Genomic DNA, 144,179 nt, shown 5'->3' with positions numbered 1-144,179 from the left:
GAATGATGTGTGTTAAGTTTCCTGTAAATCGGTTCAGATTTAGATATAGCTCCCATATATATTTTCGTCCGATTTTAGGTAAATGGTCCACCAAAGTCCCTATATATCTTTCGATTTGCATGAAATTTGGCACAGCGTAATGAATTAGGTCTAGAATGATGTGTGTTAAGTTTCCTGTAAATCGGTTCAGATTTAGATATAGCTCCCATATATATTTTCGTCCGATTTTAGGTAAATGGTCCACCAAAGTCCCTATATATCTTTCGATTTGCATGAAATTTGGCACAGCGTAATGAATTAGGTCTGGAATGGTGTGTGTTAAGTTTCCTGAAAATCGGTCCAGATTTAGATATAGCTCCCATATATAGTATCGTCCGATTTAATGTAAATGGTCCACCAAAGTCCCTATATATCTTTCGCTTTGCATGAAATTTGGCACAGCGTTCTGAATTAAGTCTAGAACGATGTGTGTTTAATTTCGTGTGTTAAGTTTCCTGAAAATCGGTTCAGATTTAGATATAGCTCTCATATATATTTTAGTCCGATATTATGTAAATGGTCCACCAAAGTCCCTATATATCTTTCGATTTGCACGAAATTTGTCACGGCGTAATGAATAAGGCCTAGAATGATGTGCGCTAAGTTTCGTGAAAATCGGTTCAGATTTAGATACAGTTTTCATATATATTTTCGTCCGATTTAATGTAAATGGTCTACGAAAGTCCCTATATATCTTTCGATTTGCACGAAATTTGGCACAGCGTAATGAATTAAGTCTAGAATGATGTGTGTTAAGTTTCCTGTAAATCGGTTCAGATTTAGATATAGCTCCCATATATATTTTCGTCCGATTTTAGGTAAATGGTCCACCAAAGTCCCTATATATCTTTCGATTTGCATGAAATTTGGCACAGCGTAATGAATTAGGTCTGGAATGGTGTGTGTTAAGTTTCCTGTAAATCGGTTCAGATTTAGATATAGCTCCCATATATATTTTCGTCCGATTTTAGGTAAATGGTGCACCGAAGTCCCTATATAACTTTCGATTTGCACGGAATTTAGCATAGCGAACTGAATTGAGTCTGGAATGATGTGTCTTAAGTTTCCTGAAAATCGGTTCAGATTTAGATATAGCTCCCATATATATTTTCTTCCAATTTAATGTAAATGGTGCACCAAAGTCCCTATATATCTTTCGATTTGCACGACATTTGGCACAATGTAATTAATTAGGTACAGCATGATGTGTGTTATGTTCCCTGAAAATCGTTTCAGATTTAGATATAGCTCCCATATATATTTTCGTCCGATTTCAGGTAAATGGTGCACCAAAGTCCCTATATATCTTTCGATTTGCACAAAATTTGGCACAGCATAATGAATTAGGTATAGAATGATGTGTGTTAAGTTTCCTGAAAATCGGTTCAGATTTAGATATAGCTCTCATATATATTTTCGTCCGATTTAATGTAAATGGTGCACTAAAGTCCCTATATATCTTTCGATTTCCACGAAATTTGGCACAGCGTAATGAATTAGGTCTGGAATGATGTCTGTTAAGTTTTCTGAAAATCGGTTCAGATTTAGATGTAGCCTTTAAAAATGTGACGTATGTTAGGATTCATCTGTTGAATATACCAAAAGTGGTGAAGGGTATCATATAGTCGGCCCCGTCCGACTTTAACCCTTTCAGTGTCAAAAAAAATTTTTTTTTTTTTTGTCGGAATAAAAATCTAAAATTTTGTACTTAAAATCGTATGAAGGCACAATGTTTAGAAAAAAAAACATTTCTTATTTTAACCCTCGGACAGTTTTGTCTGTCTTTCAGCAAAAACAAAGACATCAATTGTAACGGTACATAGGATAACCGAAAATTTGCAAAGGAAGAGAATAATTTTAAATGTCGAATATATTCGACAAAAACACTAAAAGGGTTAATACTTTCCTTACTGGTTTAATTTCTATTTTTTTTCCTCTAGAAAACATCGGGTTGTATGACATAAATCCATTTAATGAAGTTGTGGCAACTTTTGACAACCTCGTAACAAATTTTAAGCCTCTTACAAAGATCGATAGCAAACTGCAAGATAACAGTCAAAACATCAAAAAGAAAAAAAACTCCTTCATTTAAATTTTGAATTCCAGCCTTAGAGACAACATTCTGATGTTCGTGTTTTTATTTAGAACCACGTCAGAATTTGTTGTCAATTGGCTCTTTGCAAAAGTTATGATGCCATGTGGCGCATTTTGAATTTGAAAGTTGTGGTCCAAATTTTTTTGCATTTTTTAAAAAAAAAAAATTCGTTGGCAAAAATGCCAATGAAGATGAGGAGGATGGGACCGAAATGAAACATGAGAGTGAATCAAATTTAATGACTGCACGTTTTTGTCAGATGACACACGTCTGCAAGTTGTTTTTTTTTTTGGGAATATATTATGGCTCCAGGATCATTGGTGTCTCTTGTGTGTGACTAGTTTGTTGGTTGTTCTTTTTTTTTTTTTTTTGAAGTTTGACAAAATGATAAATTTAGTTTTGAGTTTTGAGAAATGTTAAATAAGCCTAAGCGGACGTGTTTTGCAGGATTAAATATTTACTTTTTAAATGTGAGGCAATATTTGTACAAACATATATTTCACTTTTTATTATTTGCCTATGAAATCCCCCCTTATATCTGACCTATAACCTTAAAGCTATATATTTGTTCTCCAAATGACATATATAAACGCTTATCGTGTCACCGACAATAACCACAACGAGTTATTTTAATCTTTGCATAAAATTCCTTATTTACACAAACAATAAAAAAAAAATATTATACATATCTAAGATGAGTATTAACCATGGAAAAAAATATTATGACACCCACATAAATACCGATGACAATTGTATCTAAATTTTATGGCAATACAGACAGATATCCCCAAAAACACAATAACGACATAACATTGTCTTGCTGCATTCAATATCCAACAATATTCATACATAAATACTGAAATAATCCCACCAAAAATATCCTTTCAAAAAGGATAATTTTTCCTCATCCGGAATGTCTTTGGGATTCAGTGTTGATGCCTTCTAAGGGGATTTCACTAAATGAAACATTTAACTTTCGTTTAAAGATTAACAAGATGAGATTGTAAATATTTAATATTACCAAAAAAATGCACACACATATATATGACCATAAACTTACATACTCACACACACACACAACACATCACATCCTTTTGGTCCTTAAGTGAAGAAATTGAGAGAGAGAAGGACAAAAACAATAAAGATATTTGTAATGTTTGCACATGAAAAAAAATGTACACAAAAGCATACGACACAACATTTTTATACAAAAGATGTAGCCTATATGGTCATGTACCAATATTCCATATCCCCCTGACTTCTTCCATGTAGCTCATTTCTGACCGAAACCCTAAACAAGTATTCACTTTTGGTCATTTACGAAACATTTGAGGTCCAATGTGAAGAATTTGTCATGTCATGAAATACAAAACAAAACACTTAAAGTGAAAGTAAATAAAAAGCATGCAGATGTTCAACCGTATGTGCGGACATGTGTGTGTGTATAAGGATTTCCACATGGACAGTCTAAGGACATTGAACTAGGATACATAAAAAAACATTTATATTTTTTTCAACAAATATTTTTTTTCAATTTTTTAAAAATATTTCTTTTCAACAAGTCGTGGATTTTTTTAAAAAATAATTTCGACTTTCGATAATGTCGACTTTTTGGAAATCACTTTTAAAGTGAAAACTTGAAAATACTTTTTTTTTTTTTTTTGTAAATCCACCTCTGCATTGGAACTAGAAAAATATTTTAAACAAGTGAGCGGAGCTGTATAGTCGGACGGGGCCGACCATATGATACCCTACACAACATCCACGAAACTCAAATTTTTTTGTGATTCTATATTCTGAGCTTGGGCAATATTTCGCGATATTTGCACACTCTTGACCGATTATAGGTCAACCAATATTACTAATATTCAGTACAACCCTTCTAATTTCTCGGTCATATTCCCTTCACAGTCTCGGTCCAGTTCATCCCAAAGTTATTATCTGATCATCACCGAAAATTAGAGGCGTTGTCCTTGATCATACATACATGGATCCTCATGGATCAAAGCGATCGGAGCTGTATTTGTGTAAATATTTAAGTGTAACTCCCACATCCGCGAACCTACGACAATATAATTGATATCTATTTAAAGGTCAACCACTCCTCTTGGACATACTATGAACTTGTCAGATCTTTGTCCTTCGAGAGTAAATATATACGCCATAGAACAAAAATGTAATTTTTCACACAAAAGTCAGGGTTCATTTGACACGCTAAAAATTGACCGATCTTTATCAAATCAGGCACGCCCATGCTTTGGCCCGATCCCCTACTCCATGTTAAATTTCCACCAAAAAAACCGAAAAAAAATAGTTTTTGGTCCATTTCATCCCCTAAATATTAACCGATCTTTACAAACAATAGGGGCCTTCATTGGCCAGAACCTATCCTACATGCAAAATTTCGTAAAGATTGGTCCATAACGGTGGCCTGTATCGTGTTTACAAATTATAATGGACAGACGGACGGACACACATGTCTAGATCGACACAGCTAATCGAGTTGTGACGATCGGTATATTTGAAGGTGGATCTAAGACCAATATTTCGCGGCGTTACAAACTCTTGGGACTGCACAAAGCTATAATACCCTGACAACATAGTTGTGTAGGGCACGTCTTTCTGTCCCCTACGAAAATATTTTTTAATAAATCCCCACCTCCATGAGATTTTGAAAAAAATACACGCCAGTGTAATAATTTTCAGAAATATTTGTTTTATCCGTTTATTGTTTAGACCTCACGGGGATCTTCTTTTTTTTAAATCCCCGTTCTTGATACCTTCAAAAATATTTCTTTAAAAAACTCTCTTTAACCTTATTTTTTACATTCAAGACGCTATGGAAGTTTGAAAAATATTAAAAAAAAGCCTTTATAGGTTCTTAAAATATTTTATTGTTGCAATTCACCAGCTCAGCTGTTGCTATTCACCAGCTGAGCTGTTGCTATTCACCAGCTGAGCTGTTGCTATTCACCAGCTGAGCTGTTGCTATTCACCAGCTGAGCTGTTGCTATTCACCAGCTGAGCTGTTGCTATTCACCAGCTGAGCTGTTGCTATTCACCAGCTGAGCTGTTGCTATACACCAGCTGAGCTGTTGCTATTCACCAGCTGAGCTGTTGCTATTCACCAGCTGAGCTGTTGCTATTCACCAGCTGAGCTGTTGCTATTCATCAGCTGAGCTGTTGCTATTCACCAGCTGAGCTGTTGCTATTCACCAGCTGAGCTGTTGCTATTCACCAGCTGAGCTGTTGCTATTCACCAGCTGAGCTGTTGCTATTCACCAACTCCATAATCTGGTGATCTGCTGGCATATTTTCAATTTTTATATTTTTTGTATTCATTCACTGACCAAAAATAATTATTTGTAATGTTGTCACCCAACTGACCTCTAAGACGAAAAAAAAACTAACCTAAAACCAAAACATGAACCCCTAACGCATTTTGTAAGGAGTTGTAGGGCCGAAAATGAATTTGGCATTACAACAACAGCATCAAAAATACCAGTGGGCGTTATTTATATGTAGTTAATGGTGAATACACTCAACTATGTGAGTGTATGCGTGTGTTCCTTTATCCCATTGAAAATCCCACAAATTCCCATATTGAGACCTATGGGGAAAGTAAATGGAAATCCCATGTTTGCACTTAATGTCAAGTTGTGACATTAAATACTCTGACTCTACAATCGCGATGTCATCCACTCGAGTGGATGGCAATGTGCGTGGCATACACGAGATGTGACACATCGTAAGAATGAAATAAAATAAATTTCGCTGCTATGTTCTTCTGTGTGTGTGTGTGTGGCATTAACATTAGTGTTGCACGTTCCACAAGATTTCCGTTGCCATTTTCCTAGGCGAATCTGACTCTTGACTATGTCAAGTTTTTTGTTCGCCGTTCCTCTTAAGACATTTTCCCAAATGCTGTTAACTTTAAATGTCTCCACGATTTGTCTATCCGTATGAATTTAAGATGAGCCAGCTACCATATTCCGTAGATGAAGTTCAGAATCTTTAAATAGGAAATTGGAATGGATAGAGCAGAAAGAATTAACTGCGAACATATGTAGCTCGTTATGTCATGGATGGGGGGTGTATATGTGTGTACGTATGTGTGTGGGTTTGAGTGGGTGTATATGCCATTTTCCAGGCCAAAGAGACCACTTAACTTATGGCCATGAAACAAAGACATTCAGCCATTAAATTTGTATGTAATGTGCCATTTTTTATAAATAGTGGGATGTTTCTTTTCGTCTCTTAATGGCCTTCAGAACTCCATTCGGACCAATGTGGTATTGAGGATGTCTTATCTCACTGATAAATTAGTGTCCAAGGAAATTCTCGTATATGCAGGAAACTGAATCCATATTCAAGAACCATTATTTAAACATTTTACATAAAATCCACGTTTTTTTTAAACAATGTAGCAGCTTTAAAAATATTTCTTGTAATATTCACGGCTCTATTGGACAATGGAAAATATTATTTAAGAATTTATGCCTCTATGAGACCTTGAAAAACTATTTTGTAAAAATCATCGACTTCGTCCTTGCAAAAAAATTTTGCAAAAAAAAACACGCCTCTATAGGATAGCGATTTTTTAAATTCACGCCTTTGTAGGACCTGTAAAAAATTTGTATAAAATCTGCGTCTTCATGGGATCTCTACAAAATATTTTTGTTTTATCCACGGACTTAGATTTTTTTAATACCCCGCCTCTCTGGGACCTTTAAAATTTGTTTTTTTTAAGTCCATGCCAATGCGGAACCTTGTCACAATATTTTTCAAAAGTCTACGACCCGTCGACACATTGAAAAGATTTTTTTACAATCAATATATGTTTATTCGGGCCATTGACAGAATATTTTGACACCTTCAAAATTATTTTTTCACAAATCCCCACCCCTGTAGAACCTCTTTGGGCATTGCAAATATTTTTATGAAATATACACCTCTGTGCAACATTGAAAAGTATTTATGCTTCTATGAGACCTTCAAATTAATTTGTTAACCATCCATAATCTATTCACCTATGTCAGCTGTGGCTATCCATAAGCTTTTCTATGGCAATTCACCCAGCTCAGCGGTTGGTATTACATCTCTACCTCTATCACCTCTCAGCATGAATATCCATCAGTTCAGTCCCTTATAATCACCAGCTCAGCTGTTGATATTCACCAGCTCAGCTGTTGATATTCACCAGCTCAGCTGTTGATATTCACCAGCTCAGCTGTTGATATACACCAACTCAGCTGACCTGCTATTGATATTCACCAGCTCTGCTGTTGTTCAGGTTAGCTGTTGCTATTCCCTATCTCAGCTGTTGATGTTGACCAGCTCAGTTGTTGATATACACCTCAGGTGTTGATATTCATCAGCTCCGCTGTTGATGTAGCCCAGCTGTTGATGTTGACCAGGTTAGATGTTACTATTCCCTCAGCTGTTATTATTACTATCTCACATTAGCAGCTATTGATATTCACCAGCTGTCCAGTCCAGCTGTGGATATCCGTATCTAAACTTTTGACAAACATGAGCTCAGATGTCGATATTCACAAGATCAGCTGTTGATATTCTCAAACTCAGCTGACCTGTTGTTGATATTCACCAGCTCAGCTGTTGATATTCACCAGTCCAGCTGTGGGTATCCGTATCTAAGCTTTTGACAAACATAAGCTCCGCTGGTGTTGTAACTATTGAAACCATTTTAGCTGTAGCTATTCAACCGAGCTCAGCTGTGGCTATCCAACCCGGCTCAGCTCTGGTTATTTATCCAGTTCAGCTCTGTTTATTTACCCAATTAATATTTAGCTATTAATACAGCTCTGGTGTGACAATTATTGCAGCTCAGTTAAGGATATTCACTCAAATAAACTGTGAATTTATCACTAGCTCTGCTGAAAAACACATACATACGGGATCGTCTATTGGTTGTGACCATGGCGCAATGAATATGTAGTCCATTTAGATCAGCTGATGTCTTGATTAACTGCCAAAGTGCGTATATTCTACTTGAATTCGATGTGCAATGTTGCCAACCATGTGAAATATTATAAGGAAAAATTTGACAGATGGTCGAGAAAAAACCAAGGGTTTTGTTTTGTCAAATTTGTTCCTCAATCCGCTAGGGATATTTATCTTGATCAACTGTTAATATTCATCATTCATTCGCCTCTCCCCCTTCCCAAAAATAGAAGGCCACACCATCAAAAAAGCAAAATTTTGGCAATGGAGCCATTCAAAAGTGCTAGCGTGTACACCGCTTCAGCTGTTGACACTCACCTCGATCAGCTGATAATATTCATCATGATCAGCTGTTGATATTAATCAGCTGATTTTGATTTGTTTTAATACATCAATCATATCCCAAAACCATATGAACCCAATATATTTGTTCAGATTACCTAAAATATTTGTTAGACACATACAAAGTAAAATATTCGCCTCTCCCCCTTCCGACCTCTTCCATGTACTGCCTGCCATTATTCACATATTGTAAATTATGCTTAATAGGGCTTATCCCCAAATGTGTACAATGTAATTCTCTCTGTCTCTGTGCATAGGCATGCTGACACATTTGCCAATAAAATAAACCGAAAGCTGTTCTAGGAAACACTCCGGAACGACAACAACAACAGAACTCCATATGTTTGCTCGTATGTTTTTATGGTTGGTATGGCTTTGTTCATGTAAAAACATTTTTTGTTTAGATTGCAAACAACAGCAACAACAAAATCTGGTGAACATTATCACAAAGGAAGAAAAATAAAACATTATTTTCGTTTTATTTTCAAGCAATAATAAAAAAAAACAGAAAATTCGAAAATGTCTGAAGTGTTTCTGGCCGGGCTGTTTGTTCCGAATGTTTGCTAAACGTGGGAGACATTATTACTTTGTTGAGGTTTGAAATGTATTTTTCATGAAGTGTCTTTTTAGCACCATATTGAGTCCTTGTATAATTTTTTGTGTGTATGTGGGTGTAAAATAAGTTTTATATAGAGGTTTATGTTTATTTCCATAAGGACACTGGGATATTTGTATTGTTTTGAGATTTGCAATATTTTAATTTTATATAATAACAGCTGATTAAATAAACAGCTGGCATAATGAATATTAAGAGCTGACTTAATAAATATTAACAGCTGAGCTTGGATAATAGTGTCAAATGAGTACAACATTAACATCTGACCTTGGTAAAAGACTGCTGAATTTAAAGGATAGAAATACGAACAGCTGATCTATTGAATATAAACAGCTGAGCTGGTATTTGTCAAATGCATCCCACCATAAATAGGTAATCCATTTAGCGCAGCTGATGACTCGAATAACTGTCAAAGTGTGTAATTACTACTTGAATTCGATGTGCAGTGTTGCCAACCATGTGAAATAATATAAGGAAACATTTGACAGATGGTCGAGACAAAAACAAAGGTTTTTATTTTGATACATCACCTTATTATTGCATCGTGAGTTTCTACTTGAATTCTACGAGCTATGTTGCCAACCATGACAAATCTTACAATTTGACAGATGATCAATTAAAAAACATATGTTTTTGTTTTGAAGACTCAATGCATAGCTAGGTATGTTCACAGCTGATCTGATAAATATCAACAGCTGAGCTGGGGTGAATTGCCAACTGCTGAGATAGTTGTGTAGTCACTTTTAGCAGGGTAAATTCTCACATCTGAGCTGGATATATATAATCGGTTGTATTGATTATTATATAGACGAATAAGGATGAATGAGGATTGCTGTGATGGTTGAATATTCTTCCACATTTGGACCTAGTGAATAGCCACAGAGATCTTGGATTTGTTTTGATTTTCCGCAAACAAATTGTTTAAGGAAATTAAGGTAATTTTTTAAAGTTTAGAGGGAAATAATATGGGTTATAAGAAAAAAAGAATACTATATTCGGGGTAGACATTAAATATCGAAATAAAATTAAAATAGTTTTAATTTTAAAACAGCTTAGCTCTGCCCAATTTCCTAGTTAAAACTAGTCTTTATAGTCTTAGTATTTATAACCCATAGTATTTCCCTCTAAATCTTACCTTAATTTTCTTAAACAATTTGTTTGCGGAAATTCGAAACAAATCCCAGTTTATTCTGTGCCATGTAATTGGCATCTTTATGGGACCATAACGTATTTAAAACCATCTCCCAAAAGACATTTATTTTCCACTTGATTTTCATTGCCTAAATTAGATACGGTTATAAAAAGAAAGAAAGCAAAAAAGAAGGAAGTAAAACCTAATAAAGCCAAGGAGTGGAGCCTACATCTATCTCCGCCATGGAAAAAACAAGAATCAATTCAAGAGTACACCTAACAACAAAGCTACTACCTAACCCACGTTCACAATATCTACCTTTCCCTAAGGGATAAAACAAAATACTTTTTCTCCTTTTGCCCAACTTATCTATGCCCCAGCACCAACTCAAGATGGGGTTGGGTGGCCTTCAAACGTTGTGTTCCTGACAATAAAGTTGATGATGATGACGACTACGACGGTGATACCGATGAAGAGGATGCTGATAAGCTATTATACCCTAAAGTAATTCTAAACATTTCGATTTTGGTTTGTTCTTTTGTGCCTTGGTGCCTGCCACCAGTCAGCCAGCGATTCATTCATGTTATGGAGTGTTTTCGGTTGAAACTTCGTCTGAACATTTTTTTTTTGAAAAGTTAAAACATTTTTACGCTTTAACACTTTCTTCTTCGTCTCTCTCTCGAAAGTCTTAAATAAATTGACTAATTACTCTGGAGGCGAAAACATAGGTATAGGGTGTGAATATACCCCGGCACAAAAAGTTAAATGACAAATGTGGTTGTAAAGATTTAAGGAAAACATTTTGACATGCCACCTCCAGCACACTCCAACTCCTCCTACCTCCAAACAAAATACACATTTGCGAAAGGATATTAACAGTTAAAGGATGCTCTTAGGATAAAGTTGAGACAAATTTAGGTAGGAAATTGTTTGGTAAAGATTAAATCGATTTATTGTCGTATCCACATAGTAATGTGAGTCACATGTGTATAAACATAGATCCGCCAATGAATATGGGGAAACGATTTACTGCAGCCAGGGAAATAACAATAGAGATTTCTTTTTAAATAGGAAGACAATTAAACTTTGTGAGAAACAATGTTGTCGATATTTGCTGGATATAAACTGTGGACTAACAACAAATCGGATGAATACAAATAGATATGATTTGGAATGTAGATAGCTGAGCTGATCAGTTGAACCTTCAAAATGTGAACTTAAAATCCCATCAGCTGATGAATATCAACACTTGATCAAATAAATATAAACAGCTGATAAGTATCACAGACTATAGCCTATCAACGCAGCTTCATAATCGAAATTACTACCATTAGAACTAATAATTGTTAGCTGGTAAATAGCAACTCTTTCTTTTTCATAACCCGGTCCATAGATTCTGCTACTTTAAACTGCAGGATTTCTTCTTTCTGTTTTTCGTAGTCATCTGTTTCTAATTCATGTGTCTTCTTCAGGGGTCTTCCGTTTAAATGCATTTTCCCTCCAAAGTGAGGGCTTCCCGAGGGCACCAACATATCATTGGAGGGTTCCAGCTTATTACACAGATCCTCCTTTACATCAAAGTATATGTCCTCCATACGATTCAATTTGAAGAACATATCTTTAGAAAAGTCCACATTTGAATTTTTGGGAATCAACTTTCTGATTTCCATATAAATTGCCTTGAAATATTCCATTTCGGATAGGACTTTTTCTTTTGACATTTCGGGCAATTCTTTTTTCACGTCGTCGCATCGCTCAATTACGTAGTCGGCTTCATTGTATATTTCCTCCAATGCAAAATCATAAATTTGAATGTTCTTGGCGTAGATCGGACAATAGAACTCCAGATAATCCCGTTTGATACCATTCACTTCCTTTACAATGTTTTCACACATTTGTGTCACCTGCTCCAGTTCTAAATTTAATTTTTCATCCTTAATTTCGAATTCAAGTTGCTTGAGTTCAGCCAACATGTGTTGAATAATATTGACCCATTCCTTCAGTAGACCTTCTGGCCGGAAGGGTATTCTTTCCGTAAAATATGCACACATGGCGTTTAACTCCTGCGCACCTCTATTAAACCGCCTAAACATTCTTGTTCTCTTCTTCTCATCAAGTCTTTTTTCAAAAGACTCTATGGAAAAATCTAACTCGTTCTCCATTTTTTTTAATAAAAAACTCTTCACCTCGTCGAACCGAAAACCTAGCAATTTTTGAGTTCCTCACTAAAAATTGCTGTTGTATTTTTTTATAAGTTTCACTATGTCGTATTTGCAGCCACGACTTTGGTGGTTCAATTGAGTCTCTTACTAAATTTTTACGAAGGACCAACAAATATTCAGACAGCCACAGCTAATCTGTATAATAAATCAAGACACGACACGGCGACCCGACCGTTCTTTTTGAGTGTTTGTAAGGCACTGATTTTATTGTAAAATATTTATTCTTAGGTACTACTTAAACAACTCTTGCTTAGCCTAATCTCAAACGCAAAATACTTATCAATAAACTATTTGTTCTAATAATAGAATTTGATCTGTGGTGAGTTTTGCCCTTGTATGCGTCATAAAATCTCAACACAAGCAACCACAAATCTTCTGCAGCTGCTGTATGTGGGAAATAATAGGCTGACCATAGTGGTTAAACAAAAAAGGTTTGGGTAGCTAAATTCTCTTTACACTTCCATTTAATTTTGTTAATATTATTTTTTTCACTTATTTTGTCTTATTATTTTTTAATTAAGAGCGAATTTCTTACTGTGTATATGTATACGTATAAGTGTTGACAACACGTATACGCACCATATTCATTCACAATGATATTGAATTTTTGATAATTACATTTGCAATAATTTTATTGCCCATGCATATTAAATTACACTTTAAATCAACTTAATTCCCCGAATCAACACCCATTTAGGCAATTAATTTAAATTTAAAAGGAGAAACTGCTCAACAATATTTCTAATTAAATTTTTATTAGGCCTGCTTAATTAGAATTTATTATCATTGTCTGTTTTTTGTTTGGTTCTGGATTTCTACATTACTTTATCTTACACTCCTTATCTATCTCTCTTGCTCTTCCACAGGATGCCGCAATTTGTGTTAAATTTCATTTGGAACGTGAAAAGAATCCGCATAAATTCAACAGCCGCATGAAAAATAAACTCTGGTATTTTGAATACGCAACATCGGAAACGTTTGCCGCATCTTGTAAAAATCTTCATGAGAATATTGAAATATTTGTAAGTACAAGAACGTGCTGTGGCATCTTTTTTGGGGGTGATAAGCAAGACAAGAAATATTCAAGTGAATGGAAACCACAATGAACTTGTTATTTCGCTTACAAATGAGGCTCTTAAGGGTACCGAAAAAAAAATAAAAATATATCCTAAATAAATGACCTCGTTAAGAAATATACATTTTTTGGGAATATAAATTTTGGGTTTTTGTCATGCCTCAGCATAATTAAGTTTAAAATATATACATATAAATAGAATAACGAATTTCTTTTTTGCCCTTTCTCTGCATAGTGTGATGGTGTTTCCTTGGATTTAGCCAATGGACCACATTTACAGGGTATTGCCTTACTTAACATTCCCTATACCCATGGCGGTTCTAACTTATGGGGTGAACATCTATCCCAAAAACGTATACGCAAAAGTACTGGACCTTTTCGAAAGGGCAAGAAACTGAAATCATCGGATAAGGAGCTGTCGACAACTAGCTTTACCTCCGGAGATCTTTCGGTGGCCATACAAGGTGGGTGTGAAATAACAAACAAAAAACCTCTGAAAATAATTATTAATTTGTATACCATTTCATTGTAGATTTTGGCGACCGTTTAATTGAAGTTATTGGCCTTGAAAATTGCCTGCACATGGGCCAGGTCCGTACTGGTCTGCGTGCCTCTGGCCGCCGCCTGGCCCAGTGCAGTGAGGTAATCATAAAGACACGCAAAACATTTCCCATGCAAATTGATGGTGAACCTTGGATGCAACAACCCTGCACGGTAAGTTTGAAGATGTAAATTAAAATTCCTTAGAAAATGAGGGAAATTTTTGGAACTTTCGAACCCCAACAGAACTGTGGATAGTCATCAACTCAGCTGTTCATATGTTGATCTTTATCACATTAGCTGCTAATTTTCAAAATTCCAGCTTTGGATATTCACCAACTCAGCTGTTGATGTTTCCCAACTCAGTTGTTGATGTTCAATAGTTCAGCTGTTGATATCGACCATCTCAGCTGTTGACGTTCACCAGCCCAGCTGTTGCTATTCACCAGCTCAGCTTTTAATATTCACCACCTCAGCTTTTGATATTCACCAGTTCCACTGTATATGTTGACCAGCTCAGCTGTTGATATTCACCAGCCCAGCTGTTGCCATTCACCAGCCCAGCTGTTGCCATTCACCAGCCCAGCTGTTGATATTCACCAGCTAAGCTGTTGATATTCACCAGCTAAGCTGTTGATATTCACCAGCTAAGCTGTTGCTATTCACCAGCTCATCTGTTGATATTCACCAGTTGCTATTCACCAGCTGAGCTGTTGCTATTCACCAGCTGAGCTGTTGCTATTCACCAGCTCAGCTTTTGATATTCACCAGCTCCACTGTATATGTTGACCAGCTCAGCTGTTGATGTTCACCAGGTCAACTTGTGATATTGCCCAGCTCAGCTATTGATAGTCACCAGCTCAGCTGTTGATATTCACCAACTCAGCTGTTGATTTTCACCAGGTCAGATGTTGATCTTCACCAACTCAGCTGTTGATCTTCACCAACTTAGCTGTTAATCTTCACCAACATAGCTGTTGATGGTTACCTGATCAGCTGCTGATAAGATGTTTATCAGCTCAGCTATTTGATAAACACCTAATCAGCTGTTAATAATCACCAACCCATCTGTTCCTATTGTTCCTTATTTTTTTTACAATAATCATTCGTTTGTATATCATTTAAAATCTCATTGCCTTCTCTCTTCTGTTACAGATCAAAGTCACCCATAAAAATCAAGTTCCTATGCTAATGGCACCACGTTCCGAAAAAGGCAAAGGTTTCTTTAATATGCTGTGCAGTTGATTTCGGCGTAGTGCCTCGACCAGTGCCATATTGCGTGAACATTTTACTGCAGCACCAGCAATGCCAGCACCGGCTGCGGTAGCAACGACTGCCACAATGATGATGGCAGGAACATCGACCACAACAACGCCAACACATGTTACAGAAACCACCGTCCAAAGAACACTAGAAAAGCTTTAATTGATCGCAAAAAAAAACCAATGGAAAATTGAAAAAATAGAAGCTATGAGGAGGGAAAAAATTTCAAAAACTAATTCCCCCTCTTTTTGAAATGGGAGAAGTGGCTAGTCGGCAACAACTTGTAGTAGTAGAACAATTTTAGTCAAATATTAGAACAACAAATTTTTAGTAATGAAGAAGTTTTTTTTTTGAAAATTATTAGAAAATTAAGAAATACGCTTAGAGAAATTTTTTGAAATGGTTTTTATATATTAGAAAAAAGAAAAATGTGTAAAATTGTTTGAAATGGCTTTTTCAAAACCAAAAAAAAAAATGTGTAAATTTATTTTATTGTATCTGTGACTTAAGAGAAAAAAATGGAAGCTGTTATTTTCTCTACGGAAAATCGTTGGAGATTTTATTGGGAACCATGGAGTTGAAAATAGAAAATGTGACTTAAAAAAAATAAATAAATAATATTTTACAGTCCAAATTTCTAGCCTGGCACTTTTTGAACCTCCAATATTTGATAATGAATCTCCAAAAATCATTTCAAATTCCGTAGAGAAAACAATAGCACCAAAAAATTAGATGTAAATAAATTGCCTTTTTTCTATTTATAAGTCGTTGATATTAAATAAGTTATTTATTGTTATAAAAAAAATAAAACAAAATATTAAATGTATTTTCTTTCGTTTTTTTACTTTTTTAATTTTTATTATTATTTTTTATAATTTTAATAAATATTTATTATACCTTCAATTTTATCTAGATTTCAGTTAATGTCCGGAATTCGCTTTTAGTTCTAATGGATTCAATCGAACAATTGACATTTCGAATTCTCAATTAATGATGGATTAAATACCTACTTGTCAAAATATTATTTCATAATATGGAATTGAAATAAAGAGTCCAGGGAAAAAATGAAGCAGAGTAATCTGGCAGAATTTTTCAGAGTTTGAAAAATTTACGGTGTATAAAAAGTTTTGGTTTGTATAAAAAGTGTGGTTAATCAACACATTGTTAATTGTTTTATTTTTATTTCAGTTTCTTTTATTTATATAATATTTCCTTTTTTATGTATTTAATTTGTATTCATTGTTTAGTATAACAATCGCAAATAAACAATTAGAAATTAAAGAAATGTTAACTATAGAAAAATCAACACAAAAAATATTTATATATAAAATTTGTACATATATATTTACATATATATATATATATATATATATATATATACTCGATATTTTTTGCTAAACATTTATTGTTGCTTACTGTTGTATATGTATTCAAAAAAATAAAAAATATATAATATATATATATATGTATAAATTATTTAAATAATCTAAAAAAAAATATTAACAAAAACACTAATTAAAATGTAACTGCAAAAAATGAGACCAAATAAATGAAATCTAAATGAAATTTATTTTAAAGATAGGTTATTAAGAACGATATATTAAAAACAAACCCAAGAAGAAAAAAGAAAATTCCAAAAAAAAGATTCACCCTCTAAAAGAAAAAACACAAACACAAAACAAGTTAACATATACAACTAAAATTAAAAATATAACATTTATTTGTATGGGTTATTCCATACAACAACAACAAAAATATTATATTAAAAAAAATAATAATTGTATAAATAACTAGTATGTACGCAAAATAGTCTTCAAATATATTTATAAGAAAACATTATTTATTAAAAATTATGCAAATAATATTAATAGTTATAAAGGTAAAAATCGTAATCAAATTTACATCAATATTATTTGATAACATTTTTTTTTAATTTGAATATTTATTTTCTGTAATGAAAGAGTACATAATGTTATTTACTATTTTATACGGCATTTACATTAGAACTTTTTACCGGGTTAACCTACTTTATGAGGATTAATTTGGCATATATTCAAAGGAATTGACAATTTGAACCCACTGGGTTAACCAAATCCGATACAATGTAAACGTACTTTTAGAATACTTTAATACTACATTTCATATTCAAAAATTCAATAAAAAATTGATTATTGTAATTTTCTCAAGAAAGTATAAATTTTAAAAAATATCTCTTGTAAAACCAAAAACCTCATTTTTTAAAAAAACTTTTCAAATTTCTTATGGAAATTTTGTTCTTGTTGAAAATATTTGAAATACATAAAAAATTAGTGTCGTTTTCTACCTTCAACTTCATGAAAATATCTTTAATAGTTCTAAAGTTATGCCAAAGTGAATATAAATATAATTTTTTAGTAGCAGCGTCAGCGCCATCTATTGATCGGCATCATTCAAATAGGTCAATACAAACATTGAATGTGGTTTTCTTTTTGCCATAATTTTTAAACTATTGAAGATATTTTTATTATATGGGTGTCATATGAAAGGTTAAAAAATATCCTTTCTTAAAATGCAAATTTAAAAAAAATATTTTTTTTAAACCAAAAATTTCATATTTAAATTAAATTTAAAATTTTTCGTGGTAATTTTTTGTTGTTGAAAATATTTAGATTTTTGGTTTAAAAAATATTTTTTAAATTTGCATTGCATTTGCATCCTTTCTTACAATACAAATTTTAAAAAATAATGTTTTTAAACCAAAAATCTCATATTTAAGTGAAATTTCAAATTTCTCATCGCAATTTTTTGTTGTTGAAAATATTTAAATATACAAGTATAGGGTTGTCTTTTTACCTTTCATATGGCACCAACTTCATGAAAATATCTTTATTAGTTCTAAAGTTATGCCAAAGTGAATATAAATATAATTTTTTAGTAGCAGCGTCAGCGCCATCTATTGATCGGCATCATTCAAATAGGTCAATACAAACATTGAATGTTGTTTTCCTTTTTGCCCTAATTTTTAAACCATTGAATATATTTTTATGATATGGGTGTCATATGAAAGGTAAAAAAATATCCTTTCTTACAAATCTTTAAAAATATATTTTTAAGCCAAAAATCTCATTTTTAAATTAAATTTCAAATTTTTCGTGGTAATTTTTTGTTGTTGAAAATATTTAAAATACATAAAAATTAAATGTTGTCTTTATATCTTTCATATGACAGCAACTTCATGAAAATATCTTTAATAGTTCTAAAGTTATGCCAAAGTGAATATAAATATAATTTTTTAGTAGCATGTCAACCCTGGCAATGATTCATCGTCAACGCCATCTATTGATTGGTATGATTCAAACCATTAAATAATGTTTTCTTCTTGCCATAACTTTGGAACTATCAAATACATTTTTATGATTAGGGTATCATATATGGCGCTGGCGATAAACCATTGCCAAGGTTTGCAAAAAATTCCACATATTTTGGATTATTCCTAATCGTGAATTTTTTAAGGATATTCAAGACAAGCATTGGTGAGGATTTTTAAAGAATATTTTTTCAAGACCAACCCCTGTATTCTGCAACTTTTTAACAACATTCGATATTGTCTATTTTACAACAATTTCAAAAGAAAGTTGAGCTATATCGAATGTTGTTAAAAGTTACAGAATAGGCCTACAGGTCGATTCAGTAACTTTTAACGATCCGACAATTTTGTCTACACATAAAATCGTTTGCAGTAACGAAAATGTTATTCTGCAAAAATGTAAACAAATTGTCGATAAACTATCAAAAAGCTTTTAATTTTCAACATTTTGAAAACAAAATACATACAAATTCAGAACAAAACAAGGCATGTTCAATATTGAAAAATATTTGTCGATAAGTTAACTTCGAAAAATTTGGTGTTATAGAAGTAAAATATTTGGTCTGTTTCCGTAGATTCTTGTAGTACGGGAACAGACCAATTGTTTATTTTGTCGTTATAATATTTTATCGATTTGAGAATTGTTTAAATTTGATAGTGAATCAACCCACAGCATTGGTGAGGAAAGAATATTTAAAAGGCACAGCTATAGACGTGGATTTTTACACTTGTATTTTGGAAAATTTTTATCGAAATAGTATGTAACCGATCGATTGGTTATATATTATTTTATCTTTATATAAATTTAATGGAACATAAAATATTATAACATATATTTGTAAAAAAAAATATTTTTTTTCAAAAATCGACAAACTAATAAAATGTAGTTTATTAAAAAAAAAATAAAATATAAACTAAAACACATGATATTTATATCAAAAGACAAAGAAAATGGTGCAGCTTTAAACAAATTATATTATAGACAAATGAAGAATTTTGAAAAAAGAAATAAAATATTCTATTTTTTGTAAATAAATATTTATGTCAAAAAATATATATATAGCAAATAAATATATATATATATATTATATTTAGAAAAAAAAAAAAACTAATAAAAAATATTAAAAATTATTAATAAAAAATATATATTAGACATAAAAATATATATAATAGAATAAAAATAATAAATTATGTTTTTGCAATAAATTATTAGATAAATGTGATTGTTTTTCACAGCTAGAAATATTATTTATTAATATATTTTTATTATATATAAAATAATTGTTTTTACATACTTTTTTTAATAATTATAATTTCGTTTTTTTTTTTTTTTGTGAAAATTAAAGAAACGTAATATATTTTATCAAAACACTGTATAGTTTTCGTGTGTTTTCAGTTAATAAGCTACGTTTCAAAATTTCGTATTAAAAAAATCAATTTTTTTAATAGGGTTTTTCTGTTAAAATTTTTTAAATATAAATATGTTTTTTTAATTTTTATTTTTTTTTAATTTTTAAAAATAAAAAATTCTGTATAATGCATATTTTTATTTTATATTGTATAGCTTTTAAATTACATTTATAAACGATTTCTACAGAATCAGCTTTCTTCTTTTTTTATTCAAAATTTCTTATTAAAAAAGCTATATGATAGTTCCTTCTTGTATGTATTACGTTATTAGAAATTATAATCATATTAGGCTAAATAAAAAAGCAGAAAAAAACAATTAATTTTTTCCTTTATTTATTTCTTAATATATATGTATGTATGTACTTCTTATTAGAGTTATTTAGTTTAAAAAAAAATGGAACAAATTAACTTTTCTTTATTTTTTAATATATATATATTTAAAAAATGTAGTTAATTTCTCATAATAAAAAATCTATTAATTTCATGATTTTTTATATTTAAAAAATTAAACAGATTTTAATTTTAAAAATAATTGTTTTCCTTTGTAGAAAAATAAAAAGCATTTTCTTTTAAAACTAGTTTCCTCTTTTGCTTTACATATTATTCTATATATACAACGCCATTTGCATATATAAAAAAAAACCTAAAACCCAAAATTTGTATAATGCATATTTCATGACTAGTCAATATTCCTAAACCAAATATGTGACAAACAAAAGTCATGGAGTAAACCACAGTAGGAGTTAACACTAATTATAATATTAAACTTGTAAGGCAAAGTCTATTAAAAAATTAAGAAAAACACAAAACTATTGACGAAGAAAACTTGTATATTTGCAGCCGCTTTAGTAAATAAATTAATTATTGATTTAATTATATATAACTTATGTATCTATAGAGCTCTATGTAGTATATAAAAAAAACTAAAAACTAAATGTAGTAATATTTAGTAAAATTTAAAAAAAAAATTATAACCATATCGTAAATAACTTAACAATGCAAAAAACATGAAAATCCATTAAATTATTAATTAATAAATATTTAAATATAGTAATTAAATAAAAAACATTATAGTGAATAAAAATTAAATAAAAAATAACTTCAATAAAACATGTACATACAAGCAAAATAGAAAAAATATTGTTTTATTATTTGGTTATGGGGGTGAATGGTGAGTGCATATGTTTGAAATAAATTACATACATGCATCATCAATCTGTTCATGCATGCATATTTATTTATATGTGTGCGTGTGAGTTTCGAGGAAAAAATACGAAAATTTCAAATTGAAAAGTTTCTTTATGGAAATAATTTTAACAACCAGGCGAACAGAATTGTGTAGCAATTTATTTTCCAAAAAGATTTCTTTTTGACCCTCACTCATTCACACAACTCTCCACTTGATAAAGTAAAGTAAGTAAGAAAAAATCAAAGCATACTTTCAGGCGCCTGTGAAATAAATGCCTTTGAGTTAGGCTTTGTCATTGATGTTGGCGTTGAAAGCAAACCAGAAAACAAGTGAACATGATCCTTACTATAAAATTATGGTCGCCTGGTATGTGATTTTGAAAAACCTATGAAAAATAAGATTTTGAAAAATGGCAAAAATCATCATGTGGGTGGGTGGCGACAGGCAGATTATGCATGTGAAAAAAATACACATACAAAAAATATAATATGATCTGCGTATATCATCATCAAATAAAGTGAACTGATTAATAATAATTAATTTCATTAACATTGAAGTATTCGTCGGGTCCTACTACTACTCTTAGGACGTTTGACTGATATATGGGATATATTGGCCCGCGTTTATTGTGTCCATACTACTACGGTTCCGAACCATATTCGATGAACGTTTTGAGAGTGAGGACCTAGTTAGAGGTTGAAATACATCTTTGCAGATAATTTGGAATATTGCGGTTTTAAAAAAGCTTCTAGGCGCATTTTTCTAAAGATATCGCTGTAATCTGTCCGTGTTGTTAGAGGGTAAAGAAAGAACTACCTTCTTCTTTAAACGTAACATTCCTCATCCTGGTATGTGATTTTGAAAAACCTATGAAAAATAAGATTTTGAAAAATGGCAAAAATCATCATGTGGGTGGGTGGCGACAGGTAGATTATGCATGTAAAAAAAATACACATTCATTATTAGATTTCACAAAATATAATATGATCTGCGTATATCATCATCAAATAAAGTGAACTGATTAATAATAATTAATTTCATTAACATTGAAGTATTCGTCGGGTCCTACTACTACTCTTAGGACGTTTGACTGATATATGGGATATATTGGCCCGCGTTTATTGTGTCCATACTACTACGGTTCCGAACCATATTCGATGAACGTTTTGAGAGTGAGGACCTAGTTAGAGGTTGAAATACATCTTTGCAGATAATTTGGAATATTGCGGTTTTAAAAAAGCTTCTAGGCGCATTTTTCTAAAGATATCGCTGTAATCTGTGCGTGTTGTTGGAGGGTAAAGAAAGAACTTCCTTTTTCTTTAAACGTAACATTCCTCATCCTGGTATGTAAAAAACCTATGAAAAATAAGATTTTGAAAAATGGCAAAAATCATCATGTGGGTGGGTGGCGACAGGTTTTCATATTAGATTTCAAAAAATATAATATGATCTGCGTATATCATCATCAAATAAAGTGAACTGATTAATTTTATTAACTTTGAAGTATTCGTCGGGTCCTACTATATGGGATATGATATATGGAATATATTGGCCCGCGTTTATTGCGTCCATATAACTACGGCTCCGACCCATATTCGATGAACGTTTTGAGAGTGAGGGCCTTGTTAGAGGTTGAAATACATCTTTGCGGATAATTTGGAATATTGCGGTTTTAAAAAGCCGTGTTGTTGGAGGGTAAAGAAAGAACTTCCTTCTTCTTTAAACGTAACATTCCTCATCCATGTAAAGCTACCACGTTTTAGTAATTTTATGGTTCTTCAGCTGATGTGGCTTTAGTAGAAATCTCGGAGTTTCAGAGGATGGTACAAACCTTTTGACAGAAAGTCTTTAATATCGAATTATGTTTTGAAATAGTTCCCGCAACTTTTTTTAATATACTTTTATTTCTAAAACGGCATTACTATAAACATGACATTTATGGATTTGAATAAAACAACATGGCCTCCTGTCAGTATAAAGATGTATATATTGTAATATTTAAATAAATACAAACTTGTCTTCCCATTGCATTATTTGAAACAATTTTTTTAGAGGGATTTCAAATAAACTGAGAAAATACAATCTTGAACACAATATCCAAATAAATGTCTTAGGTTGTGTCTTATACTGGTGATATTATGTATAGATTTCTATGAAGGATATAGACGTCTATGAAGGACGTGTTTCATATCTCTCTGTTCTAACAAGTATATTCCATAACTTGTTTTCCGTATTATTCTCATGATTTTCCTTCTTCGCACATTAAACCATATGTATTATCTAAATCCAGCTTCAAATATGGACCCATTACGCTAATAAATGTTAATATGCGATTTTTACTTGTCGGAGTTTGTTCTAGCACCTCTGCTGTCCGACATGGGTGTAAACACATATATGGTTTAAATAATATCGGATGTTCCATTTGTGTTAAAATGCTTAGCATATCTTCCCGTGAATATTGCGAATCTTTTTGTTGAAATTGAAAAAGTTGCCAAACATTGTCCAAAGTTAACATTTTGCCATCTGGAAGATAAAAAATAACAATTTAAATTAAATCGTTTACTGGAAATAAAGGAATATTTACATACCACTGTAATGGGCTTGGAAATACATTATGGGCACCTGATATGATATTGAATATACTATGTGATATTCGAGTTGTATTAAATCTTGCGACAGGGGATCGGAGATTTTTTGTTTATATTTTAAGTATGACTGACCCTCGTTGGAGTTCTGGAAGAGAAAAGAAAATAACATATACCAATATTCCAATCGGCAAATATTGAAAAATTAGCTCGGGGTAAAGCCATTGAAATTCCAAAAAGAACTTACACCGCAACAGAAAGAAAGTAGACTCAAAAGATCCAAAGAGTTGCTTCGCTTGGCCGAAAGTGGTGAACTGCCGATGGTCGTTTTCCACTAGTACTAATCAACCGTGGCATCAGAATAAATGCCGAACTCGGAAATATTCTGGAGGGTGTATTAAAGTCTTGAACACGCAAACATTTTGGTCGCAGACCTTGGACATTCCAACAGGACTCAGCCCCAAAATGAGGCTTCTCGCTTCATTTCCAGCGCACATAGCCCCCAAAATCTGCGGATACCAATCCGTTGGACTTTTGTGTCTGGAGTTTTTTGGAAAGCAAGGTTGGCACTAAAAAATACCAAAGTTTCGATCACTTTGCAATGGGCCAAATTCCGCAGAGCAACATTTGGGCAGCGTGTGACGGTTCCATTGAAGGCCATAAATCGTGCCAAAGCTGACCAATTCGAACAAATTTAAACTTATTCTAAAATTGTATGCTATTTCCAACATTTTTTGCTTTCATTCAATAAAATTAAAAAATGTAAAAATTATGGCGTTCGACTTTGTGTTTTTTATCTCACCCTGTATACCTCCAGCCTAATGGTTTTATGAAATATTTGACCATCTGTGGAGGTGTTGCTGTTGAGGTAGAAATATTGGTTTAAATGTTATTGAGTGTGTTACCAGAAGGAGTGGATCTATGGGTCCCATGTTCGAACATTATCTAGGTTTAGTAATAGTATTGCGATGTGTGAAGTTTGGGCCGACTCGGACTTTGCATTCGCATGGAAGAAATTCCTACAATTTTGACCAATTGTTGCGGAAGTACAAGACGGGTCCCATCTTCGGACACGATCAAGGATCAAATCGAACGTTCCATTAGTTTCATAATAAATTAACAAATTTTCAAAATATTGACACTTTTAGGGGAGGTACTAGAAGGAGTGGACTGATGAGTCACATCTTCGGACTTGATCAAGAATTGATACAAATATTACGATGTGTAAATTTCGGGTCAAATTGGACATTCCAGTCGCTTAATATTGAATTTATAAAAATGTTCACCCTTTGAATATTAGGTTGTGCCAAGTTTGGTTTATAACGGAATTTTGACAATTTTGTGTGGGAGGTACTAGAAAGAGTGGATTGATATTCTCCATCTTAGAACTTAAACAATATTACGATTTGCAAAGTTTGGATGAAATCGGTTAAACCCTTCGAGCAAATCTGCTCCAAATTGTCTGAAATGGATTTGGACCAAGGAAACATAGGCCGCCATATATTTTAGATAAATTGAAGACCCATGTCGTGGTGAAGCGTATAAAATGATAGGCCCAGCTGATATTAACGACGATTTTGATAGCTCAAACATTTCGGGATTTCACAGAATAATAACCCTTCTACAGATCAATGTAAGACCCAAGTAGTATTCCCTTCCCGTGTAGAGTATTATATTTTCGACCGACCGAACTTAACGACATTTTTACTTGTTCACTTTCCTTCGCTTACCACCATAACTTCCTTTCGGGGTTTCAGAGAATAACCCTTCTGATAGTCAATTTCCAATGTAGATTCATGAATTTGTGTTGACTACCCGGGTAGGGTATCAAATGTTCAGTCCGTCGAACTTAAAAACATTCTTGTTTCTACTTACCTTCTCTTCCCAGCTCCATGTATCATTTAGTTTCTTCGACATTTCCAAAAATTCCTGCGACTCTTTACAAAACTCAGACCAGGTTAGGTACGCCATATCACTGGATTTAATTATTTAATTATTAATCCTCTCTTATCTGTTGAATTTATTTTTATTTTATTTTGGCGTGGCGTGCTTTCGAATGAAAAAAAAGTTAGTTAAAAAGTACAATGCCGTTTCTAAAGTTTTGACGGCGTTGTGGAATTTGTCGAAATTGAGTCAAAACGTAACTGATAAAAGTCAGAATCAAAATAAACACCGATTAGGATTAGTGTCTCTAAGGTCGAAAATCGGGCCGAATAGGGGAATCAAAACAAATCGACCGATTAGGCTTGCTCCGACAACAATATCAGCTGTTCAGGGGATCAAACAGCTGACGGTAACAGCTGATTCAAAGAGCTTGTTTACAACAGCTGTAGCAAATTCAATGTTGCCATATGGGTTGGTTATATTGTCAGTTAAATAATTCATAAACATGTTAAATTTTGAATAAATTTAGTTAAGAATATATTGAAAAGCAACTAAAACTTGGATTGGCCTATTATTGGGGGCATGTATATGTTATCACCATATGTAATTAAAATTGTCCCGCTTTTTTGGGAAAATGTTAAATTGCCGGTAGAAAGCCATCTGTGATGTATGACGCCCTGAGTAGGTGGTGACCTGACCTGCAAACTATCCAAAATAACGTCTTAAGGATTGCAACCACATGTTCAAATGTCGAACGTGAATCATTTTCATGAGGAGACAAGAATGCTGATCCTTTTTTGAAGCAGCTGCATATAACGTTATATGCAGCCGGCATATAACGTGTTTTCATCCCAGGTTAAAAGTACAAACCTGGAGTAATACTGGAGCTTGAATGGAATTAGAATACCATCTTGATAACCTGCAGGAGAAATATTCCACTTTGTATGTATAATATATGTATATGAATAATTTCAACTCATATTTATTTAATGTTTATAGCTTTGCTTTCAGTTTAAACAATTTTTTTCAAATGAGCAGAATATTTATATTGCAAAATAATTGATTAAAATTAAAAATATATAAATAAATATATATGTATTAATACATATAGTCATCATATAACTAATTATATTTGTACGTGGTACATATACATAAATGCATAAATAAATTAATTTAAATTATTATTAGAAAATTATCTCTTATTTAGTTATTCATTCAAAGATAAAAATATTAAGCTGTAAAACTTTTTGTTTTTGTAAATTTTGCAAACAAGAACTGCTGACTTTGTCATTATTTTCCAATAGATTTCAATTTTCTAAAACATTTTATTTTTATATAAACATATTAAAGCATTATATGTTTGCTGGGGGGAGGGGGTTTTCTATTTGTTGTATTTGCCTCAAAAAATTGTTTCACCACCTACTCATTGTTATCATCTCCTCCGCCTCCAACACCATTATAACCATGGCTGGCATGGACATTATTTGTGGTTACATCATTATTAACATCCTGCAAATGTTCCGTGGGTCGTATCTGCAACACTGTGACCGTAGAATTCTTATCATCAAATTTACATGTCACCGTAACTTCACTCAATTGGAATGTAAAAATTTGAGAATTATATTTGGTGCGCAAATATACAGAGCGTGGATCTGCTTCCAAAATATCAATTATACACTGTTTCTGTATACGCAGAGATTGCAATTGGACTTCGGCCCGGTCATTGAAGCTGACATTTAAACGATGTGCAGCTGTCACCCATGAGGGTACTTTAACAGCTTGCGGTGGTGGTGTATAGTGATTGCTAAAATTTACCGGTGTCTGAGCAAGAGATGCAGCACCCATAATTTCCATTTCAGATTCTTCGCCGTCTGGTTCTTGGCGAAAATTATAAAAATCAGATGTTGTAGTTGGTTCACCAGGTCCAGTGGAGAGGCGACCACTCTCAGTAATCGGAGAATCATAAAATGGTATATAGGGTTTGATGTCCAAAACTGGAGTACCATCAACCATATCGGTACCAAAGAAACTTATCGAGGCAGCCTCAACTCTTTCAATCTCCACTAGGGAGAGACCAATGGGACAGGGACGATGTGGGGAACGTGTTGCAAAAACACCAACTCTTTCACCGCCCAAACGTGGCGGAGCAACTTTTGCCTTTGGATGAGAATTATTTTTATGGAAATGATAAATAATCCATAGATGAGAATATTCTTCGAGGCCATCCAATGCGTGTTCGGGATTGGTAAACACGTCGGCATTTAATTCAATTAATCCACGTAAACGGCCGCCAACACTGGATTGTCGTGGTACAGCACGTTTCTCCGGAAAGCAGGTGCGTATCAAACCGATAGGACGAAATGTTTCCTGGGTGAATATAAATAAAAAATTGCGTATTAAGGCAACAAATAGAACGATAAAAAATTACACGATAAGTAAACATTCAGAAGAAATAAAATCGGTCGGAACCTTGTGTGAAAAAGAAATACCAAGTGGCGATAGAAAAATACAATACAGTATTTTTCGGTTAATTGCACATCAAAATTTGCACAAATTTTTGTTCAATTAACCGAGGAACCATTATCCGAACCCGCTTAATTGAATAGTTTGTTCAATTACAGTAATCACGTATAATTGGAACTACTAATGATTTAAAAATTACGCTTTCTCGCAGTTTTTCTTTAGCAATAAACATATGTTTTGAATTAGTAGATATGCCACCTAGTCTTTTTCACAAATTATGTCAAATATGTATGTAAAAAAATTAACCGGTGAAAAGTAAAAGGAAATTTATTTTTGATGACATGAATTTTAAACCAATAAAGCGGGAAAATCATTTAACAGAGTTTAATTATCCGACAAAATTTACATGTATTTTCCTATGACATATTTTTTGCCCCATCATGTGGTTCAATTAAGCGTGGAAACCAATTAACCGTAGGGTCAATTAACCGAAAAATACTGTATAGAAAATTCGGCTAGGAACTTCCAAATACCGAAAATGTGCGGGACCTACATTATAAGAAAAATTCTGTGGAAAAGTCGTTTACCCATCAAAAACAGGGAATGCCCTATTTCAGTTTGGAAAATTCACCTTGAGGATTATCGCTAGACCTAGGTAGATACTCAAAATTGTTTGTAGGCAGATTTGCCATCAGATGAGAAATCAAAGTTACTAAAATATTCAAAATACGTACGTATAAAAGTACGTATCAATATCAAACATCCTAGGAGTAACAGGATTGCCTGTGCAAAATGTAAAAGCTCAATATTAATTGTTGCGATCCCTATGATGACGGACATGGGAAAATCGCCACCAGAATATACTTAATGGGGTCTCTGGGGAATATTTTGAATTATTGCAAAATTAATATACAATCCACCTTATGATGGAGTGTTTAAAAAACAGATTTTATAATGTTGAATATACTTAATGGGGTCTCTGGGAAATATTTTGAATTATTGCAAAATTAATATACAATCCACCTTATGATGGAGAGTTTAAAAAACAGATTTTTATAATGTTGCCGTTGTTGAGTTCTGTCCAAAGGTCACGCTTTAAATTTGCGGCCGAAGCCGGTATCTGTTTATGAATGAAATAATGTAACAGTGGGACCTACTGTAATATAATCATGATCAGAGTTTAATTATGGTTATTAGTTCTTTCTCGCCTTACAAACCAAATACATCCTTCGTTACCCGTAGGTGTTGATGACCAAAATACGTGGGAGTTTACAATAGCCCAAAACAAAAAAGGAGATACTGAATGAATGAGTTCTAAAAATAAATGTGCGCGCATCTGGAAGATGTTGTTTAAATCAACTTTAGCTTTTACACACGAACGTACGTCGTACACCCACTCAAATTCAATTGCAATCCTTCTACCCAAGCCCCCGCCACCACACACGTTTTTGTTCTTACCTTGGTTTGGGGGTACTGTTGTTCAATTTTTGTTGTTGGCGAATTTTGTACATCTGTTGTGATGGTCAAGGTCGTAGACGCATCGTTGTTGGTGCTGGTGGTTGTTGTTGTCGAGATGCACTCATCATTGCTATTATGATTGTTCTCTCGTTGGCGGCATCCTTCACAGCGATAATTCTTTAACAGACGGGCAATATCATCGATGTCCTTCTTTTGTTTATGTTGCAAGTTGCGAACTTGTTGTCTGCGGTTCGGTGAATTTTTTGTGTTGTGCGATTTAATGGCATGCCATTAATTATGAATATGGAATGCGTGGGTTGTTCAGCATCGAAAAGCAGCAGCAGCAGCACCGACCGACCGATTGATAGACAAAGGATATTTTCAATAAAAGGATTTCATGTTTGTTGTTCGTATAACTTACCTTAATTTATTAATTTCATTACGAGCCAATGTCAATTGATTCTTTAGATGTTCCGCATCATCGTCCTGCATGATGTTTTAGTTAATTTTTAACAATTCTTTTACTTTTTTATTTTTTTTTTCAGTTCTTCTAATCCTTATGGTCTGCCTGAATTGACAGTTGACGACTTGGGTATAGGGTTAACTAAGTCGACTTTTGTCTAATCGGCTGTCAGTTGTCAAAATACTGTAAGGTCAATGAAAATTGAGTAACGGATTTTGTTCAGCTCATGTTTGTTTCATTCTAATTTGTATTTGCAGGTTTTAGATTATACCAAAGCCAAATTAAGTCGATTCAGTTCTTTGCGTGGCAACTGACGTATATACTCTGTAAATCTTTAATAGATTTATTGGACATATGTTCTTGACACATATTAGAGTTCCCAAAACTAAATATGTCATATATGCGATTTACAGGTCGAATCAATATCTATTATGCCAAGTTCTGACGGGCATTCGAACAACGTAGTTCGCTCTCAGAATTACGTACATGAATTAACCCGTTCATACAACACTACTAATTCATGTCATCAGAGTTTTTTATTTCAAACTTTTTGTTTCTTGTTTTACACCAAAATTCAACATATTTGCATGAATCACATATGGATTTGAATAGAAAAATTAATTGTCTTTCTCCTGACTATATTAAGAACCCATATCTATTTACTTTTAATTCATGTTTTCCATTTTTTCTGAAAATATTGTTGTTTTCATACATTTTTATATTTTCTAAATTCAAATGTCACATATAAAAGTTTGGAGAATTTTTTGTTTGAGTGTCCCCAAATTTGTTTCTTGTTTTGTACGCTAATTAGAACCATGGGGAAAGAAATTCACATTGCATTATGTAGATAACAAAATTTACATCCTGCTGCATATATAAAAACTAGACAATTTTTTACTTTTCATTCATCATTTTCAATATTACTAAAAAAGGTTGAAAATTTTATAAATATTTTCAAGCTGTCAAAATTAATTTATTTTCGATAAATGCTCTCAGTTTTTAGGGATGGGACAAATTTCTTGGTGATTCAGAGAGTGATTCGAATTGAACAACGTACAAAAGTCGGTGTTCGCTCAGACAATTTTGTATGGGGAACTAAGTAATTACTTCATAATTAAGGGTCGAACAACGAATGAGAGAGCGAACAACGCTCGTCTGTACATGGCATTATTCACCCACGGGCTTAAAAAATAAAATTTTACAAAATTGCGATTCTTTAACTAAAACTCCTTGTACATTAGAACTTTTTACCGGGTTAACCTACTTTTTGAGGATTTATTTGACGTATATGCAAAGGAATTGACAATTGAAACCCACTGGGTTAACGAAATCCGGTTAAATGTAAACGTACTATAAGACGTGTTTATCAAATTAGACGAAATTCTTCGTATACGGATAGCCTATCAATTCACAAAATATAAACTTATGGAAGATGTACTCGTTTTTTTAAGATTTTTAAACTTTGTCTACGCATGATATATGATCCTATACCTTTTGTACTAAATAGGAAGTGGACTAGTTGGAGGAGGAATATAGACGAAAAATGATCTATTAATACGGCCAGCTAGCGAAACTCAGATTCAAGTTCTATTAATAATGTCACCCTGCTGGCAAAAGTCAGCTGTTTTTTTCTCAAGTCTAATGTGCCAAAATGAGGACTTTGTTTACGTTTTCATAATGGAAGTCAATTCACAATAATGCATTTTGACAGGAAACTTGAGAGGTATCGATAATCAGCTGGTCTCCCTTGGTGACCTTATTTATAGGCCATGCTATTAATCTCCAATGGATTAAATGGAACCATATGTTCTTGACACATATTAGAGTTGCCAAATCAAAAGATGTCATATTTGCGGTTTACAGGTGGAATCAAGATCAATTATTCAATTAAAAAGTATAATACGCCCACGGACTGAAAAAATAAAATTTTACAAAATGGCGATTCGTTGAGCCCACGCTTAACTAACACGTATTTATCAAATTAGACGAAATTCTTCGTATACGGATAACCTATCAATTCACAAAATATCAATTCATGGAAGCTGTCTCCTTTTTAAAGATTTTTAGGCTTTGTATACGCATGACATATGGTCCTAGTCCAGGAGGAGGAGTATAGACGAAAAAAGATCTATTAATACGGCCAGCTAGCGAAACTCAGATTCAAGTTCTATAATGTCATCCAGCTAGCAAAAGTCAGCTGTTTTTTCTCAAGTCTAATGTGCCAAAATGAGGACTTTGTTTACGTTTTCATAATGAAATTCAATTCACAATAATGGATTTTGACAGCAAACATAAGAGGTAGCTGATATGCAGCTGGTCTCCCTGCCAGCTTGATTCGATCAGAAATACTCATCGAAATATTTGTACTATCGGTTTTTAGACGATTTGGAGCCAATCGGTGCATGCGATAATGAAGAAGGGAGTCGATTCGATACTTCTAAGCGTGAAGTGCATAGATCTTCTTGTACCAACTTGTTTAAGCTTATTGAAAATCCGATTTGACCCATTTTTTTCAGGTCGCAATATTTGTACTAAAAGTAGATCTAGTAAAAAAATCGATTTAAGTTTTGTTGTAACAACGCCACACATTGCAATTACCTCAAAGTTTTGAAAAATTGAACGAAGATGGGGCCTATCGGTTTACATCTTCTACTTTCTCCCTCACTCAGCGTCACAATTTTGAAATATATATAAGTCTCATATGAGGTTTTTTGAGTATTCGACTTGATTTAAACTTTGTACATCGTAAAATTTTTCCAAACCTAGGAAAGAACATATTTTAAAGTGGATATAACGTTCCATGTTTTTGTATAGGCGTCTTATAGTTGATCCGCCTCATTTTAGGTATTTTTAAGGTGATAAATATCCCTTCAGAATATTGGTCCATATTTAAAAATAGCCTCATATTAACGTCCCACCAATTTTCGAGATTTTGAAGTTTTAAGCCCATTTTCCTACCGAAGTTGATGTAAATAGGCATTTAAGTTTCTTTAAAGATGACATATTTCTATGCAGAATATGATCAATATAGGACCAGGTTTTTTATACAGCTCTCTATCATTTCAATAAATTATACATGTTTTCGAATATAAAAATACAAATATTTATTGCCCCTTAATCCGTGATTTACATTTTCCAACATAAGCTTTTTTTCCTAAACTATGGAAAAACATTTTCACATAACAATACTCCATGTTACATACATTTCTCTTTAACAATTTAAACAATTTACATTTTAGATTTTGGTGCCAGATATTCATCTACATCCTCCAAAAAGAAATCCATGTGTAGCTTATCAGCATTTGCTGGATTAACGGCATACTGTTTTAAATCGGTAACACCAGATTTAAGCAACACCTTTTCATCGATAAAGAACTGGCCGGTGGGGGCCTTGGGTGGTGTTTGCGATAGTATAACATATGCAGCATCAGCCATAATATCAACTTTTCTAGAATATTGAGCAGCCTCGGGTCCATTTAACATATCAATGGCAGCTGTCTGAATTGCCGTTTGTGGCCATAAGGCATTGACGGAGACATTTTGATCTTTGAACTCCTCCGCCATACCCAAAACACACATAGACATGCCATATTTGGCCATAGTATAGGCTACGTGGCTACCAAACCAAATTGGTTTCATGCTTAGGGGTGGGGAAATATTCAAAATGTGGGCATGTTTGCTTTTCAGCAGGTATGGTAGGCATTCCTTGGAACTAAAACATATATAATTAGTTTACAACGAATATATAAAAACTGCCAGTCATGCTTACACCAAAAATGTTCCTCTGGTATTGATATTGTGCATTAAATCATATCGCTTCATTTCGGTATCCAAAGTGCCGGTCAATGAAATGGCACTGGCATTATTTATGACAATATCAATACCACCAAATTTAGCAACAGCAGCTTCAACGGCTGCCCTAACTTGTTTTTCGTCGCGTACATCTACAATGCAGGGCAAGGCCTTTCCACCGGCTTTTTCAACTGGAAAAAATATAAAAAACCTTTAATAATCCAAGTTCCTACCCATTAATTTTTCATGGATACCTACTTTCCTCGGCGGCCGTATAAATGGTACCGGGCAATTTAGGATGTGGATCACTAGTTTTGGCTGCAATAACAATATTGGCTCCATCCTTGGCTGCCTTCAGGGCAATTGCTTTACCAATGCCTCTGGAGGCACCAGTTATAAACAAAGTTTTTCCTTTCAATGCACCGTTATTTTCCATGATTTTTCAACTAGTTTTTCAAAATTAATGGAATGTATTGGAAGTGTGACTGGTTTTGGGAACTGATTATATTCGCTAATTCCCTGAAATGCCTATAAAAACTTTGGAATAATCTCCCTTTTGTTAAATAGTTAGTGTAGTTAGTGTCCAATGTTCAATTGTTGCTTTTTTTGATAAGATTAAAAAATGAGCTACCTATTTGAAATGCGTTCCAATTTTAGGGAAAGCTCTAAAACCGGCTATATACCCCACTGGGAAGGAAAACCCCTAATACACACAACATTTGACCCTGACTCATGATAGAGCCTGGAACATACAGAAAAAGACGCGAGAAAAAGATGTTTTGAATTCTCAAAATACGGAATAGAGATGGGTACTGTTAAATGGGGAACTGGAATCAATATTGAAAATTTTTCGGTAGTGAGATATGACACCTAATAATAATATAAAATACCAAACTAAAGCCAATTTGGTTGCAAACGTGTCCAAAATACAGAATATTGGAAGGTACAGTTATATGGAGGCTACATCGATTTAACATTTGTGACAGCCACATATATTATTTATTTCTTTTTATTTGGCGATACATCATAAAAGTTGGAATGAAGTAGATGTCTGTCGATTAGACAGTGTTGGTTAACAACATTTCAAGCATTGTCATCAAAATGAAAAACGTTCCGAGTTCGTAATATGTCTATTGATCAATATATGAATGTAACCGCACCATTGATCTTAAACTAGTTTTAGAAAAATGTGTCATATAAATTATATTGGATATTCGTCAAATAAATGACATAATTGACTCAACACCGTTAGGATCTAGTTGGCAATTTATAATGCGTTTACGTTGAGATATATTACCTTAAAATCAGTAATATTTTGAATTTTCTTTTAATCGAAATTAATTTTGATTTCAGCGTTTTTAAAATCTTCTACTTTTACTTGTGCATAGGAACAGGCAAACGAATTAAAACATTGAAATTAATAAATAATGAAAAAAAACAAAGAAAATAATATAATTTTAAACTTGATTTCTTCAAAAAACTGATTTTTATGAAGTAGAACTTTAGGTCCCTAATAAAAAATCAGTAGGTTCCACCACAGTTGCAATTGATGTGACAATCATATGTGTATCCTGAGCCTAGAAGGTCACCCTGCACTTGAAACACGTTTTATCGGTCTCTTTTTCCTTCCATCTGTGTAAAGTCAAGACGTATACAGTTGCAGTCATATCCAATAAGAAAGTCAAATTCAGAAGTGATATAATTCATACTTAAACTCCTTGTACATTAGAACTTTTTACCGGGTTAATCTACTTTATGATGATTTATTTGACATATATGCAAAGGAAATGACAATTGAAACCCACTGGGTTAACGAAATCCGGTTAAATGTAAACGTACTGTTAGTGTTGATGAGAAATAGGTTAATACGAAAGTAATAGAAAGAACTTTTATCGGCAAATCTTTGTTATTAATTACCAATTTATCACCTCGGGTAAGCATAGTTGCCATAAAAATCCAATTCAATCTTGTGTATGATAATAAAGTGGAACTTTTATCTTTTTTTTAATTAAGAATATTGTGGTTTCCATCGTTTAAACCATATTTAAAGGTTGACCACAATATTCCATAAGGTGAACACCATTTCATCCTAAAAATTATTGTCTGCTGCCAGACAATAGATGGTGACACCACAGCTTCCTATATGAGCTTTCTGTTAAAACCCCAGTTGACATAAGGAAAAGCTACAAAAATGTTGACTACTGTCCACATGTTACGAATGTAGAGTAAGTACAAAACCAACAGCAATATGACAGTCCTAATTTATAACACTTAAATCGCTCACGCAAAAGTATTAAAAAAGTTAAACATATATTTGCTATATATATATATACATACATAAAAATAGACTTCAAGTCACTCATTGTATTGACAATAATTCAATCAGTACTTTCTATATTTGTTATGCGATTTTCATAAACAACAAAGTAAGAATTATATGGAAATTAATTTTATAATGTCATTATCAAAGCCTATTTTCAGGCATTATTATTTTATTGTAATATATTTACACCCAAAAGCAAATTCCTGTTCATTAGGTATAAAATATAAGAAATTTGTAAATAAATTATTTAACAAAAATATTCATAATGTCATAAATATATATAAACATATAAAAAAAAAAGAAAACTACTAAAATTATTTATAAAAACACAGAAATTGAATTAAAAATGTTGTACCTATAAATCGAAAGATAAAAACTGTATCCTAAAAATATAATAACATAATATTAAACCAATACTATTATACAATGTATATATATATTAATTTAAAATTTGCGCTCGATTATTATAAAAATGTTTAAAAATATAAATATATATAATTCTTGAAAATTTTGTATATTTAATTAAAAAAAATGGATTAAGTGAATAGTAACAATGGGCTGAATAGGCATCATACAGTTGAGTTTGCATCAATGGGGTATTTCTTAATTATAAATTTGGCACTAGAAATACCAAGGATGACTGCAAAGTCATAAGGGGAGGGTAGCCAAATGAGGTAGAAACATCTCAACCTCTAAAGTAGAATGTCTACATGGTATTTGTTGTGAGCTAAATGGCAAGAAGGTATGTTTTTAGATTGCACCGTTTTACTCCTTATTGTTATTCCATTTTTCATATTTCAAATTAGAAAAAAATACGTTACGAAAATCCTTACAGGTACAGAAATTTTATGTATACAGTCGATGCAGAAATTGAACCTACCCATCCGGCGAGCTAAGCCGCAGGCAGACCATCTTGTACCACAGCTGCACGATTGACTGTTACACATTGCTGTTGAAACCTTTAGATCCGAAATATCTTCCATTTTAGTAACCAAGCATTATAGCAATAATAACAACAACAATGAAGGAAAATCCTTGGGGTAGCCTTCGATAACCTCCTTAATTCCTTCTCGCACTCTAACTACACCAACCAGAAGGTGAAATCTAGGAATAAAGTTATGAAAGCTTTGGCTGGCACCTCCTGGGACAAGGATAAAGAAACGTTGGTAACGACATATATGGCCATAGGTCGGCCCATCCTTAATTATGCTGTCCCAGTCTAGGCTGTCTATTTATTTAGCGACAAACAACTGAAAATAATGCACTCCGAGAATTGCAACCGGCTGTGTCCAGGTGACGAACTTCGATCATGCTTTCAGTCAAGCAATATAATGTGTGGTTGACCAGACTGTTCCTGCTGGCATGCTATCTGCCGTGTCATCCCATCACACAATGATGACAGATCCACCTCCGCGACACATCCGTCAGGACTTCAAGCGCTATCATGATGGCATCCAAGATGTCATTCCATCGGACTTCAACAGTTGATAGCGAATGCGATGAAATCCGTGCATCGACGGGCGGTCTCCGAAGCCACAAATGGCTACACATGCAATAAAGTCCTACTCCAACATCATCAGGCATGAGAAGCTTCTTCCTAGGCAACTAAGGTTCGGATACAGAAATGTTCTCAACTCGTATCGAAAACTCTTGACCCCGGAACATTGGTCCTCCTGCCAGCAAAGCCCTTACGACACACACCATCTATTCAATTGTCCGTCCGAGCCTACAAGCCTATTGCCTATAGACTTATGGCTTATGGCATAGTTTCTCTGGCTGTCCTCTTCAAATCCGAATTCTTAATTAACAATTTATATATTTCCTTTTCCTGGTTCCATTTTCTATGAATATTTTCACGAAAGATCTTTCATCAACAGCCAACCTGTTACAACAACAATGAAGAAGCATTTCCACTTGAGTCTATGATCCGAAATGACGCGAGTCTCATTCGGCCAACGTCTGTCACTTTAGACCATTGTGGAAAAAACAGTAGGACTGCTACAACAACAACAATGAATAAGTGTTTCCTCGACAATAGGTCTAGGATCCAATGAAAAAACTGTTATTTAAAAATACTCCAACCTGGCAACACCATGTAACAGACTATACGCCACACGCTTTGTATGTGACCACTAACGCTTTTGATTTAGGTTGCCTTATTTGCGATTCCACTGTCAAAATTTTGACAGCTGCATGACTGGTTGAATTTTGTTGTTTGTAGGGACGGATAGTACGGATAGTTGTTTAGTAGACCGATTTACCGCATTGCAAAAATTCATTTATTTTTGCATTTTCAATAGAATTATTATTTTCGCTACTTGTATTCCCAAAAAATAATAACCTCTCGCCATGTCTCGTGGAAGTTCGGCCGGTTTTGATAGGCATATTACCATTTTCTCGCCCGAAGGAAGACTGTATCAAGTCGGTAAGTTGCAGAAGATGAGGCGGCGGAATGATTTTGCAAAATCATTCATGTATTTGAAAAAAAATATATTCATATTATTATTCTGTTTACAGAATATGCCTTCAAGTCCATCAATCAGGAAGGTATTACCTCGGTGGCCATAAAGGGTGCCGATTGTGCTGTAGTGGCCACACAAAAAAAGGTCACCGAGAAACTGATTGATCCTAATACGGTTACACATTTGTTTAGAATTACCAAAAATATTGGTTGTGTTATGACCGGACGTATTGGTAAATATGAGAATAATATTGAAATAATAATAATGAAAATAAGAGTAGGAATCGGCTAGAGTTATCTGTAGTACAAAATCCATCTCTTATATTCATTTTGTTGCAAATGTTTATTAACAAAATAATTGTGGAACTTGTTTTTAACGAGTATAATTTCTAATTTAGCCGACAGCAGATCCCAGGTACAAAAGGCCCGCTATGAAGCCGCCAATTGGCGTTACAAATTCGGCTATGATATGCCAGTGGATGTATTGTGTCGCCGCATTGCCGATATAAATCAAGTTTATACGCAAAATGCTGAAATGCGTCCCTTGGGTTGTAGTAAGTATATATCCCAAAATATTCCTTTAAGTATCTCTTTAAACCCTCCCTTCTTTCCTTAGGCATGACTCTCATTGCCTACGATGACGAAAAGGGTCCCTGTGTCTATAAAACCGATCCGGCTGGTTATTATTGCGGTTATCGTGCCATTTCGGTGGGTGTGAAACAACTGGAAGCCAATAGCTATTTGGAAAAGAAATACAAACCCAATCTCAATGAAGAGAAAACCATCCAAATGGCCATTACCTGTTTGTCAAATGTTTTGGCTGTCGATTTTAAACCAAATGGTATTGAGATTGGTGTTGTCAGCAAGGAACGTCCAGAATTTACGGTGTTAAGTGAAAAGGAAATTGAAGATCATCTCACAAAGATTGCTGAGAAGGATTAAAAAAATAATGCTAAGGTCGGTCACATTTGAAATGAGACTGTCTCGACAACAACAACAAATTGTCGTCATTTTTAATATGCATAAGTTCTTTTTTTAATTGTAAAACAAAACAAGCAAACAGAAAAATAATATTGTAATGGAATCTGGAGAAGAAACAAGGAAGTTTTTTATTTTTTTATTTTATATCTTTGTGGTTATTAATACCATAAGCCTTAAGGGCAATCAGGGTATACATACTTTGTTCCAGAACCTTCAAGAATGTACAATTTATATTCTACTATACCATTAAGAGTACTGTCGGACCACAAGTTTCTTTGGTTCAACCCATTTTCAGTTAATTTGATTTGAAGTTATAAAATGTTCGGCCCAGCCCAACTTAAGACCCATTTTTTACTTTCTACTTATCAAATGTCAAAGACCGCCAAAAATGACTGGAAATTCCGGTTAATTCAAAATAGCACCTCTTGTTGGAATAGGATTTTTTGTTTCATTTATTATTCAAAAATAATACACAGTATACAAAAATAAGTAACAAATACATATTCGAGTGGTATGTAATTTTGTAAGAAGTTATTCCGCCAAAATCTGATACGCTATAGGAAAAGATTTTCAAATGAAAAATATATAAGCTTTGTGTCCATATAGCGTCTAGTTCCTCTGAGAGTGAATGACAACCCTACTTCGATTCCTTTTTGTGATACGCTTTACCGCCATAACGTACAATAAATGCATTGACATCAAATTTACGCTTACAACCCTGATAGTTCATATAGCGGATTTTTCCAAAGATGGGTCTTTCTGCCCACCCCTGGTCATGGATACCACCAATGGACCACATACAACCTTGAAATTAATTTTATTTAAAAAAAACGCTTCCAATAAACAAATACAAAACTTTTCTACTTACCCACATAGCCGTTTGGATCCCTACCATCCAAACTGTATTTATCATTCAGCAAAATGGCTATCTCCAATGCCTTTTCTGGCGACTCAGACCACTCCAAAATTTTCTTTGCCCAATACATACGCAGAAATCCATGCATTTTACCCTCTTTCACTAACTGCAGCTGAGCACTATTCCACAAATCATCATGGGTATGAGCGGTTTCAAATTCTTCCAGAGAATAGCAGGGCGAACGTTTATCTTTACGATGATCATCAAGGGTCTTAGCTGCCCAGTCATGTAGACCCTTGAGATTATCATAATTTTTATTGTAATAACAAAAATTATCGGCCAACTCACGGCGAACAATTGCCTCTTCACAGAAAGCCTCCACAGATTCTTTGAAGCGATTTTTATGCTGGCGCACGGCAAGTACACAACGTTGGACGGATATCTGGCCAAAATGGAACCATGGCGATAATCCTGATAAGGCATTTATGGTGGGATCATTACGCTTGTCACTGAAAAGTTTAATGCGCTTGGTGCAGAAGTCTTCCAGTTGTTTGCAGGCAGCTTTGTAGCCCGGCTTAACGCCCGGTACTTCATCCACTGACATATCACATTCCAGCGAGTCATAAGCTTTTTTCCAATCAACTTTGGCGAGATTCTCCTTCTTAAGATTATACTTATGTTTCACCAAAGGTGGAAATTCGGTAAGAAATTCAGGTAATTTAGAATTGATTTTATTGCGTATGGTTCGGGCTCCATATTCTTGTTTATCTGAAGCAACCCATACGGGCACAACATTGTGGGCATCAACTTGTATAAGAGGACATTTGCAGGATTTCTCCAAACCTTCCTTTACATCCTCCACCCATTGCATGGGTACCCGCAAAGGAGCAAAATCACAAACCACAGCAGCTCCATCGTGGTCTTTCATAAATGCCAACAGGCGTTCCTTGGCTGGACCCATTAGCAACTGAAACGGTATTTTTAATTCCTCACATTCCTGGGCAACCTCTTCCAAGCCACCCAATAGAAATTTATAATGTCGTATTGTGGCATTTAGAAATTTCGGTACTAAACAAAATACCACCACCAATGGTAGCTCCAATTTCATGGCCAAACGCTGAGCATACAAAAATGCCCAATTATCCTGGACACGCATATCACGTGACATCCAATAAACCACAGGACCCTGACAATCCTCACGAACTTCTTGATCTTTGCTCAGAATTCGTACACGTTTCTTTTTGAAGGAGAACTGAAGAATGTCAGCAGCGCAGTCCAGTCGCTGTTGCTTGAAATTCTCAACGTAATTTGATGAACTCCCTGCCGATGATGGAGGTGATGATGATTCAGAAGTTTTAGCCTCATTTTGTTTAGCTAACTTCTTGGCAGCTGTTGAGCTATCGTTTTTAGATGTTCGTTTCATGGCGGTAAATGACCTTGAACGGTTAGAATGAAATTAGATTGTAATTAATTCTCGATTTTATGGGTAATAAATTTCATGATTTCCATACCTTATTGTTAAATTAAAATTACAATGCCAATTCAAAAGGGGTTTAATACATTTTAGCATTAAATTTAAAGATTTAAATGGGAAATAATCAAAACGACTGAACTATTCAAATCTACACAACAACTTCGACTGTGAAGTTGCTGAAGTCGACGCGACCAAACTTATTTACGTTCCGAATGCTACGAAAAGAGATGGCAAAAAGAATGACCGATGAAGAATAAGCTCGTTTGTTTTTGTTTACGAATTGGGTGTCATGCTCAATGGAGAAAAACATTGGAAATGGGACAATCAGCTGATAACAGGGATATGTAAGCCGTTTTAAGCCGAGGTTGCCTGTCTGTTTCCTTTGGACCAAACTTGGTCAAAAAACAAATTTTCTGAGGGCTATGCCTAATTAATGACCGACATTTGTCAAATTTGGACCCAATATTTTAGTTTGTTTTTTTTTAGTTTTGTATCTCAATTTTTTTTCTTCAGGAGGTATCAATTTATGGAGGAGATGCCTAAATGCCAGCCGATATATTTCATTATCGTCAGGTTCGAGTTTTTTTGACGATATCTTTAGGAGGTGGAATAATTACAACAGATGGCTAAATCGTCTTAGAATTCCACACTTTGTAGGGTGAACACTGACTATTCCGAGCAACGATTATCCTCTACACTATGACAGAATACGCTTATATGGGGACAACCCCAACACACGAAACAAATCAGCTAACTATTTTAATATAAAAAAGTGGGGGTTATATGGGGGTTTTTAGTAGGGAGATTTATTGGCATATACACTACAAAATACCAAATTACAGCGAATTCCCTTGAAAAACGCGCTCAAGAACCTCAAAATACGGAAAATTGGGGTACCGTTATTATGGGGGTATACCCTATGTAAAATTTCAGCACCCTATCTCAATTCCTTCAGAAGATAGCGACGGACAGACAGATATAGGGTAGGAAATGAGTATTTCGACGAGTTACGAACGGAATTGACGTTTATCTGGAAATAAATTGAGAATGTAGATACTATATGGTCTGTGCCATAACATTTTTAATAGTAAAGCTAGTAAAAGGGAAACATTTCAAAATTGCTCTCAGAGTACAAAATAATTTGAAAAGTTCGTGAACGCAAATCTATTAAATATGCCAAAATTAGATGTCAATACTTCAAAATCAACATAACAGCCATGTTTACCATTTTTACTCGGCCAAATTTTTCGAGTAAAAAGTTTACAAAGAGAACGCCATTTTGTTTTGTGCTCTGTTAAATTTGAATCAATGTTTACCAGTTTTGTGGGTTCAGGAACGGGTTTCGAGTAAAAAGTTGCAATACTTGAAAAATGAGTATATTCTTTTAGGTTCTGGAACTGAACTTTTGTTACGGAAATTTGGGGATGTGCAGTCACTAATGTGGCTGCAGCACTCTGAGACCGTCAGGTCCATTGTGATCATCCACGAAAAGGAAAAGATGTGGAGAGATGGGGGAGAAAAGAGACCGAGCCTATTTTTTTTAATTTATACTATAAATAAAACACACTTTGCAAAAAATTATGTTGTCTTTTGTTGTTGTAATATATATGTATATTTCTTTTCAAACCAAATTAGTTGTTGTTGTTTTTTTTAATACACAATTCTAATAATATATGTGTCATTTGTTCTTGTTGTTATAATTCTTGTTAAACTTACATTCGTTTCTTAAATATATAGATTTATACTAGAGTTCCTTTGCATTACTTTTGTTTCCTTTTCTTTTTAATACTTTTTATTAAATTTCTTTAAGTGGTAGACGATGATCATCACCAAAAAAATTAACAAAATTAAAATAAATATATGTGTGATAAATATTTCTTGGATTATAATAGTTTCAAAGTCGATTTATATTTCTTCATCTGGAGTTAGTGTCTCTGTGTTTTTGGATAAATATGAATGTTAAATATTTGAAAATTGTCATTGAATTTGAAAGAGGGGGATATAGGGGGACAGTTTGATATATATGTGTGTGTTTGTGTCATTTAATAAGGTAATAAGGTACCTAATTGTCCATTCTTTTTTTATACTTTATTGCATGGAATACCTACTGAAACAATCACCACTTTTTGTTTTATTATTTTCTTGATTTTTCCTAAATTGCTACATTGTACATGATTTTGTTGTTGTTTCTTGTTGTGTGTGTTTTTTTATTAAGGAAACCAACCAAAAGATGGAATTTGATTTATATTTATTCTTTTGTTTTTAATTATGAATATACTTTCTTTTTCATAGCAAAACAAAACTAACTATAATTTAAATTCATGACTATATATAGTTAAACGCTGCACTTAAATAATAATAATAAACTAATTTAAAAAATATATATATTTACTTTTGTTGCATAGATTTTTTGTTTATTTGGTTTTCGGTTGCCATTTTTTTTATAGAAACTATTGCCGCCACGGTACGGTTTAGATTAATCATTTTAGTTGTTTGAACTAATAAAATATTTTCAAATGATTCTTTGTTTTGTTAAAATAAAATTTACAAAATTAAATATTTAAAACTAATAGCTATTTTTGACTATTTAAAAAAAATAGAATTTCTTTAAAAGAATCATTAAGTTTGGCAAATAAAAAAACTATGTTTGAAAAATAAAAACGTATTTAAATGATTTACAAAATTATAAATAAAATTATCACAATTAATAAAAGCGCTGATAATATTAATATTGCAGCCCATTGACGTTTATCTGGAAATAAATTAACGAAGTAGATAATATAATTAGAAGTCTACAAATTTGATTTTGAATGGAAAAAAATTAATAGGCCTCAAAGTCTATATATGAGTTTTTTTTAAGAAAACATACTTTTTAGCACAGAATTTTATAGATCTAATTTTTTTATGCAAATACCACTTCGAATCCTTGAAGTTTTACACACTTCCTAGATATCATTGGGGATGTTTTGCCATCAAAATACCTATAAAAAGGCTGTATCTTTATATTGTCGGGTAACGGTAGATACCGTCAGTCATATGGGGGCTAAACCTAAATGTGGATCGATTATGATAATTTTTGGTAGTCAGAGCTGTCACTCATTCTGAACATAAAATAAAAAAACGTACCTGTAAACCTCAAAATCGTTAAAAATCTTCGATAAAGGCTCAGCCCGTTGTTAAAGACTCCCTTCAGCTCGTCTATAAAGACTCCATTCAGCTCGTCTATAAAGACTCCCTTCAGCTCGTCTATAAAGACTCCCTTCAGCTCGTCTGTAAAGACTCCCTTCAGCTCGTCTATAAAGACTCCCTTCAGCTCGTAAAGACTCCCTTCAGCTCGTCTATAAAGACTCCCTTCAGCTCGTCTATAAAGACTCCCTTCAGCTCGTCTATAAAGACTCCCTTCAGCTCGTCTATAAAGACTCCCTTCAGCTCGTCTATAAAGACTCCCTTCAGCTCGTCTATAAAGACTCCCTTCAGCTCGTCTATAAAGACTCCCTTCAGCTCGTCTATAAAGACTCCCTTCAGCTCGTCTATAAAGACTCCCTTCAGCTCGTCTATAAAGACTCCCTTCAGCTCGTCTATAAAGACTCCCTTCAGCTCGTCTGTAAAGACTCCCTTCAGCTCGTCTGTAAAGACTCCCTTCAGCTCGTCTGTAAAGACTCCCTTCAGCTCGTCTGTAAAGACTCCCTTCAGCTCGTCTATAAAGACTCCCTTCAGCTCGTCTATAAAGACTCCCTTCAGCTCGTCTATAAAGACTCCCTTCAGCTCGTCTATAAAGACTCCCTTCAGCTCGTCTATAAAGACTCCCTTCAGCTCGTCTATAAAGACTCCCTTCAGCTCGTCTATAAAGTCTCCCTTCAACTCGTCTATAAAGACTCCCTTCAGCTCATCTATAAAGACTCCCTTCATCTCTTCTATGAATACTCCCTTCAGCTCGTCTATAAAGAGTCCCTTCAGCTGGACTATAAACACGTCAACTCGCCTAAACCGACAACCTTCCGATCGCCTACAGAGATCCCTTTAGTACGTCTATAAAGATTTCATTAAGTACGTTTATCAAGTCGCCTTTAAGCTCGTCTAAAAAGAATCCTTCAGCTATAAACACGTCAACTCGTCCATAACGACTTCCCTCCGATGGCCTACAGAGATCCTTTAGTTCGTGTATAAAGACTTTCTTCAGTACGTCTATAAAGACTCCCTTCAGTATGTCTATCAAGGCTTTTTTCAGCTCGCCTGTAAAGGCCCATTCTGTTCGTCTTTATCTCGTTTATAAAGACTCTTTCCTTCAGCTTTTTTTCTAATACAAAATTCAAATAAACTCACCATTATTCATGTGTAAAACTTTAGCCATTTTCTTCATTGTTGAATCCAATTTTGATTCTGTTGTCTCAAATTCATTACCAAAGTCATCCAGCATTCTAAAACAACAATAAAAAATACAAAAATTATTCACACAAAATGCATTCAATTCAAAAATGTCCCAATCGCCAACTTACACTGCCTGCTCATCCAATTCAACGCCAATTTGACGTGATACAGTCTTTAAAGTTCCTATCGAATCACTTATCATATCCAATTGCTCGTCTTGGCCCTGCATCATACGCTGTTGCACCGACACCGTCTCGCCGACAAATCGATGCGATGGACTATCCAATGAATTATAATGACCCGGACTATCTATTGTATTCTCCAATTTGGAGTATTTAGCTCCACTGTGTCGTACCGCTGCCATTGTACCGGCTACTACAGCACCAACCGTACTACTACCACCGTTCAATAGGGAATGTGACGAGGGACAATCGACCAAATGTTGCCGATCACTGTTGCCGTTCGTATTCGACGACTGTTGATGATAGCTGTAATTCGTTGAATTTCGATCGTTTTGCGTGGTTTTATATTTGTCGGGATCGGTATCGGTGTTGAGAGTTTCTCTCTCTCTCAGTGGTAAATTGTGAATTGTGTTGGAAAACATTACCACAGGTAGGAACAAAAAAGTACGAAAAGGTACCTGAAATTCTACTTCAAATGAAAATAAATCATAATTATCGATAAATATTGGCCAATATTTATACCAGTTATTTGCATAAATAATATATGTTATAATTTAAGCGTAAATGTATTCAAGAATAATAAAAAAATCTAATTTTTGTTTTGGTACGTTTATGTCAATTCGTACCTTTTGTGAACAAAAAGTACGCTTGTTACAAAATTAAAAATAGCGCAACTCTAATTACTCTCTCAAGAGAGAGAAACTCTCAACACCGATCCCGATCCCGACAAATATAAAACCACGCTTTCCAAATTGTGTTCGTGCTCTTGTTCGTGCTGTTGTTGTTGTTGTAATAATGGTTGATGTGCCGTTATATCTCTGTCTCGTGAGCGATTAATGCTCATCTTCTCTTTCATCTGTTTGACTTCATCGCGTGTGTTGTCGATAAAGTGCCGGCGACTAGATAGTTCACGATTATCGATGCGAAATTTACTAGGATTCTTTTCGACTATGCGTAAAGGGAGGAAAAATTAGAAATCATCTGGATGCGGTTAAGGTATGAAACCATATACAAAGGATTGGAAATAAATATTTAAGTTGATTTATTGTTTATATAGAGGGCATTGTTATTAGGTGTGGGGTATAAATTCTTTAAATAAAAAATATTTTTAAAAATCTACGCTTAATGCCTTCAAAGTCTTTGTAAAAATAAATTTTAAACATGCAAACTTAATGGTCTTAAAGTCCTTCTACAAATGATTTTTAAAAATTCACGCTTAAGGCTTTGTATGTCCTTTTGAACCAACTTTTTAAAAATCCATGCTTAAGACCTTGTATGATATTTTAAATAATTTTTTTTTTTTAAATCCATGCTTTAGGCCTTGTAAGTTCTTTTGAACAACTTTTTTTAATCCACGATTTTTGCTTTGAAAGTTCTTGTAAAAATAATTTTTAAAATTTCAAGCATGATGATGGGAAACTCTTTGTAAAAATATTTTTTTTAATCCAAGCTTATTGATCGGAAAGTCCTTGTAAGAAGAATTGTTAAAAGTCCACACATATTGGTCGGAATGTCCTTGTAAAAATAATTGCTAAAAATCCATGCCTAGTGGGCGAAAAGTACTTGCAAAAATTATTATTTTTTTAATTTAAAAAATTCAAGCTGCCCTGAATATCCTTGTATTTTTTTAATATACCGAAGTCGGAAAATAATAAAAAATCCCAGCTCGTCTATAAAGAGTCTTTTCAGCTCATCTAGACTCCCTTCAGTTCGTATATAAAGACTCTTATCAGCTTGATACCTATGAAAGAATCGCATCGGCTCGTCAATGAAAGACTCTCTTCAGTTCTTCTATGAAAGACTCTTTTCAGTCCGTCAATAAAGACTCCCTTCTGCTCGACTATGAAAGACTGCCTTCAGATCGTCTATGAAAGACTGCCTACAGATCGTCTATGAAAGAATCCCGGCTTCAGCTCGCCTATGAAAGACTCTCTGTTTCAGCTCGCCTATGAAGGACTCCCTTCAGCCCGTCAATGAAAGACTCCCGGCTTCAGCTCGTCTATGAAAGAATCCCGCCTTAGCTCGTCTATTAAAGACTTCAGCTTGTCTATGAAAGACTTCTGGCTTAAGCTCGTCTATAAAAGAACGAAAGACTCACGGCTTCAGCCCGTCTACGAAAGAATGAAAAAATCCCTGCTTCAGCTCGTATGTGAAAGACTCCCGGCTTCAGCCCGTCTAAGAAAGACTCCCTTCAGTTCGTCTATGAAAGACTCCCTTCAGATAGTCTATGCAAGACCCCCGTCTTCAGATCGTCTATGAAATACTCCCTTCAGCTCGCCTATGAAAGTCTCCCGGCTTCAACTCTTCTATGAAATACTTCCAGATTTTGCTCGCCTATGAAAGATTCCTTTCAGCTCGTCTATGAAAGAGCCCCAGGCTTCAACTCGTCTACGAAAGACTCCCTGCCTCAGCTCGTTTATGAAAGGCTCCCTTTAGCTTTTCTAGGGACCCTGCTTCAGCTCATCTTTGAAAGACTCCTTCCAACTTCTCTATGAAAGTCTCTTCTCTGAAAGACTTCCTTTAGGCCGCCTATGAAAGATACTCAACAGCCGGTCTATATGGAATCTCATTAGCTCGTCTATAAGATTACCTTCATTAGTACAAAAAGACTACGTTCAACTCCTCAATAAAGGTTCCTTAATCTTGTTTAAAAGGACTCAGATCAGCTCGTCAGAAAAGACTTTTTAAGTGGTCGAAAAAGTCCTGGAAAAATAAGTTTTCATGTTGGTCCCTTTTAAACTATATTCTCACGTTCCATAAAAGGTTAAAACTTTTCTCCACTTAACATATTTAATTTAATAACAAATCTGCTAATTAATAATAATAAAAATGCATTTAACCGGGGCGGGAAGAAAAAAAAACTTCTACCCACAATAATGCCGAGAAGCGGTGAGGTCATGTCCCCCTTATGTCGCTCCATGGACACCAAACAACAAAAAAGACCAGACATTTAGAATGTAATTTAAAACCATGTCATAATTTGTTGTTGTTGCTGCTGCTGCTTGTTGTATAGTTTAAAATTAGCACTTGGCGAAACCTGAGATCAAAACAAAGAAAATGAAAAGCGGAAAAACAAGCCTGGCGTTTGGTGTTGTGTCACATCACGTCACATATTTTTTTGTTTTTTTTTGGGGGGTCTAACGTGCATGTTTGTGTTTATCTTTCGGCGAAGAAAAACACAGCGACAACACTTGTCAACATTGATTTTTCACACAATTCTGGTGTTTTGTTTTTGCCAAAAAAATATTTTAATGGCTTTTGAGAGTGCCATCATTTTAACCCCACACACAAAAGTTTCGCCCAAACCCCCTCCAGCCCTACTTATTGCAGGACAATGAATGTGATTTATGGTCATATTGGCTATTGTCTAATTTTATGTTCAGTTTTTTTTTTCTATCTTCTTTGAAAAGGATATTGATTGTATCTTCTAAATCCTCCAAATCCCATTCAATGCTACGCAATGAATTCCTTAGCTCATTTGTGGTCCATTCAGCTTCCGCACTGTTGCAATTTTCACCCAATTCACGCCAACGTAGATAGAGGCCACGGGTTTTATTTAAAGCTTTGAAAACCTCGCTATAATAAATTTTGAAGAAAAGAAACGTGGAAATGGGAAAAATGAGAGAGAACACATTAAAATTTTAAAAGGAAATTCTTTAAAATTCAATATCTTTTTTTGGAAATAATACACACTCTTTAACCACAAAGAAAGGATCCTCCAGCGACATGACCAACTATTTAAATAACGCCGTTTTCGTTTTGAATTCGTTGAATATTGTTTAACGTTTCAATAGTTTTGAAAATTTTGCAAGATTTTCTCTTCCTCATGGATGATTTTTCCTTTTACTGTTATTTTTGTTTTCACTTTTCGGTTGGTGTATGTGTTTGTGTGTGTGGTGTGCGCGGAGTAACGGTTACCAAATGTCAGTTAAAAGATTTTTTTTTTGGTTTAAAAGTGGTTGGTGTTGTTGCAGCTCCAAGACCGAGAGAGAGAAACCGAAGAAACAACCCTCAGTTCGATTTTTGAACTCAATTTGAACTCTCCTTAGTTCTCCACGAAAATAGTAGCATTGTTTTGTGGGGGAATTTTTTACGCCAAAAGGGCAGGGGAGTAGTGTAAATGGATCTCTTTTTCAAGTTTGTCCAAATTATTTTTTCCCCGTAATTGGGGGGTTGCAAAATTTCTTTACTCGGAAAATTCTTTTGTTTTATTTCAAATATGTTTTACATTACAAATATTTAACACTTTATTTCAATATTTTTTATTAACTAAATAATTTATTATTTTTTTAATTAAAAATTAATTTCCTTATGAATCGGTAATAACACTGTTAAATGATTTTCGTCGTTCCATTTATATTTTTTTGTCTTCCGAGAATTTTTCAATTTTTCTTCACATTGTGTGTGTTCACTCTTTCCGTTGTTCTCACAAACTAAAAATATACCGTTGTTGATATATCTTCCTTTCCATGCAGTCTGTCAAAAAATATAAGTTTGTGTGTTTCCTTTTTTTAAAAATAGACTGCCACCAAGGGAGAAATATTAAGGGTATTCCATTCAAAGTAGCCGAATGGTGGAATACTTGTAGTACTAATACAGTGATTTTTATTAGTATGGGTTACTAAAAATCCATATGCTTCTTAGAAAAACGAAACACATGTTTTTATTACTTTTTCTTATATGGATATTTATTGTTTAATAAGTATTTTTTAGGTAGCAAAAGGATGGGGTAGAACGTGTTACAGGTAGTCAACTTAACGAAGGCATATTTTTATTTAAAATTTGACAGACGCGTTAACATGTAACCAGACGAAGGTAGTCTGAAGGAAGTCTCTACATACGAGCCATGTAGAGACTTCTAGGACGCGTCTTTCGTCTTTCATAGACGAGCTGAAAGGAGTCTTAAATAGAAAAGCTGCAGCAGAGAGGGAGATTGTTTTATAGACGATCTGAAACGGAGAGACTTTCATAGACGAGTTGAAGCAGAAAATCTTTCAAAGAAAAACTGAATGGAATCTTTTAACACAAGCGACACGAACGTTTTAGGGTATTTAAACTAGAAGGGTATTTTTTTTAAATTTTCAGATCAACATGCGTAGGTTTTTAAAATTATTTTAGGAAGGACTTTTCGACCTTTAAACGTGGATTTTAAAACTTATTTTTACAAGGACTTTCCGATCAATAAGCGTGGATTTAAAACAATATATATATATATATATATACTCACAAGGGCATTAAGATCGTTAACTGTGAATTTTTATAGAAGGTATTTTTGATCAATGAGGTTGGACTTTTAAAAATGATTTTCACAGGGACTTTCCGATCAATAAGCGTGGCTTCTAAAAACCTAGGATTTTTCAACATATAAAGGTGGATTTTAAAACTAATCTTTACAAGGACATTCCGACCAGTAATCGTAGATTTTTAATATTATTTTAACAATGACTTTCCGACCAATAAGCGCGATTTTTTAAAAATATACCTACAAGGACTTTAAGAACGTTAGGCATGGATTTGGATTTTTAAAATCTTTTTTCAAGGACATTCCGTCCCTTTTCCAAATTTAGTATAAGTTCAAAACTATCTACCTCCATATATGTTTCGTCTTCCTGATTGCGAACTTATATAATGTTTAAAGCAGAAGTCTATACTTCGTGAGATATGGGCATCTAAGGAGCCGAAACTCTACATAGGCGTTGTTTTTGAGCTTAGATTTTGTAAAATATATATTTCAAGGACATACCGACACCTTTTTAAATGTACTAAAAGGTCAAAACTACCTACCTCCATATATGTTTCGTCTCCATGATCACGAACTTATATGATTTTTATAGCAGATGTACATACTTCTTGAGATATAGGAATCTAAGGACCCGAAACTCTACATAGGCGTTGTTTCTGTTGTATTATCTTATGTTCCACTGAAATGTGTCCATAGGGCAAGAGTCTATTTAAGAGTCAGTGTGGAATTTCGAAAGTTCATATTTTTAATTTAATAAAAACGATCCTAATTTTTTTACCCTATTCGAGTACGGATACTCGGTTATACTCGAAATCGATTAATACAAAAAACTGGGCGTTGGACCCAAATTTTGTTATAGTCACTCACCAATCTAAACTTTGAGCTTTCCAAAATGGTGTAATTTGTGGCGGTATCAGTTTTGGGTCAAATAATGTGGACCTCAAAACCCTATAAATACATGGAACACCACCACTCTGGAGAAAAGTATTTTTATAATCTTTAAAATACGACTCCGGGGTGAAATATCCCGATAAGTCCCCTAGGAAAATATATATAATTAGGGTAATACTACCTACACCTCTGGAAAAAAATTTCAACAAAATGTGATAGTTTTTATTAAAATACAGTTGATCCAATTTTTGTAATCCTGACTTAAACCGCTTAAAAGCGATGTCCAAATAGAATTTTAATCATGGAAATTTTCAACTCGAAATTTTTGGAGACTCCTTGAATTACTTATGTTAACTTATTCGTGATTACCCCTAATGAACACAAATACCCCCATTGTCTCCCCAAAATGTTTACAACTCAAAATAGAGAAACCGCAGAACAACAAATCATCCCCAATTTTACACTCACAACAACACTCAATATAAATAATGGAAATTAATAATTTATTATAATTACAAAAATAGAAAAAATAATCTAAAAAATATATAAAAACAACAAAATCACAACACAGAATCGAATGATGACAAAGCTCGTCGCAACCTACCTGCTGTTTTCACTTTCAAACTGAGTTTTCCATCTGATAGATTTCGGAGAATTGATTGACAACTGTTGTATTTTGGGTTGACGATATTATTTTCACTTTCGGAACTGTTTATTTAGTTGATTATTATTTACTCTAGTGGGAGTTTGCGCTTTCAATTTGTTTTCAGATATTTGTGGCCAATTCTGTCTTTTTTCGCCACCAGATTACAAAGTCTCCATTTCGAAATTGACGTCGTTGAAAATGAAGGGATAGGAATAAGAAAGAATAAATGATAAAGTTGAAAATCAAAATAAAAGAAATTTTATTAGGGTTGTGTAGATCGAAAATTATATGGGTGTAGGGTTTTAGTAATAGATTTTTGTTGTGGAAACAGCTGATTGTGGATGTTACGTGAAATATTTTTAAAATTAAAAAATTACGGATATTTTGAAAAATATAAGAAAATTGTATCAATTTGGGTTTTCATAGTTGGTCTGTTCCCGTACTACAAGAATCTACTAGTTTTTACTACGATAACGAATTTTCCTTTACGATATCGAGGAAAAAAATGAGTAAAAAATTACAAAACTTTTCAAATTTATAAACGGCTGAAGCTAGAATCTTGAAATTTTCGGGTGAGGGTTACTCTTGGTTCAAAGACAGATATGGCTGGGTTTTTGGAAATTCGTACTAGAACGTAACGAAAGGTGCTAAATAAAGGTAAATATGGTATCATTTTTATTTGGCGAAGCGGTAGAGCTAGAACTCTTAAATTTTAAATGAAGGTCACTGATGCAATGTAGAATAGATATAGCAAAGGGTCTTTTGGACATTCGAACTATAAATAAGCGAAAAGTACTAAAATGTACTAATTGGAATTTATTGTCATATGATCTAAGAATATTCTCTCATTCTAATAATATGTTTAAAAGAAAACTTCATCTATATTTTGGTTTACAGCAATGATTTGTGGTTTTGAAATTTATTATTCTTCTTTTTAGTACTATATGGTTTACTATATTTGATACAATTTTTAATTGTTTGTATTTTATGGCTGGGGAGATGGAGCCGGAATTAGAATAATTAAACATTTAAATTTTAGTATTTTATAATGAATATTAGTTTTTATAAGCTCGGGTTTGTTTTGGAATATTTGTACTTGTGTGTACGAATAGTTCTAAATCGTTTGGAGTTAGGATCATCGTTGGGGTGTAGGATTATGGTATATAGGGAATTTTGAAAATACGAACTAATGTGTACTATTTTGTACCAATTTTTTTGGGTGAACCGATAGAGCTGGAGTTATGGTCATTGTTGGGGTAGAATTGAACTATTTAGGAAGTTTTGGAAAGTCTTACTAATGTGAAGTAAATTTTGTACAATTTAAATTTTGGATGAACCGATTTATGAAGTTTTGGAAATTTGTAGTAAATGGTACCAAATTTGGGTGAACCGATTGAACTGGAGTTTTGAAATTTGACGTTCGGATCACTATTAGGGTGTAGGATTGGGCTTTGTAGAAAGTTTTGGAAATTTGGAATGGTGCTAAATTTGGATTTGGGTAAACCGATAAAGCTGGAACACTGAAATTTGGATATAAGGTTACAGTTGACGTGTAAGATTGGGGTATGGATGTAGTTTTAGAGATTAATACTTATGAGTACTAAATTGTACTAAATTTGATACAATTTGAATTTTGGATAAACTGATAGAGCTGTGATCCTGAAATTTGGAGTTAGGATCTTTGTTATGATGTAATATTGAGCTACGTAGAAAAATTTGGAAATTCGTACTAATGTGTACTAAATGGTACCAAATTTGGATTTGGGTTAACCGATAGAACTGGCATTTTGACAATTGGATCACCGTTTGGGGTGTAGGATTGGGATATGTAGTAAATTTTAGAAATTTGTACTAATGTGCACTAAATTTGGTACAATTTAAATTTTGAGTGAACTGATAGAGCTAGAGTCCTGAAATTTGGAGTTAGAATCATTATTGGGGTGTAGAATTGGGGTATATAGGAAGTTTTGAAAATTCATACTAATGTATTTTAAATGGTACTAAATTTGGTACAATTTATATGACATTTACATTAGAACTTTTTACCGGATTTATTTGGCATATATTCAAGGGAATTGACATTTTAAACTCATTGGATTAACCAAACGGATTTTTTTCGGTAAAAAATAGGAAACTAATGTTCCCAACAATTGGTCTGTTCCCGTACTGCAAGAATCTACTACTTTTTACTACGATAACGAATTTTCCTTTGTGATATCGAAGAAAATAGTAAAATTGAGTAGATTCTTGCTGTACGGGAACATACCAAATTTGTTTGATCAACGATTTTATTATAAAAAAAAGGCAACTGAGACTCCAAACGATTTTTATAGAACAAAAATTGGAACCTGTTGTTCCCAATTATTTTTTTCCTATAGAAAAAATGGGAACCTTCCGAATGAGTTATTTTCTATAAATAAGGAATATGAGGGGTTCGAACAATTTTTTCATAAAAAAATTAAAAACCTAAGGCGTGGGGTTTTTTAAAAAATATTTTTTCATGGATGCAACCAAAGTGTGAGATTTATAAAAATAAGGGACTAGAATGATCAAACACTACTTCAAAGCTATTAAAAATAAATCAGGTGGATAAAATTTGTTACCAACGAATTTGAGTATTTTGTTATCAACCAAAGTGTTTAAAACTTTACAAGTTCCCTTAGTGAGTGATTCACAATATATTACCTACCCGACATCCAATGACACTATCCGCCGCTATTATAAATGTACAATTTATATATGTAATCAGAAAAACGAGAACCGTTTTATTATAATAATAAAGTTAATGTTTATGCCTATTTTTCCGCAGGAGAAGACCAAAACCCCCTGCTCGCGAGGGGGTGAATATTGAACATATATCACATTTAACCATATATATGTATGTGAACGACATATTGTCTAATCAATAGCTTGCGATACGGCGTTGCACCTTATCAGTATCAAAACAAACAATATATCACATTATGGCCAAAAACGAGGTAATTGGGAGAGAGGGTATTTCGCTCTCCAAACCACTATTATCAATAACGTTAATAAAAAAAAAATGTCAGTTTTATTTTGAAAAGCGTTAAAGAAAGAAGTAGATTTCAATATAGTATAACAAAAAGTGATATAAAATTGGAAAACAATTTAAAAAAATCGAAGAATTATTATATATTTCTTACAATGCTACAAGAGGATGCTGTTCGCAATTTACAATATGATAGTGAAATTCGTGTGGCCCAACTGAATCGTGCCGAGCCAAGAGGTCATTATCGTAGTAAAAGTTTTAATGTTGTGAAATTTCTCACCACCTTTTTTATAGATAATGCTTTGGAAACAAAGGAATTGTATTGAGACCACCATAATGAATGGTGGCCATATCTTATCGTATAGTTTTTTTTATTTATTTATTTGGATTTGTGTTAAAGGAGGAATTAATAAAGAGTATGAGAAATATATAGAAAAATTTATTTAAAAAAAAAAATATTGTTAAAAAAAAAATAAAATCGGTAGCAAAAATTATGCTAATTTCGATCGATCTGAACATTTTACACCCTCCAATATAAGAAAAACTTTTAATTTTTTTTAATTCTGGTCGTCAACACGTCAAGATTGTTTTGTCTTCCTCTTTGTCTTCGGTTAGGGGTCTCTACAAGCAATCAAGTCAAATATCAGTCCATCCAGCCAAGTCAACGTCTATACAGAGTAACTTCTTCAAAGAGGTCATAAGAGGCATGTTGGAAAATGGAAAAGTAATTAAACTAGGTGTATCTTCTTCATTATCTTCACCAGAAGATACCTGTTAACATCGTTGACTATTATTTTATAGGCCATCTTAATGTCTTCGAATATTTAAATACTAGCATATATTCGCTTCTTCGTTAGCCAATGTGGAAACAACTTTCTACATAGCTCAATCTTACATCCAAACAAATATTCTAACTCCAAATTTCAGGATTCTAGCTGTATTGGTTCAACAAAATTTTTATTTGTACCAAATTTAGTACAAATTAGTAAGAATTTCCAAAACTTTCTACAAAGCCCAATCCTACAACCCTACAGTGATTCTAACATCAAATTTCAAGATTCCAGCTCTGTTGTTTCACCCAAATCCGAATTTGTTACCATTTAGTACACATTAATACGAATTTCCAAATTGTTCTACTTAGCTCAATACTACATCCCAACAAAGATCCTAAATCCAAATTACATTGTTCCAGCTCTATCGGTTCGCCCAAATCCATATTGTACCGATTATAGTACTTTTCGTACTATATTTCGTACAAAAACTACGCACATAACCCAATCCTACACTCCGACAGTAATGTTAATTTCAATTTTCAGGATTCCACCTCGATTTGTACCCCCAAACTAAATTTGTACCGAACACAGTACCATATAGTACTTTTCGCGCAAATATGTACAAAGCCAGCTCCTTATATCGACCCTACCTCTCAGCCTTAATTCGCATTCCAAATTTCAAGTTTTTAGCTCAATCCATTCACATGCTACGAAATTGTATCACATTTAGTACTTTACGGGTACTTAAAGTTCGAATGTCCAAAAACCCTTTGCTACATCTATTCTACACTCCATCAGTGACCCTACAGGGTTCTTGTTCTACCTATTCTCAAATACAAATGATTAGTGCGAATTTCCAAGAACCCAGCCCTATCTGACACCTTTGGACCAAGAGTGACCCTCACCTAAAATGTCAAGATTCTAGCTTCAGCCGTTTCGTCTGGGCGTTGATGAATCGTTAAATCAGTCAGTCAATCACTTTACTCTTTTATTAGTATAGATTGTTCACAACTAGTCATGAATCAGCTGATTGTTGAAAATAAGCTGATTTTTTAGATCTTTGTAAACAGCTGATAAATCTACGATTTCAATTCATTTTCAAATCAATTAGAGAACATCTATTTCAAATTTCTATAAATTTTGGAGTAAAAGACAAAACCTTTTATCTGCGATGACCAGTATAATGATTTCTTTATATATTTTCAGTTTTCGATGGTCCTGTGAGTATAACCTCACAACCAAGAGGTAAGTTATTTTCTTTTCAAAACTCCACCACCTCTATTTAAACTTAATTGTTTCATTTTTTTCTTACTAGTTTCTAATCGAATACCACTACCCATATCGACAGTGGAACAAAATGCCAGAGGTGTCCAAAGTACCTATATACCATTGTCGGGTTATGATTTTCTCAAGGATATACCCTCAATATATATTGAACAAACATTTGAATTAAATGAGTGTAAGTTTAAAATCCCAAAAAAATACACTTCCATTATATTCTAACCATATTTCCCTTTTCCTTAATCCTCCCCCAGCTCTCACCGGTGTCTCATCGGAAAATCGTTATGTTGTACGCTCCGTTGTGGGCGAGGCATTATATGCCGCCTCTGAATATTCCACCCAAAGAAATCGTTTAATATTGGGTTCGGCGCGACCCTTTCATATGCACCTAATCGATAAAACCCATCAAGAAGCTCTGCTGTTTCAAAGAAAATTGGCGTTGGGCTTTATGTGTTGTCAACCGAAAAGTTTGGAGGTTTGGATACCACCGGGCAATATACTTGGTCGCATTGTACAATCTCCAACAATATTCGCACCTGAATTCTATATTGAAGATGGGGCGACAGGAAATCCCATCTTTTGTATTGAAGGTCCCAAAAATTCAGGATTTTGTTGTTTTTGTTTACCCAAGGAGACATATTTTAAAGTACATTCGGGTGGGGAGTTGCGTGCCTCCATAGATCGTAAATGGATGAGCGGTAAATCGCAGTATACAACAAATATCTATTTCAGTGATCCGAAATTGTCGGGAAAGGAGCGTGCTTTGATATTGGGTGCAGCATTTTTGTTGGTAAGTTGATGGCGGGAGTAGTGTTTTAATTTTTTTTTTCTAATAAGGATCATAGGGAAAATCATTGAAAGAAAGGCCTGGCTTTCTTTAATATAAAGACCTATTTCTATTTTGTATTTTATTGAATTATTATCATTTATGCTTCTTTAAATATTTAATTGCCATCTCTGTTATTATTTTTTTTCTAGGAATATCTATATTTTCAAACAAGATTTTAAAGGCAACCCCAAGAACTCCACCCTGAATCCAATATGCACCAAACAATCCATGGAAGTATTTAAAAAAAAAAAAAATTAAACACAAAAATATTTTTTTTATTTTTCAAAAAAATGTAATTTTATTTTTTGTTTGTTCATTTCAAACATTTTGTTTCTTTTTTTGTTGTTGTATTTTGTTTAAATATATCCATTCTAATATTTATATATATTAATAATAATTGTTCACAATACACAGACAATTACATATAATGTAATTTTTTTATACAAATGTTATCTATACTTTTTTAAAAATAAGATCTAGTATGTATATATTCTTTTAAAATATATATATATATGTTTAATGATACATTAAGAGATATTTTGTTTTCTTATCGATTAAGTTGTTTTATATACATAAATATAACATATTTGTTTGTTTATCTATAATTATGAAATAATTATTTTTTTTTTTTTGTTTGATAATTCAAATTTGTATATGAAATATTTGGGTGTGTATAATATATAGTATATATAATTTGTTTTTATGTTTTTTTTTCAAGTTTTAAACTTATATAACTATAGTTTCTATAATTTTGTTTCTATATATATATATATTTTATATATTATTTTACTTATAAATAAAATATTTGTTTTTTTACATATACAAAGTTTGTTTTTTCTTTTTAATCATATAATAAAAATTTAAAATGTAAATCTATCGATTATTAAATCTGATTTTTTTTTGTTTATAGGATAATTTAATAATATTTCTTGTTTGTACACAACATTTATAACTAATATTTAAAAAAATAAAACAAATCTACTATACAATTGCAACTAAAAAATTTCTTAATGTAGTATATAAAAAAACAATTGTTTGCAAAACAAATTTAATTAAGAAAAAAATAAAAAATTACACAGTGCTACAAAAAAATATATATATTTACATATATTGAAACAAAATTGCAATATAAAAATGTTTTTTTTTTATTAAAAAAAATATATTTTTTAATTTATTGGTCTGTTCCAGAACCTTCAAGAATGTACAATTTTTTACTACGATAACAATTTTTCTTTTATGATATCAAAGAAAATAAAACAAATTAGTCGACTCTTGCTGGACGGGAAACATACCATATATATTTTTTTAATTTCAAAAAAAAAAAAAAAATTCTATAATTTTTTAATTTTGTTTTTGCAAAATAATGAGGCTAAACCCTCATTTTGTTTTGTAGCCCTGTGTAGTTGTTGTTGTTGTGGATAATCCAAAATAATAATTTGTATTATGAGTCTCGTGGTCTCGTTGCTATTATTGGGTTCAAAAAAGAAATAGTTTTTGTATTTTTGTAAAATTAAAAAAAAAAATTAAAAAAAAACAAAAATTAAATTTTTACAAACAATAAAATAATGAAAAAAAATTTTTATAAAACATAGGAAGAACTTGATATTTTTTTAATCACAAAAAATATTTTTTTAAAAAAATAAAAGAAAATTTGAATTTTAAATTTTTCCTCAAGATTTTTTACATTAAACGAAAAATGTTGTAATAAAAAAATGCCTTATTTTTATTTTCAATTATGACTAAATTTTTTTGCTACAAAAATTAGTACCACAGTTTATTTTTTTTTTAATTTCTTGTTTTTTCTCTTCCTTTTAAAGTACGCTACAGTAAGAATATTGAAATATAATATTTATAGTTTACTTATTTTTTTTTTTTTTTTGCAATAAAAAATGATATAGTTTTTTATTATATTTTATATATTGTAGTTCTTCTGAGAGGAGTGGGGATTTGTAAAAATTGTTTTTTGTAAATGTTTTGATATTTTGTTGCTGTTTAACTTGGGATTTTGTTTTTTCGATAATTTCAAAAAAGTGTTATTTTGAAATAGATTGTGGGTGGGGTCGGGAGATGTATCTATTAACCCATTTCATGCCGTCTAAAACTTGTTAAATTTGGGTTTTGAAAATGGAGGTTGGCTTTAAGCCTTGATTTTAGTTTTAGTTTTTTTTAAGGAAAAATCTTGTTTTTGTTTGTTCCAAAATACGATATGTATGTGTAAGTATATAAGGGGATATGATGAGGGTTGGTAGAATTTGGTTTCGTCGTTTTATTTATATTTTAGGGCTTTTTTGGTCCTGAGTTTGAGTAGGGGATATTTATTGAAAAAATGAAATTAAATTAAAACCGAAAATTACAATATTCAACAAGTTTTAGCGGTTCAGTGTGGCGGATGATGGTGACGGTGGGGCTGGATTTAAATTGAAATGACAATGATGCTGCTTCTGAGTATGCTGATAAGACTGTGGGTGGTAACTGGTATTTGTGGTATACAATAAGGATGATGGTGGCATTAGATTTTTATAACTCCTACTAATATTATGTTGAGGATATTGTAAATTGTTGTAATTCATAATAGTTCTTGTAGGCCTGCTATCGGTATTGGGCCCTGGAAATGTTTTCGCCGTTTGTCATAACGCTGATGACGTGGTGCTTGACTCCATTATTCATCTTTCGGGATAGGCAAAAATATAATGTCAGTTTGCTGCTGGTGGACTTGCGGCCGCCGCCGACTGCATTTGATGATTTCCTACCACCAGTAGATCTGATCTCATACGTTTCTCTTCCTGTATATCCTTATCGCTGTCCTCACCATTACTGCTGCTAAAGGCTCCCGGCAAACGTCGCTTCAAATTGTTATTCAATGCCATGGCAATGGATTCATCTTCAGAGGTGGAATTTGCCCTCCTTGGGGTATTTGCCGCACTATCGTTGTCCAATGAAGCAATGGCCGAGGCTGCAGCACTGGCAGCAGCCTGGAAACCATCTTCCGATGCACTATCCTGTGATACCAATCCCGTATTCGAATTATTGTCCTGCAGCACTCCCGACGGTGTGGTATAACTACCCAACTTCGAGCTGGGATCTTTTTCAATGAGCTTTTGGGCCAGCAGCCGCAAAGAGATCAAACTATTCTCACAATCGCTGGTATCAATTTCCGTTAGACTAATACCGGCTCGTTCAATTTCAGCATATGTACCAAATGGCAGCTTCTGAAGGCATTCCAATTTTTGGACATGGGTCTTGGAACGTAAATGTTTGGCCAAATGGCCGTGGATACGAAAGGCTATCTTGCAGTCGGTACACTCAAATGGGCGGGGATTTGATGTGGTGGGGACACCAAATGTTGATGTCATAATAACCTTATTTTTATGGGCCTCTGAACGTTCATGTTTTTGCAGGTGGCCTTGGGTGCGGAACGACACCCCACATGGATCACATTTATATTTCCTTTCCATATAATGGATATTCATGTGTAGAGCCAGTTGGGATTGTTTTTGGAAAGTTTTCGAACATATCGAACAGACGGGTCTGCCATCGGCATTTGTGAGAGGTGGTACTCGAGGGTGGACGGGTAAGATTTCATTATTATTTGTGGTGAAACCATCTTCGCCCACAATAACCGTACGTGTGGGTTGTGAAGCACCACCACCTCCACCACTACTATTACTGTTTGATCCTCCGGATAGGACACCAGAAAAATCTGTGGTTCCAGGTTGCAAAACAGCTGCAGGTAAATTGGAATTATGACCTGCGGCCGCCACCACCACTTTTTCATCACCACTCATCGATGATAAATGTCTTTTGGCGGGTGGCTCCTCATCGGTTTCTTCACTTTCATCAGAAGAAGTTTTGGCGGCGGATGGTGGCTTTCTCAAATCTGGGGCTGGTAGCAATTGGGCGGGTGGGTTACTTTCATTGGATTTTGTTCTCTGTGGAGTTTCCAAAGGTTCGACTATTTCAATTTTTGGCACTTGTAAAGGTACATCTGGTTTGCTTTCGGCCACCAAGGCAACAGGGGCTGGGACGGGGGCAGTGGCAGGGGCGGTAACTGTTGATGCAGCAGAACTGCTGGACACAATTGCAGAATCTCGACTACTCACCACCGAGGTGGATACAGAACTTATCGAACTGCATACTTGTGTAACCATTGTGGTGGTGGAGGTGGTCATTGATGCCATTGCATTGACATAGACCGCCGCTGTCGTGATTGCAGGTGTCATTGTCACCACAACCTCACTGCCCGAACTGGCAGCTGTTAGACCCCGACTCAACTGCGTTTGCTTAATTTTATTGTACTGCAATGTTTGTTCCCGCCTATAGTCGTACAGCATCATATCTTCATTGAGATTCCTTACTTCTTCGGAGAGGCCAGGTTGACTACGAGCCACTTTGGAGGAAACTGAGATCATTGTTTTCAGCAAACCGGACTCATCACGGTTACCACCAAATATGACATCATCGATTTGAGCCTGGGTTTGTACGGGACCAGGCATTGAATATAAAGCTGGAGGTACTGATCCTGATGGTTTGCTGCCATGTGCCAGGGAAGCATGAACCAATACAGTGGCGGGCAGGGAATTTACGGTTGTCACACTTGTATCTGAGCTACTACGTGGCTTTGTCAAATCCATGGGAGCCGCTTCAAAACTATTTATGGTCTTATTCTTGGGCATAGCCTCTTCCGGATTGGAATAATATTGTTCCTGCTTGTGATAATCGAATGGGGGCTTGGGTGAGGTATACGAGATGACTCGTCGTATGGCAGATGGTGGTGTGGAGGAGGTGGTGGTAATTGTACTACTTGTATTGGTGGCGGAAGGGGTGGCCATGACATTGGTGGTGGTGCTGCTGACCACCATTTGACTAGCTGCCTCCGAACTTTGGGTATGTATGGGCGGTGTCATACTGAGGGAAAGTAAACATCTGGCCGCCTCATGTTCCAAATGTGATTTATTATCCTCTCCAGCCGAATTCACTGTTATACTGGGTGGAGCTGGGATCGCCGAAGTGGTGGGGGCCGTACTCGACTTCGTCACAGCCGCTGAATCCGATTCATTACTACTCTCCGTTTCATTATCACTTGAATCACCATCCGAATCCGATTCAGCATTACCCATTGACGAAGTTCTACCACCAGCCGATGTCGATGATTGTTGATCAAATTCCATGTCGGGCTCCAAGAATTCACCATCCGCGGGCATTGGACCTGGATTCAGACCCAATTCTATACATTTCTTATAGTGCGTCTTGGACTGCATGTGTTTGGTCAAATTGCCCTTGGTTTTGAAACTGAAATTACAATGTTTACATGTGTACGGGCGGACATCGGTGTGGGTCCGAATGTGTTTCTTCAGCATAGAGGGTTTCTTGCAACGTATACCACACTCCAAGCAGACATATTTACCACGGCCTCTACCACGTATATAGGTGTAGTTTTCATTGGACTCATAACCTCCCACCAATGTTTGGGAAGAGGAGGATGAGGTCGAGGTTGCCGAGTGGTTGGACATTTGACTGGTATCCTTTGGCTCAGCAGCCACAGCCGTTGTTGATTTGTTATCATCTTTATTAGGCGCCGTGGAATCTTCCTCTGCATCTAACCGCTTCAACTGATGGTGATAGAATTTATCCTGACTACTGAGGAAGGGTGTGGTTACAATCTGCTGGGCCGCCACAACCGTATAGGCCAGCTTTTTACTCTCAGCCATATTGTAAATTTGTACCTTTTGTCGGGAATCGTATAGCGACATAACCTCCTTGGGTTTCAAACCCAAAGGATGTGGATTATTTTCGGCACACTGTTGCCACATGGAGTACATGGAGAGCTTATGCATATCCTGTACATAGGATGGTTGAGGACAATTTAGGGTACAATAGAATGTCTTGGTGCTCGATTTCAAACCCAAATAGGTATACGAATTTCCATTCAAATATAGCTGTACACATTCCTTTGAGGGTCTGGGTGTTTCGGGTGAAATCAAAGGCAGGGTATTGGCAGTGGGTGTTATACCATGATGACGTTTGGGTGTAAATGTCCCGGGCCTAAGGGGCAGACTGGTTGGCCGTAGGAATTTCGATTTGGGTTTAGTTTCCATTAGAGCGGCGGATGAGTCATTCGCTTCAACCTGCAGCCCTGATGTGGTATCCACATGCAGGGGTGTAAGAGTTGTTGTACCAGTTGCCGATGATCCTGTGGGTGACAATGTCTTGCCACTACCCGAAGCTGAGGAGGTGGGTTGTTGAATTATCAATTGATCCTTGGCCACGCGTTCCAAATTGAAGTGCCGGGTTTCGGTTTCACCCAAAACTTTACGCGGACTCAAGTTGTCAGCCATGCGCAAAAAGTTAAAGGATTTAAAGGGGGCTTTGACATCCCCACTTGCACCAGGAGCACCCCCCGCAGCCGTGCCTGGTAAATTCAATTTGTTGTTGGTGTTCCAGTTTTTAACATTCCGCATATTGGTGCTGGGCGGAGCCTTGGCAAATTCGCTGGGTACATTTTGTACCCCACCAAATGTGGTCAGGGGTTTGGTGTTGCTGTTCGATCCACCATCATTGGCTGGCATGTTGGGACTCAATGCTGCCTGCGTCTTGCGATTGGGGCTAACAGTCCTTGACTTTTGCTGTGGAGGAACTTGCAGGTGTAGTTGTTGTTGCTGCGGTGGCAAATGCATTTGTGGCGTGAGACTATTCGGCCCCGGTATACCCGGTACATAGGGTATAACCTTTTCGGTAAGCGGCAAAGTCAGCGGGTTAAAGGCTGTTATTTGATTTATGGGTGGAAATTGAAAATGTTGTGGCCCCGATGAGGATGAGGTGGCCCCTAAACCCAAAGCTAATTTGGGTGTTAGCTGAGCCCCTTGTATTAGAGGCATGGGTAATTTTGTTTCCTTTTTGGGTGATACCTCTTGAAAGCTACCACCCGACAGCAGGGGAGTCCTGATCATTTTTGGACTTTTATCAACATCATCACATTCCGAGAGGGGAATCATGCAGCCACCCGAGGAGGTGAAACGTTTTAAACGTTCCTCCTTCTTCGATAGTTCCAAAGGGTTTAAGGGTTGCATGTCCCCGCCACTGGTAATGTTGGTTAGACGTTTGTTGGTCACCGAAGATGATGAGGAGGAGGTAGCGGAGGATAGGTTTGATGTTTCAAATTTCAAACGTTTATTGTTGGCGTTGGCGTTTAATGCTGCAGGATGATGTTGTTGGTCATTAAAATTCGTGCTATTATTCCAGCGATCATCGTGCATTTTGGTTATTATGACCTCTTCGGATTTATGTTTCGTATCATGATTGGGTGTATAGTCCACCAGGGGTGTTTTGCCCAGTAAGGGGCCTGGTGAGGGCAACGGGGCATCCACAAATCGCATTGGTATATCGTTGAGAGCCAAATGTGATTTGGAAGGACCTGTACCACTGTTGCTGTTTGCAGCAGCTCCCGTGGTTCCACTTGCCAATAGCGTTGTGGTCGAACAGCTAGGCTGGGTAGATGTGGCCGATGTCGTTGTGGTACTGTTACTTTTCGATGTGTTCGCCTGCGATGCACTCAAACGATTTAGCACCAAATTACTAGGCTTTGTCTTCAGTTGTGACCATGCCAACTTCGCCAAGGACAGTGGATTTTTCGAGAGTATTTTCAGGTCACTCATATTCAGCGATTGTATTGAACTGCTGCGAAAATATTTGTGGGATGGCGAGGAGGCAGGTGAATTGGCACTGCTGTTGTTGCCCTGGCAATAGGTGCTGTTGTGCAGTTGTAAATCTTCGGCGGTGCGGAATTCCATGGAGCAGAGGGGACAAATGTAAACGGCATCCTCACCCTCACCCATGGGTACGGCCAGGCCACGAGCATTTAGCAGCAGGTTTTTAATAATGGAATGATTGGGTGGAGGATATTTACCTCCAGCAGCAGTAGCAGCGGCAGATGAAGATGCTGTGGAGGTGGTTGCGGCATTATTAAGCTGTTGGCCAGCTTGTGAATTGGAGTTGGAGGAATTCGAAGCTTCATTGAAGGCGGCCGAATTGATGATGGCTGTAACCTGACTCGGCTGTTCAATGGAGTGGCGTTTGCGCGGGGTGGCCGGTGGTGGTTGTTGTGGCAATGGTCCCTGTGGCTGTTTGGAGGAGGTTGTAGATAAATCCAAACGTTCCTCCAGTGCAATGGGAGCCTTGGATTTGGCTGATAGATTTAGGGGAACATTTGGTGGTGGTGGTGGGGGTGCATTACTTGTTGCAGATGCAGGTATTTGTTGTTGCTGATTAGGTTGGGAATTTGCAGGACGATATTGATGCATCTGTCCAGCGGGATGATGACCGCCTTGATTGATGGTTTGTTGTGCTGGCAGGTGTTTGGAAATTAAATTTTTAGAGGTGCCATTAAGAGGCAAAACCACCTCTTCCATGGTGATTTTATCCGAATAAATGTGGCGTTGTTTTTGCAATTGTTGTTGTTGTTGCTGCTGCTGTTGCAATTGCTGTTGATAAATATATTGTTGCTGGGCTTGTTGTTGCTGTTGCAATTGCTGTTGTTGTTGTTGCAATTGCTGTTGTTTTTGTACTATAACCTGTGCCAATTTGGCATTTGTGGCCGATTCACTTGGTGGCGCTCCCGTTGTACTTTGCAGTGTGGTTTGGATACTGCCCGACGACGATGAACCCGAATTGGATGCCGCCGAGTTATTGGCATTTGTAAAACTTCGAGAACGGTTTAAGGTTTTGGGATATTTCTTTTGCAATAGAAGTTCTTTGTTCTCAACAATAGCCTCATTTTGGGAGATGATTTTGTTAATGCGTTCATGGAGGTTTTCCTTGTTCTGGGAGAGAATACAAACGTTAAAAAAAATAATTTCTTTAAAAATGCGAATGCGCGAAAAACTTACCAAAGGTATTTCTCCAGGATTATTTGAATTCTGCAAATGATTAGTTGAGGAGGAAGAACGTTGTTGGGATGAGGAGGACGAGGAGGTGGCTCCACTACTATTTCCCATTTGATGTGATGGTGGTGGTTGTTCTGGCATATCCGTATTTAGCTTATTACTGGCCATTGCGACAGGCTGACCGTTCAGGGCTGCATTGGCCAGATAATGCAGAGGACTTTGTTGTGGCCCCGCGGCGACAACACCGGGTGTGGCCTTGGCGAGATGTAATGCACTACCTGCACTGGTGGGTGTGGGCCTCAAAACTCCCGTATTACCCATGACGGGCGTGGGAGTTTTAATGTGATTTTGCTGCACTGGAGAGGGTGACGATGCCGACGTTTGTTGTTGTGGCGGAGCTGGAGCCACGCCAGCCAGTGGTGAGGGTTGAGCTGGGGATGGAGGAGGAACCTGCTGCTGTGGTGGTACTGATGCTGCCGCCACAACAGCCGCCGCTGCGTTTGGTGCTATTACACCGGAATGTTGAAGTTGCTGCAAATGTTGTTGTTGCAATTGCAACTGATGATGGAACTGTTGCTGCTGCTGGGGCGTCATTAAATGCAATGAGGCATAGGCCTGTTGATGGGCCACTGCAGCAGCCGCCATGGGATTGTAAAAGGCTCCGTGTGGCAAATAGTAAGCTGCCAAAGGTAATGGTAGCGGCGGCGGGGCATTTCCTGGTCCGGGTGGAACCAATAAATGTGTGTGAGGATGTTGGGCGGCAGCAGCGGCTGCGGCCTGGGCCTGAGCCAGCTGATGTAGCTGCTGTTGTTGTTGCTGCAACTGCTGTTGTAACTGATGACTGCTGAGGTGATTGTTCAATTTGATCTGGGTACTTGGCGACAGGCTGGGATGATGATGGAGCTGGAGGGGAGCTGAGGAGGAGGAGGGGGGTTGGCCGCTAGATACATGTCCTCCACCAGTGGCTGGTGCTCCTCCTTCTCCTATCCTAAGTGACGCTGAAGGTGAATGGCCAAGTTGGGAATTATTGTGGGATGTTGCATATTTTTGGGCTTCAATTAAAAGTTGTTGTTGCTGTTGTTGATGATGTTGTTGTGCAGGGATTGTCACTGACTCCACCGTTTGTTTACTTTGCGGAGATGGTTGGGCTGTAACAATATCCACCCTATTAATTGAGGCACCGGCTAAATTAGTTTCCATTGGGGAGGAGGAGTTGTTTGTGGCGGCCGCAGCGGCAGCCGCTGCTGCAGCAGCAGCCTCTTTTGGCGAATTGTACAAGGCTGCATTATGAAATTTTGGTTTATATGGCTTATAATCGATGGCTTGTTTGGCAGCGGAACTGTTGTTACTCGATGAGCTGCCAACGTTATTTTGGTTTATTGTGGCAGCCACGTTGGGCGCCAATGTCCCAGCAGCCGGTGAACCCAAAGGCAATTGACTTTGATGGTGTTGTTGCTGCTGTTGGGTTGTGGGACTTGCTTGTTGCATGGTGGCATTGGTTGGCTGGGGCTGAACTAAACGAGAGGCAGGTGATGCTGGTGGCAATGGTGAGGAGGCTGCGGCAGCACCCATTGAAGAATTTGAATTCATGGGTGTGGGTATGAGAGTGTGAGGCTCATTAATTTGTTGCTGCTGTTGTTGTGGCTGGGAAATGACACTTTGCGATGCCACAACCTCTTCCATGGGGGAATCTGTGCGACTTAACTAGAAGAGAGAGAGAAAAATTTATTTCGTAATTCGAGCTTAAATTAATATAAAGTTATGGTTACTTACCATTTCTGAACTACTGTTACTCAACTCTGGATCCACATCCTGATCCGACAAACCATCATCAGCATCGGGTGGCACTTCAAGGCCTTTTCGTCGAGCCATGTGGGAACGAGATCTTAAGATGGAAAAATAAAAAAAAATAAATTAAAGAAATGAAGGGGTGGTGAAGAAAGGGTCTTCTCTCAACTTACCTCCAATGTTTGTAAAGATTACTTTTGGTCTTAAAGGCAATGCCACAAAATTCACAGGGAAATGGACGCTCATTGGTGTGGGCGCGAATGTGTTTTTTCAACACCGAGGGTTTTGTACAGCTTAAATTGCAATAGGGGCAAATGTGGCGACCGCCTCCGCTACCACCATTACCACTGGTATTGGCATTTGTTGTGGTAGCTGCTGAATTTGAGGTTGCGGCGGGAGGAGCTGCCGTACTGGCTGTTACTTCTGTTTGATGGCTGGAGGAAAGTATCACCACTTGCTGTTGTTGTTGTGACTGTTGTTGGGCCATTTGCAACAAAATCTGATTTTGTAGTGCGGCAGCATCCACCACTTCCTGTTTGCTCACATAACCATTTTGTAAATGGTGTGGTGTTGGCGGTGGATGCTGGGAGGGTCTTGTTTCTTGGGTGGCAGGTTTCGTTGTTGTTTCATTTTCTGGTCGCTGTTGTGCTACAACAGCTGGTGGTGGTGGTGATGAGACCGAAGAACTGGCCGATGATATTGATGTGGTTCTCAGCTTTTCAGATTCTTGGCCCGATCCTCCTCCAGTTCCAATGGCGGATCCTCCTCCCTCAGTTTCCGTGGTACTTGCCAGACGTTTAAATTTCTTGTGTAAATATTTGGAGTTGCTCCAGTTAATGTCGGATCCTGACGACTGGGCAGGACCACTTGTATTATCACTAACGCTGTTCTGTGTTGTTGCGGCTGGGACTGCTGCTGCTACTGTTGTGGCGGATGATTGTTGTTGTTGGTGTTGTTCCTTATTACTATTACTATCACTTTTATTGAAATTTGAACTATTACTAATGCTATTCACATAATCCATTGTGTTGTTGTTGGTGTGGTCGCCACTATTTGTTGTTGTTGTGGTACTTAGTGTTTTATTGGCATTATTGGCGGTGGTTGCAAGTGTTGTTGTTGTTGTTGCTGTGGTGTTTTTATTGGTGGTATTGGCAGGTATTGAATTAGAATTATTTACATTTTTGTCGGCGGAATTTACCGTCGTTTTGGAAACATTTTTGTTATTTTGTTGTTGTTGTTGCTGTCGACTATCAGCTGCAGCAGCAGCTGTTTTAACATTCTGTTGCTGTTGCTGAGCTGCTAATTTGGCAGCTTGTTTAGCTTGCTTAGCGGTTAGTTTCTTTTGTGGTTCTTGGCTATCATCTAAATCACGATATGTTTGTTGCTGTTGTTGTTGGGATTTCTTACTGCTGTTTGTTGTTGTTGCTGTTGTACTTTTATTTTGTGGTAACTGATTATTGTTGTTGTTGTTATTCTGTTGCTGTTGTTGTAGCTTTGTTTTACTGTTATAATATTTTGTTGTTGTTGTTGCGGCTGGTGTTGTTGCTGTTGTAGCTTCCATATTGCTATGATTCGTTACCGTTGTTGTTGTTTCCGTTTGATTTTTTGTACCGCCAGGATCATCTGAAATCAATAAACAAAATGGGGGGAAAATTAGTATTTAGTTAAAAATAAAAAAATATGTTTCAGAATTTTTTTTATAATTAAAAAAATATATAAATAAAAAATGCATTATTTTGATGTTTTTAAAAGTAGATATTTTGTTACGTAATGATTTTCCTACTATTCAGCTAGTTTAATGTCAATTCAGCTAGTCCATTCAGCTAGCTAAATACTGTTTCCCGCTATCTCCTGCTATATATAAACCTACATAATGATTTTTTCAGCAATTCAAATAGCAGAATTTAAATTGTTGGCCAATTCAGCTAGCTGAATGTCATTTTCCAATTATTTTTCAAACTTAATAACAAATTTCCTGCTATATATCCATCTACAAAATTATTTTTCAGCAATTCAGCTAGCTGAATATCAATATTTGGACCATTCAGCTAGCTGAATATAATTTTGCTATTATTTATCGAACTTAATGACAAATTTCCTGCTATATATCAATCTACATAATGATTTGGCTGCTACTTAACTAGCTGAATACAAATGTTTCGTCCATTAAGTTAGCTGAATACCATTTCCCTACTATCCAACGAGCTGAATGGCAATTCTAATGCTATATATCTACATACATAATTGATATTCAACTAGCTGAATATCAATTTTGGGTCCATTCAGCTAGCTGAATGCAATTTTTTTGTTATCCATAAAGCTGAATAAAAATTCTCCTGCTATATGTACACCTACATAATGATTTTCCTGCAATTCAGCTAGCTGAATATCAATTTTTGGTCAATTCAGCTAGCTGAATGCCATTTTCCCGCTATCGATCTAGCTGAATAACAATTCTCCTTCTATATGTACACCTACATAATGACTTTTCTAGCTGAATTCCAACAATTTTTTTGTCCCCCTATCTGATTAAAAACGAATCCAATCCAAATTTTTGCAAACACTTTACGAAGTTATCGGTTTATCGTTTCATTTTTTTTTTTTTTTTTTTTTTTGAACGAAAAAATATTTGCATTAATATGTCTAAACAAAACCAGACGAAATCTAAAAATCAGCAACAACAAAAATCCAAATCAAATCGAAATAAAAATTATAATGGAATTTCTGGAACAAAATATCATACGAAATAATAAAAAAAAAACAATAAAAAACAACAGAAAGCAAAAAAAGTGAAATAAAATATTTAAAGATAAGCTCCAAAAGCAGTGTTGATTATTTTGTCAGGATGGCGCGGGACGTCTGGCGAGTCAGTCATTATTATGACATTAACTATGTGCATACAAAACTACTACTGTGTATGATTGTGTGTAGAGAAAAAGAAGAAGAGAACAAAAAAAAACTTTGTTATACTTTTGATAACAAAACAGAGCAAAAGAAAAGCAAAAACAAATAATAAATAAATAATTTTTATTATAAACAGAATTAGCATGAATGAGAAGCACACACACACACGCACACTAAATTGTCAATATATTAAACAGTGAGAATGAGTGTGACATCTTTGTCCATATCCATGACTCACATATATTATGACTCGAAGGAAATATGAGATGTCTTCCTCATATAATATAAACAGAGAGTGGGAGAGGGAGAGACATATAACTGCACCTAATGCATTTTTTGTTGTTGTTCAAATGCTAAGGTATTTTCTAAAAAGAATTTCCCTTATTTTTATCATCATTCATGTGTCAACTATTTTTACTTCAAGAGAAGTCTTATCGAAGACAACTTTTTATGATTGGCAAAAAAAAATGGCAAGCTCGATCTCGAAAAAAGTATTATCTGCAAATTTCTTATCGCCTGTGATAAAACCAAAAAGTTATAAACAATTTCAACTTCCTCCCCCAACCTAAACACACCAGCCACCCAACCAACCAACCACACTAAAACAGTTTTCCAACCAGACACTTGAGGTTTGGATTTCAATTCGCAATAATAACTGTTGATAATATATAGAATTTTTTCGCTAATACGGAATGTTATCATTTTTTTTGTGGCAAAGTTAAATGTGTTAATATTCATACGCTTGACAGTATCTATAGAACAAAACAGCGAAAAAACAGTAATAATCATAAAATAAAAAAGTCGTACATATTTGAACAACTGACGTCAGCAGCGGAGGTAACTGTCGTGTCGTTTGTTGTCGAGTAATGCATTAAAAAAACTGGTTGGCTGAGTAGCTGGCTAATAATTAAATGTGAAAATAAACAATATGTTAACTACATACAACACACGGATATACAGACATACATATTTACTTTAATTTGTAAAATAATAAATAATAATAAAAATAGAAACACCTACACTCAATTATGGTAGATCTCAAGTAAATAGACAAATGTAAATATTTTTGTATGGTAAAAAAATCACATGAATTGCTTTTACAAATTAGCTAAATATGATCTAAGGAAAAATTAAAAGGGTTTTTATTATAATTATATGCCAAAAATTCTTAACTAAAACCCCTTTTCAGCTAGCTGAATAGCATCAAATATAATTTTATTAAATTTTTATTTGAAATTTATTGTCAAAGATGGTATATTTTTCTAATTCAGCTAAGCTGAATTGCACTGAAATGACTTGGACACCAAAATAGCATTAATAAATCACACAAAAATCATATTCAGCTAGTTTTTATTTGCTATAAACCTACAAAATTGCCTTTTTAAACCCTTTTCAGCTAGCTGAATAGCATCAAATATAATTTAATTACATTTTTATTTGAAATTTATTACAATATATGGTGTATTTTTCTAATTCAGCTAAGCTGTTTTGCACTGAAATGACATGGACGTCAAAATAATATTAAAAAAATCACCTAATATTCATATTCAGGTAGTTTTTATTTGCTATAAACCTACTATATTGATTTACAAAACCTTTTCAGCTAGCTGAATAGCATCAAATATAATTTAATTACATTTTTATTTAAAAAATATGACAATATATTGTGTATTTAGCTAATTCAGCTAAGCTGAATTGCACTGAAATCACTTGAACACCAAAACAACATTAATAAATCACATAAAAATTGAATATGAATTATATAATAAATCACATATAATTCATATTCAGCTAGTTTATATTTGCAATAAACCTACTAAATTGCCTTTAAAACCCTTTTCAGCTAGCTGAATAGCATCATATATAAAAAATCATTTTTACTTGCATTTACAGCTTTTTAAAACTTATTCAGCCAGCTGAATAGCAAGAAAACATATTAAATATTAGAGATTTTTATCATAAATGATGTATTTATCTTATTCAGCTTACTGAATTATACTAAAATTACTGGAGTGCCAAATTCAGCTAAAAATATATGAAGAGTTATTTAATTTCAACAAGCTGAATTGCAGCAAATTGTTAAAATTCTGTATATTTGTTCGAAAAATAGAAAAAATAAATCATCATAAACATTTTTCGTTTAGCTGAATTATTTATTAAACTATATTCAGCTAGCTGAATTGCAAATTTATTGATGAATAAATATCTAAATTTAAAATATGTTAAATATCTAAATTTAAAATATGTATTTTTATAAGCAATTCAGCCAGCTGAATTAATTAATTTTTATATTTAATAATTAAATCAAAATTAATTTATAATATTTAGGGTTATTAAACTATATTCAGCTAGCTGAATTGTAATTTATTGATGAATAAATAAATTTAAACATATAAATTTAAAATAAGTATATTTTTTAAGCAATTCAGCTAGGTGAATTTCAATTTCTTGATGAATAACTAAATTTAAATGTCTAAATTTTAAATATGTAAAGTTGTTAAGCAATTCAGCTAACTGAATTAATTAATTGTTATATTTAATGATTAAATCAATATTAATTTATAATATTAAAGGTTATTAAACTATATTCAGCTAGCTGAATTGCATTTATCTTAAATATTTTTTGTCTCTTAGAAAAAATCTAAATTTCTAGACAATAAATATTTCTAAAATTTTTTATTTATTAATTTTTTTATTACGAACGTGTCTTGACAACTATTGAAACACCTTCCTTTTTTTCAAAAAAAAAAATTAAAAGAAAAAAACACGATAGACAGAAAAAATGAATTACGTTGCTGAATATAAAAACAACGAAACCAAAACACAGACAAAATAGTCATTTATAGCTGGCTGCTTTATCATCACAAAGCTTAAAAAATCACAATCGAGCAAGTTCCTCTATAAATATCAAGAGACAATAAAACTGCACAGATCAACAAACACACAACGGCATGACAGACAAGCAAGCCGCAGCGCAATGGGGCGATGACAACGACACCAACTATTTATTTACAAATGACAGCAGCAACAACAACAACATTATTTTTTATTAATAATAAAAAATAAATTTGCAAAAACCCACTGCCTGACGAAACACGACTATGAACAAAAAATATAACCAGAACTGCCGAGTAATCAGTAAAGCAGAGCGCGAGAGAGAGAAAGAGAGGGCGATCGTGCGGTGGGTTTGTTGGTCGTTTGATAAAGTCAAACAGATAAGGCAGAGTTGTTGTTGTTGCTGCTAATAAAACCCCACTTTAATTATTCATATTCCATATTCACACAAATACTGCACGAGTCAATCGAGTGGTGTTCGTGGTGGTGGTGTTCGGGGGAGATATTGTGAATTGAATTCATGTTTGTTTTTGCTAGCTAGCCAGCCATTTAGCTGGCCTGTTGATTATTATGACTCTGATCGGTGGCTAGCTCAATGACTTTGCCTTTGTTATAATCGTCGTCAAGTTGTTTAATATTCAAGCTTATATATAATATATATGAAAATATAATATATTATATATATGTAGTATATATATGTTATAATATATGCAAACATTATCATAAGTTTTATTGTTGTTTTTGCTGTTGTCTTTATTTGTCTACGAAGCCCTCACAAATTAATGAATAAAAGAGCACACAGACTTGTTTGCAACCATAAAAAAAAAAAATAACAAATCAAAAAAAAAAAATAAATGAAATAAAACATACATAACCTAAACATAGATAGGTGGTTCTCCCCAACTAAACAAACATGCATACACACATCTATATAAATATCAGGCTAGCTAGCTGACAAATTATAGCCCAATTTGTTATAGTTATGGAATTCCTTTGCTTGATGATTTCTGTTTCGGATTTCTGTTTTTTTCTTCAATGTAGTGGTGCGTGTGCGAAACACCAATACCCATACCCAAAACACATATCAATGATATTCGCTCAATCATTCAGGGCATTCAAGCATTTGAAAAAAAGAGATAAGATTTGTTTTGACCAAAAAAAAATTCTACTTTTTTTGTGTGGTGGTATTTTGGGGAAGACGAAATTTAGTTATTTTGATTACGATTTCGATTTTTTTTCGCTTTTGATTTATTGATTATTTTTATGATGATGGCCAACAAAAAAAATTGAAACAGAAACTAGTTATCAAGCAATAAAAAATAACAAAAAAAAAACACAAAAAATTAAATTAAATTTAGATAGGTATTTTATTTTCGTTTTTATATGATTTGTATTGGAAATTAAATAATATTTCATATATTCAGCTAGCTGAATATGATTTTTCAGGATTATTTTGGGAATTAAATTAGTACTCACGACATTTAAGTGCAATTCAGCTAGCTGAATATACAATTTATGAAAATAATTCTCAAGAAAAACTTATTTAAAATCATATTTCTTGCTATTCAGCTAGCTGAATAGGTTTAAAAACACAATTTAAATTAAATTAAGTTTAGATACATAACTGAAAATGTGTTATATTTTTCAATTTAAATATTTTATATAGTCATATATTCAGCTAGCTGAATATGATTTTTTTTAGGTGATTTATTGGGTTTATTTTGGAAATTGAATAAGCACTCAAGTCATTTAAGAGGAATTCAGCTTGCTGAACTAGCTGAATATACCATTTATGATAATAATTCTCAAGAAAAACGTTTTTAAAATCATATTTGTTGCTATTTAACCATATATTTTAAAAAATTCAGTTAGCTGAATATGATTTTAAGTGATTTATTTGTTTTTTTTTATGGGAATTGAATTAGTACACAAGTTATTTATCCATTTTAGTTTTTGCGCAATATGGCGTTTTCTACACAGAGTCCCCACTTTTTTCCACAACATGGCGTTTTCTACACAGACTCTGGAAAAAAACTCACTGGAAAATCGAGAAAATCCGTTTAGCAAAGTTTTTTCTTCGGTATAAGGTGAATATATTCTGAAAGTACATTTCGAGACCTTTCAATTGATGAATATAGCATTTATGATAATATTTTTTAAGAAAAACGTATTTATAACAATATTTGTTGCTTTTCAGCAAGGTTTAAAAACACATTTTAACAAGTTTATTTTAAATAAAATCCTTCTTTTTATACATCTTCATCAATTCAGCTAACTAAATAGTGTTTAAATGTTTTCATTTTTGAAAGATTTATAACATCAATAATAGAAATTAAATAATATTTGATATTCAACAAATTCAGCCAAGCTGAATATGATTTTTTTATGTGATCTATTGATTGTTTTTGGTATTATATGTGAAAAAAGTAATTTTTTGCATCATTTTATTGCAATTCAGCTAGCTGAATTAGTTCCAAAATAGTATTTAAAGTATTTTACTTGTTTTTCAGCTAGCTGAATACGTTTAAAAAATAAATTCAGTGAATTTTTAGCATTTATGTTTAAATTAAGTTCAGTTTTATTTATGTTCAAAGCAATTCGTCCAGCTGAATAAAGACTTTAGGTGTTTTTCTAAGCTTATATGTAATTTAAACAATTTTCTATGCACTTCTACCACAATTCAACATGCTGAATAAAGTTTAGAAACTGTTTTTTATATCTTTTTTTGCTTTTAAATAAATTTTGAATTAATTTTTTTACAATTCAGCTTGCTGAATAAAATTTTATAGGAATTTTCAGTGTTATTTTTGAAATATAATTGAAGTTTAAAATATTTCACAGCAATTCAGCTAGCTGAATTTGAACTTTTTTATAAATTTTTCAAAAATATACTAATATTAAATTAATATTTTTAATAAGATGTCATGGAGTTTCTATAATTTATTGTTACCATACAGCTAAATTTTTATATTTTCGTTTTATTAAACAGTCTGAGTTTGAACGTTGTGTGATTTTTTTTATAAGATATTTTTTGTAATTTAAAATAAATATTTATTTCATCTATTTCAAATTTGTATCAATATACTTCTATTTCAGTTATATTTTTTTAATATTATTTATACTTTTCCTATATTTATTTTTCTACTTATTTATTCTTTTTTATTTATTATTATTTTCTATTTTTATATTTTTTCCATTTTTTCTTATTTTTTATATATGTTATAATATTTTATTTATTATTTCTAATTTTATATACTTTATTTATATATTATTTCCATTATCTCACCCTTACCCCATCCACAAATCCGAAAAAAATATCAACCATTCATTGCTGTCAACCAAAAAAAAAATCATTTCTCAATTGTAATCACTTTAAAATAGATTAATTTATTTGTAAAATGCATATAAATTGCAATTACGTTTAGTCTACGTCACGTTTACGTGTGCGTCATGCGTTTTGGGTATTTGAAAAAAATATCAGCAACAGAAGGCGACACAGTCAATCAATGAAAAAACACAAATAAACCAAAGAGAACAACGACCAATCATAGCAACAACACGACGCTGTTGGCCGACGGCTGCTGCTTCTAGTTTTGGCGCACAACAGAACACAGCAACAACAATCATTTACATTATCACTTCACTCACAAATAATAAAGCTGCTACTTGTTGCTTGCCTGGCTTACATTGTTGATTATAGGCCAATGGTTTATATACAACAACAACAAAAAAACAGATACATTAATTTATATTTATTTATTATTGTTATCGTATATATAATATTCTTTTTTTATTATTAATAATAAATAATACAACAATACAGATCAAAGTACAAAAGTACAACTCACACCCAACAGCAGCAAGAAGAAGAGGAGATCGTCGTTCGTTTATTTTGTTTTTATTTTATTCAGTTGTTCTTGTTTACATACTCGGAGAGGGAGAATGTGTGTGCGTGCCTGTCGTCTGCTGTTCTAATCGTGAACAAGTGTGTTCTGTTTGTTGTTATTGTATGAGCTCATGTTATCTCATCAACACCACAAAAAGGGAAGAGAACTGAACAGCATTCAATTTCTATTTACAATTGTATTATTACCCGTAACAGCCAACAATAAAAAAGCAACAGATGATGTTGGAAAAAGCTTAAATTAATTATTAGTTATATGTTAATAGAATAAAAAATTGCCAAGAAAAAAAAAACAAATTTTTATAATGATAATTATGATAATTCGATCACAGAGAGAGAGGGGGAGAAAGTATTTTGCATGTGTCTTGACAATGAGAAATGATGGGCGCTTTTGCTTGCTACAGCCTGTTTTTCGCTGTGTGTGACATATTTGACAAAACACAACCTGCCGCCTGTGCAAGGGAATCCACTAAAATGTAAACGACAATAACAACAACAAACCGGTATCAATCACTTTTTGCTTCAAAGTTAAATATAGAATAACACAAAAACAACAAAATCAAACCAGAAAAAAACATAACCAAACAATGACACAATACGAAAAATATAAAAAAAACTGGCTTTTGAATGAATACGTCATCTCTCCGTATGCATTGTCTGCGACTTGAAGTGGCAAAAACAGCAACAACAACCACAAATCACGAACAGAAACGGAACCGGTTATGGTTTTAATATTTTCACCTCCTCTTGATGAATTTGTTTTTTTTTTTTGCTTGCAAAGCGTTAATTACAGGCGGACCATTTTTGGGGGGATTTATTGGTTTCAAAATTTGTTTTGTTTTTTTTTCTTTGAATAACGGTTTAATGTGTTTTATATTTAATATTATTTTTTTAATTGGATATATTTAAATTGATTTTATTTGATTCATTTGAATAATATTTTTTTTTTGTAATTTGTTTATTTTCATTAATTTATTTATTTTTATATTTTTTAATTTCTTTTTTATTATTTCACTTCTTGATTCTCCCGGTTTTTAATTTTTTTTGTTATTGTTATTTATTTTGCAATTGTTATTTTCTTTGTTATTTGAAAAAAAAAAACTTCACTTCCAATAAATATTCGAACAATAAATGCCTTAACATTAAAAAAAAACAATCATCGCATCACACCATCCACTTTTTTTGTTACCCACCAAATAATGAAGCAACAGCGCCACCACAATTCAAACGAAAGCAAAACACAAAAATTTACTAATCAAAGGAATCACCACGACGGAGGAATCTCTCGCGTCAAATGTCTGTGAACGAACGAACACGGCGCGACGACAGCACACAACATATGACTTCACATGCGAACAAAACGCGACTAGACGACGTTACCAAAGAAATTCATTCAATTTCCAAGTAAATTCACGCAAACACTTGCAAATACACAATAAAAACAACAACAGCAACACACAACGACGACGACGGAGACATACATCAATACACACAGAGGGAGAGACACACAATATAGAATGGCTGGCATATGGCACCATCACAAACCCCCCCAACAAAAACAAACGGGAAATAAACAAAGTATACGAGAGCAAGAGAGAAAGAGAGAGGTCTTATCAAAGGGCCTCTCGTGAAGGCAAACAATTTGGCATGGCAAAAAAAGGCCAACACACAAAAAAGCACACTTAATGCAACAATAAAAACTAAGCCGTTTTGTTGTTGTTGTTGGGGTCTCCTTTTTTGTACATACAAACAAACATACCATATACATAAATATATATACACCCTCTCTGTTATGCGTTTCTTCCGTAGCAAATAATCCAACAACACAACTAAATAATAACAGAAAATCACAGAGCAAAAAATCCAATGAAAGGAAATTAAACAGAAAGAAGACCGAAAAGAAGAAGAAGAAGAAAAACTATAAAATATTTGCACGAATCTTTTTTAATAATAAACTAAAGAGCCCCCCACACACTCAATACAACAACAACAGAGAACAACACGAGTGGTAGAAGAAGAAGACGAGTCAATGAAGTGCTCGGTCGTCTACCAGTGGCATTATGCCAGTGTAACAGAGTGAGGGAGAAAAGAAAACAAACATTGGGAAGAGACGTTATATTTATTATTGAGAGTAATATGCCAGAGGAGTTCAAATTAGCAGTTGTGGGCTTTTGACAGAAAACTTAATCAGTACTGTGTAGTAGTGAGAAATAGGTGAAATAACGAAATGACAAATGTGATGGAATTTTTTACGTGCTGTGAGAGGGGGAGAGTGGGTGAACTGGTGGATTTGTGGTAATATTTTGATAATGTGTGAACTCTAGGCACAGTGGATTGGGATAGAAAATATTTCCGTTAATATCAGTAGCAAAGTAGGAGAGAATCTGAATCTCTTTGTTGATATGAGAGTAATGCAGTCGTACTGAGTGACGGAAAATAATCATATGATTATTTTTTTGTGAGAAAAATTGTTCCGTATATAGTTGATGACAAAATTGCTAATTTAAATGAATTTTGAAAGAACAATAAATTAAGACACAAATCACAGTGGCTCGGTGTGATAATTAAAGAAAATGTTGAAATCGAATTCGAATTCGAAAAAAAAAAATGTTAGCTGAGTATTTATAAGGAAATTAAATAGAATTCCGCAAAAATTGTTAGCTGGGTATATAAACTATTTTGAAAATGTATCTTTGCACAGTAGTTAGAAATCACATCCAAAGTAGAAAAAAATCAAATTAATTTGTTTAAATTATTTTTTAATATTATATGAATACCATACATATGATTTTGTAATTTTTTCACCCAAAAAAAATTTTTTTGACTTTGACCCCATTGTGTTTTTATTTATTCATTTTTTTTTAATTTCTGTCACCGTGTAATTTCACATATTAATGCTAATCGTCAGCTTGTTAATAATATTGAAAATGAATTTGATATGTGTGCAGTTAAAAAAATCAGCATGTGTTCAAAAATTCACTGCAGGTTTAATTGATCAATTATCAAAATTATGGCTGGCTGGCTATCAAACAAATGTGTTACGCTTTTTAATTATTTTTTTATTTTGCTGCTCATTTGACGTAGAAGTAATTAACAAATGTTGATATACCTTCACCTTAACCTTAAATGAGGTGAGGTTACACTTACAACGTCACAATGAATGAACGGAATTATTTACACACTTGTCTCTTTCTCTTGAGGCAATACTCCCTCTCTCTCTAATTTTTATTTTTTCATTTCGTTTATTTTTGTTTTAATTTAAACAAAAACAAATTTTGAACAAATTTCTAGCCATCCAAAAAACACGAGCAGCAGAAAAAATAAAATCCCCATCCCCAAACAGATATAATTAAAAGAAAAACAAGTGTCGTTAACGAAAGTATGTGTGTGCGTATGATTTTTTTTCCTAATGGAGTAAGTCAACAACAACACACTTTTGCACACACACGCACACAAGTCAGAAAGGCATTCCCCAAAAACAAAACAATGGTGATGATGAGGGGCCTGTTATGTCAAGACACAGAAGCAGGGAGAGAGACACAAACGGGGAGAGCAAGAGACTTGGCTGACTGAGTGCAAAACACATACCACAGAGCACATTCATACCTTCATTATTAACACGTACATGTTCGTTTGTTTTTTTCTCGTTTTTTCAAAGATAACTAATCGGTTGACGGTTAGACGACGAGCAAGCAAGCTCACACAACGAATAATAATAATAAAAAAATAATGAATAGCCAAATAAGAAAAAACAACAAGAACAACAACATTAAATGAAATACCACAAATTTCGCACTTACTCATGAATGGTTAAGGGGAGGGGTTGGGGGAAAGGAGAATAAAAACGGAAAACAACAACAAAACCATAATACCCAACACACGACACAGTCAACCCAATAACAATCACGCAAAAGTGAACAAGAAAAAACAAAACCAAAAAAACGAAATGAGCCAATGACAATAACAACAACAACAAAACAAATAAGTATAAAAACAACGACGACACCAGCCAGTCAGCCAGCCAAACGAGCTGAACACAACACAGCACAAGTACAAACAGCAACAAAAAAGCTGACTAACAACTTAAATTGTGTTGAAGGTTCGGGGAGCACCAGCACCATACGAAATGTGATGACCGGCATCGTAGTATCTACACAAACACAGCGACATACATACACGATTTGTTTGTACGGTAAATAAAAACAAAAACTGATATGGGGCGCTTTGTGGTGACTGACTGGGTAGGTGTGTGTGTGTGTGCGGTGAGGAGTGAAAGACAAAAAACAACATGATTAAAGTAAATAACCTACAGTGGCAACAAGAAAAACAACAACAACAAAAGCGATAGCCCAATATTTTTGTAGGAAAAAAGGAGACAGTGGGGAAAATGTTAAATAATGTTAATGTTTTTTTAATAAAAATTTGCAAATAAAAAAAAATAGTTGGCGTGATAAATAAGGAAAAAATTAAAAATATTGCAAATTTTGTTTAAAAAAATAAAATTGAAAATTAAATAAAAAATAGGGGGAGGGGGTGGGTTGAAATTCCAGTTTTTGAGAGGACCTTTAAAAAATTAAATACAAATTTTTACTAATTTTTTACTGTGACTCACCCGCTGTTTTCATATAAACATTGAATGAAATATAATTTGTTTATATGAAAAAAATTGGGGTTTTTAGTTTTTTTACGTATAACTTAGGGTAATATACACTTGAACTAAATTGATAGAAATTGACACCCAAAAGTCCCCAGAAAAATTCCTGCCATTTATTTTTTGTCGCTTATAACGACAAATTATGTCGGTCTCTTAAGCTTTTCCTTAAAATCTTTATAAAATTTAGAAACATTTTTTTCATTTTTGTTTTTGAAAATTAAAAACTTCATAATAAAAAAACACCAATAATTTTTTTGTCCCATTGACCACATACACTTTAACTAAAACCAAAAATTATAATTTATTTTTAAAAAATATAATTTTTTTAAAAAGGGACATTTGAAAAAATAAAACAAAAAAAACGGTAAAACTGAAAATTTCATAGAAAAAATCCATATATTTTTTTTGAACCCACTGTTCATATGCACTCTTTAACTAAAATCAAATATTCATATTTTTCATTGCATCATTTTTTCATTTATTTTTCTTATTTTTTTATTTGTTTATTTATTTATTTTTTTTTTTTTTTTTGAAAAATTCAAAATTTCCACAACTTTTTTTTGTTCCCACTGTCTACACTTTAACTAAAAATCAAGTATTATAATTTTTTTTTCTTCTTTTTCATCGTATGAATGATTGTGTGCTTAAGTAATCATGAGCCGTTTAAACTCTCGAGGAAACACACACACGCATATACACTCACAAAAAAACACAAACAAATGGAAATAATCAAAACGTTATAAGGCAAAAACAAAAACAAACTGACGAAAAAATAAAGAACGACGAACGAATCAACTCTCGGTCAACATCATCATCATATATAAATGATACTGTTGGGCATTCTTCTCATTTGCTCTGCTTAGTGTATTCTTATTTCTGTTTATTATCAACTTCGTTGTTTTTGTTGTTGTATTGTATACCATATTTATAGACGTTGCTGCTGCGTCATATTGTGTGAACAAGAAGAAGAAAAAATCAACACACACCACAGACAACGAAGCTACTAGGCTAGGCCATCAATTTAAAATCAGCGACAGCAACAATAAAAATAACAACAGCAACAACAACAACGACTACGTCAGTCGCCTCATTGTTTTGTCGTTGTCATCGTTTGGCGTGGTTTTATATTTGTCGGGATCGGGATCGGTGTTGAGAGTTTCTCTCTCTTGAGAGAGTAATTAGAGTTGCGCTATTTTTAATTTTGTAACAAGCGTACTTTTTGTTCACAAAAGGTACGAATTGACATAAACGTACCAAAACAAAAATTAGATTTTTTATTATTCTTGAATACATTTACGCTTAAATTATAACATATATTATTTATGCAAATAACTGGTATAAATATTGGCCAATATTTATCAATAATTATGATTTATTATCATTTGAAGTAGAATTTCAGTACCTTTTCGTGTTCCTACCTGTGGTAATGTTTTCCAACACAATTCACAATTTACCTCTGAGAGAGAGAGAAACTCTCAACACCGATCCCGATCCCGACAAATATAAAACCACACTTGGCAGTTCGTTCGTTCATTCGTTGCTGTGTCGTTTCGTTTCTTGAACGAATTAAAGATTGTTGTTGTGTGTTTTCGCACGACTCCCTTTTCCACAAGTCTTTCACTCTCCTCTCATGACCCCACTCTCACTCTCTCACAGCCCCAATAGATAAACACAACACTTGGCGGCATATTATTATTAGTACTGGGTGTGTGTGTCGCTGCTGTGTGTGCTTGGCCGGTGTTCATGTTCACTTGTGTCGTTGTTGTTGTTGTTTGCATGCCTTGTGCCCAAAATTAAAATGCGTTAGTATGTGTGAGAGAAAACAGAACAGTACTGAACAAAATTGTGTGTACATTTTTGTGTCCACACAACTAAAAATCAACGAAATCACACTTCAATTTTTGTATATTTTTATTTAATTATTAAAAATGTTTTTATATGAATTACAAAGTGTATATGTTTTAAAAATCTAATAAAGTTTATAATGTAGCATATACCGAGATATTTAATTATTTTAATATTAAATAATAATATTAAATACTACGATAATTATCAAATATTTAATTCTTTAAAAAAACAGAAATTGTTCTGTTGTTTTGTAACATTTTTGTAAACATATAAAACATTTTTAATAATAAAATAAAAATCCATATATAACAAAAATTAAGTGTTATTTCGTTGATTTTTTTCAGCGGACACACAAAAATGTACACACAATTTTGTTGCCTGTCAAACAACGACTGACTGAAAGAGCATAACAATGCGTGTGAGTAGGCAGCTACTTTAAAGTATACTGATGGGCACCTATGGTTCATGTTCACTTGTGTCGTTGTTGTTGTTTGCATGCCTTGTATAGCCGAACGAAATCAATCTGAATGCTTTTTTCGAAAAAGTTTTGTTTTAGTTGTGTTGCTTGAATGGAAAGGGGATTACCATTAAAGTGTGGGGCATTTCTTGAGGAAGGTGCTGATGGTTGTCGGTGATGGTGGTGGTGTTGAACGAATACCAGCGGATACGAATGTATGAACATGTGTATGTTTAATTGTATATACATAAAATATACTCAACGTATCTTCACCATCGCCATCAAACGTCAATCATGTCAATTCATTCGAAATGAGGAAACCCTCACACATCACAGGCCCCACCACCACACCGTACACTACCATTGAACGTTTATTGATATTATTGTGTGGTGTTGTTGTTGTTTTTGTAGTTTTTAGTAGTAGTCATTTTTTGTGGTGTAAAGGAGTTTCTTTAGATTTGTGTCTGCAGTTTCTTTGTCGACATTTTTTTATTATTTATATAAATATCATCGGGTTTTGTTGTTGTTTCTTTATTTATTATTTTTAAATGATACTTAAAATTTTGTGAGACTGTTTAATTTAATTAGGTTTTTTTGGGATATGATTTTTTGTAAAATATTTGGGTGGCTAGGCCACTTTATTTATTTTTTGGGAGTTAGGCTCAGACTGTTATAATAAAAGAGAGAGAGTGGCTTGATAGGGAGAGCGGTGATGCCAAGATGGAGTAATCCTTGTCATATGCATGTCACAGATTTCGGTTTGTGGTGTTCTTAGGGTTGCCGTATGCAATTTTACATAGTGAAATATTGAGAAATTGCAATTTATCATTATTTGTGAGAACAAAAGTCAGTTTTTATTAAATAAAATTTTAACTGTTTGGCTGTGGTGAGAATAGTAATGGGGTTCTTAATAAGAGGTGTTATTTTTGAAATTAAAATAAACTAAAAAAATATATATTAAATAATAAAAGCACTACATTATAAAGTAATTCCAGATTTTTTAAACGATATTTAAAGTTTAAAATTAAATTTTATAATTTCTATAAAAACCGTCAAATTGAAATGAATAAGTTCTTAAAAAATCCTTAGATTTTTTTTCTAAAAATGTCTGTATCTGAATCTCAAATAATTTGTAACAAATTAAAATAAGTTGCAATCACGGGACGACCATACGATACCCTACACAACTGCAGTAGTCCACGGATATAAGAAATTTGTTCTTATAAGCGAGTTTTTCGTATATGAATGTATTTTATATAATAAGCCGCATTCTTATATGGGTGTAAACTTTTCTTATGACCGTGTTTTTCTTATATACGATTTCTTATATCCGTGATCTACTGTACCATGGAAATCTAACTTTATCCTAATGTTAATTCCGAGCCTGGGCAATATTTCGTGACATTTGCACCCTCTTGCCCGATTAGAGGTCAACAGCACCTCTTCCATACACTGACATATTTTCCGAATATTTCTAATATTCGGTACAGCCCTTTTATAATTACTTGTCCAGATTGCCTTTACAGTGGGTCGGTAAAATAAAAAAATATTATGCCTACGGCCCACTTCATCCCAAAAATTATTATCTGACCATCACTGAAAATTATCGGCGCTGTCCTTGACCATAACTGGAACCCCAAGGAAAAATTCAATGCTATCAACGTTATCTTTATGTCCTCTACTGTGGTAATGGGTTACTAACTAATATCTGAATACATAAGCACCTGTAAATATTTATGTGTAACTCCCACATCCGAGTACATACGACTATATAATTGGTATCAATTTAAAGGTCAACCACTCTTCTTGGATATATTATCAACTTCTCGGGTCTATGTCCTTCAGGAGTAAATATATACGCTATGGAATACAAATTTTGTAATTTTTCACACAAAAGTCAGGGTCCATTTGACCCGCTAAATATTGACCGATCTTTATCAACTGCTGACATGCTCATTCTTTGGCCCGATCCCCTTCTCCATGTAAAAATTCGCGATGTTTGGGCAATAATTGCGGCCTCTGGAGCGACCAGAAAATCAAGCAAAAATAAAGTTTTTGGTCCATATCATCCCCTAAATATTAACCGATCTTTACCAAAAACAATAGGGGTCTTCATTGGGCAGAACCCATTCTACATGAAAAAATTTCGTGAAGATTCGTTCATAACTGTGGCCTGTATCGTGTTTACAAATTATAATGCACAGACGGACGGACAGACATGTCTAGATCGACTCAGCTAGTTGAGATATGACGATCGGTATACTTTAAGGTGGGTCTAAGACCAATATTTCGCCGCGATTAATATCCAGTGAGGATTAATTTGTTATATGTATAAATTTAAATTTGAATTCAGCTAGATTTACTAAATTCAGTGTAATGAAAACTACTATTGTGTTTCATAATTTAATACTTTTTTATTTAATAATTTTTTACATTTTTTTAATATACACATCGTTGTTTATTTGTATTATCGGTATTATTTAATTTCTTTTTACATTTCCAATCATTTTTATTCCTTCTTTTATTAATTTAATCATTTTCACTCTATTTCATTCATTAAAACTAATAAAACTCCCTTTTACTCCCATTTCCCCTCATCAATTCACAATTTCTCCATATTTCCCACCATTACGGCAACTCTACGTCACCAACTGCCAATTTGTGCGCCAAAAATAATAACGTTTAATTGACATTTGACTTATATGCTCTTCTTGAGAAGAAGATCAGCTGACTTTTTAGACAAATCAACGACGACGATCCCCCACACACGAATTCAGTTGGTGCGCGTGTTAATTCGATGATGGTTGTGCGTGTTCTTTCCTTTTTGTGGTTAAAAGGTGTTAATCAAAGTTTAAACAAATATGATGATAAACCAAATAAAAATAGAAAGACAATAAAAAATAGCTTACTTTAAAATAAAGAAAGAAAAACAAAACAACTTTCAGGGGTGTGCAAAGAAATGAAACAAAAAAAAAACAAATAAACCCTAGGCCAAATGGCGTCGTCGCTTGGGGTTAGTTCGTGTGGTGGTGTTAATTTATTTAAACGAATCGAAATGAAATGCTAAAAAGAAATTAAACGTTTTGTGCAACGACATACAGAAAAGGATTAGCTAAGCACAAGAAAAAAAGGTGCTGAAATGAAAGATAAATAGTGATTTCTTTTCACCTTCCTCCCCCTTCAACAACTGTTGTTACCCAAAAACAATGACAAAGAAAAAAAAACAAACAAAATCATGCAAAGTGAATATTGCATGCCGGGTGTCTCGGTTTCATTGTCGTGTTCGTGTATGTGCGTTTGTGTGTAACTCATTTCTTATATGTGGCTCGTTTGTTTGCTCGTTCGTTGAAATGTTGACGTTATTTGTCAAATGGTTATGGTGATCAAACGTCAACATAAAAGCTGCTAGCTGCATTGTTGTTGTTGTTTTTGCTGCTGTTATATTTGGTGCCATTGATTGTGATGATGTGTGTTTGTGTGAGCTCAACACAACGTCTATCTTGACATTTTTTTCATTTCGGGGGAATGCCTTTTGACTAAGTGACAACATTACAACACTCGTACACCCCCACCCCCTCCACCACACCTTCATCATTATCATCCACAACTGACAACTCATTGTTATTAGTCGTTGTCTCCCTCACTTGCTGCTCGTCTCTCTTCTCAGAACCGAAAAAAATATCAACAACAAAACAGCACCACTGAGACTGACTGCTCGTTCGTTCATGTTTTTTTTCATCATCATCATCGTCATTCAAATGTGTTTTGGTGTCGCCAGTCTGTCGTGTTTTGTCAAGTGCATTGCATAGCCAGGCAGCCAGTGTAGGCATGCATGCATGCATTCAGCTATGGGTGTGTGTGTGTATGTGTATGGGTAAGTAACATTGGATTCGTTTCATTTGTTTATTTTTTGTTTCTGCTTGACTTTTAATACTAACTGTTTGGGGGTTTTGTTGTTGGTCTTCATTGCACTGTTGTCGTTTTGTTGTTGATGATGATGAAGAGGATTTGTAAAACAAAAAAAGAAAAGCGAAGAAATGAAATGTAAAGAAACGACGACAACAAAAACCAAACCAAAACTGTTTCATGTTAACAAGAATTTTTAGGTCAAAATTGCATAATAAATGTTTTTGATGGTGATGAAAATGAAATTGTCATGCCGTTAACAATATTCTCTCTCTCTCTTCTCCCACACATTATCTCCTACTGCTGTGTAATGATTAGAATGGCGGCAAATAAAAATAACAAAACTGTAATGAGATCTGTTGTCAAACGAAAGTTTGTCATCTTATGTCAATGTAATATAATTGATAGATGTGACATGACGGTGATGAAGAGAGAGATCAGAGATATGAGTGTTTTGTTTGAGATAACCTTGAAATGTTTATATGGTAGTAGTTTAATGAGTTAACAGAGTGAATTATGATTTGAATATGCATTTTTTACTATCTCTGGTTGTAGTTTAACGACTGGTGTAATATAGATTTAAGGGGTTTGAGATAATATGCAGAAATGGGAATAATTGGGCACTTTGTGGGAAACATATTTTTGGTTTCAGAGAAAAATGGATTTTAATCAAAAAATCTGAGATGTTATAAATATTAAAATTTGATTTCTATTACAAAATAAAAAAGAATAATAAATAATCATAAAAAATTAAGAAATAAGATATTGAAAAAAAAACAAATAGGAATAAATAGGTAATAAAAAATTAAAAAAAATACTAAAAAATAAATAAAAATAGATAAATAATAAAGAAACATTTATTTGAAAGTCCATTAATTGATACTCAGTGTAATAGTCTCCCTCTAACATAGATCGAAGGACCAAAGCAATAACTGCTAAAAATATATTTAATGGGATGTGCATGATAAAAATTCCAGAAATGGCTATAATTTTGGTTTAAAATAAATGGAAACAAAATTTTTAGGGAAATAAAAAAAATAAAATAATTTTTATCATTTGAACATTTTTGGGAAATATTTTCGATTTTTTTCAAATAACTTGTTGCAACAAAATAAAAAATTTGACGCTTCTGAATTTTCCACTTCCATCGAAGGACCAAAAACAATTTCAAAAAATTAGAAAAGAAAAAAATGTTTTAAACATTTTTAAATCATCTGATTAATACCACCTGCCATAGATCGAAGGACCAAAATAGTGACAATATAGTTTTTTTTTTGTTGCTGAAAACGTTTTTACCTATACATCATCGAAGGATGATTAAAAAAATCAAAAAAAATTGTTGTTGTATGTGGTGAAATGCTCCCTACCATAGATCGAAGGACCAAAATAATTTTTTTATTTCATTTTTTTAATTATGGTTTGAATAATAAAATAAAATTGTAGGTCGAAGGATCAAACAAATTAAAAAATTGAAATACTCACTTCCATTGACCGAAGAATCAAAACAATTAACTAATTTTATTTTGTTTTAGTGTAGATGTGGCAGCAAATGTTACTGTATTTGAAATGATAAAATACAGGAATGGAGGATAGCATACAAACATCGAAGGACCAAAAATTTTTTTAAACAAATTTCTTATAATTGTTATTGATGAGATACTCAGTTATTTATTTTATTTATTTTGAAATTATAGATTGGTCAGTGGATTTCAGAAATAGGAGGTATCCGGTTGAAGGACCAAAAAAAAAAAACTAAAATCCTATATTTGCGGTTTGAGAAATCAATTCTCTCTCTCATAGATCGAAGGACCAAATAATCAACTAATTTTATTTTTTAATTATGTTTTAATTGGTGAGAGCCTTTTATTGCCGATCGAAGGACCAAAAACAACATTTTTTAACTCCAAGCTTAAAGATAATCGGTACATCTTTAGGCTTGGAGTTCAAGAACCAAACATTTTTAGCAGTGAACTTTTTTCATTTTGAATGATAACATAGAGGAATCAGGGTATTTTAATAGCAGATCGAAGTACCAACAATTATATTTTTTAGTTCTAAGCTTCAAATTGTCTAGTCGAAGGACAAAAATGCTTTAGAAATAAATGTCTTTGAATTTGTATGATGCAATACCAGAAATGGGAGACTAAACATTGATTGAAGGACCAACAAATATTTTTTCAAGACTCCAAGACTAAAATTGTGTGCAGTCGAAGAACCAAACCTTTTTAGCACTGAATTGCATTGTATTGCATTTGAAGGTTAAATTACAGTAATGGAAGGTACTTAAATTTTGATCGAAGGACCAAAATGTGTTTTTTTTGGATCCTAGCTTACAATTGTGTGTAGTCGAAGGACCAAAGGACTTTAGCGAAAATTTCATTGAATTTGAATGATAATATAGAGAATGTGGGACTTTAAAAGTCAATCAAAAGATGACAAATTATTATGTTTTTAATTCGAATTTAAAAATTGTGTGATCTTAGGACCAAAAATTATTTTTTTTATTAAACCAAAAAAATAAATTTTGCAGTCGAAAGACCAAAAAATTATTTTTCTAGATTCAAATTTAAAATGGTGCGATTTTGACACGATTTCATTAATATTCGATCATGGAAAATTTTGTATGCATTTTTCTTTAATTCTTGTTTTTTTTTTCTGCAAAAAATATTTGGTCCTTCGATGCCAAATATTTTCTTTTAAATTCAATTTGAGGCAGAAAAATTAACTTTGTTGGTCTAAAAAATAATTTTAATTGGATTTTTAAAACTCCTAATATTTTATAAAATCCTATTCTGGATCCAAAATCTAAAGTCTAAAAAAATAGTTTTTAAAAAAATTCGAAATCTATAAAAATTGTTTGAAAATGTTTTTTCTTTTTTCTTCTTGAAAATCTTTTTATATCCATCTGCTTCTTTATAAAATATTTCCCAAATGAGAAAAAATATACATACTATGTATTAAGTATTTTGCATAAATCACAACAGGAAATTCCCAACAAATGACGTAAAAGCTGTTCAAAAATATTTCTTTTCGTAGAAATGAATTTTCACGAAAATTGAAAAAAATCGCATTTTTATTCTTCGTCTTATTTTTTTTTGTATTTCTTCCCAACAAAAAAATACTATATTCATAATTTATGAACAAGTTTATTATTTTTGTATTCTGCTTCTTCTGTTTCAATTCACAAAACGACGGTCCCCAACGTAGAACTTGCTGTTCTGTGAGCCAAAAAAAAAAAAAAAACAAAAAACAAAAAATGAACAGAAAATTAAATGAAAATATTTTCCCAAAGAACGTGTTCAAGTGAAGGAAAATTAATAGCAAATGCTAAAAGCAAAAAAAAAAGCACAAAATTTACGTCAACAAAAAAATTTTGTGTTTCCACTTTTTGTGGTTGGCGGCGGTTGTTTTGACTTTAAAAATAAAATTAGCAAATTTTCATAAATTTGTTTAAAACAAAATTTAGAATTTTCAAATATCATTGAAGAACAAAATAAACATTTGGATATTGTGTGTGTGGGGACCACAAAATATTAGACATGAAAATAAATAATAGATAAATATGTAGTATAAGCAAATTTAAAGGTAAATTTGTGGCCTATATAAAATATTTTCTTCAAATTATGTGGGAGGATATACATAAATAAATTGTAGCCAACAAAATAGAAACATGGTCATTTCCTTAGCAAACATTTAGAAAATATTTAAAATTTTAATTTTTTTGCAAAAAATCATGAAGTAATATTTTTTTGCATTGTTTATTTTTGTATACGCATTTTTCCATTGAAGATCAAAATAATGCCCAAGTGTTTATATTTTTATTTTGTTGCATTTTTGTTTACTTGAAAATTTGTTTTTATTTTGTACTGGGATTTGCTGATTTTTTTTCAAAAAAAAATTTAAAAATAAACAACAAAATATTTTTGTTTTCAATGACAAAAAATTCTATATTTTTTGTTGTTTTATATTTTTGTCTGGATTTTTCGCAATTAAATTCAATAAGTTATTTGTTTATGGCGAAATTTTCAAAAAATGAATCATTTGTGTGGAATTTTGTTTATTTCTACTTTTTCTTCAAATGAATTCAACAATTTTATTCGTGGGAAAAATTATCATTTCAAAAAAAAAAAAAAATTTTCAGGTTGAAGGTCCAAAATTTTTTTATTGAATATTTGCGAATGATGAACGGAATTGCAAGTTTGAATTAATTTAAAAAAATAGATCAAAGGACCAAAATAACATAGAATATTAGCAAATGATGAACGGAATTGTATGTTTGAATTTTTTAAATGATTTTTTAGAAACTAATAAAGAATTGATATTTTAACACTTGACAGAGGTATGAATTAATTAGAAGAATTAGGTCGAAGGACCAAAATAATATTTTTTTTTTTTGTAATTTTAGTTTTGAAAAATACAATACAGAAATAGGGAAAATGCGTAAAATGCATTTTATTGCATACAATTGTTTTTATACTCTCTGCCATAGTGGGACCAAAATAATTAATTTTATTTATTGGATAAATTTGGAACATATTTAAATTGCACTCGAAGGACCAAAAGATTTTTTTAAACTCCAAGTATAAAATTTTATAGTCGAAAGACCAAAAAACATTTTTTTGAACTCCAAGCTTAAAATTGTGTAGTCGAAGGACCGAAGTAATTAATTTAATTGATTTTTTTAGTATAGATGGGGAAAGTTTGAATGAAAAACAGCAAAGACAAACAAAATGTGAGACATTTAAATGGCGATCGAAGGACCAAAAGAATTTTTTTTAAACTCCAAGCATAAAATTGTATATTCGAAGGACCAAAAAATATTTTTTTTTAATGGAAGCATAAAATTGTATATTCGAAGGACCAAAAAAAATTTTTTTTTTAATTCCAAGCCTAAAATTGTACAGTCGAAGGTCCAAAATAATTAATAATTTTATTTCATTCTATAATAGGGTAGGTGGGGAAATGGGAGTTTTAATGAAAAAAATGTAAGACATTTTATTTGCACTCGAAAGACCTAAACACTTCTTAAAAATTCCAAGCCCAAAATCGTATAGTCGAAACCCAAAAAAAAAAACAATTGTTTTTAACTCCAAGTTTAAAATTGTATAGTCGAAGGACCAAAAAAAGTTATATTTTTTTCTATTTTAGTATAGATGTGGGGTTAGTTTGAATGTAAAAAAACACAAAAATCTGAGACATTTAAATTGCAATCGAAGGACCAAAAGACTTTTTAAAAATATTCAAGCCTAAAATTGAATAGTCGAAACTAAAAAACAATTGGTTTTAACTCCAAGCTTAAAATTGCCTAGTCGAAGGACCAAAATAATTTATTAAAATTTTTTTTAGTATAGTTGGAGGGAGTTTGAATGAAAAACAAACAAAAATGTGAGAGTTAAATGGCTTTTTTTCTAATCTCTGTGCCTTCATATGATTTTAAGTACAAAATTTTAGATTTTTATTGCGAAAAATTTTTTTGACACAAGCCTAAAATTGTGTAGTCGAAGGACCAAAAAACAATTTTTTTAGTTCCAAGCTTTAAATTTTGTTGTCGAAGGACCCAAAAAATTAATTTGTTTTATTTTTTCTATTTTCGCATAGTTAGGGGGAGTTTAATAGAAAAAAACACAAAAATGTGAGACATTTAATTGACGATCGAATGACCAAAGGACTTCTTTGTGTAGTCGAAGGACCAAAATAATTAATTAAATTTATTTTTTCTATTATCGATTTATCTACGCAATTTTGGTCCTTTGTCTTTTCCTTTTAATGTTTTTTTAATATTATTTAAATTTGGTTAATCGATTTATTAAGGCATTTTTAATAGCTGGTTTATATTAAATCGGGACCATTAATGACTTTTATATTTAATATTGGTCCTTCGACTCATTGATGCATTTTTAATATGTTTGTTTTTTCTTTTCTTTTTATTAATTTCGTCCCGTTGAATTTTTAATGGTTTATTTCATCAAATGGTCCCTCGATTTATTTTTTATTTACAATTTAAATTTGGTTTATTAATGCATTTTAAATATTTGGTTTATATTAAAAGGTCCTTCGACTTATTGACATAAATATTTAAAATTTGTTCTTCGATTTATTTATTAATTTTTAATATTTTTTCATTATGTGAACCATTGACTAATTCTTTTTAATGTTTTAATTTGGTCCTTCGACCTATTGATGAATTTTTAATGGTTTTTTTTACCAAAGGGTCCTTCGATTTATTAACGCATTCGACTCATTGATGCTGTTTTAAATATGTTTTCAATCATTGGTCATTCGAAGAAAAAAAATTATTTAATATCAAAATTTGGTCCTTCGACTTATTGACTTAAATATTTAAATTTGGTTCTTCGATTTATTTATTAATTTTTAATATTTTCGTCATTATGTGAACCATTGACTAATTCTTTTTAATGTTTTAATTTGGTCCTTCGACCGATTGATGCATTTTTAATGGTTTATTTTACCAAAGGGTCCTTCGATTATATTTTCTGTAACGCATTCGACTCATTGATGCTGTTTTAAATATGTTTTCAATCATTGGTCATTCGAAAAAAAAATTATTTAATATCAAAATTTGGTCCTTCGACTTATTGATCCATTATCGAATAAATTTTTGTGCATTAAATGGTCCTTTATATATAAATATGCTCGCTCCTCTGGGTTACTGATGCCTTTTACAAATTTTTTACATTGTTTTTGGCTTAATGATACACCTTTAAAAGGTTTTCTAATATATAAATTTGGTCCTTCTTCCTATTGATAATTTTTTAATGTTTTATGTTATTATTTAAATTTGGTCCTTCGACCTATTTATGCACATGTTTTGGATTTTTTTATCATTATTTTTTGAATGAAAAAATTTAAGATATTTTTTTGGAAAAACTCTAGATAGAGATTTAATAAAAAAAAATGATTTTGAAATATTTTGTTTTAAATACCCGTTCATTCAACAATTTAATATTCCAATAAACAATTACTCGCAAAAAAAATACGAAAACAAATATTACCGATTTTTTTTTTGCAAAACATAAACAAGTCAAGGATGGAAGAAATGGCAAAAAACTGGGGAAGACTACTTTAAAAAATAAATAAAAAAAACACCACAAAAAATCTCCATCATGACGCAGTAGGGGGTCAAAACAATTTTGAATGGTTATTTTTACGTAGCCAGCAATCACATCGTTATTTTTTTTTTTGGTTTTTTTTGCACACTCACCTAGCTTCAGGCCATGTGATTAACCAACCAAGCATACCAAACAGTACGACGCCACCAAAAAAAAAAAACTGGATTTAGATTTTAAACGAATATCTTTTTCCCCCTTCCATGTAACATTTGTTTGGAGATCTGAAATGATGTGGATAGATGGAGGGAACAGACAAACAGGCAAGCAAGCAAGTAAAAATTTACGTAAAACCAACACAACAAACGGCCTACAAATTTAGCTGTAATCCATTCACACATGTAGGGAACCAGCAACCGATCAAATCCGCCAGCTGTTTTTTTTGTGATCCGACTCAGTCCGCCAGCCAATGCTATAATAAATTGTCTCTGGTTTGTTTGCTTTATACGTTTTCGTTTTTCGCATATGTTTGTATGACGAGTGTGTGGGTTGTATGGAAACATGTTTTCAATATTTATGACGGTGGAGCACCAAAAACCAAAAAATGAAAAAAAAATTAAAAACAAAAATAAACGATTTATTTTGGTTTTTTTGTCTGGGGTATCCCTCATATCCGAATGTGTGGGGTATATTTTTATCATAACATATGATATAAGATGTAAAATAAAGAAGTAGTTGCAATTTTCTTGTAAAAAAAATTGGTCCTTCGACCTAAAATATGATTTTGTTTTTTTTTTTTTTTTTTTGAAAATTGTTTCCAAAGGTCCTTCGACCTCTTTCACATTAACAAAAAACCCCTTTTTTTTATCTTAATGGCTTCAGAGTTGTTTTTCAACTCGGACTCATACGATGGCATCTCTTCATACTTTTGAGGGTATCCCCATAAATAAAGCGACAAAAAAATACTTGACAATGTTTGTTGATACGGGCTTTGGTCATATCGCCATAAGGAGAACCCCATTGACGTTGCTGTTCTTTATTTTTGTTTTGTTTTTCTTTTTCAGTATTAAATTTCAAAGTCATTACCTCCCAACACAACACTTCTATCACAATCATATATTCTCGTAATTATTGTTCTTTTTTTGTTTTTAACCACTCCTCTCTAGTTGAGAATTTTCCCTTTCTCCTCTCACAAGTCAAAATATGTACTTCAACTTTAAATGACTGTTGCTTATCTTCCATTAGATTACTTTTTTCCTTCTTCTTCTTCTTCTCCTTCTATATATTTCGTTCAAATCTTCATTTGTTTTGCCTCCAAACCCTAAGCTCTTGTTATGCAGCATTTAGAAATAGAAAGATGACTATCTTTATGAGACATTTTCCGCATCTCTCCCCAACAACCAACCACTCTCTTCACACAATGTGTGTGTGTGATACCCTTGACGTCGTTAATAAATTCTTTTGAAGCACAACGAAAATGCCGATGATACGGCAAAAACAAAAAACAACAACAACGACAACAAGAAATGCAGCGGTCATTCAACACATTTGAAGTGGTTCACACACAACACGATGCGGGGAAAAACAACAACAGCAATAAAAACAACAACAACAACAATGAAAAAAAATAAACAAGATTTTCCAAGAGTCACCCGGAATGGAATCCTATTGTGTTGTTATCCCTGTGTGAGTGTGTGTGATTGTCTGATTGTTGGTTACACACACAACGGGAAAAAGAAGAAGCAACACAAAACAACACAAAAACCAAGCAACAGCTCATAGCAGGTATCCTGGCGCCATTGTAATGACTTTTTGTTGTCTGCTGTCTGGCAAGCAAACCCAGGCAGGCCATGGATGGTATTCGTTCTACCATCAACATCATCATCATCATCGGCCATACATACCAACCAACCATTCGCATATCCATGCAACAAGTTTGGTCTACATGACGACAACGAGGACTATTCGTCGCCAATCATGATGATGACGATGATGTGCATCATCATGATTGTTTGGACATGATTATATGGTGTGTGTGTTTGTTTGTCTGCCGTTTAACGCACAAAGTTCATGTCATCCATCCTTCCCATCCTCTCTCTACTCTCCCTTCCCCCCTAAAAATGTTCTTTACTCGTGCAGAGAGTTTAATTTCAGGCATGATTTTTTTGTTGTTGTGAAAGCAAAACAACAAAAACAACAATCTTGTAAACATTGCCGACAGTCGTCGTTCGTTTTTTTTACCCCAAACATTCTAGCTGTTGTTGTTCTTCTTCTTCTTGTATGATAATCGTCCATGGTCGTCGTCATACGGTTGTTTAAACGAATGTCTGCCCGACCATCCATCCTTTTGTATTTCTTGTTCTCCTTTCTCCTATTATTATTGTTATGATGAGTGCGTGTGTGTATTGTCGTTGTCGTCTTCGTTGCTGTTAATGTTTTTCTTGTCGGGTTTTTGTTGTTTTCTTCGTCATGTTGCGAGTACTTCAAAAACAAAACAACTCTCAAGTGTTCTTAGCTGGTGTTTAACGATGACGGCGTCGTCGTCGGTAACAAAACAAAACACGAATGCAATGCAATGACGTCGATCGAATATTCTTTGGCACACAGTTGTGTGTGGAATTATTGCAACAGAATTTGTGTAATATATTTAAAAGAGGAGAATCTCTGGAAGTTTTTAGTTGAATTATTTTTTATATTTTATTTTTAGTATTTTATATATGCTATAATTTCCCCCACTAATTTGAATATCTTAACTGTGCAACTCTTTTATTTATTCAACTCTCCCCTCCCTGCATGTTCTATCTGGATGCGATAATAATGAGTAGATGGTTGGTTGTATGGTTCCCTGAGACTTGTTGTTTCATTTTGGTTTCGGGTTGGCTGGTTAAGGTTGAGTGTACGCGCCATAGAGTTTGTTTATGTGTGTGTGAAAGGAATTCCTTGTCTTCTTTATTTCTCGAAATGAAAAAAAGTACTTCACAGTATTTTTATTTTATTGATGATGATGACGATGTTGTTGTTGCTGTTGTTATTCTTTAAATTTTAATGAAGCAAAGAAGACGTATAAAATTCCCAAGAAATTCTTAAAATATTCTACGAATTTTATTTCACACCAAAACACGCACTCAAAAACATACAGAGAGCCGAAAGAGATGCCCAAAACGGTGAGAGAGATACAATAAGAGATGTGGTTATTTTATTTTATTGTGGAGAATATTGTGTTGTTGTTGTTGCTTTTAATGAAAGAGATTCCCAATCGACATGAAATTTGGATCTTTTTGTTTTGGTGTGAAGACCAGACAATGCCTTTGATTTGTTTGTGTTTTATAAATAATTTAGAATAAGTATTTTGTTTTATTGTTGGTGTTTGGGGCCATTATATGTTTGTTCGATTTTGGTTTGAAAAAATTTGAATTAATTTTTTTTTTGTTTTTTTTTTTATGTTATTGTTTTTATTTGTTTTTGTTGATTAGTGATTTGATGACGTTTTTTGTGTTTGTTATTTTTGTATTGAAAATTTTTCTATTGAAAAAAATCCAAGGGGTCCATGAGGACAGTTTTTTTCTTTAGAAAAAATTTGGAAGGAGCATGAAAAACAATTTTTTTCCCGTAGAAAAAAAATCCACAGTTTCCTAAGGATCCCATTTTTCTACTGAAAACATACCGATGATCTCTGAGGATTACTTTTTCCTATCGAAAAAAATCTATTAGGGCATTTTTTTCTAGAGAAAAGTAATTGGGCAATTTTTTTCTATAGAAAAAAATCAGTAGGTCCCTGACGACAATTTTTTTCTATAGATAAAATTCCCTGAGGAAAGTTTTTTTCATTAGAAACAAATTTTGAAAGACCCTGAGGATAGTTTTTTCTATAGAAACTTATTCTGAAGGTCCCTGAGGGCAGTTTTTTCTACAGACAGGTCCCTGAGTTTTCCGATGGTCCCTGAGGATCACTTTTTCCTATCGAAAAATCCCTTAGAGCATTTTTTCCTGCAGAAAAAAAATTCCAAAGGTAATTGGAAAAATTTTCCTACAACCAAACTGTAGGTCCCTAACGACAATTTTTTTCTACAGAAAAAATCCATGAGGACAGTTTTTTCATTAGTAACAAACGTTTTTTCTATAGAAACAAATATTGAAGGGCCCTGAGGACAGTTTTTCCCTGAGTTTTTTTCTATAGGAAAAAATCTGTAGATTACTAAAGAAAATTTTTTATATAGAAAAAATTCAGACAGGTCCCTGAAGGCAGGTTTTTTTATAGAAACAAATTCCGAAGGTCCCTGAGGAGTTTTCTTATAGAAAAAAAATATGTAGATCCCTCAGAGAGCTTTTCCATGGAAAAACATTTCCGACAGGTCCCCTGAGAGTAAAGTTTTCTATAGAAACAAATTTCGAAAGCCACTGAGGATCACTTAGAAAAATATCCGAAGGACCACGAGGAAAGTTGTCTCTAGAAAAAAATCCCAAGGTCCGAACAGTTTTTTTCTATAGAAAACAAAATCCTACAGGTCCCTGAGGGCAGATTTTTCATAGAAAACAAAAATCCGAAGGAACCTGAGAATTATTTTTCTATAGAAAATAATTCTAAAGATCGAGAAAATACTTCTTCTGCTGTCGACAAAAAAATCCAAAGGCCCCTTGAGGTTAGTTTTTCTATGATGAAACCGCTTTTTTGTAACCAAGAAACTGAAGACATTTTTGTCTATAGAAAAAAAAAATCGAATTTTCCTTTGGAAGGTTTATTCTATAAAAAAAGGTCCCTGAGGACAACTTTTTTCAAATGTCTCGAAGGTCAGATTTTTCTATAAAAAATCCAAAGGCCCATGCGGAAAATTTTTTTTCAATAAACAAAATTTTTCTATAGAAAAAAGGTCTCTCTAAGGACAGTTTAGGAATGTTTTTCCTATAGAACCAAAATCCGAAGGTCCCGGAGGATAATGTAGGGGAGAGGGGGGCACCTTTGAACACTTTTTGCTTTCAAGCCTTATAACATTTTTTATTTTATAATTTTTGGTGTCTTATAAATTTTAACTAATAGGTACATATGTAACCTTTAAAATGAGTATACATATGACATACTATAAGCTTGAGAAATATATTTTATTACTGTTTTAATGGACGAACTCAAAGTGTTCAAAACTGCCCCCCCAGGGGGGCACCTTTGAACAGGGGTTGGCATTTTTGAACGACATGGTTTTTTACAGTGTTTATGTTCAAATATGTATGTATTTTATTCATACATATCAGAAATGCATTAATTCATTAAAAAATATATAAAAATGTTCAAAATTTAAAAAATTTAGATCAAAAGTTATTAAAACATAAAATGACTTAAAAACAAAAATTAATATGGTGAAAAATACAGTTAATTTCGTAATCTTATTAGTCCATTTGAAATTTTGAGAAATCGAAGCCAAATGTTAAAAACTCCTTTTTTTACTAGAGTTTAATGGGCATGTTCAAAGGTGCCCCACCCATGGCATTTTACGGAAATTTAAAATAACTTTTTTTGTAATAAATATATATGAAAGAAATTACATTAGTTATGTTTGAAATGATTGTTGGAATGCAAAAAATTTGTTTGACGAAAGAAAACTATCACAGAATTCTTCCTGCGCCCTTAAAACCAAATGAATAAAAGTTTACAATTACATTGAGAAAACATGGTCACCCATGCACAATTTTTCGACAACTGAAAAAGCAAGCCAAAGTGGTTTACGCATATAGAGAACAAGATTGCCATATACAAAAATGTGGTTGCGGGTCGGAAAAATATTAAACCAAGATTTTATGAGCGCTGTTCAAAGCTGCCCCACGTTCAAAGGTGCCCCCCTCTCCCCTACCTATAGAAAAAAAATTAAAGTTCCAGAAAATACATTTTTTGTTGTCGAACAAAAAATCCCAAGGTCCCTGAGGACGGGTTTTCTATGATGAACCTGGTTTCAATAACCGGATAACCGGTTACAACCCATCTAAAACGTAAATTGATTAAAAAATCGGTTTCTAGATTTTTTTTTAAATTCTATCATTTTCATCGGTTGAAAAAATTAGAAAAAAATTAAAAAAAAAAACAATAAAAACTAATTTTTAAAATAAAAAAAATTAAACTTACTTAGTATTGATGACCTATTTTTTTGTTGCAATTTTTTAGTAATTATAAACAAAACTAATCAAAGCTGGACCGAATGCATTCCGGGGCTGTTGTACGTGCCGGTAATCAAAAGCGGACCAGTTTGCAGGTTAGGTGACTCTTGTTGTTTTAAATTTTTAATATAATATTACACATTTTTTTGTAATATTTTTGAATTCATAAAAATTTTAAAAATTTACGAATTTTTATTGGTTTTTTTAAAAAAATTTTATTTTTTTTTTTTTTTTTTAAAAAATATTTTTTTTTTTTTAAATTTATGATTCTGGATTGTTTATTTTTTTATATTCCCATAATGTTGAATATTTTTTGTATTTAAAATTTTCTATTTATCTTTTTATATATATCTTTTTCGAAATTATTAATTTTTATTTCAAAATTTTTAATTTTCATTTCACATTTAAAAAAATCACAGCTGCTTTTCGTTAGACGAGAGGATCTTTGAGATCTTTTTTTTCAAAAGGCGGAATATTTTTTTTTATTAATTTTTTATGGATCCCATAAGGCACACACAAAATTTTAAAATTATTTCAATTTTTTTAAAGTATTATTTTGTATTACATTTTTTTATTTTTCCATTTTTTCAATTCTTTTCCACAATTATTTTTTCCACTATTTTTTTTCACTTAGCAGAAAAAATATTTTTAATTGATTACACAAAATTCTTCAACTATAATCTATTACCGCACACAATTAAAAAATCGTTTTTAATCATGATCTTCTTCTTCTTTATCACATCACATCATGATCATCATCGTTGAATCACAAGAGAATCCGAACCAAAAAAAATAAATAAATGGCATTTGTTTTGTGGGCGAACGATATCGAAATTGCGATTTGCCACGAAAAATGGCGTGAAATGTTTTTTGGTTACGATTTTACTTTTTTTTATTTATTAAATAAATACACAAAAATAATTGCTCGAACAGATACCGAACCGAACGAACGACGATGACGACGAAAAGTGTGCGCGAGCGAGCGTTTAACAAAAATCAACAGACATTGCCAACTCAAAGTACGATCAACAACTGGCTGGTTGTTTGGACGGCTACCGTAATCGCTTGCCTAGCGAGCTGGTTCGGTCAATTGTTGATCAGAACAACAACAACGAGGCGCTCAGGCAGGCAAGCAGACAGTCAAACGATCCAAACACTCAAGTAACAGGCAGTCAAAACGACAGTCACCTTGGTTGGCAGGCAGTCGTTTCGACTGTCCGTCCAACCGACAGTCAGTAAGAAAAACTAAAACAGCTACAAATACCAACAACAAACATTTAAAACAGCCACAACAACAACAACAAAAACATCATCATCACCATCGTCGTCGTCGCTGTCGTCTTCTTCACACAATCAGGCAGTCAGACTGCCGCCTCGGTCTGACAGACCACAATATCATACACACACACCAATACGGCTGGTCCAAGAAATGCCAACAGGCAGGCAGGCCAGGCACCTCAACCAGTCATTCATGGGTTCCACTAAGCAAACAAATATGCTCCCCCCCAAAAAAAAAATCACCCCGCAACCTTTCCCCCTTTAAATGAATTAACAAAACAGAGAACACACACACCAGATTGGACAGACCGGCACTGAAAAAAAAACGATCGAATGAATTCAACAATCGAACGTATGTCGGAACAATTTAATAACGTAGTAGATTTTTTCAGTTTTGTTGTTGCTGATTAATAAAAAACTTCGCGACTTTTTTTCAAGTCACCTCAGGTCCCTGAGGTGACTTTTTTTTATAGAAAAAATTCGCGTCAGGTCCCTGAGGTGACTTTTTTTCTATAGAAAAAAATTCGCGTCAGGTCGCTGAGGTGACTTTTTTTCTATAGAAAAAAATTCGCGTCAGGTCCCCGAGGTGACTTTTTTTCTATAGAAAAAAATTCGCGTAGGTCCCTGAGGTGACTTTTTTTTCTATAGAAAAAAATTCGCGTCAGGTCCCTAAGGTGACTTTTTTTTCTATAGAAAAAATTCGCGTCAGGTCCCTGAGGTGACTTTTTTCCATAGAAAAAAATTCGCGTCAGGTCCCTGAGGTGACTTTTTTTTCTATAGAAAAAATTCGCGTCAGGTCCCTGAGGTGACTTTTTTTCTATAGAAAAAAATTCGCGTCAGGTCCCCGAGGTGACTTTTTTTCTATAGAAAAAAATTTGCGTCAGGTCCCCGAGGTGACTTTTTTTCTATAGAAAAAAATTCGCGTAGGTCCCTGAGGTGACTTTTTTTTCTATAGAAAAAAATTCGCGTCAGGTCCCTGAGGTGACTTTTTTTCTATAGAAAAAAATTCGCGTCAGGTCCCTGAGGTGACTTTTTTTCTATAGAAAAAAATTCGCGTCAGGTCCCTGAGGTGACTTTTTTTCTATAGAAAAAAATTCGCGTCAGGTCCCTGAGGTGACTTTTTTTCTATAGAAAAAAATTCGCGTCAGGTCCCTGAGGTGACTTTTTTTCTATAGAAAAAAATTCGCGTCAGGTCCCTGAGGACTTTTTTTTATAGAAAAAAATTCGCGTCAGGTCCCTGAGGTGACTTTTTTTCTATAGAAAAAAATTCGCGTCAGGTCCCTGAGGTGACTTTTTTTCTATAGAAAAAAATTCGCGTCAGGTCCCTGAGGTGACTTTTTTTCTACAGAAAAAAATTCGCGTCAGGTCCCTGATGTGACTTTTTTTCTATAGAAAAAAATTCGCGTCAGGTCCCCGAGGTGACTTTTTTTCTATAGAAAAAAATTCCTCAGGTCCTGTGGTGACTTTTTCTATACAAAAAATGCACGTCAGCTCCCTGAGGTCCCTGAGGACTACTTTTTTCTATAGAAAAAAATTCCTCAGGTCCCTGAGGACTACTTTTTTCTATAGAAAAAAATTCCTCAGGTCCCTGAGGACTACTTTTTTCTATAGAAAAAAATTCCTCAGGTCCCTGAGGACTACTTTTTTCTATAGAAAAAAATTCCTCAGGTCCCTAAGGACTACTTTTTTCTATAGAAAAAAATTCCTCAGGTCCCTGAGGACTACTTTTTTCTATAGAAAAAAATTCCTCAGGTCCCTGAGGACTACATTTCTCAGGAACCTTTTTTTTATTCGATTTTGGCAACCCTACCTTGTGCATATTTTCGAATCTGTTCTGCAACCTTACCATTTTCCAGTCACACATTGCAACACAGTTGAAAAGACGAAAAATAACCGTTAAATGACTTCGCATTTTAAACGTCTTGATGTTGGTGTTGTTGATTCGGTCGACCTTTCAGGGAAGGGCGTACTTTGGGGGTCCATCGAACTAACAATGACGCTGTGTGCTATGTCGGCAGTGTTCCGTATTATCTGCACACTTTTCTTGGAGACCAAACAAATATTTAGTTGCTTGCCTTGCCGCTCTGCCACTCTCATTCAAATGCAAATGTTATTACTGTTGTTGTTGTTGTCTTGTTCTAGAAAAGATCTCAGAAAGAAAAAGAACGGAACAACTGCACAACCAACCAAATAAGTGCCATAAAACAACAACGTTGCCTGTCTCCTACGTTCCGATTCTTGCCAATCTATGTGGTCGTCCCCCATTATCATCGTCGTGTTCGTTACTTTAGGTTGCCATTTGTCTCTTTGGGAAGAAACTGTGGCCGTAGACGTTGTGTCCAACTGCCGAAGCCGCAGCAACACATTTTGAACTTGGTTGGGGCGCGACATGTTGTAGACATTGTGTTGTCGCCTTTTTTGCATGCAGTTTTCGTTGTTGTTGTTGCTGGTTGGTCGGTCGGCTGATTGCTTTGTTGAGTGGCGATTGCACACAGGCCTGTCGCGCTTGTCTGTGCCGAATACTTATTGGCATTCTGTATAAAGACGTTAGGTTACTTTAAGAGTTGGGGCACCAAATCTTTGGAGGGCCTTAGAAAACCTTCGGATTTTTTATCTATAAAAAAACACCTCTGGGACCTGACGAAATTTTTTCTATAGAAAAAAAGTCACCTCAGGGGACCTAAGGAATTTTTTTTCTATATAGAAAAAAGACACCTCAGGGTACCTGAGGAATTTTTTTTTCTATATAGAAAAAAGATACCTCAGGGGACCTGTGGAAATTTTTTCTATAGAAAAAAGTCACCTCAGGGACCTGAGGAAAGTTTTTCTATAGAAACAAGTCACCTCAGGGACATGAGGAAATTTTTTCTATAGAAACAAGTCACCTCAGGGACCTGAGGAAATTTTTTCTATAGAAAAAAGTCATCTCAGGGTACCTGAGGATTTTTTTCTATATAGAAAAAAGTCACCTCAGGGACCTGAGGAAATTTTTTTTCTATAGAAAAAAGTCACCTCAGGGACGTGAGGAAATTTTTTTCTATAGAAAAAAGTCACCTCAGGGACCTGACGGATTTTTTTCTATAGAAAAAATCACCTCAGGGACCTGACGGATTTTTTTCTATAGAAAAAAGTCACCTCAGGGACCTGACGGATTTTTTTCTATAGAAAAAAGTCACCTCAGGGACCTGACGGATTTTTTTCTATAGAAAAAAGTCACCTCAGGGACCTGACGGATTTTTTTCTATAGAAAAAAGTCACCTCAGGGGACCTGAGGAATTTTTTTCTATAGAAAAAAGTCACCTCAGGGGACCTGAGGAATTTTTTTCTATAGAAAAAAGTCACCTCAGGGGACCTGAGGAATTTTTTTCTATAGAAAAAAGTCACCTCAGGGGACCTGAGGAATTTTTTACATAGAAAAAAGTCACCTCAGGGGACCTGAGGAATTTTTTACATAGAAAAAAGTCACCTCAGGGGACCTGAGGAATTTTTTCTATAGAAAAAAGTCACCTCAGGGGACCTGAGGAATTTTTTTCTATAGAAAAAAGTCACCTCAGGGACCTGAGAATTTTTTTTCTATAGAAAAAAGTCACCTCAGGGAATTTTTTTCTATAGAAAAAGTCACCTCAGGGACCTGAGATTTTTTCTATAAAAAAAAGTCACCTCAGGGGCCTGAGATTTTTTTTCTATAGAAAAAAGTCACCTCAGGGACCTGAGAAATTTTTTTCTATAGAAAAAAGTCATCTCAGAGGACCTGAGGAATTTTTTTTTCTTTACAAAGGCCCTTTATTCATAGGGCGATCCTCCCTCCTTGATATGCATTTCATTTCCCTATGCACTCAAATGAATGTTGGTCTCCCCTGTATCATGCACAGTCATTGTGATTGTGTTTTATGTTGATTTTTTTCTTTTGCCATTGTTTTTCGTATGCATTATTTTTCATTTTTGTTTTTCAGTTTTTCCTATAGAAAATACCCTCGCTCAGTCGACGTCGCTGCCGCTGTTCATTACCTCATTTTTATCTGCCATGCATTTGGTTTGGTTTTTCTTTTTGATTTTTACTGTACTCTAGGTGACTGTGTGCTATATGGATGAGTGTGTGTGTGTATTTGTCTGTGCATGCATGACAAACACTCCGAGGGAATTCCTTCCTCAGCTCTTTGAATGAAGAGGAGGAGGAGGGGGAGATTACCCACAGCAGCAACAAAGATAAATAGCCAACAAAATGCACTTTTCAAACAAAAAAATGCTCTTCGTGTGTCTGGAAGACGATCATGAAGAGGTGGTGGAGGAGGAAAGTATCTGTTTCGGATGAGTTGTCGTGTGTGTGTGCTTGTGTTGTGTGCTCGGCAGTTGTTGTGCATGATTATGTTCGATGTGTTTTTCTTTTCTGTTTGGAAAATACCTGCCTGGCCTGGCCTGCACAATGTTTACCTTGTGAGTTGCTCTTATTGTTGTTGTTGCAGCTCGGGTATATCGTTGTGTATATGTGTGTGTGTCATTCGTCATTCATTTAAAAACGGAAAATAATATTTTTTTGTTTTGTTTTTAAATCTCTGGCTTCTTTTCTTTGTTGTCATTTTCTTCTTCTACGTCGTTTTCTGGTCGTTTCGTTTTGTGTCTGTCTGTCCGTCTGTCCGTATCTGCTTGCTTTTGAAGGTGGATTATTTTACGTTAATTGTTTTCATGTTCGGGAAACCCTATGCGTTGCTTCATTGCTGTTATGAGTGTGTCGGGTGGGGTGTGTGTGTGCCTGTGTGCGGATAGTTGTTTATGACGCAGCTACGGCGCATCAACTAGTTTTTTCCTCGGCTCACGATGGGTCATTACAAATTTTGTTGTTGTTGCTTTTTTATATTCTTATTAAATATCAGTTTTGACGTTTATAGGTTGATTTGCATTCTTTTTGGTGTGTGAGTGTGTGTGGGCACAAACACACACATTCATATTAAGTGACCGCATTAAATTGATTTTAATTGAATTGGATCGGGGGTTAAGTGTTATATACATACATAGTTACAAACACACACACACATACACATATATTGTTGGACAATTTGTATTGTCGCCGTTGTTTGTCAGTTGGCGGGCGAACAATAAAAAAATATTTTGTAATTGCAAAACTATGCAAATATTTTCAGACAATGGGGTGGAACGAAAAATATAAAGAATGGCCTTGCGGGAACTTCAAAAATATTTTTTAAAAAATATGTTTTTAAAAAATCCACGCTTTTGAAAAAAAGTTTTTTAAAAAATTCACGACTTTGAAAAAATATTTTTTTTTAAAATGCACGCTTTTGAAAAAGTTAAAAAATGCACGCTTTTGAAAAAGTTAAAAAATGCACGCCATTGAAAAAATATTTTTAAAAAAAAATGCACGCCATTGATTTTTTTTTAAATCCACGCCTTTGAAAAAATATTTTTTAAAAAAATGCACGACTTTGAAAAAAAATCCACGTCTTTGAAAATTTTTTTTTTAAACACACGGCATTGAAAAAATATTTTTTTGCACAACTCTCATTGGCCTGAACCCAACCTACATGCAAAAGTTCGTGAAGATTGGTCCATAACTGTGACCTGTATCGCGTTTACAAATTATAATGGACAGACGAACGGACGGGTACACATGTCTAGATCGACTCAGCTAGTTGAGATATGACGATCGGTATACCTTAAGATGAGTCTAAGATCAATATTTCGCGGCGTTACAAACTCTTGGGGCTGCACAAAGCTATAATGCCCTGACAACATAGTTGTGTAAGGTATAATAATACCCTGACAACATAGTTGTTTAGGGTATAAATATTCTACACAAATTCATAAACATATTCTTACCTCGAATTCGGATATTTATAAAAAATATTTATGTATACTAACCTGAAAATAAAAAAGAAGAAGATTTTATTAAAAACTATTTTCATAATAATATAAAATATATGTATATAAAAATTATCCTCAGGAGACCGGACACTGTGGTACAGGGTATTATGTGCATATGTTTGTAACAGGCAAAAGGAAACGAGATAGACACATGGTTGCTTTTGAGAATATGCATGGAATCACTTTCTGAGTCGATTTACGCATGTCCGTCTGTCCGTCAGTCTGTAGATGTTAAATTGTAAACAAAGTACAGGTCACATGTATGATCCGATTTGGATAAAATTTGGCATAGGTCACTTATTAGGCCCAAGGACGAAGGGGAAAATCGGCTCAGATTTTGATAAAGCTCCCATATATATTTTAGTCCGATTTTAGGTAAATGGTGCACCAAAGTCCCTATATATCTCTCGATTTGCACGAAATTTGGCATAGCGTAATGAATTAGGTCTAGAATGATGTGTGCTAAGTTTCTTGAAAATTGGTTTAGATTTAGATATAGCTCCCATATATTTTCGTCCGATTTAATGTAAATAGTGCCCAAAAGTCTCTTTATATCCTTCGATTTGCACGAAATTTGGCACAGCGTACTGAATTAAGTCTAGAAAAATGTGTGTTAAATTTCGTGAAAATCGGTTCAGATTTAGATATAGTTCCCATATATATTTTCGTCCGATTTAAGGTAAATGGTGTACCAAAGTCCCTATATATCTTTCGATTTTCACGAAATTTGGCACAGCATAATGGATTAGGTATAGAATGATGTGTGTTAAGTTTCGTGAAAATCGGTTCAGATTTAGATATATATTGATATACATATATTTTCGTCCGATTTAATGTAAATAGTGCCCAAAAGACCCTTTATATCCTTCGATTTGCACGAAATTTGGCACAGCGTACTGAATTAAGTCTAGAAAAATGTGTGTTAAATTTCGTGAAAATCGGTTCAGATTTAGATATAACTCCCATATATATTTTCGTCCGATTTAAGGTAAATGGTGCACCAAAGTCCCTATATATCTTTTGATTTGCACGAAATTTGGCATAGCGTAATGAATTAGGTCTAGAATGATGTGTGCTAAGTTTCTTGAAAATTTGTTTAGATTTAGATATAGCTCCTATATATATTTTCGTCCGATTTAAGGTATATGGTGTACCCAAGTCCCCTAATATCTTTCGGTTTGCGCGAAATTTGGCATAGCGTAATGAATTAAGTCTAGAATGATGTGTGTCAAGTTTCTTGGAAATCGGTTCAAATATAGATATAGCTTCTATATCAGACCAAATGAAAAATTTAGTATCGGTTGCAGATTGACATGTTTATAGATCCAATTTCTTTTTACCGTCCTTTAAAAATGCGACGTCTTCACCCAAAGTGGTGAAGGGTATCATATAGTCGGCCCCGTCCGACTTTACTACTTTCCTTACTGGTTTCCCTATAAAAAAAAATCATGTTCAGGGTACCTGACGATTTTTTTCTGTAAAAAAATAGTCCACAGCTTACTGAGAATTTTTTATTATTTTTTCTGGATATAAATTTGTTGAATATTTTTTCTATAGCTAAAGAGTATTGCCTAAACAGTTCTACAAAAAAAAAAAAAAAAAAAACGAGAACCTAAACACAGAAATTCCTAACGTCTAACGAAACACAAATGGCGCTCAATTCTCAATTCAAGTGTTTCGGGTAAAGTGAATAGCGAAAAAATACCTCGCCGTAGAGGAGAAGGGTATGGTATTCTACAGAATAGAAAAAAACAAACAACACAGTCACTTTCATAGTTGTCGACAACAACAAAAACAATAACCCCACTACCAAACGATACAACAACTTAATTGAAATTGAAAAAAAAAATGAAAATAAAAAAACGAATTGCTAAAAATATTTTCAAAAAAATTAAATCGACATCGAAATAAAATTAAGTGAACAGCAAGCATTGGCAAGCAGCAGAGCGACGACTATGATTGCGTTGAATGGGGCCCAGCAACAACAAAACCAATAACAACCGTAGCTACAACACCCAGTAGTGGCGGGGCAATAGAAAATCTCATATCCGCACAGCTAAACAGAATTTTAAATAGTCGCGCCAAAAAAAAAAAAAAAAAAAAAAAAAAAAAAAAAAACCGATTTTTTTTATGTTCAAATTGTATTTATATTTATTTCTTCTTGTACAAATGCCAAAAGCAACAACAACAACAAGAAATAATAAAAAAACAAAATAATAATAAACAATACAAAACTGACGTAGTTGAAATTGAACAGATAGCCACAAAGCATACCCCATACTTCGTACATACAGATGTATGTTCGTATGTATCTACATATATATGTATATGAATATCTATATGTCTTTATATATATATGAACGTCTGTCGTCGCTGTCCGTTTATAGCCAACCATCCATATCTCTATATTTGCAAAGCGTTTTTTTGTTTGGTTGATCTATGCAGACAGACCGACAGACACTGATCAGCAGATTTAGATGCAAATCGGATAGCTTAGACGCCAAATAAAACTAAATGCCCGTACGATGCTTCTGGCGCTGATGATGAGGCTGTTTCCCTCCACCTCTTCTCCTCCTATAATTCAAATACATTCTAAATTTGTTTGCAAAAAAAGCAGCAATGAATTTAAAATTTTATCGACCATTGATAGGAGAACTTGGAGGTCGTGGATTTAAAAAAAAAATATTTTTTCAACTACCAACAAGGCGTGGTTTTTTCAAAAAAATATTATTTGAACTGCCAACAAGGTGTGGATTTTTATAACCTTCATTATTATTTATTATCCGTCCGTCCGTCTGTCCGTCCATGTATTTTTGTGAACAAAGTACAGGTCACATTTACGATCCGATTTGGATGGAATTTGGCATAGGTCACTTATTTGGCCCAAGGACAAACCCTATTGAAATTGGGAAAAATCGGTTCAGATTTAGATATAGCTCCCATATATATTTTCGTCCGATTTACTGTAAATGGTCCACCACGGTACCTATATATCTTTCCATTTCCACGAAATTTGGCACAGCGTAATGAATCAGGTCTAGATTGATGTGTGTTAAATTTCCTGAAAATCGGTTCAGATTTAGATAGAGCTTCCATATATAGTTTCGTCCGATTTAATGTAAATGGTGCACTAAAGTCCCTAAATATCTTTCGATTTGCATGAAATTTGGCACAGCGTATTGTATTAGGTCTACAATGATGGGTGTTAAGTTTCCTGAAAATCGCTTCAGATTTAGATATAGCTCCCATATATAATTTCGTCCGATTTACTGTAAATGGTCCACCACGGTACCTATATATCTTTCGATTTGCACGAAATTTGGCACAGCATAATAAATTAGGTCTAGAATGATGTGTGTTAAGTTTCGTGAAAATCGGTTCAGATTTAAATATAGCACCAATATATATTTTCGTCCGATTTAAGGTATATGGTGTACCAAAGTCCCTTAATATCTTTCGGTTTGTTCGAAATTTGGCACAGCATAATGAATTAGGTCTAGAATGGTGTGTGTTAAGTTTATTGAAAATCGGTTCAGATTTAGATATAGCTCTCATATATATTTTCGTCCGATTTAATGTAAATGGTACACCAAAGTCCCCATATGCCTTCCGATTTGCACGAAAATTGGAACAGCAAAATGAATTAGGTCTGGAATGATGTGTGTTAAGTTTCATGAAAATCGGTTCAGATTTAGATATAGCTCCCATATATATTTTCCTCCGATTTAATGTAAATGCTGCACCAAAGTACCTTAATATCTTTCGGTTTGCACGAAATTTGGCACAGCGTAATGAATTTGGTCTAGAATGATGTGTGTTAAGTTTTCCGGAAATCGGTTCAGATTTAGATATAGCTTCCATATATAGTTTCGTCCGATTTAATGTAAATGGTCCCCCACGGTCCCTATATATCTTTCGATTTGCACGAAATTTGGCACATCACAATGAATTAGGTCTTGAATGATGAGTGTTAAGTTTCCTGAAAATCGGTGCAGATTTAGATATAGCTCCCATATATATTTTTGACCGATTTAATGTAAATGGTGCTCCAAAGTCCCTATATATCTTTCGATTTGCACGAAATTTGGCACAGCGTAATGAATTATGTATAGAATGATGTGTGTTAAGTTTCATGAAAATCGGTTCAGATTTAGATATAGCTTCCATATATATTTTCGTCCGATTTAAGGTAAATGGTGCAACAAAGTCCCAAAAAATCTTCCAAAATCCAAAAAGTCCAAAAAAATCTTCTTCAGCCTAGACTGATGTGTGTTAAGTTTCGTGGAAATCGTTTCAGATTTAGATATAGCTCCCATATATATTTTCGTCCGATTTAAGGCATATGGTGTACCAAAGTCCCTTAATATCTTTCGGTTTGCACGAAATTTGGCACAGCATACTGAATTAAATCTAGAACGATGTGTGTTAAATTTCCTGAAAATCGGTTCAGATTTAGATAAGGCTACCATATATATTTTCGTCCGATTTAAGGTAAGTAGTGTACCAAAGTCCATATATATCTTTCAATTTGCACGAAATCTGGCACAACATAATGAATTAGGTCTAGAATGATGTGTGTCAAGTTTCGTGAAAATCGGTTCAGATTTAGATATAGCAGCTCCCAGTTCGACTTTACTACTTTCCTTACTGGTTTAGTGTAGGTTCCTGAAATGAAAAAAAAAATATTGGTTCGATGACACAGCAATTCTTCTCATTACTGTATGAACCGAATCGAACAAAACAAATAACAAAGTGAACAACATTATGAAAAAAAAAAACAAAAATATCTCGCCACAAAAATGGCTTGGCGTCAAGTTTTTTTTTTCTTCTCAGATCGTCGTCATCATCAACGCCATGATCAACAATCATCTTCACTTCGTGATCATATAAAGATAATGAAGATTTATATTTTTTCGCTGTTGCTGTTGTTGTAGATATTTAAAAAAATAATACAAAATACCGACAACGTTCAGATGATACCGCTGTCTGCACCGCTGCCACCACCACCACCGCCTCAAATGATGTCGATCATTGCTTTGTCGTTGAGGTCGTCATTTCCCCCTCACACATACTCATCATTGGTGTAACCGCAGCATCACTCTATTAGAGGTTTTTGTTGCTGTTCGTTTATATTCTTCTTCTTAATGATGTTTGGCACAGTGGGTTGGGGCAAAAAAAAAAAAAAAAAAATAAATAAATAAATAAATAATTTATTTTATTACAAAAAAAAAATTTAAAAACCAGTGAGCGGAACAGTATAGTCGGACGGGGCCGACCATACGATACCCTACACAACTACCACGAACTCTAACTTTCTGAGGATGTCTGAGTAATATTTCGTGATATTTGCCCCCTCTTGTCCGATTAAAGGTTAACAACACCTCTTCCTTACTTTTTTCGAATATTCAGTACAGTCCTTCTAATTACTTGTCCAGATTACCTTCACGGTGGGTGATTTTCGGATTATACTCTACTCGAAAACACACAAAAAATTATGTTTTCGGTCCATTTCATCCCAAAATTTTAATCTGATCATCACCGAAAATTGTTAGCGTTGTTCTTGACCATAACTGGAGCTTCATGAAAAATTTCAAAGCCATCAGCGCGATATTTCTCCCTCTAATGTGGTAATGGGTTACTAAATAATATCTGAATACATAAGCACCTGTAAATATTTGACTGTAACTCCCACATCTGAGTAGATACATCACTATATTTGGTATCAATTTAAAGGCCAACCACTCCTCTTGGATATGCTATCAACTCCTGGGGTTTACATCCTCCAGGAGTAAATATATATGCCATAGAATACAAATTTTCTCATTTTTCACACAAAAGTCAGGGTCCATTTGACCCGCTAAATATTGACCAATCTTTATCAAAACATGCATGCTTATTCTCTGGCCCGATCCCCTTCTCCATGCAAAAATTCGCGGTGTTTGGGCCATAATTGCGGCCTCTGGAGCGACCAGAAAAACCGACAAAAATTTAGAATTTGGTCCATTTCATCCCCTAAATATTAACCGATCTTTTCCAAAAACAGGGGATTTCATTGGCCAGAACCCATCCTACATGCAAAATTTCGTGAAGATTGGTCCATAACTGTGGCCTGTATCGTGTTTACAAATTATAATGGACAGACGGACGGACGGACACACATGTCTAGATCGACTCAGCTAGTCGAGATATGACGATCGGTATACTTAAAGGTGGGTCTATGACCAATATTTCGCGGCGTTACAAACATTTGGGGCTGCACAAAGCTATAATACCCTGACAACATAGTTGTGTAGGGTATAAAAAATATATATATTTTTTTAAAAATCCGTGTCAGGTGTGGATAAAAATATTCTTTAAAAAAACCACTCATTGTGTGGATGCTTCAAAAAATATTTGTTCAAAAACCCACGCCTTGTGAGGATGCTACAAAAATATTTTTTAAAACATGGAACAACTCTAGTTTAGAAAAAACGGTCAGATTTTTCTGATTTTTTTTTTCCAGAGGTAAGTATTTTTACCCTAATTATGTTAATATATTTTTTGTACTTGAGGTACGTACCCTGTTAACCGTTTATTTGACCCGGAAGTATAGCTACGGATGCCCGATTATATCCGATTCTACGGATCCGGTTAATATAAAATGGACAGCATTTTAAAGCTTAGAAAAATACCTTTCCATTGAGTGTTGATATGACGATCTCTAACCGTTTTGAAGATACAGTCCAAAAACTGTAGTTTGGACCCCGATTATTTTGAAAAACCCCTAAAAGAACTTGGATTCATTATGGTCCCTCCCCCAATCTTGGCTACAGTTTGCCCATTTCAAAATGGCGCGATATGTGGCTATATCTGCTGTGGATCAAAATATATGGGCCTTAGAACCCTACAAAAGCAAGGAAATTCTTTCTACATGACAGAATCTCCTTTTAAATAAAATGTTTTTTTTTTTTTTTTTTTTTGGGTGGCCGAACTTTTGCCTGGGTTTTAAGACTTTCACCGTACCTACACCGGCTACGCGACAGAAACTCCTTTTAAATAGAATATTTTTTGTGTAGCAGGCCTTCGGCTGGGGATTTTAAACTTTCTCCTATGGGCAGATAAATACACCGGCTACGCTACAGAATCTCCTGTTAAATAGAAAAGTTTTCTTAGATGGCAGGCCTTCGGCCGCGAATTTAAGACTTCATCCTATGAACAGATACCAACACCGGCTATGCGACAGAATCTCCTTTTAAATATAATAGTTTTGTGGGTGGCCGGCCTTCGAACGGAGATACAAGACTTTCTACCATGGACAGATACCAACACCGGCTACGCGACAGAATCTCCTTTTAAATATAATAGTTTAGTGGTGGGGGCCTTCGGCCGGGGATTTAATACTTTCTCATTTTATTGTTTTTGTAGGGTTCTAAGGCCCCATTTTCGAAAGGGCAAATTGTATTCTATCATTTCAGTTAAGATCTGAGGGGGACCATTAAAGACCCGACTTTTAGGGAGTTTTTCGAAAAATAAAAATCGGGATATAAAATCCAGTTTTTTTACTGTATCTCCAAAACGTTTTGAGATAACATCATATCACCTCTCAATGGAAATGTTTTTTTTATAAGCTTTAAAATTATACCCATTTTATATTAACCGGATCCGTAGAACCGGATACAACCGGCTACCGGTAGCCGAACTTCCGGGTCAAATAATCGGGTAACCGGGTACGTTCCCCAAGTACAAAAAATATATTCCCATAATTAGAGTAAAAATACCTACCTCTGGATTTCAGAAAAATCTGATCGTTTTTACTAAACTAGAGCTAAGCCAAAAATATTTTTTAAAATATCCACGCCCTGAGAGGATGCTTGAAAAAATATTTTTTCTAAGAAATCCACACTTTGTGTGGAAGTTTTTTTCTGATCTTCCATATCCCACTGTTAGGGGGATCATCAGTACGACCCCAAAGACAAACTAAATAGCTATCATGATAAACTAAGAAGGAAAAGACAATAACAACAACAACAATAAAATAGAGCACTTGCTGTATAAAAATAAATTCGTAATAAAAAAGGCAGCAGTAACAACAACAACAAAAGTATAACAAGTCTGCTCGGCTGTGTTGTGGTGTTATTGTTTTCAATTGAGGGAATCTCGCCTTTGTGGCGACTTTTTCATCATCACAACAACAACAACAACGAAAACAACGACCTCAGCAAGAAAAGCAAAAACTTGTAAATCAGTTTCTTAAACACACAACATTCTCCTCCAAGAAAGAGCCAGCAGCCAAGCAGTCCCAAGTATGTGAGGTTGTATGTCACGATTGTGCGGCGGCACTGATAGACAGATGTACGAACAACCAACAAAAGAGCAACTGCCACAAGAACAACAACAAAAACCCCAAACGAATACAAAATCAGTTTTTTTATGGTCTTTTAGTAAAAGATCGTTCAGACTTAAGTCGCCACCAACACACCGACGAACACTTAACACACACACAACAGCCATAATCAATACCAACAACAGCAACAACGATGACAAATAAACAATAAACGACTAGAGCGCCATAATTCGAACAGTGTGGAGAACAAAACAAAAACACAACAGACCAAATTGCTTGAGATCGATCACAAAACAAATAAACATTCAAGCGAACATGATGAGGTTCGTATTTGGGATCGTTTGTTTTGTTCGTTACTCTTAGCACCCATGCTATGCCAGGGCTGTGTGTGTGTTGTGTGTCTGTGGCTGCCATTTAGCAACCCAAACATGTATGAAGCTGATTAAGTTTTTCTACTGTTGGTTGATCGTCCGTCCGTCGGTATTGGATCAATTGCTTGTTGATCGGTTTATTTCGCATCTGTATGGCACAATCAGGCAAACACACACACATATATATAAACATACGTATCTATGTATGTCTTTCTGTCCACTTTTCTTGTAATGATTTAATGTTCAGTTTGATGGTTGAACGGTTGGTTGCTGGTTGTTCGGTTTGTTTTCTTGTTTTGGCCGATCATCGACGCCTTGTCTCCAACTCGCGGTTCAATCCCATTGATATTTTCAAAGATTGGCGGCGGACATTACTCGTTCTTGTTCTGGTTGTTGTTGTTGTTTCTGTTCGTCTGTCGCTCTTGTTTTTCTCGACCATGTGTTGGTGTGTGAGTTAGGGAATGCCTCTTCGAGTTTTGTTATGGGCAATTTTGTTGAGCATAGGGTTTCCCTATCACAAAGGCCAGGTAGATAGGTAACGTATGATGATGATGGAACATTCAAAATTCCAATTGTCCAAATATTTTTTTCTTTTCGTTTAATGTCTCCTAAATATTTCCACATGTAGAGATAGCAATGTTTTTCTTTTCTAATTTGACAAAAATTCCCAAGGTCAGGGGAGAATTTAATGGCGTGGGAGAAAATGTATTTTCAGATTGCCAAGGCTAAACAAAAATAATGGGTCATTAGCACACCACCATATGCTAAAATATAATATAAGAAAAAATCCTCAAGATCATGAGGACACTTTTTTTCTTTAAAAAAAAAAAAACAAAAACTTCTCAGGTCTCTGATCTAATTTTTTTCTATAAAAAATACCTCAGGTCCCTATGATGCCTTTTTTCTTTAAAAAATCCAAAGGTCCCAGAGGACTATTTTTTGTATAGAAAAAATTCTGGAGACCCCTGAGGACTGGCTTTTCTATAGAAAAAATTACGTCAGGAGGTGACTTTTTCTAAAGAAAAAAAATTCCTCAGGTCCCTGAGGTGAATTTTTTTCTATAGAAAAAGATTCTTCAAGTCTCTGATGTGAATTTTTTCTATAGAAAAAAATTCCTCAAGCCCCTGAGGTGAATTTTTTCCATAGAAAAAAAATTCCTCAGGTCCCTGAGGTGAATTTTTTTCTATAGAAAAAAATTCCTCAGGTCCCTGAGGTGACTTTTTTCTATAGAAAAAAATTCCTCAGGTCCCTGAGGTGACTTTTTTCTATAGAAAAAAATTCCTCAGGTCCCTGAGGTGACTTTTTTCTATAGAAAAAAATTCCTCAGGTCCCTGAGGTGACTTTTTTCTATAGAAAAAAATTCCTCAGGTCCCTGAGGTGACTTTTTTCTATAGAAAAAAATTCCTCAGGTCCCTGAGGTGACTTTTTTCTATAAAAAAAAATTCCTCAGGTCCCTGAGGTAACTTTTTTCTGTAGAAAAAAATTCCTCAGGTCCCTGAGGTGACTTTTTTCTATAGAAAAAAATTCCTCAGGTCCCTGAGGTGACTTTTTTTATAGAAAAAAAATTCCTCAGGTCCCTGAGGTGACTTTTTTCTATAGAAAAAAATTCCTCAGGTCCCTGAGGTGACTTTTTTCTATAGAAAAAAATTCCTCAGGTCCCTGAGGTGACTTTTTTCTATAGAAAAAAAATCCTCAGGTCCCTGAGTTAATTTTTTTCTATAGACAAAAATCGTAAGTCCCTGAAGAAAGTTTTTCCAAACGTTCTGGCCTTCTTATCACCACATCCCCATTATCTTGTTTATCTCTGTCGACGTTTCATCCTGCAATAAATTAAATTTAGTTCATCTTCAAAGAATTTCGCTTAGTAATTTCGCTTTGTCGTCGTACTACGTCTCGCTTGGCAAACAATTTGAAAAAATAGCAACTGAAATCAGTTTATTTTTATTTACAATGGAATTTGCACATTTCTTTCTTTTTTATCTAATGTCTCAACCGAAATAAAAAATAGAAAAAATAAAAAAAAATGTCGGCGTTTGTTGTCGTTGGTTGCTCTATAAATAATTGTGCTATAAAAACTGAAAACAAATGACAAACGTTATACGTAATACGGAATAGTAGCTGCTGCTGGTGCTGTCCCGCTGGCTGGTTGACCAGCCAGTTTTTTTCAATTATATTCTTTTAATAGATAAATTTCAAAACGCCAACATTTGCCAAATAATTAAACGAAAATAGAGAGTTGCCAACAAAAAGAAGGGGGTTTAGGAAAAAAAGAACAACAACAACATCAAATAATTTTCAGACAAAATAAATAGCAAACATATTCACGAAAATTAGAATCATTTGCTAATACAAAAACCAAGCAATTAGTTTTCGTGAGGAAAGTAGTAAAGACAGATTGGGCCGACTATATGTCACCTTTCACCGCTTTGGGTATATTCTACATAGTCTCCTAACAGACGTCGCCTTTTCGAAAGAAGGGACTTTTGGGGCACCATTTACCTTAAATCGGACGAAATTATATGTTGGAGCTATATCTAAATCTGAACCGATTTACACGAAACTAAGCGCACATCATTCTTGACTTAATTCAGTGCTCTATACAAAATTTCGTGCAAATCGCAAGATATATAGAGGCTTTTGTTCATCATTTACATTAAATCTGACAAAATATATATGGGACCTATATCTAAATTTAGACCGATTTTCACGAAACTTAACATACATCATTCTAGACCTAATTCAGTACGCTGTGCAAAATTCCGTGCAAATCGAAAGATATATAGGGACTTTGGTGTACCATTTACCTTAAATCGGACGAAAATATATATGGGAGATATATCTAAATCTGAACCGATTTCCGCGAAACTTAACGTACGTCATTCTAGGCCTAGTTCTATGGCAAATTTCAAACAAATCGAAAGATATTTAGGTACTTTGGCGCACCATTTACCTTGAATCGGATGAAAATATATATGGTAGCTATATCTAAAACGGAACCGATATTCACGAAACTTAGCACACATCATTCTAAACTTAATTCTATACGCTGTGCGGAATTTCGTGCAAATCGAAAGATATGTAGGGACTTTCGTGCACCATTTACCTTAAATCGGACGAAATTATATATGGGAGCTATATCTAGAACTGAACCGATGTCATGTTAGATATATCTAAAACTGATTCGTTTTTCACATACGCCATTCTAGGCCTAATTCAGTACGCTGTGCCAAATTTCATGCAAATCGAAAGATATATAGGGACTTTGGCCCACCATTTACCTTAAATCGGACGAAAATATATATGGGAGCTATATTTAAATCTGATCCGAATTTCACGAAACTTTACGTACGTCATTCTAGGCCTAATTCAGTACGCTATGCCAAATTCCGTGCAAATCGGAATATATTTAGGTTCTTCGGTGCACCATTTACCTTAAATCGGACGAAAATATATATGGAAGCTATATCTAAATCTGATCCGATTTTCAAGAAACTTCACGTACGTTATTCTAGGCCTAATTTAATACGCTGTGCAAAATTTCGTCCAAATCGGAAAATATATAGGGACTTTGGTGCACCATTTATCTTAAATCGGACGAAATTATATATGGGAGCTATATCTAAATCTGATCCGATTTTCACGAAACTTCACGTACGTCATTCTAGGCCTAATTTAATACGCTGTGCAAAATTTCGTCCAAATCGGAAAATATATAGGGACTTTGGTGCACCATTTATCTTAAATCGGACGAAATTATATATGGGAGCTATATCTAAATCTATCACGAAACTTAACACACATCATTCTGGGCTTAATTCAACACGCTGTGCCAAATTTCGGGCAAATCGAAAGATATGTAGGGACTTTGGTGCTCCATTTACATAAAATCGGACGAAAATATATATGGGAGCTATATCTAAATCTGATCCGATTTTCACGAAACTTCACGTACCTCATTCTAGGCCTAATTCAGTACGCTATGCCAAATTTCGAACGAATCGAAAGATATGAGGGGACTTTGGTTCACAATTTACATTAAATCGGACGAAAAAATATATGGGAGCTTTATCTACATCTGAACCGATTTCCACGAAACTTAGTACACATCATTCCAGACTTAATTCAATACGCTGTGTCAAATTTCGTGCAAATCCAAAGATATATAGAGACCCCTCTCTATCCCATTTTTTTTAATTTCCCCAAAATCCGCATACCTCCCCTCGTTTACCGTTTTGGCACACGCGCCTTCTTTTCCTCAGCGTTATTCATATCGGTGACGACGACGATGATCATGATCCGCATTATTAATGAAGTTAAATGATGTTTTATTTTTGGGGGAGTTATAGCTGTGGTGGTGGTGCCCAGAGCTACTGCCTTTTTTTCTTAGTTGCTATTGGCCTCCACCGATCTGTGATTCAGTCGAGAAGCGGAAAAACAGGTTTCGACGATTGATTCATGATCTTCAGCCAAAGCGAAAGAGGCAAAAAAAGGTAAACTATTGCTAATAAAATAAACAAACAGAAAAAAAAACACCTAACAAAACACTGAAGAAAGCTGGCGGCTGAAGCGGGTACAAGAGCACCGCAGGCAGAGCAAGCTGATGACGATGAGCCACGGGAAAAAAAGCGATACAGTTCAGGTGAACCAACCGAAGAAAAAGAAGAAAACAAAAACAAATGGTCATGACAATCATCAATGACTTGCAAATGTTGCAGAGAAAGACCTGGAAAGCCATGCGGAACTTGGTCGGCTCACGAAGTGTTAGCTGGAAGGGAGGTGGTTGGAGGTAACCGGTAACAAAGTGGTTCTGCAAGATGATACAGCTGTCTTGTCTTCGTCGTTGCTTTGGGGAACGACCATTACGTTGTTGGCCGGAGATCTAGTCGGCCACATTGGTTGTTGGTATTTGGACTTGTGTTGGAGCAGCCTAGCCCGAGCTTATGCTAGGTTTTCTAACCGATCTCTAGGTTACCTTTGAAATGACCGTTTCAATGGTGTGTGGGGAGTCTGTGTATGAGTGTGCGCCGCCTTGCCTTCTATTTCACATGGAATGTCGTCACTTTGTCGGCGTTTGAGGTATGCGTCGTTGTCGTTACGTTATCCAGTCGCCGGGGCTTCTGTAGCTATTTTTTTTGTAATTGTTGTTGTTGGATTTTTTCTTCTGTCGATTCGTGACCATACGTTTGCTGTTGTCAAGTTGGACTTGTGTGTTCTTCGTTTTGTTGAACATTTGCAGAACATGGAAGATGGCAATGGCTCCAGTATGGTGTTAGCCGGCCTCTAACACCAGCTGCCCCAACTGGATGCCTTTCAAGATCATTGTCGGCTGGACTTCCTGTGATGTTTTCTTTTTGCACAACAAGAACATTTTTTATTGGGTCTACCCAAGGCGTGGATTTAACAATTTTTTTTTTGAAGGTGCCGTAGGGGATTCTAGATGCCAAGCAACAGCTCTGATTGCCTTTAACATGGCGAAGTCCAGGCTTATCTTGGTCCCACTTTCATCTCAATTGTGGACACTGACCTCCCCGCGGTGTCACCCGAGGTAGCTATTTTCATCACCCGATGAAATAGTGAGATAATATGTGTCAAGAGTTCACCCATAAGAACAATAAAAAAATGGGTTGAGGCGTCGGGTTAGATGGCCACTCTCGGAAAATCCAACCTACTATGAAAAAGCAAAGAAAAATAAAACCCAACCCACTCTAATCTTGACGACCCCCGCAAACGTATAAAGGACCTCGATCTGCGAATCTGCACTTGGAATGTGAGCACGTTGTACAGACCAAGCGCAGTGTTCGCTTTGGCGGATGTACTCAAGAAGTGCAAAGTCGATATTATTGCTTTACAGGATATGCGTAAGTAAATCAGATGATTACGCCCAGTATTATAGCTGCCATGAAACGAGACATGCATTTGGCTGCGGATTTATGGTTAACAGGAGAATAAAAGACCTAGTCTCCAGATTCACTCCAGTAGATGAGCGAATTGCTATAATCCGTATAAAAGCGAAGTTCTTCTACATCAGTCTCATTTGCACCCATGCTCTGACGGAAGACAAAGATGAACAGACCAAAGACTTTTTTATGAGCGCCTAGAAGCCCTGACCATAACATTAAATTTCTGCTAGGAGATTTTAATGCAAAAATCGGAAGAGAAAATATCTTTGGCCCCATCGTGGAAAATTCAGCCACCATGAAGAAACGTCAGACAACGGCATGAGATTGATAGACTTCGCGGCAGCAAAAATCATGGTAGTTAGAAGCAACAGATTCAAGCATCTCGATATACACAGGGCCACTTGGATTTCTCCCGATCGAACAACGAGAAATCAAATCGATCATATTATGATAGACGGATGGCATTCATCCAGTGTTTTAGACGTCCGATCGATCCGGGGAGCGAATATTGATTCGGACCATTACCTTGTGGCAGCCAAGGTACGCCCCCGTCTTAATGTAGCAGGAAAGGTGCGATCTAATGTAACACGGAAATTTGACGTCGAAAAGAAGCAAACACAACAGATACCAGAAGCCTACTCCGCCCAACTTACCCAACTGCTTGACGATAGCACCCCTGGTCCCGATAATAATATAGAAGCATAATGACAGAGAATTGCCCACTCCCTACAAACTGCAGCAACACTTGGGTACCGAAGATCACCACCAGGAAACCCATGGTAAGGTCAGGAGTGCCGTAATGCTACTGATATGAAAAATGCAGCGTATAGGGCAATCCTTCGGACAGTAGCAACACGTAATGCGATGGAGAACTATCGGAAGAAAAGGAGAGAGGAGAAACGTATTTTCAGAAAAAAGAAGAAAGAGCAAGAAAAACGTGAGCGTGAGCAAATCGAGATGTACAGGAGTCAGAATGGAGTCTGAAAATTCTACCAACGGGTAAAACATCAAACCGAAGGCTTTGATGCAGGCTCATCCTCCTGTAGAGTAAAGAAGGAAATCTGGTGACAGCTACAGACAGCGTCCTGAGGATCTGGAAGGAGCATTTTGAAAAATTTCTGGTATCAAATAGTAGCGGCGAAGAGGATACCCCAGAACCAATAATAGATGTCGGTATAGAGTGTATACCACCTAGCCAAGATGAAGTCAGAATAGCAATCAATCAGTTGAAGAATAATAAAGCAGTAGATGCCGATGGGTTACAAGCCGAACAATTCAAGACTGGTGATCAGATGCTGGTAAGGAGCATGTACCAGCTGATTAGTACAATTTGGCTAGAAGAATGCATGCCCAATGATTGGAACGTCAGTATCCTGTGTCCCGTGCACAAAAAAAGAGACAAGACGATATGTGCCAACTATAGAGGGATAAGACTCCTTCCCATCGCATATAAAGTGCTATCCAGCGTACTGTGTGAACGACTGAAGCCAATGGTCAATGACATTATTGGACCATATCAATGTGGCTTCAGACCTGCCAAAAAAAAAAAAAAAAAAAAAAACACGAAAAACACATCGACACATTCCACCTATTTGTCGACTATAAAGCCGCATTCAACAGCTCTATCCGTTGAGAGGTGTATAAAGCCATGTCTATGTTTGGCATTCCCGCAAAATGAATTCGGCTATGCAGGATAACTTTAACAGGCAAAAGAACAGCAGTTAAAATCGGAAAGGACCACTCGGAGCCCTTTAATACCGAACAAGGATTCAGACAAGGTGATGGTTTGTCGCCTACTTCGGCACTATGCTGTTACTGTGGCCACTAGCTCAGGCACCAATTACAGGGCGGTTCCATCCCAGACACCAATAGCCCCAGGTGACGAACAATTAAATTCTTTGTTTCAACAAACATGAATCAACATTTTTAACATCCTGCTGGAAAAGGTCATACGAGAGGCAAAAGTGAACAGAGGTGGCACTCTGTACACCAAACAACACATGTTACGCTGATGACATCGACATAATGGATCGAACATTGAGAACGGTAACAGCCAACTTTGAACAAATTGAGAAGGAGTCTGCCAAATTGAGTCTGGCAGTAAACGATGAGAAGACCAAGCTGATGGTATCAAAGCGCAAGACGTCCAGTAGACTCGGACGAACTGTGAAACTTGAAAACTACAGCTTCGAAGTAGTCAAATATTTTATATACCTTGGTACCGCCATAAATAAAACGAATGACATCAGTTTTAAAATTCGGAGAAGGATAGTGATGGCCAAAAGATGCTACTATGGTCTGAGTAAATAAACTCAAAAGCAAGGTCATCTCCCGCCAGACCAAACTCACACTCTACAAGACGATGATACTACCCGTGCTGTTATATGGATCTGAAGCATGGGCAGATGAGACAGTCATTGGAGTGTTTGAGCGAAAAATTCTCCGAAAAATCTATGGGCCGATCTGCGTTGACGGTGAATATCGCCGTCGAATGAACCATCAGTTGTACCAGCTATTCTCGGACATCGACATTGTTGGACGCATTGAGCTGCAGCGACTACGTTGGCTAGGTCATGTTGTCAGAACGGATGAAGATGCCCCTGCCCAGTAGGCATATAAAAGCTTATGGTTCACGCAGAAGGGGAAGGCCACGAATACGATAGAAAGATCAAGTTGAAGACAACTTTGCCGAAAAGGGTCTTTCAAATTGGAAAAACTGCGCAAAAGACCGATGCGCCTGGTAATCTTTTCTAAGCTCGACTTATGGAAAGAAAGTTCTGCCACAAGCCAGCTAAGTAAGTAGGTATTTTTTTATGGCGTGGATTTTTTAAAAAAATATTTTTTCAAGGCGTGGATTTTTTAAAAAAAATATTTTTTCAAGGCGTGGATTTTTTAAAAAAATATTTTTTCAAGGCGTGGATTTTTTAAAAAAAAAATATTTTTTCAAGGCGTGGATTTTTTTAAAAAAAAATATTTTTTCAAGGCGTGGATTTTTTAAAAAAAAAAAATATTTTTCAAGGATTGGATTTAAAAAAAAATATTTTTCAAGGATTGGATTTAAAAAAAAAATATATTTTTTCAAGGCTTGGATTTTTTAAAAAAAATATTTTTTCAAGGCTTGGATTTTTTAAAAAAAATATTTTTTCAAGGCTTGGTTTTTTTTTTAAATATTTTTTCAAGGCGTAGATTTAAAAAAAAAATATTTTTTCAAGGCTTGGATTTTTTAAAAAAAATATTTTTTCAAGGCTTGGTTTTTTTTTAAAAATATTTTTTCAAGGCGTGGATTTTTTAAAAAAAATTTTTGGGACCAATTAAACCAAGGCGTGGATTTTTTAAAAAAAGATTTTATTAAGGAGTGGATTTTTTAAAAAAATTTTCAAGGAGTGGATTTTTTAAAAAAAATTTTCAAGGAGTGGATTTTTTAAAAAAAATTTTCAAGGAGTGGATTTAAAAAAAAAATATTTTTTCAAGGAGTGGATTAAAAAAAAATATTTTTTAAGGCTTGGATTTTTTAAAAATATTTTTTAAGGCGTGGATTTTTTTAAAAAAAAAGACGTGGATTTTTAAAAATATTTTTTAAGGCGTGGATTTTTAAAAATATTTTTTAAGGCGTGGATACATTTCTAAAAAATAAGGCGTGAATTAAAAAAAAAAAAGGCGTGGATTTTTAAAAATATTTTTTAAGGCGTGGATTTTTTAAATAAATAAGGCGTGGATTTTTAAAAATATTTTTTTAAAGGACTATCACAAGGCGTGGATTTTTTAAAAAATATTTGTCTTTAAGGCGTGGATTTTTAAAAAATGTTCTTTAAGGCGTGGATTTTTTTAAAAAATATTTTTCCAAGGCCTGGATTTTTTAAAAACATACTTTTTCAAGCCTTGGATTTTTTAAAAAAATATTTTTCAAGGCGTGGATTTTTAAAAAAATATTTTTCAAGGCGTGGATTTTTAAAAAAATATTTTTTCAAGGCGTGGATTTTTAAAAAAATATTTTTTCAAGGCGTGGATTTTTAAAAAAATATTTTTTTAATGCGTGGATTTAAAAAAAAATATTTTCGAGGCGTGGATTTAAAAAAAATATTTTTTCAGGGCGTGGTTTGTTTAAAAAAATATTTTTTCAAGGCGTGGATTTTAAAAAAAAATATTTTTTCAAGGCGTGGATTTTAAAAAAAAAATATTTTTTTCAAGGCGAGGATTTAAAAAAAAAATATTTTTTCAAGGCTTGGATTTTTTTAAAAAAAATATTTTTTCAAGGCTTGGATTTTTAAAAAATATATTTTTTCAAGGCTTGGATTTTTAAAAAAAATATTTTTTCAAGGCTTGGATTTTTTAAAAAAATATTTTTCCAAGGCGTGGATTTTTAAAAAATATTTTTTCAAGGCTTGGATTTTTTTATAAAAAAAATATTTTTTCAAGGCTTGGATTTTTAAAAAAAATATTTTTTCAAGGCTTGGATTTTTAAAAAAAAATATTTTTTCAAGGCTTGCGTTGATTTTTTTACACACAAGGCGTGGATTTTTTGGAATCCACACAAGGCGTGGATTTTTTTGGAATCCACCCAAGGCGTGGATTCTATATTTTAATCTAATTTTTTGCCACGCGATGGCCAAGATAAGAGTTTATCACTTTGTGAAAAAAAATTATTTCTTGATAATAAAAGTTTATATTTTTTATCAGTTAGCAAAAATCATAGTTTATTTTTTATGGATTTTAAAAAAAAAATATTTTTTTCAAGGCGAGGATTTAAAAAAAAAATATTTTTTCAAGGCTTGGATTTTTTTAAAAAAAATATTTTTTCAAGGCTTGGATTTTTAAAAAATATATTTTTTCAAGGCTTGGATTTTTAAAAAAAATATTTTTTCAAGGCTTGGATTTTTTAAAAAAATATTTTTCCAAGGCGTGGATTTTTAAAAAATATTTTTTCAAGGCTTGGATTTTTTTATAAAAAAATATTTTTTCAAGGCTTGGATTTTTAAAAAAAATATTTTTTCAAGGCTTGGATTTTAAAAAAAAATATTTTTTCAAGGCTTGCGTTGATTTTTTTACACACAAGGCGTGGATTTTTTGGAATCCACACAAGGCGTGGATTTTTTTGGAATCCACCCAAGGCGTGGATTCTATATTTTAATCTAATTTTTTGCCACGCGATGGCCAAGATAAGAGTTTATCACTTTGTGAAAAAAAATTATTTCTTGATAATAAAAGTTTATATTTTTTATCAGTTAGCAAAAATCAAAGTTTATTTTTTATCTTATAACCAGAATAATAAAAAATGCCTCCATGATATTGAAATTCCAAATCCTATCTAGAAAATTAGTATCATTTTTATAAAGGTATGATTTTTTTTCAATATCGAAATTTATTTATGACCTTTCAAATTGACATTTTATTTTCCTTAACGGGGGAAATAAATGTTGCTGGAAAAAATCGATATTAACCTGTCGGTTATTTTGTGTGGAAAAATTCTGGGCGTAGTTTTGACGAGTGAGAAACTTAACAGCCGACCTCTTCAAGTCACTAGAATTTCAAATATTGTCATTTGAAATTCTCTAATTAATTAATAGGACAAATATTGTATGTCAATATGACATTTAGGGTCGTCGGAATAATTGACGTGTTCGATGATGTTACAAAGCCGGACAGTTGGTATATGAAATGTGTGCAAGGCCGAAGCGAAATATTTTTTAAAAAAAATCCACGCCTTGTGTATACCTCAAAAAATATTTTTTTTTAATCCAAACCTTGTCGAGCCCTAATTTGCATTATGTGTTAATGATTGATTGGATATTGATTTTCCGATTGGCTCTTATCATGGTACATTTGTGGTTCAATCCCCCAAGAGAACAGAGGAGAATAGCGATAACGATTTTTTATATTTTTCGGAACTATTAGAAATGGTTCTCCCTCTTTCTCCTCCCGATTTGTGCTAATTTCAAAACGAGCAGATAAGAAATACCAACAAAAAAACCCATTCTATTCGGTGCCAAAAGCAGATTTCTTTGCAAATATTTCTAAACAGAAATGACGAAAAGAAATGAAATGAAACGCGAATAAAACTGGCAATGGCAAATAAATTTAAATAACCGAAACAAAAAAAAAAATGTTGGCAAATATTTGCTACTCTAAATATAAAATGACGTTTTAAATACACGAACTAAATGGCTGGTCGGATGGTTCGCCTGCTGGCAGGTGAATGCTAGCTGGCGCTGAATGCCAATGACCAAAATAGTAGCAACAACAACAGCAACAAAAGATAAAAACAATTTTTTATGACAATTTCTTTATTTAGAGTTTGATAAACCATTGAAAAATGTTTGCATGATTGTTCTTGTTGTTATTTTTTTTATTTGGGTGGGAAGATTTTTTCTTTTGTTTTTTTTTGTACTTTCTTTGAATTGAATCTAAAAAATATTTTTTCAGGGTCCTAAAGAAGGCGTGGATTTTTTAAAAATATTATTCAGGGTCCTAACCTAGGCTGGATTTTTTAAAGAATATTTTTTCGAGGCCTATATAAGGCGTAGATTTTTTTAAGAATATTTTTCTAAGGCCTATATAAGGCGTAGATTTTTTTAAGAATATTTTTCTAAGGCCTATATAAGGCGTAGATTTTTTAAAGAATATTTTTCAAGGCCTACATAAGGCGTAGATTTTTTAAAGAATATTTTTTCAAGGCCTATACAAGGCGTGGATTTTTTAAAGAATATTTTTTCAAGGCCTATACAAGGCGTAAATTTTTTAAAGAATATTTTTTCAAGGCCTATACAAGGCGTAAATTTTTTAAAGAATATTTTTTCAAGGCCTATACAAGGCGTGGAATCTTTAAAGAATATTTCTTCAATGCTCTATACAAGGCGTGGATTTTTTAAAGAATATTTTTTCAAGGCCCAAACAAGGCGTGGATTGTTTAAAGAATATTTTTCAAGGCCTATACAAGGCGTGAATTTTTTAAAGAATATTTTTTTAAGGCCTATATAAGGCGTCTGTTCGTCTGTAGATGTTAAATTGTAAACAAAATATAGGTCGCATTTATGATCCGATTTGGATGAAATTTGGCGCAAGTCACTTATTTGGCCCAAGGACGATCCCCATTGAAATTGAAGAAAATCGGGTCATATATAGATATAAGGTAAATGGGGCACCAATGTCCCTATATGTCTTCCGATTTGCACGAAATTTGGCAGAGGGTAATAAATTAGGTCAACAATGATGTGTTCTAAGTTTCGTGAAAATCGGTTCAGATTTAGATATAGCTCCTATATATATTTTCGTCCGATTTAAGGTAAATGGGGCACCAAAGTCCCTATATGTCTTTAGATTTACTCGAAATTTGGTATAGGTTACTGAATTATATCTACAATGAAGTGTGCTAAGTTTCTTGAAAATCGGTTCGGATTTAGTTATAGTTCCCATATATATTTTCGTCCGATTTAAGGTAAATGAGACACCAATGTCTCTATATATCATTCGATTTGCACTAAATTTGGCATAGGGTTCTGAATTAGGTCCAGAATTATGTGTGTTAAGTTTCGTGAAAATCGATTCAGATTTAGATATAGCTCTCATATATATTTTCATCCGATTTAAGGTAATTGGTGCATCAAAGACCCTATATATCTCTCGATTTGCACGAAATTTGGCAGAGGGTAATGAATTAGGTCATGAATGATGTGTTCTAAGTTTCGTTAAAATCGGTTCAGATTTAGATATAGCTCCCATATATTTTCGTCCGACTTAAGGTAAATGGGGCACCAAAGTCCCTATATGTCGTTCGATTTGCACGAAATTTGGCATATGGTGCTGAATTATATCTAGAATGAAGTGTGCTAAGTTTCATGAAAATCGGTTCAGATTTAGATATAGCTCCCATATATAGTTTCGTCCGATTTAAAGTTAATGGTGCACAAAAGTCCCTATATTTTTTCGATTTGCACGAAATTTGGCATAGGGTATACTGAATTACATCTAGAATGAAGTGTGCTAAGTTTCATGAAAATCGGTTCAGATTTAGATATAGCTCTCATATATTTTTTCGTCTGATTTAAGGTAAATGGGGCACCAAAGACGTCATATGTCTTTCGATTTGCACAAAATTTGGCATAGGGTTCTGGATAAGGTCCAGAATGATGTGTTCTAAGTTTAATGGAAATCGGTTCAGATTTAGATATAGTTCTCATATATATTTTCGTCCGATTTAAGTTAAATGGGCACCAATGTCGCTATATATCATTCGATTTGCACTGACCGTGTTAAAGAATATTTTTTCATGGGATATACAAGGCGTGGATTTTTTAAAGAATATTTTTTCAAGAAAATATTTTCCCGAACACCTTTTGTCTCTTCCCAAAATTATGTTCCACATTTCTTTTGCCTTTTTTTCTTTTCACCTGCTCTCCTAATTACATTTTTACATTCGACAATGCCTTTGAAGTGTAAAAAATGTTGTCTATTTTCACAACTTCAATATTTACAACCACTTGTCTTGTCATTTTTGTTTTTGCAATTTTAATTTAAATCCCCTAGCCGTGGAGGTGTCATAATATTTCATAATACACCTTTAGTCAACAACCTCTAGGACCACAGCAACAACAATTACATAACGCACACACACACACATACTCGCAAAGGTCATTTGTATTTGTGATGGACTAACGTCATGGTAATTAAAGCCAAGCTGTGGCAAATCTGGCGCTTTCTCCGCCACTCAAAACTACCTGACTCTGGCATCAGCGCATCCTGGCGCTGAGGGTATTTCCCAGAACCAAGTCAATTAACAAGCAAAACAGGACGACAGGTAGTCTCTGGTAAAGATAAACGAGGAGATGACACTCTAGAACGTTAGTCGGTCTGTCCATTTTAGTTTTATGAAAATCTGCGTTTTAGTTAATTGAAGACAAGTGGATTAACTAAAACAAGGAAATCCTTTTTTTTCTGGCCACCAAGGATAATAAAAATTAAATTTTGAGTTTGAGCGAAAATTTCTATTGAGATGTTTATGGGTTTTTACATGGAAATTTTGCAAAAGGAAAATGTTGTCGATTTTATGAAATGAAATTATTGAAAGGGTTTCCTAATTTTGTACATAAGTCCTTTGGAAATCCTTCGTAAAAGGATTTATAAAGAAATGAAGGCAAAGTGATAAACTTACCTCTTAGTTTTTCGCGAGCATTTTCCAGGGTAGATTTACTGCGTGAATTTACGGTGGATTCTGGAAAGAGAGAGAGAGAGAGAGGGAAGAGGAAAAAATAATTATTAATTTGAAAAAACAAAAATAATGAAAACATTATCCTCAAAAATTAAAAATATTTTTTTTTTAAATTCAAGCCTTGTAAAGGACGATAAAAAATTATTTTTTAAAAAAATCCAAGCCCTGCGAAGGACCACAAAAATATTTTTTTTAAAAATCCAAGCCTTGTGAAGGGCAAAAAATATTTTTATTTAAAGAAATCCAAGCCTGGTGAAGGACCACAAAAATATTTTTTTTAAATCCACGCCTTGTGAAGGACCACAAAAATATATTTTTTTAAAAATCCAATGTCGATGTCCGAGAACAAATGGTACAATTCATGGTTCATTCGACGGCGATATTCACCGTCAACGCAGATCGGCTCATAGATCATTCGGAGAAACTTTCTCTCAAACACTACAAAAGCTGCCTCATCTGCTTGCGTAAGTACCCATGCTTCAAGGAAGGACCACAAAAATAATTTTTTAAAAAATCCACGCCTTGTGAAGGACCACAAAAATAATTTTTAAAAAAAAATCACGCCTTGTGAAGGACCACAAAAATAATTTTTTAAAAAATCCACGCCTTGTGAAGGACCACAAAAATAATTTTTAAAAAAAAATCACGCCTTGTGAAGGACCACAAAAATAATTTTTTAAAAAATCCACGCCTTGTGAAGGACCACAAAAATAATTTTTTTAAAAAATCCACGCCTTGTGAAGAACCACAAAAATAATTTTTTAAAAAATCCACGCCTTGTGAAGGACCACAAAAATAATTTTTTAAAAAATCCACGCCTTGTGAAGGACCACAAAAATAATTTTTTAAAAAATCCACGCCTTGTGAAGAACCACAAAAATAATTTTTTAAAAAATCCACGCCTTGTGAAGGACCACAAAAATAATTTTTTAAAAAATCCACGCCTTGTGAAGGACCACAAAAATAATTTTTTAAAAAATCCACGCCTTGTGAAGGACCACAAAAATAATTTTTTAAAAAATCCACGCCTTGTGAAGGATCATGCCTTATCAAACAATATTTTTTTAAAAAATCCAAGCCTTGTGAAGGACCACGCCTTATCAAAATTTTTTTTTTAAAAAATCCACGCCTTATCAAAAAATATTTTTTTTAAAAAATCCAAGCCTTGTGAAGGAACCCGCCTTATCAAAAAATTTTTTTTTAAAAAAATCCACGCCTTATCAAAAAATATTTTTTTAAAAAATCCAAGCCTTGTGAAGGACCACGCCTTATCAAAATAATATTTTTTTTTAAAAAATCCACGACTTATGTTGACTTGAAAAAATATTTTTTAAAAAATCCACGCCTTGTGAAGAACGGACCACGCCTTATGTTGACTTGAAAAAATATTTTTTAAAAAATCCACGCCTTGTGAAGAACGGACCACGCCTTATGTTGACTTGAAAAAATATTTTTTAAAAAATCCACGCCTTGTGAAGAACGGACCACGCCTTATGTTGACTTGAAAAAATATTTTTTAAAAAATCCACGCCTTGTGAAGGACGGACCACGCCTTATGTTGACTTCAAAAAAATATTTTTTAAAAAATCCACGCCTTGTGAAGGACGGACCACGCCTTATGTTGACTTCAAAAAAATATTTTTTAAAAAATCCACGCCTTGTGATGGACGGACCACGCCTTATGTTGACTTGAAAAAAATATTTTTTTAAAAAATCCACGCCTTGTGAAGGACCACGCCTTATGTTGACTTGAAAAAAATATTTTTTTAAAAAGCCACGCCTTGTGAAGGACCACGCCTTATGTTGACTTCAAAAAAAATATTTTTTAAAAAATCCACGCCTTGTGAAGGACGGACCACGTCTTATGTTGACTTCAAAAAAATATTTTTTAAAAAATCCACGCCTTGTGAAGGACGGACCACGCCTTATGTTGACTTCAAAAAAATATTTTTTAAAAAATCCACGCCTTGTGAATGACGGACCACGCCTTATGTTGACTTCAAAAAATACTTTTTTTTTTAAATCCACGCCTTGTGAAGGGACCACGCTTTATGTTGACTTGAAAAAAATATTTTTAAAAAATCCACGCCTTGTAAAGGACCACGCCTTATGTTGACTTCAAAAAATACTTTTTTTTTTAATCCACGCCTTGTGAAGGACCACGCTTTATGTTGACTTGAAAAAAATATTTTTAAAAAATAAACGCCTTGTGAAAGTTCAAAAAATATTTTTTTTTAAAAATTCACGCTTTTTCTAGGACTTCAATTTTTTTTAAATCCACGTCTTATGTTAACTTAAAAAAATATTTTTTTTAAATCTACGCCTTATGTTGACTTCAAAAAATATTTTTTAAAAAATCCTAATATGTTTAAAAAATTTTATTTCCTCGAAATTTAATTAAATCACTTTCAAAAATGTTGATTTTCAATTCCAAGAATTTCAATTAAAATTTCGGCAGCACTAGAAAACGAAATTTATAAGTAGTTTCTCAAAAAAAGTATTTTTTGGTACAGAAACAAATCATGTTCATGTCTGCCTCAGTCGACATCAAGAATTTCTCGTGATAAACTTTTGGCAAAGCATTTGTAGGCGATTTATTTGTTGTGAAGACGTTGAAAGGGCGAGGAGGGACTGATTAAGAAGGAAATATTTCATGACAGCGGAAAATTGTTTGGTTTCGCTTTTTTGACAATGCGAAAGAAAGTCGTCTTCATCGTCTGACGACTACATTTCGTGGAAAATTATAGTGAAAAAAATGCGGCGTGCGAAAAAAAATTCTGTAAAGGAATTTTTTTGTATTTTTTTTTTTAATTTTTTGTTGCCAAAATAATAACAACAAATAAAAAATATGTCAATCAACCAAAATGAAAACGAGAATGATGATGTTCATCGTGTTTTCGGATTCTGTTTTTTTATTTGTCTTAGATTTTGATTTCATTGTGTGAATCAAAATGAGAACAGCAACAACAACCAAAAAGTAATGTCAAAGTCATTGGGTGGGCGTTATTTCATGGTATTCTAGCTATGTGTGTGGACTTTGATTTGAAAATTATTTATTAAAAAAAAAATGAAAAAATATAGGTTAAAATAAAAAAGATTTTTTAAAAATCCACGCCTTGTTGGGACTTCAAAAAATATTTTTTAAAAAATCCACGCCTTGTTGGGACTTCAAAAAATATTTTTCAAAAAAATCTTACTTACTTACATAGCTGGCTTGTGACAGAACTTTTGTTCCATAAGCCGAGCTTAGAAAAGATTTCCAGGCGCGTCGGTCTTTTGCGCAGATTTTCCAATTTGAAAGACCATTTCCGGCAATGTTGTCTTCGACTTGATCGATCTTTCCATCGTATTCGTGGCCTTTCCCTTCTGCATGAACCATCAGCTGGTTCGCTTTTATATGCCTTCTGGGCTGGGACATCTTTATCCATTCTCACATGCCATGACCTAGCCAATGTAGTCGCTGCAGCCCATATACGTCTAACAATGTCGATGTCCGAGAATAGCTGGTACAACTCATGGCGGCGATATTCACCGTCAACGTAGATCGGCACATAGATTTTTCGGAGAATTTTTCTCACAAACACTCCAAGAGCTGCCTCATCTGCTAGCGCAAGTACCCATGCTTCAGATCCATATAACAGCACGGGTAGTATCATCGTCTTGTAGAGTGTGAGTTTGGTCTGGCGGGAGGTAGCCTTGCTTTTGAGTTGTTTGCTCAGACCATAGTAGCATCGGTTGGCCATCACTATCCTTCTCCCAATTTCAAAACTGATGTCATTTGTTTTATTTATGGCGGTATTAAGGGATATAAAATCTTTGACTACCTCGAAGCTGTAGTTTTCAAGTACCACAGTTGGTTCGAGTCTACTGGACGTCTTGCGAATTGATACCATCAGCTTGGTCTTCTCGCCGTTTACAGCCAGACCCACTTTGGCAGACTCCTTCTCAATTTGTTCAAAGGTGGCTGTTACCGCTCTCAATGTTCGACCCATTATGCCGATGTCATCGGTGTAGGCGAGTAACTGGTGTTGTTTGGTGTACAGAGTACCATTTCTGTTCACTTTTGCTTCTCGTATGACCTTTTCCAGCAGGATGTTAAAAAGTTTGATTCATGTTTGTTGAAACAAAAATTTAATTGTTTGTCCCCTAGGGCTATTGGTGTCTGGGATGGAACCGCCCTGTAGCTGGCTCCTGAACTAGTGACCGCAGTAACACCATAGTGCCGAAGTAGGCGACAAACTGTCACCTTGTCTAAATCCTCGTTCGGTATTAAAGGGCTCCGAGAGGTCCTTTCCGACTTTAACTGCTCATCTTGTGCCTGTTAATGTTATCCTGCATAGCCGAATAAATTTTGCAGGAATGCCAAACGCAGACATGGCTTTATACACCTCTGAACGGATAAGGCTGTCGAATGCGGCTTTATAGTCGACAAATAGGTGGAATGTGTCCATGTGTTTTTCGTAGACTTTTCCAGAATTTGGCGCAGAGTGAAAATCTGGTCAATGGTGGATTTGCCAGGTCTGAAGCCACATTGGTATGGTCCAATAATGTCGTTGACCATTGGCTTCAATCGTTCACACAGCACACTAGATAGCACTTTATATGCTATGGGAAGGAGATTTATTCCTCTATAGTTGGCACAAATCGTCTTGTCTCCTTTTTTGTGCACGGGACACAGGATGCTGAGGTTCCAATCATTGGGCATGCTTTCCTCTAGACAAATTGTACTAATCAGCTAGTGCATTCTTCTTACCAGCATCTGACCACCAGTCTTGAATAGTTCGGCTGGTAATCCATCGGCTCTTCAGCCGAATATTTGCTATTACGACATCATCTTGGCTAGGTGGTATACACGCTATACCGTCATCTATTATTGGTTCTGGGGTATCCTCTTCACCGCTACTATTTGATACCAGAAGTTTTTCAAAATGCTCCTTCCAGATACTCAGCACGCGGTCTGTATCTGTCACCAGGTTTCCTTTTTCATCTCTACAGGAGGATGTGCCTGCACCAAAGCCTTCGGTTTGGTGTTTTACCCCATGGTAGAATTTTCGGACTTTATTCTGACTCCTGTTTTTGTTGTAGTTTGTAGGGAGTGGGCAATTCTCTGCCACTGTGCTTCTATAGGTCCCTAAAAATATGTTTTCAAAAATCTACGCCTTCTGTAGGCCCCCAAAAATATGTTTTCAATCCGCGTTTTCCGTAGGTTCCCAGAAATATTTTTTTACAATTTCCACGCCTTTTGTATGTCCCTAAAAATATCTTTAAAAAAATCTACGCCTTGTGTGAATCCACATCATCTGTAGCTTCCAAAAAATATTTTTTTTAAATCCACTGTTTAGCTCAGAGGGGCTCCGCCAATGGGAGTCGGTACGCCGAATGCGTCGAGCAATGGACCGTAGGGGAGGGGTGTACGTAGAGCAGTGTGCAGGAAAGTAAAAGAATTAAAAACACAAGAGGTTTCTTAATAATAAAATTCAGTGGTTTATTTGGTTGTTTGGTGGTAAACGATATTACCTTTGGCAACGATATGCCTGTGTGCAAACGATATTGCGTGGTTGTCTGTCCGACTGACAGATTGATACCCCTTGATGCTTAAAGGAGGCGGCAAAAACAAGTGACAATTATTAGTTAAAACGTCAAAAGCGCTAACCCAAGGTTGGAATAAACCGTAGCGCATACATTTTAACTAATAATTGAAGATCACAACAGTGGTCAATAAAAAGTGTTATTTTTATACAAATCTAAATTAAACATTCCGGCCCCCTTGAAACATCAAGATATGTTTTAAAACAATACAAATAATAATATGGTAAGATAGGTACAATTCGAGGATATAATTTTAAGTAATAGGTACCATATATGTATAGTGCAGCGTGAGCATTTTAATTCGAACAAAATTGGGAGTGGATCCGCAGATAAATCTGCAGTAACAGATTCGGGATCCATCTTCGCTACAACGATAATTGTTAATATAAGGCCGCAGATGAATCTGCAGTAACAGATTCGGACCTTACTTAAGCAATATTTACGTAATAGTTTATTATAAGCCGCAAATGAACCTGCAGTTACAGATTCGGGCTTCAATCGACTTTTTTATTAATGCACGACATTTAATAGTATGAAGTCGCAAATGAATCTGCAGTTACAGATTCGGACTTCAATCGAGCTATTATTTACCAGAAACGATATTCGGGGGCTGAGCCAAATAGGACGCATCAGCATTTGTCGCGATACCGTCTTTTTCTGAAGGTCGCTTTGCAACATTTTCCAATAAATTTGTATTAATATATTTGATTAAATTCTTCTTCGACATTTTATACAACGATTTTGAAGAAATAAAATCCAATTTTTGATTTTGTACATCAACCAATTTGGAGGATATATGTTTCGAAGGACGAAAAACTGGGGCTGATGCTGACAACGATTTTGTCGAGCTTGACGAAGCCGCTGGAGGTACAACCGAAATCGAATTATTCGGTTTCGTAGACTCGCGATGTAATAAAGTGTGGTGACGTTGACCACATTTCGAACAATTAGTCTTACTAGTACAATTTACTAGTTTATGCCCCTTTACTAAACAATTTATACACCGATCTTGGCGCTTTACGTATGCAAATCTATTTGCGGGGGATAATTCTTTGAATTTTTGACAAATATGTAGGTTATGGGGTTTCTCGCGAAATAGAGAACAAGATTTTCGAATTGAAGGTGGAGACGACTGTTTTGAAACAAACTTCCTAGTTGCATTTGATTTCGATTTATCCACAGTAATGGATGTATCCACGAAATTTTCTAAACACACGAGCGTGTTTATCCTTTCTGAAAGAAAGGTATCTAAATCTTTCCACGATGAAAGGGCAGATTTATTTTTGACACTTCCTTCCCATAGAGCCAGAGTTATTTTAGGCAACCTTTGTTGACAAACGAATACGAGTATTGGATCCCATTGATCCGTTGGCACATTGTATGTCAACATTGACGATATGCAGCTGTTAATGCCGCGTCGAATCTCTTTCAAGCCAGAGATAGTTTCTTTGTGGAGAAATGGGGTATTGAACAGCGACGACAATTGGCGATTTACGAAAATTCGAACATTTTCGTATTCGTGGTTTAGAGCTTTCCATGCGAGAGCGAAACCGTGATTGGTAAGTGGAAATTGCGAAACTATTTCCCTAGCTTCTCCAGTTGTCTTATGCAACAAATAGAACATACGTTCCACATCGGTCAACCTAGTATTCTTTATAAAAATGGCGCAAAACAAATCCCGAAAGGATGGCCAAGCAGATAAATCCCCATCGAAAACATCAATATCTAATGGGGGCAATTGCATATTGTGAACGATATCACAAGCGGAAGAAATGTTAGAAACGAAGGTCATATTTAAAAGAAGAAGCACCAAAATATCCGAAAAATATGCAAAAATCAATTAAATAGCAACTTTATTTTAATTTATTTAGTGTGCCGATATGTCGGGATGTAGGGTATACAAATTTGCAAACTTTAAAAAGTAACACAACAATAAAATACACGATCGTATTTTCATTAAATATTTATTTTGCAACACACCTATTACAAACAAGCTAGCTATCCAATAATACCGACCAAGGTAGTGTAGCTACTCAACCTAAACGGACACGATAGAAAAAGGAATAAACAAAAAGTATTCCTACCAACTAAATAACCAACGTAAGGTGAGTACTCGACCTATGCGGACGTAACAGAAAGAAGAATAACAAAAATATTCTTCTTTCGTTTGTTATGTTAGTTCACTGATCTAACAAAGCACAAACAACAAGTGCTGATCAGAGAATAACAACAACGCTAGAAGTGATGTAGGTGGACGGTCAAACAGTGTTGTTGTTGTTTACGACAAACAAACAAGATGTTCTGTTGTTACAACGAGAAAAGAAATAAATGTAACAACAACAATATGCAATATTATTGATGACAAACAAAACGAAATAATATTGTATATTTTGCTTTATGCAGAAAAGCAAAAGTAGGAATGTAACTTTTCAACAACAACAATGTTTGAAGGGAGAATCGACGAAACGAAATATCAAGTGTTTTGTTGTTTTATGAAACCAACCAAACAAAGAAAAGCAACGAATTTTGCGATTATGGAATTTTCGATTTTTGTTTTGATTATGATGCTGCCGAATGCAAGCATCCAAATTAGAAGCCACGATTGGCGGGAAAAACAACAAGAGGGGGTTTTATGACGTTGCAAAACGACCTTTGAACGAAACCGAGTGTTTTGTTATGGTCGCGACAATTTACTTCCGCGGGCTCACTTATATACACTGCACTATACGTACCTTTAACAAATTGTGGACTGTATATTTTTTTAAGATGAATGTATCCAAGTAATGGGCTGATGAATCCGGTTCGATTGGACCAAATGTTTAGCTCAGAGGGGCTCCGCCAATGGGAGTCGGTACGCCGAATGCGTCGAGCAATGGACCGTAGGGGAGGGGTGTACGTAGAGCAGTGTGCAGGAAAGTAAAAGAATTAAAAACACAAGATGGTTGTCTGTCCGACTGACAGATTGATACCCCTTGATGCTTAAAGGAGGCGGCAAAAACAAGTGACAATTATTAGTTAAAACGTCAAAAGCGCTAACCCAAGGTTGGAATAAACCGTAGCGCATACATTTTAACTAATAATTGAAGATCACAACAGTGGTCAATAAAAAGTGTTATTTTTATACAAATCTAAATTAAACAGGCTCCATACAATGGAACCGCTTAATCTTTACTTTACCATGTCTTACTGTGTTTTATTTGAGAAAATTTTCACAACCTATACATACCATGCAAATTGCTTCACATAACATAAATTATTTTTTCAAAATAATAAATCATGATTTTATGGAAAGTGTGAGAAAATAATAATTACTCTCACTTTTCGGCTTCTTATATAATTAAACTCTAATGAAAATATAAATTTATTTTCATATACAATAGTTTTTTCAAGTCAATGACAATCCAATTGGTCTTAGAAAATTAACATATATTTAGAATTTTCCATAAATGACAATTACTTAAAAAAGAACTACGAAGAGATGAAATCATAAAAGTTCGATATAAAATGTGTGGAAATGCTAATATCTTTCAAGATATATTTTGCAACATTTTCGCGGATTTTTCTCAAAAGGTTCTTTCATTAAAACCTTTCCACTTCAATTACAGACTACTAACAGAAACTTTAAGTCAAATCGGTCCAGCCGTATCTTCAAATTAATTTTTGCCAGATTTTCGCGGATTTTTCTATTTTTTTTTCATAAAAACATTCCCACTGTAATTACCGACAACTGAAAGAAACTTTGAGTCAAATCGGTTCAGCCGTTCTCAATTGATGAGTTAGTATACATTTTTTGGCACCAATTTTGTATATATAGATTTATGTTTTTATCACTTAATTTTTTTTGCATTTTTGGCAGGAACTGATATTAATTATTGTTTTAACTTATTATACCTTACAAGAATATATTTTTCGAATATTTACAGACGATGGAATGGACGAAGGCTTTATTTTGTGTGTTTTACTCTAGTCGTTATAGAGGCCACAATTATAAGTGGGCAGAATGATGCATCTGTATTGAACATTTTTACGAAGAGATTTTTTTATGCAATAGAGATCCGGAA

The 144,179-nt window shown here is 34.1% G+C and overlaps 9 protein-coding genes across 9 annotated transcripts; 3 read left to right on the top strand and 6 right to left on the bottom strand.

Moving 5' to 3' along the window:
• The first annotated feature begins 13,258 nt into the window (after window positions 1-13,258).
• Window positions 13,259-15,320, top strand: LOC133337571 (diacylglycerol kinase 1). The gene is made up of 4 exons (XM_061545787.1): window positions 13,259-13,432; window positions 13,721-13,949; window positions 14,018-14,199; window positions 15,181-15,320. Exons 1-4 carry the CDS (start codon window positions 13,343-13,345, stop codon window positions 15,268-15,270), a joined length of 591 nt encoding a protein of 196 aa, XP_061401771.1. The 5' UTR covers window positions 13,259-13,342; the 3' UTR covers window positions 15,271-15,320.
• Window positions 15,321-23,472: 8,152 nt separating this feature from the next.
• Window positions 23,473-25,789, bottom strand: LOC133337569 (ubiquitin-like-conjugating enzyme ATG10). The gene is made up of 3 exons (XM_061545784.1): window positions 25,694-25,789; window positions 23,822-23,966; window positions 23,473-23,756 (listed from the first exon to the last, which is right to left on the bottom strand). The coding sequence occupies exons 1-3, from the start codon at window positions 25,787-25,789 to the stop codon at window positions 23,473-23,475; spliced, it is 525 nt and encodes a 174-aa protein (XP_061401768.1).
• Window positions 25,790-27,121: 1,332 nt separating this feature from the next.
• LOC133337568 (tRNA (adenine(37)-N6)-methyltransferase) lies at window positions 27,122-30,155 on the bottom strand. The gene is made up of 3 exons (XM_061545783.1): window positions 30,045-30,155; window positions 29,624-29,867; window positions 27,122-28,069 (listed from the first exon to the last, which is right to left on the bottom strand). The coding sequence occupies exons 1-3, from the start codon at window positions 30,113-30,115 to the stop codon at window positions 27,122-27,124; spliced, it is 1,263 nt and encodes a 420-aa protein (XP_061401767.1). The 5' UTR covers window positions 30,116-30,155.
• A 3,154-nt stretch (window positions 30,156-33,309) lies between these two features.
• Window positions 33,310-34,314, bottom strand: LOC133337563 (hydroxysteroid dehydrogenase-like protein 2). Its single transcript, XM_061545779.1, has 3 exons — window positions 34,137-34,314; window positions 33,856-34,069; window positions 33,310-33,798 (listed from the first exon to the last, which is right to left on the bottom strand). Exons 1-3 carry the CDS (start codon window positions 34,312-34,314, stop codon window positions 33,315-33,317), a joined length of 876 nt encoding a protein of 291 aa, XP_061401763.1. The 3' UTR covers window positions 33,310-33,314.
• Window positions 34,315-38,550: 4,236 nt separating this feature from the next.
• LOC133337564 (proteasome subunit alpha type-6) lies at window positions 38,551-39,604 on the top strand. Its single transcript, XM_061545780.1, has 4 exons — window positions 38,551-38,626; window positions 38,719-38,895; window positions 39,061-39,216; window positions 39,279-39,604. Exons 1-4 carry the CDS (start codon window positions 38,551-38,553, stop codon window positions 39,602-39,604), a joined length of 735 nt encoding a protein of 244 aa, XP_061401764.1.
• A 676-nt stretch (window positions 39,605-40,280) lies between these two features.
• On the bottom strand, window positions 40,281-41,922 carry LOC133337566 (deoxyribodipyrimidine photo-lyase). Its single transcript, XM_061545782.1, has 2 exons — window positions 40,512-41,922; window positions 40,281-40,447 (listed from the first exon to the last, which is right to left on the bottom strand). Exons 1-2 carry the CDS (start codon window positions 41,920-41,922, stop codon window positions 40,281-40,283), a joined length of 1,578 nt encoding a protein of 525 aa, XP_061401766.1.
• A 2,703-nt stretch (window positions 41,923-44,625) lies between these two features.
• LOC133337565 (syntaxin-6) lies at window positions 44,626-50,297 on the bottom strand. Its single transcript, XM_061545781.1, has 6 exons — window positions 50,217-50,297; window positions 49,939-50,099; window positions 47,263-47,477; window positions 46,470-46,906; window positions 46,297-46,391; window positions 44,626-44,725 (listed from the first exon to the last, which is right to left on the bottom strand). Exons 1-6 carry the CDS (start codon window positions 50,249-50,251, stop codon window positions 44,649-44,651), a joined length of 1,020 nt encoding a protein of 339 aa, XP_061401765.1. The 5' UTR covers window positions 50,252-50,297; the 3' UTR covers window positions 44,626-44,648.
• A 6,164-nt stretch (window positions 50,298-56,461) lies between these two features.
• Window positions 56,462-59,374, top strand: LOC133337570 (phospholipid scramblase 3). The gene is made up of 5 exons (XM_061545785.1): window positions 56,462-56,549; window positions 58,292-58,330; window positions 58,401-58,544; window positions 58,621-59,156; window positions 59,345-59,374. The coding sequence occupies exons 1-5, from the start codon at window positions 56,468-56,470 to the stop codon at window positions 59,372-59,374; spliced, it is 831 nt and encodes a 276-aa protein (XP_061401769.1). The 5' UTR covers window positions 56,462-56,467.
• A 2,514-nt stretch (window positions 59,375-61,888) lies between these two features.
• On the bottom strand, window positions 61,889-140,213 carry LOC133337572 (uncharacterized). The gene is made up of 10 exons (XM_061545788.1): window positions 140,183-140,213; window positions 134,473-134,532; window positions 71,297-71,485; window positions 70,950-71,224; window positions 70,036-70,829; window positions 69,848-69,959; window positions 69,205-69,778; window positions 68,078-69,072; window positions 64,238-68,011; window positions 61,889-64,153 (listed from the first exon to the last, which is right to left on the bottom strand). The coding sequence occupies exons 1-10, from the start codon at window positions 140,211-140,213 to the stop codon at window positions 61,889-61,891; spliced, it is 9,069 nt and encodes a 3,022-aa protein (XP_061401772.1).
• Window positions 140,214-144,179: the final 3,966 nt, after the last annotated feature.

This window comes from Musca vetustissima, unplaced genomic scaffold (genome assembly GCF_032173495.1).
Source record: "Musca vetustissima isolate MV318-11 ecotype Yass unplaced genomic scaffold, APGP_CSIRO_Mvet_v1 utg1823, whole genome shotgun sequence".
Classification (NCBI taxonomy): domain Eukaryota; kingdom Metazoa; phylum Arthropoda; class Insecta; order Diptera; family Muscidae; genus Musca; species Musca vetustissima.
The sequence above is the reverse complement of the archived record's forward strand: the minus strand, read 5'-3'. Positions and strand labels throughout refer to the sequence as shown.

Coding starts and splice junctions, on each gene's coding strand:
- LOC133337571 (XM_061545787.1), top strand. CDS start 13,343: ATGAAAAATAAACTCTGGTATTTTGAATACGCAACATCGGAAACGTTT. Junction 13,433..13,720: donor ATGAGAATATTGAAATATTT/GTAAGTACAAGA, acceptor TTCTCTGCATAG/TGTGATGGTGTTTCCTTGGA. Junction 14,200..15,180: donor GGATGCAACAACCCTGCACG/GTAAGTTTGAAG, acceptor CTTCTGTTACAG/ATCAAAGTCACCCATAAAAA.
- LOC133337569 (XM_061545784.1), bottom strand. CDS start 25,789: ATGGCGTACCTAACCTGGTCTGAGTTTTGTAAAGAGTCGCAGGAATTT. Junction 23,967..25,693: donor CATGGAGCTGGGAAGAGAAG/GTAAGTAGAAAC, acceptor TTTCTCTTCCAG/AACTCCAACGAGGGTCAGTC. Junction 23,757..23,821: donor TTTCCAAGCCCATTACAGTG/GTATGTAAATAT, acceptor TTTATCTTCCAG/ATGGCAAAATGTTAACTTTG.
- LOC133337568 (XM_061545783.1), bottom strand. CDS start 30,115: ATGCAGGACGATGATGCGGAACATCTAAAGAATCAATTGACATTGGCT. Junction 29,868..30,044: donor AATGAAATTAATAAATTAAG/GTAAGTTATACG, acceptor ACCGAACCGCAG/ACAACAAGTTCGCAACTTGC. Junction 28,070..29,623: donor AACAGTACCCCCAAACCAAG/GTAAGAACAAAA, acceptor ATATTCACCCAG/GAAACATTTCGTCCTATCGG.
- LOC133337563 (XM_061545779.1), bottom strand. CDS start 34,314: ATGGAAAATAACGGTGCATTGAAAGGAAAAACTTTGTTTATAACTGGT. Junction 34,070..34,136: donor TTATACGGCCGCCGAGGAAA/GTAGGTATCCAT, acceptor TATTTTTTCCAG/TTGAAAAAGCCGGTGGAAAG. Junction 33,799..33,855: donor ACCAGAGGAACATTTTTGGT/GTAAGCATGACT, acceptor TATATGTTTTAG/TTCCAAGGAATGCCTACCAT.
- LOC133337564 (XM_061545780.1), top strand. CDS start 38,551: ATGTCTCGTGGAAGTTCGGCCGGTTTTGATAGGCATATTACCATTTTC. Junction 38,627..38,718: donor AGGAAGACTGTATCAAGTCG/GTAAGTTGCAGA, acceptor TTCTGTTTACAG/AATATGCCTTCAAGTCCATC. Junction 39,217..39,278: donor AATGCGTCCCTTGGGTTGTA/GTAAGTATATAT, acceptor TTCTTTCCTTAG/GCATGACTCTCATTGCCTAC.
- LOC133337566 (XM_061545782.1), bottom strand. CDS start 41,922: ATGAAACGAACATCTAAAAACGATAGCTCAACAGCTGCCAAGAAGTTA. Junction 40,448..40,511: donor GGATCCAAACGGCTATGTGG/GTAAGTAGAAAA, acceptor ATTAATTTCAAG/GTTGTATGTGGTCCATTGGT.
- LOC133337565 (XM_061545781.1), bottom strand. CDS start 50,251: ATGTCGCTGGAGGATCCTTTCTTTGTGGTTAAAGA. Junction 50,100..50,216: donor CCTTTCTTTGTGGTTAAAGA/GTGTGTATTATT, acceptor AATTTATTATAG/CGAGGTTTTCAAAGCTTTAA. Junction 47,478..49,938: donor GGATTTAGAAGATACAATCA/ATATCCTTTTCA, acceptor TCCTCCCTTTAC/GCATAGTCGAAAAGAATCCT.
- LOC133337570 (XM_061545785.1), top strand. CDS start 56,468: ATGCTACAAGAGGATGCTGTTCGCAATTTACAATATGATAGTGAAATT. Junction 58,331..58,400: donor TATAACCTCACAACCAAGAG/GTAAGTTATTTT, acceptor TTTTCTTACTAG/TTTCTAATCGAATACCACTA. Junction 59,157..59,344: donor TGGGTGCAGCATTTTTGTTG/GTAAGTTGATGG, acceptor TTTTTTTTCTAG/GAATATCTATATTTTCAAAC.
- LOC133337572 (XM_061545788.1), bottom strand. CDS start 140,213: ATGTATGCGCTACGGTTTATTCCAACCTTGG. Junction 134,533..140,182: donor ACGGTTTATTCCAACCTTGG/GTTAGCGCTTTT, acceptor CTCTCTTTCCAG/AATCCACCGTAAATTCACGC. Junction 70,830..70,949: donor TTGCAACCACCGCCAATAAT/GCCAATAAAACA, acceptor AGTGATAGTAAT/AGTAATAAGGAACAACACCA.